The sequence below is a fragment of the Chanos chanos genome, chromosome 5, assembly GCF_902362185.1.
Source record: "Chanos chanos chromosome 5, fChaCha1.1, whole genome shotgun sequence".
NCBI lineage: Eukaryota > Metazoa > Chordata > Actinopteri > Gonorynchiformes > Chanidae > Chanos > Chanos chanos.
This window is the reverse complement of record NC_044499.1, coordinates 9615375-9759553: the sequence shown is the minus strand read 5'-3', so window position 1 is coordinate 9759553 and position 144179 is coordinate 9615375. Positions and strand designations below refer to the sequence as shown.

At 41.1% G+C, this 144179-nt stretch overlaps 4 protein-coding genes across 4 annotated transcripts; 2 read left to right on the top strand and 2 right to left on the bottom strand.

Annotated features, from left to right (window-relative positions):
* The first annotated feature begins 15646 nt into the window (after positions 1–15646).
* slc6a9 (solute carrier family 6 member 9) lies at positions 15647–25369 on the top strand. The gene is made up of 13 exons (XM_030774609.1): positions 15647–15812; positions 16690–16821; positions 17098–17368; positions 18738–18870; positions 19396–19530; positions 20210–20313; positions 21510–21747; positions 22063–22197; positions 22800–22899; positions 23015–23115; positions 23502–23672; positions 23901–24164; positions 25241–25369. Exons 2-13 carry the CDS (start codon positions 16698–16700, stop codon positions 25367–25369), a joined length of 1905 nt encoding a protein of 634 aa, XP_030630469.1. The 5' UTR covers positions 15647–15812; positions 16690–16697.
* A 17732-nt stretch (positions 25370–43101) lies between these two features.
* Positions 43102–46587, top strand: LOC115812118 (von Willebrand factor C domain-containing protein 2-like). Its single transcript, XM_030774608.1, has 3 exons — positions 43102–43443; positions 45370–45499; positions 46403–46587. Exons 1-3 carry the CDS (start codon positions 43102–43104, stop codon positions 46585–46587), a joined length of 657 nt encoding a protein of 218 aa, XP_030630468.1.
* A 5463-nt stretch (positions 46588–52050) lies between these two features.
* Positions 52051–111177, bottom strand: b4galt2 (UDP-Gal:betaGlcNAc beta 1,4- galactosyltransferase, polypeptide 2). Its single transcript, XM_030775478.1, has 6 exons — positions 110847–111177; positions 87735–87970; positions 67676–67863; positions 64360–64482; positions 56707–56811; positions 52051–52201 (listed from the first exon to the last, which is right to left on the bottom strand). Exons 1-6 carry the CDS (start codon positions 111175–111177, stop codon positions 52051–52053), a joined length of 1134 nt encoding a protein of 377 aa, XP_030631338.1.
* Positions 111178–125198: 14021 nt separating this feature from the next.
* On the bottom strand, positions 125199–129823 carry atp6v0b (ATPase H+ transporting V0 subunit b). Its single transcript, XM_030775302.1, has 8 exons — positions 129601–129823; positions 128582–128630; positions 128267–128350; positions 127725–127802; positions 127325–127394; positions 127113–127164; positions 126753–126943; positions 125199–125864 (listed from the first exon to the last, which is right to left on the bottom strand). The coding sequence occupies exons 1-8, from the start codon at positions 129665–129667 to the stop codon at positions 125838–125840; spliced, it is 618 nt and encodes a 205-aa protein (XP_030631162.1). The 5' UTR covers positions 129668–129823; the 3' UTR covers positions 125199–125837.
* Positions 129824–144179: the final 14356 nt, after the last annotated feature.

Sequence of the window (144179 nt, the reverse complement as noted above, 5' to 3'; positions counted from 1 at the left end):
AGTGTTCTTATGTGTGTTGGACATGGCACTTCAGATTGTAAATAGAGAAAAAAAAGTGCTCCGGAAAGACACGGCGCATCAAAGCGGGCACTAAGTTTCAAAAAGTGACATTTTTAGTCAGCAGTTGTGTTTCAGCCTGCACTGAGACCCTCTTGTTTGGCTTGTCAATAGGACTGCCGTGCCTTGAATGGAAAAAAAGCTGGTCAAGGGACTTGGTAGGAAACCACATTTTGTGCCACTCTGTTGAGGCCGATTGCCCTCTTTCGCTCTGCCTGGCATAGGGATGTTTGATCTGAAATGGTTCGTTTATTTCCTCACTGGTAAAACATGTAATCAATACATTTTTGGTTGGTTTGGAATTGCCTATAGTAAACTAAGCTTATACTAACGTAATGGATGATCTTAGTGGAGTTTCTCCTGTGCAGTTGATTTAAATGTAATTTCCACACGTTTATACAAAATGAACTGTCTTCATCATGCAGGTGAGTGAGATCACAATGTCTCAGTTTTACTACTTTTGATCAGTTTTCATCTGGACTCAATCTTTAACCGACCGCTGCACTTGAAGTGGAACCTCAGACACACCCACCTAGGCTGATGATGTGCATCAAGCACCGGAATGACTGTTACCGTCTTAAAGGACTTTGTCTGTCATGCATTTGGGCAGATATGCTGTTAGTCTACTGTTAGGGAAATGTCAGTATTTGATGTGTGAGAACAGCTCATCATCCCTGTTCTAAAGGAGGTGTGTGTGTGTGTGTGTGTGTGTGTGTGTGTGTGTGTGTGTGTGTGGGGGGGGGTTCCAAGAAGGGGTGCCCCCTTTGACCCCATCAGCCATCGTGACAGTCTTTACTGAGTCAAGAAATCTGTGACCCCCCCCACACGCACGCACACACACTCACTCACACACACACACACACACACACACACACACACACACTTAGGTAAGCAGGCACACATGCATACACATATGAACTCTAACAGAACCTCCACACACAAACACACATATGCACGTGATCGCACGTGCGCACACACACGCGCGCGCACACACACACACACACACAAATACACGTCTTCCATTCAGAGTTTAGCATCAGAAAGAAATTCTGTTGAGATTGTGTGCTATGCGGCTAATTTGGCATTAGATAAAAGGTTTTCACCTCTCTGGGCAATCACAGCGCATACCATCTGCATTTCCTAATTGGAACTAAACACCAGACATAACCGTCCAATTAGGAAAACTAATTCCCCAGACGCACAAACTTGTTTGGGGTTCCTCCGAGGGTCTTGTTTGTTTTTTTTTGTTTGTTTTTTTTTTTGTCTTTTATGCACACTTTTTTTTTTTTTTTTACTCCTGCGACTGCTCCTACCCTCAACACAGCTCTCTCTATTCTGCTATTGATATGGGCCAGTCAAAATACCGTGGTACAGATATCCTCATTAAATGTGACTTATTATGTGGAGTGGAGGCAAGACTGTGGAGCTAGTTGATTAATAGGAGTTGGCTGTAGCTCCCGTGGAGACTCTAATGACCCGCAGTGTCTGACGCACTCAAAGCCAGGCTCGTGGCTCGGATGCAACTCGGCGCCCGGAGCGGAGCCGAGCTGCATGTGTGTAATTCACTCTGCGCTCTCACACACTCTTACCCTCGCTGGCCCGTAGTCGTGTGCACGCATTCGTGGTGAGCCGAAGAGAGTATGCCAGAAATGCAACTCTCACACACACACACACACACACAGACACACAGAGACACATACACAGTATTCGCATTTTGTTTAATCAACAAGGAACTGGAAATGTTTGGCACGTGGTGGTAACTGTTCTTGAACAGTCAATATCGCTCATTTCCTAAGCGAAATACGTTACACTTGGATCGAGTGATGAAGCATTGTAAGCGTTTCAATAGGCCGACCCCAGGGAAACTCATTAGTTATTATGTATCATTGATGGGTAAGGTCTTTGTAGGGCTCGGCGTTTAAGAAAGAGAGGCTCCTTCTGCTTTTCTGTGTGGTTCTGAGCGGATACTCTCCTGACAAGCTGAAACCAGATGACCTGTCCAGATGAGCCAGAGACACTTTGTGTACATTCTAATGTAAACTCAGCTGGGAAAGAGGCACCTTATGACTCAGGCTTACGCACACGGTTGCAGAAAACGGAGAAGGATATGGCAAAACTTTGACTCGCGTGCCGACGCGCGGAGACGTTACGTAACGCCTTAGATCACATGTCGTTTTCCGGACTCTTAAGTAAAGTGTTCATTTAATGAAACATTGTTTGTAGAGATTGTTGTGAGACTAAGATGCATGTCGTGTTAGCTCAGAGACGGACATCCGCGGTTTATCTTGGTCGTAATCTTCTCGTCTTTTTGAGCTTTTCGTGTTGTTTTCAAAACTTTTAATCAGTGATTCTCCTTAGTATGTTATTTTAGCTTTTGTTCAGTCCTGTGAGGATCACCAAACAATGAGTAACATTTTCAAAAGTTATAGAATTTTTTTTTTTTTTTTAAAGTAAAGTGCTTTATCCGTTGAAAGGGTGTTAGCAAACCATACGCCAACATGTGTGTGGTCCTCTCTTGTGTACCAGACAAGATTAAGAAGTCAACAGTGTCAGTCCTCTCTGCCACTCATCATAGGAACACTCGAAGTGTGTTCATCGAACGCACTTGCCACCATTGTTTACCTCTATCAAATGTTCATTAGGCCAAGTGCCAGATGGCTGTCAACTTTTGACACTGCTAACAGGATACTCGGTCTGGGCCACAGCCAAGAACGACTGTTGAAAGCTTTCTTTTGTTTGAGGATCCCCGTTTTTTTTTTTTTTGCGGTGCCATTTTTTTTCTTTCTTTGTCTTTTCCCCATGCATTGTAACGCTCTTCTCACTCTTTCCGGCACATGGTATCTTTGCAATTGATTGTTTGACCGTTTGCGACTGAGAGCACAAAGAATAGGAAATCTTTTGACCCTAAAGAGAAAAAGAAGAGGGTGAATTACACAGGCTGGAAGCATACAAAACGTGTCACAGACAGCGGGAAGGATATATCCCCCTTCTTGCCTTTTCGCAAGATCGTACAGGAGAATTGGCAATGTCAACGTACAAGGATTTGAGAGTCAAGTGTCCCTGAATGGGAGCGTTGGTGGTCTGGGTGCAGCTGCCTTGAGAACAAGTGGAAGAAATAGAGAGACAGCAAGGGTAGCACACCCTGTGGAAAGTACACAGCTCCTCACTTTTGTCTTTCATCTGGTGGGTTTGGGGGGGGTAAAAGCTTGGCAGGAACCCTGACTGGAGGCAGCTAAGCTAGCAGCTCCCAATGCTCAGTATGCAGCCAAGATGCTGGAATGACAACGACCCCATTCATCGAGAAGGTAGAGGCAAAGGCTGTGGATCTCTCCTGTCTTTTTTTTTTTTTTTTTTTCAGAAAGTGGATGGGGGAGTGGGGACGGTGGGGGGGGGGGCACTTTCCCCAACTTGAAGCACAGCAGAAAGGGGATTCAATGGGAGGGAGGGGAGGTAAAGAGAGGGAGTGAGTCGAGGGAGGCAGGGTGAATGATAGAGAAGAGAGAAGGAGGGAGGGAGGGAAAGAGCGAGAGTGAGGCTTCCATGCTGAATGATTCAGAGAGGCGGAGAGGAAACAGAACTCCATCAGATGAAATGGGGTGAAAATAATTCAGACATTAATCAAGGCAGGCCGAAAGGAGGGTGTTCTCTCTCTCTCTTTTTTTTTTTTTCTTTTTTTTTTCTCTTTTTTTTTTTTCGCTGCTTCTGCGGAAGCCAGTGGGGAAAGGTGTGAATGAAGAATTCTAGAGCAGACGCGAGAAGAGCACAGGGCACTGTCAAATCATGCCAGAGACCAACAGCAATACAGCGTGTGCGAGCGATCAGGTCAGTCATTTTTCGTAAACTCCCTTACCCCTATTCCGTCCAACCCCCCTACCCTCCCCCCCCCCCCAGCTATACTGTAGGACCGCTGAGCAACTTGGGGACAAATTTTGTTTTCTTCTTTTTTTTTTTTTTTGGTATATGGAATATTTTTTTTTTTTTTTTAAAAGATAGCAATTCTGCAAAATTAAAAGTGATAAAGGCTGTCAGAGTTTAAAAAAAAAAAAAAAAAGAAAAAGAAAAAAAATCAAATAAGAGGGAAGGAAAAACGTGGATACACAACTATCAAAGCAGTGATTGTGTGAAGCTGCCCGGACGACGGTGCAGGGTCCTGAAAGAATTGAATTAATCAAGACGAAGCATTGTCTGGAGCGGCGTATTTTTCGGCGATCATTCAGGGGGCCTGTGACGACTCAATAGCCCACGGACCACGTGAGGAGGGGGACGCAGCTTTTTAAAAACCAAACCACGTGTGGCCGAACTGAAACGTTTTTTATAACTAATTGCAGTGGGAAGTTCTGGCACTGCTGACCGGGAGGAGTGTGATAAAGTTTCTAAGGAAGTGGGTTGGGGAGCAGTGACAGAGGAAAGAGGCAAAGTGTCCGGGGAGGGGGGCGGGGGGGGGGGGGGGGGGGTAGGGGGGCGGCCTGTATTTATGTTTTTTTTTGTTTTTTTTCCCCCCCTTTCCTCCGTTTGCCTCTTTCTTAGGTCCAGAGGCACTTGTCAGTGACACAATTCCGAGGAAGATTTGTTTGAATTAAACTGTACAGATATCCGATAAGGCACTTTGTCTCTCTTTGATTTATGCGGCGTGCCAAGTCTGGTCACATCCTCTCTTCTGCTGCTCTCTGAGTAGTCTGCCTAATAGCGAGTTAGCTAAGAATCGAGAAACAAGACTTTCAGACCGAAATAGAAATCTATGAAGAGAGAAAATGGGGTTACTTGCGGTAGGTAAAAATAAAGATCTCGCTTGTTCTGTAGTCGCTTTGTTCGTCTTAAAGAGTCTTAGTGCAACTAGTGTTGTGCCAAGTAGAATTTGTGTGTTTGCGAAACTAAATCCATTTATTGGAAGGACTCTGTAATATAAGGTCTTTGTGTTTTTTTGAGGGGTTTTTTTCATATTTTTTTTCCACAGTTGTGGTTGTTAAACTGAAGCAATGAGGAAATGTACGCACTAATTGCAGTATTTATGGGGAAATGAATACAGGGAAGTGCATTTGTTGTTTATTGGTTTATTCGGACTCACTATAGATTATTGTTTATTTATGTATTTAAATTCCCAAAATTGATCCTTTCTGTGCCTTTTACATGTGCACATTGTCCATGTATTTTGACCCTTAACCTCATTCCAGCTCAGTTTTGTGGGTCTTTGACTTCTAACGCCAATCTCTTCTTGTCGTATCACTGATATTTGTCTGGCTCACATTTGGGGCCAAAATGTTATCTGTGTGGACTAAAAAACTGACACACTTTTGTGCTTGCTGTAGGTGAATGTTTTTCTCGACTAGTGCCGTGTTATGAGACCTTTGGAACTGCATAATTAGCACATTCTGCTGCTGACAAACACGCTACCATCAAATTAGTGAAGATTTCCAGTAGATTTTCATTACTTTATGACACGATTTTTGAAGCTGTAAGTCCAAAATGACAGTTGTTCTTATTCTATTTAAATGACGCATACTTTCTTAATCAAATATTTTGATACATTGACACATCTTGAGTATTAAAAAACATGACAGGAAACACCGATGGTCTCATTATTGGGTGAAAATGAATGCTTGTATCGGAGTGTTTCGCTGGAGCTGCCTGCTATTTGATTATTTATTTGGTTTATTGTGAACAGTGTCCGCATAGGGTTTTTTTTTTTTTGCTGTTTGTTTTTTTTTTTTTTTTCACTGGAAGGCAAGCTCAGGTGTGCAGCTGTTGGATGACTGACTCATCTGACAATGTGATCTCAGAGGCCCGAGAAACAGATGCACCTGATGCAACCTCGGAGTGCACTGAGGATCTGTGTGTGTGTGTGTATGTGTGTGTGTGTGTGTGCGCGCCTGTGTGTATTTGTGTGTGTGTGTGTGTGTATGCGCGTTTGGGTATATGCATGTTCGCGTAGTCCTACGATCCACTTTGTGCTACTTGGCAACCCTCTCCACTTGACAGTTTTGATGTTGACCCAAAAGGATACGTTGAGGTTATGGTGCTATACTTTTTCCTACTGATGCTAAAAATAGACTTGATCACTCGCTCAAAGGATGACGTTTATAAATGGAAGGAGAAGCGATGGGGTGAGGGGTGGGGGGTGGTATTGGGGTCTCTCTGTGAGATGGGGTTTCAGTCTGCGCAACCCCCCCCCCCAAAAAAAAGGGTTCACATTCTCTGAGCTGTTGTTTCAGCAGTGTCTTGCTGGGCCACTGACGTCAATTAGAAAAGGAACCCTGGCTCTGTCACTTTCCTAATGTGGACAAAGCCATTGTCTGATGCTCTCCCTCGTGTATGAAACATGCTTGACTAATAATTGAACTAATAAGAAAGAAGCAGTAATTGCATAGTTTTCAGCCCTCTGACTTGTCCTGACATTCTTTCAAAATGAAGAGGAATGAAATAGTATTTCATTCACGAAGGGTTTTCTCTGTCCGAATCTTTAAGACGCGTTTTTATTGAAATTTGTGTGACACAGAATTACCGCAAGATCAGCCTTTGACTGTAATGTTAATTTGAGTAATACAGGATGTGTGCTTGCGTGACAGAGAAAACAAAACATGAACCATCCCTACAGCTGGTAACTATAATAAATTGCTATTGCAGTGTTGCCTTGAATCACAGCACTATGACTATACATACATTTGTTGGCATGTAAGGACTCATAACAAGTTATGTACTAAATTTGTTACCTGGAAAGCTGTAATATGTGCGTAAGAAGAAACTTGTTCTGAAGGTAGAATTTTTCCTGTTGTTATTGTGGTCTTCTGTGCTACACGGTATTCCCTGTATCATTGTTCCTGGGAATACTCTGATGGACAGAAAAGTTCTTGCTTTTTCAGATTTCTGGTAATTCTGTCATGTTTAATTTATTTTAAAACCTGTTTGTAGTCAGCTAGTTTAACTCATACTGTCTGTAGGAGTTAAATTAGCTAGTCAGGTATTAAGATGTGTGTGTGTGTGTGTGTGTGTGGAGACAGAGGGATGGAGGGAGCAGTGGATGAATACAGAGACATATGGGTGCTCTGAGGCTGTGGCCTTGGACTCTTTTCCTCATACAAGCTGTGCTCCTGGGCTTACAGCTGTGTGATCTCTCTCTCTCTCTCTCTCTCTCACTCTGTCTCTGTCTCTGTCTCCGTCTCTCTCCCTCTCCCTCTCCCTCTCCCTCTCCCTCTCCCTCTCCCTCTCCCTCTCCCTCTCCCTCCCTCCCTGTCTCTCTCTCTGTCTCCCTCTCTGCCTCTCTCTTTCTCCCTCTCTTTCTCTCTCTGTCTGTCTCCCTCCCTCCCTGTCTTTCTCTCTCCCTCTGTCCGTCTCTCTCTCCCCCTCCCTCTCACCCTCTCTCTCTCTCTCTCTGATGCTTTTAAATGATAATTTATATTACCTTTCCTCTTCCTGCTTTAATCCATTTTGCCAGTTACCTTCTTGATCCATTATAATTAGAAGGATAACATTTTTGAAGCCATAAATGCAGAATTGAATGATTTCTGAGATAAGCACATTTACCGCATTCTGAAAATAACTGCTGTGTGGTTTGAAGGTGCTGCTCAACATTCCTTTTAAGAATTATGAATTATGCTTTGGGCATTTACAGGACAAGGAATTAGGTCAAAACTGTTTGTAAATTTTTTTCCCTGTAGTCCAGAAACAGGGTGGTCTAGTTGTCTTGACAAATGGGGTGCTTATCTTTCAACACTGATACAATAATGGATTTATTGACAGCTCAGATAAGCACTCAGTCACAAGGCTCGGACAGTTTACACACACACAGCCACGTACACACACGCACACACACACACACACACACAAGCAAACAAACAAACAAACAAAAAACATACACACACTGATAAAGAGTAATGACCTCAGCATACAGTGAGAGCAGTTGAGATGAGTTGCCCTTGGTCTTTAGTCACATGATAGAGGCAGCTAGAGCTCTGTTTTATCATAGGGCACGGTCAGAATCCCGTCAGGATGCCACGAGAGACGGTCCCTACATGACAGAGGGGCAGGGGAAGGGATGGAATAAACATTGGAACTTTGGAGGAGGAAAAGAGGAGAACAACATTTACAAATGACTTTGTCTTCACACTTGATTTTGCAGAGTAGCACATTAGTGAGAGAAACGTTGACGTCTTAGATCTAATCGTCAGCTCTTAGCCAGATGAGCTGTTCTTAGTGCTGACTCAAATATATTTTAAGATGTTTTACGTGGGAAAAACCTGAGCTTTATTTTATTCATAATAAGTAATCCTATCAGAGTTTGGTGCTGGATGGTGCTTTTTTACTTTATTCGGTGTCAGCCTTTTGAATGACATCAAATACCACTGAGCTGGTAAATTTTATACTGTGAGTTGAATGTGAGTTGTTTAGAGTGTTTTCCATATGCACTCATATTGTGTTTACTTAAGCATGTAAACACAACTATGTAACTACATAAGTAGTATGTCATTTTAACCACAGTAGGTAGTTGCTAACATTAGAAACTAGAAAAAATGTGTACAGTTTGTGTGTGTGTGTGTGTGTGTGTGTGTGTGTGTGTGTGTGTGTGTGTGTGTGAGCGTGTGTGCGTGCATGTGTGTGTATGTGCGTGGGTGTGCATGTGCTTGTGTGTGTGTGTGTGCGCGTGGGTGTGTGCACGCGCGTACATGTGTGTGTATGTGTGTGAGCGTGCGCATGTGTGTGTGTGTGTGTGCATGTGTGCGTTTGTGCGTCTGCGCATGTGTATGTGTGTGTGCGTGTGTGTGTGTGTGTGTCTGCGCATGTGTACGTGTGTGTTTTTGCGTGCGTGCGTGTGTGCGCGTGCGTGCGTGCATGCGTGTGTGTTTGTGTAGGGCAGGTGAACAGCTTGCTCCTGCCCTCAGCTCCGCGGGCTAGTCTCCCGCATCACTTCGTAACCGTGCAGCGGGAGCACTAATTGAATGATCTAGTTAAGCAAGGCGTGTGGCTACAGCTAGACCTGGCTGTCTGCACAGATCAGCACTCTATACATACAATTCCTCTCCATCACTCACATTAGCTCTGCTCCTCAAAAGAAACATTTTGTGTCAGGAAGCCAACCCCTGTGTTACTCATGCATTTTCCATGTAAACTTGACAAGCCATGGGAACATGTTAGATCAATAAGAAAACAGCTGTAGACTAAAGCTACTGTGCCTCTAGTGTAGGCCAATAAATTAGAATCGTTTTTCAGTTCACCTGTTTTTCAGGTCAGACTTTTAGTTCCCAGTCTTATGCCTTGTGTAAGCTTGAATGTAAAGAACATAAGAAAGAAAAAAAAAACTGTGCGTAAAAGCTGACTTTCTAAAACTCTGAGTCTGGGTGTGTGTGTGTACGTCGTGTGTGTGCGTGCATGTGTGTGCGTGTGTGTGAGCATGCGTGTGTGTGTGTGCGCGTGTGCGTGCTGACCTATAGGCAGTGACACCCTTAAGATCTGGGCATTAAGCCGACACATTCCGTGCTAATTTCATGTGGCATTAACAAAGAACTGGGTAGTTATTAAGCTTTCATCATCATAGAAAGAGAAACACAGACACGAAGTCCTAAACCGTTTCTTCCAGCTCCTCATGGGCTATATCTGCTCCATACCTCATCACCCAACAAGTTTAAAGTGAACCCCACTTAAACTGATCCTCTTGTTGTCAATACTGTTCATGAGATCTTTACCGGGTCACCGCTTGGCTATTGATATTGAGACCACGCCCCCTTGATTCCCCTGCCCGCCCACTGCCAAGGCTAAAGGAGCTGTATAGTGAAGCTATGTTCGACTTTTTTGTGGTATCACACTAAGCCTACACAGGAGGCTGGTCTGACCGCACAGCTCACGCTAGTGTGCCTGTTATAGAATCCTGCTTGTTTACGGGCTCCGTGACTGGTGTTGACCATGGAACACTCTCAGGTAAGAGTGAAGCGGTGGTGGTTACGTAGAGCCGTTATCGTAGCGGTTATTATGACTTTGATTTGACGTAGCAGACAAGAGGCCTTGGACTTTCCTGTCGTCTCAGAAGACCAGGGATTTTCAAACTCTGCTTAATCGGATAAATTGTAGTTCATCAACAGTCCCTAAGTGAAATACATAGGCCTGAATGCTTTGCAAGAACAACACCAACTGTTTCCTGTTTATGTAATACATGGTTGTTTTTGATATATACGTCGATTTTTCTTCACTTGAACACTGGAACAAAAGCCGCAGGCAATTAGTAGTATTTAGGGGGTACTTAGTATTTATGATGCATTCTGAACCAGGTTCAGTGTGTTGACTGTTGACTTGAGTGTGAATGAAAAAAAAGGGAAAACAAAAAACCTAAAAACATTTGGAAATGGGATCTCATGGTCCACAGGGCCCTGACTGAATGATGCGGCCCCTCGGTGACCTCTTTTTTTTTTGGAGGAGGGGGTCACTTTGACGTGGGTGTCACCTTCGTTCAACTTTTGAGTTCCTTTCCTACTCTCCTGACAGGTCGCCATTGCTTGTAATTAATCAAGCATGTAAAATGTGTTTTCAGTAGCAGAGGCGGTGAGATGGCCAGGAATGCAGCGATCTGCTTCCGTGGTCAGAAGCCACAGTAATTCCACTGTGTCTTCAGTTGAATTACTTTCAATAGGGCTTTGAAGGACATTATCCATTTTGAGCACACACACACAACTTAGACTGAACTTAACCCTGTTTACTCCCTAAGCAACGTGTAGAGGATATGGCAGCTTCCGCTGAGTCGAAAAGCTTTTCAGTGGTTCTGTAGGATAGCGAGAGAAGAACTGAAAAACAAGGCTTTTCTAAACCTTTGGATGGTCATGATATACCTTTCATATTATAAACTCTGTTTCTCTCATGAAAAGGCTAACACTGAAAATCACAAAGATTAGAGTAGTCCTAAGTGAGTTTATGGGTTTTTTTTTTTTTGGCCACTCTGTGTAATGGACGGGGAACACTCTTTTTAGAGTACTGACTCCTGACCTGTTCTCCTGAAATCACAATCAGTGATCAGTGAGCCATTGTAGTTCTACCTATCACATTGATAAACTGACTGGCTTTGAATATCTCTCATAGGCGTGCGACTCCCCCCCCCCCCTTTTTTTTTCTTTTGTTTTTTTTTGTTTTTTGTGCAAGAGTCCCCTGTTGCTTTCTATCTTGAGAAGAAAGAATCTGTCCATCTGGAGCAGAAGATGGAAGACTAGGGTTTTTTTAAAATGCAACCCTTTAGAGTCTCGGTGGAGTGCAGAATGGGTGCGGGGTCACCTCTCCAAACCAACAGTAAACGTTTGATGCCTGGGCTGTTTGAACAGATGTCATCAGGCGTTCCAAATGTGCTGAAAGCACATTCCGTTCATCTTTTCTGTGTCATTTTGTGACCTTAACTCACTCTCTCTCTCTCTCTCTCTCTCTCTCTCCTTTTACTGACCGATAGCCGTTTCGTTCGGTGCAGGCCTTGTTTAGGCGAGCTTGCCTGTTCTACATCATTGTTTCCTGAGCATTGTAAAAATGTAGAAAATGACGCTTCTGGGGAAAAGAGCTTTAGCGTTTTTGGAGGAGCCGCTGAATTACTGAGTCCATCTGTTTTTTGGGGGGGTTTTTTGGGGGGGTTTTTTCCCCAAGGCTTAAAGATTTAACTGTGTTGCTTTGGTCAGATTTACTGCTGGAATTTAGGTTACATCCCGTGTCAAGATGATGATGATACAGGTAAACTGTCACGGCGTTGTTTCAGGCAGTTGTGACCTGTTTTTGTGACATAAATGTGTATGATGGATGGTTATGTGGTGATTCTAGGATATGCAAGGTTAATTAGATGTAGAAATCAGAAAAAACTGGCGTGTATACTGACGTGTGAAGGATGCCCTGACATTTACTTATGTTCGTACCCGGCTTTTAACCCAGTGATGCAAAGTTGACGTGATATACTCAATCTCTCTCTTTTCAAAAAACTTCAACATAGAGCCAACACTTAGCCTAATGCTTAAGGGATTTTTGGTTTGTTTTTTTAAATCATCCAAGATGTCACTTTCTCTGAGAATGTTTATTTAGCAACTGTTATATGAGACGAAATGCATTGTTTGTCAGACATAGAGGAGGCTTTTTGGGATAAATTTAGATTAAACGTTTGTCTATATAAAATATGTAAACAAAGTCCAGAAGCCCACGTCTGTCTGAGTAGAAAGCATATAGCAGAATTATCACAGTAGGCTGCAGGGAAACTTAAACCTTCAGTAACAGACCGGGATAAGAGCAGCATTAGCTGACAGTAGCTCACAGGGTGGGGAGCTGATACATTTAGACTTTAACTAACTCCTTTCACAGCTCTGAGTAGTTGCTCAGCATTTTGACCTGCCCCTCTGGTCATCCGTGAGCCAGCAGTGGATGTTTATTGCCCAGGTCAGCCTCACACTTACCCCATTAATATGGCAAGGTCACATACCTGCCAGGGGGCTCATTTGATTGGGGCCTGGTGCTGTCAGTCAAACAGCAGTGGCATGCTGTGTTCTCTGTAGGTCCATTTTTTTTTTTTTTTTATATCCGTCAGTGTTCCAGGGCTTATAGGCTGAAACCATCTTTTTTTTTTTTTTTAAGGTTATTTTTTGCCTAATCCCTCCCTTTTGCTTCATTTTTTTTCCTCAGTTCTTTCTGATTTTTTTTACTGACTCCTTAAAAAAAATAGTTACATATTTTGCAGTAGTCAGCTTTCTCTCTTTTTCTCTATCCTTTTCCACTTTCCATCTCTCTCTCTCTCGCTCTCTCGCTCTCTCTCTCTCTCTCTCTCTCTCTCTCTCTCTCTGGGTGCACCTTTGTGCAAATTTGCCGAGTTGTTGGAATGATAATGTCCGTGGAGGTACAGCAGAGCCTAGGATACGGACGTGCTCACCGAGAGAGAGAGAGAGAGAGAGAGAGAGAAAGAGAGAGAGAAAGAGAAAGAGAGAGAGAAAGAGAAAGAGAGGAAGAGAACGTGTGAGTGTGTGTGTTTTGTGTTTTTGTCAGACTTACATAAAGGACAGATGGGCCCAGCTGGAGAGTCTCTCTCTGCTGTGCCCGGCATGGAGACTCCTCGGTGCAAACAGTGACAGCCCAAACACCTGGGCATTACACAGAGGCCAGGCAGGAGAGAAAGGGCAAAAACAGGATGACTTATAAAATGTGTTTTTCCATGGAATTTTTTCACAGATGTCACCAAGTGAACACAATGCTGAGAAAACATAATGGAATATTCCAGAAGCTTACAGGAAGGGAGTCTCTTAGGCGGGTTCCGGTAGTTTTGCCTGTGAACACACCTTAATCCTTAATTAAGCCGTGCTTAATTAGCCGTGATAATGCTTGGTATTTCGTAACAACCCTCTCACCGTCAAGACCCGCAGGAATGATCTTGTACAAAAGAAAGTTTTGTGGACTGACCTGTCTTGTATAAACACAAAAAAGACATAGCAATAACACAACTCATATGAAAAACTTTCAACTGTCCAAGACCAAGCGCAGCTTATTACTTAAGACGCCTTTGGTTTCTCTTTCCAGAAAGCACAGCAGGAGTTAATAGCATTAGTCTTTGTAGAGTGTTTTTTTCCAGAACACAGTCCAAAGAGCAGCGTGTGTTTGAGTGCTCATTGTGTGTATGTGTATGTATGTGTGTGTGTGTGTGTGTGTGTGTGTGTGTGTGTGCGTGTGTGGGAGGAGACGAGGAGTCCGAGTTGGATCCAACTCCCAGGTGGTTGACCCAGAGCTGGCCAAATGTTCTCCCCTTGTTGTATTACACCCTGGGCTGTCAGCTGTGCAGGCCAGCCTTGGTCTACAGCAGGTGTGCATCTCTCCATCCTCTCATCACACACACACACACACACACACACACACACACACACACACACACACACACACACACACATATCAGGATGAGGATGAGGACAACAGCCTCCACTGACTGAAGCACAGGTGCACGACTGTCTTCACCAAGACTCTTGCAAGTGGCATCTGAAAAGGCGCTGTCATGGATTCTTCTCTGAGAATGGATTAAACAGCAAAATGTGTCGTTTAAAGAAGCTATGCGGGGTTTCTCTCTCTCCCTAGCTCTCTCTCTCTCTCTCTTTTTTTTTTTCAATTTTACAGTCCTGGATGCTGTTAAAAGCTCTCTTTTTAAGTTCTCTGTTTAGTTTTTTAAGTTTTGTGTGTAAACGAAATGGAAAGATGACGGTTAGTTTGGAGTTTGCCAAAAGGCAAATGGGACGTTAAAGTTTTGGTTCTTTTTTCTTTTTTTTGCTGTGTGAAGTCTGTTTGCGTGAGTTCACGCTCTCCTGGGAGTAATGGCCCAGGGAAGTCAAAGTCAGATGGCGCTTTACAACTCTCCCTCTGTGTGTGTGTGTGTGTGTGTGTGTGTGTGTGTGTGTGTGTGTGTGGGACACCACATGGAAGTCCGTGTGTACATGGATCTTTGGCGTTCTGCATTTCGGGAACCATCTTTTGTGAACTCATTGTTCATGGGTTTTACATTTTCACAAGCAGAAACTTCATTTCAGAAACAAAATTTTGGATATTTCTACTCACCGTCCTGCGTGCTTCATCCTTCCTTACCTGATATCACTGGACAAAGTCAAGAAAAAAACAAAACAAACAAAATGTGTTTTGAAGTTTGTAGCACTGGTCCTGTCGAAAAACTGTGGCGTTAGCTACATCAGAACTGCTGCTGCTGGTAGGATGAGAGGCTAGTTCTGGATGGGAAAAAAAAAAGAATCTTTTGCAGTATTGCCTCTAGACTGTAACCAGTGTGGTCATATCCCAAGGTTGATGAAAGGTCATGATAAAGACCATCTGATATGAGCAGATGGAGAATGAAAACTCCAAGTGAAGCAGACAGACCGAATATTTATTCGGTGCATATGAGGCCGTTTTCGCTTCACATCGTGTCTGCTTCATCGTGTTCCGCGTAGCGTCAGAGTCAAAGTTTGCCGCTTCTTTTCAGCTCAGTTCTACATGCATTTGTTGCGGAAAAAACGAACGAACAAACAAAAAATACATTTTGGATCTTTTACCTCCACACTTCGTGTGCCCCCCCCCCCCTTTCCCCCCAGTGTTGTTTAAGCATTTCTTTAATCTGTTAACTGGGCTTTGGTGTACTGTAGTACTTGTGTAGACCCAGAGCAACAGGCCTTGGGGTCACACACTGTCCTTTCATCATGAGCTCTGGGCGTGTTTTGGATGGGCAAAAGTAAAGGATACGCAAAGGTCAGAATTTATAAGCATCTGCTCCGAACATATGGTTTCTCAATGTCTCCCACTGGCAAAAATAAAAAGATAGAAAGAAAGAAAGAAAGAAAGAAAGAAAATCTTGTTGGTGGCTGAGTTACAGCAATATCATATATATATTTTTTTTTCAATCCATAATTTCAAATAGCCCGGATAACATTTGATTTTGACAGCTAGCTAGGTTGGTTTTATGTCGCTCTTCTGGTTTAGTCCTACTTCTCTAACAACCCGAAGTGAGACCGCAGCAGCGTGACTGGAAATGTGAGTCTGTCCAAGCCACATGCGTTTCAGCTTGGCACTCTGTGAAGACTTCTGGGTAATAGTTGAGAGTGAACTGGATCTTCTCTAATGCTGTGCCCATATCCCTGCCTTCCAGAATGGAGCCGTTCCAGGAGAGCCGGTGAGGAGGGATGAAAACTCCCGCAGAGGAAACTGGGGGAACCAGATAGAGTTTGTCCTCACCAGCGTGGGTTATGCAGTTGGCTTGGGAAATGTTTGGAGGTTCCCCTACCTCTGCTACAGGAATGGAGGAGGTAACACATTCACGTTCGTAATACAGAATGACCAGTGATGCTGCTTTATATTGGGTATAAGCATTTTGAACTGAGTGCTAATGCTGTGCTGTCTGCTTTCAGTTGTTTTCTGTTACAGTCTCCTGAATGGGGAGACTAATGTTTTTTCAGTGCAGTGCAGTGTGATAAATGCTGTATGACGTTAGTGCAGCAATATAAGGATGTATCTTTTGGTATGACTCATAAGCATTATCTTGAAATAGAGCTGACTGGTGCTGGTTTTGCTCAAGGTCCAGCAAAAATAATAACACGTGGTTTTTATCAACTGACAGTGGTTCGCCTTACGGCCTCGTTCCCAGTGACGTCACGGTTCCAGTGGGACTGTCATTTGTAGGGGTTTTGACCCATGTGTATCTCGATGTAAACAAAAGTCCTGGGTTTTACATAGGGTTTATTATTGTATGACACTCTCTCACTAATCCTGAAAGCCCACAAACAGAATTTGTCATGGTTTGTTGAAATGACAGTCCTTTTAGTGCAGTCCGGAGAACCTTATGTTTACATCAGTGCAGTTTGCAACTTGTAGGAATTAAGTTTATGTGAGCGCCTGTACAGCGAGAGTGTTTTAGTTCGTAGCCCTTAGCCTATATGCACATAGCCGCATTTTGATCATAAATCTAAATAAGAAAAGAGAGATTAGATATTGCTGGACTGCGTGATTAAGTCCCGTACCATAGAAAAGAATCAGCCAGGTGCTCATGAGCTTTCATAGGTTTTAACTTGATATGAGAGGTCTAAATAAAGTCTGCTGAAGATTGCTGTAATCTGTTTTTTTTTTTATTGTTTTTCTTTAAATCTGAGATCATTAGTGGGTTTTTTTTTTTTATGGTTCTCTCAGGTGCTTTCATGTTCCCTTACTTCATTATGCTGGTGTTCTGTGGCATCCCCTTGTTCTTCCTGGAGCTCTCCTTCGGACAGTTCACCAGCTTGGGATGTCTGGGAGTGTGGAAGGTCAGCCCCATGTTCAAAGGTGAGGTGGTAACCTAAGTTTCAGAATTCTTCAATAATGGATCTGTTCGACTGAACATCACGTCACACACGCATTGTAACTGGGGGTACGAGTGAGGGAACGTTACTGGAATGGTCCTTACCTCGGCAGTGTGGGTTTTTTCTTTTTCCAGTTTGTGTTAGTGTTAATCTGTGTTAATTTGTGTTAATCTGATGGCATTTATTTGTCTTCAGCAAGGACATTTTATGCGTTTTATTCTTCAACCTCCATCTCCTTCTTTTCCTTGTTCCTCTTCAGGCGTGGGCTATGGCATGATGGTGGTTTCTACATATATTGGAATCTACTATAACGTGGTGATCTGCATAGCCATCTACTACTTCTTCATGTCCATGACCAACCTGCTGCCCTGGACCTACTGCAACAACCCGTGGAATACGCCGGAATGCAGCGGGGTGGTGAGCTCCTATCGAGCCAACGCCACCCTGGCTAACGTCTCTGCCGTGGTGTCAGGAGTGACTGAGATAGTCAACCGCACCAAGAGAACCAGCCCCAGTGAGGAATACTGGAGGTAAAAGCCATAGGGTTTTTACGTTTTCCTTGTCTGACTCTTTCTAATCCATATTTTTCTCCACATGTCCCCTATCGTTTCCCACAGTAAAGTTCGATATTTATTTTTCTCTGAAGTTTTTAGAAACTCTTTGAAATTTTCTTCAAATGTGTTGCAACTTGCTTCACAGACCTGTAATTGTTTTCACACTCGACATAGTGGGGACTAAGTTAATTTTCCTAAACACACTCGAAAACAACGTAGATTCTTTGTGGGAAGTCTTTAATGATAGGTTATGGCTAAAAGCATGCGTGAAGTAGAGGTTTAAAAGGCCATACATGCCCGAGTCTAAACCTGTCTTAGATTTTGGGCTATTGTTAAGTGGTAACTATGTTTATGTAAGAGTTAGGGCGACACACCTGGCAACGGTCTCACAGAAGAGTGCCTCGAAGTGAAACCGCATTCCCCAGTTTCCTCCAAGTTTATGGCTGTTATTACATAATCATTGCTTAACAGTCAGTTAAACATAATTGCAGGAAATCACAATGCTGGGAGAATAGCTCTTGGCATTTTAAAATACATTTTGGAAGTTGAATTATTATTATCATTATTATTATTATTATTATTATTATTATTATTATTACCTGGAGGCATTCAATTTTTTATTAATGTTGCTCTTTTTGACACTGCAGTTGATAGGGTTGATTGGTTTATTGTATTTTTAGACATGAAATTTAAAAACACAGCCTCGAGCGTGAAGATCGTTCACCGCAATTCTCAACTGTCTCCGGGGACAATGGGACGTGATGTGTGTGCTTTTTTTTTTTTTTTTTTTTTTTCAGTGCGAGTGCCTGGAGAAAGCTGGGCATTCACAGAGAGTGTGTGTGTCCCTGTTTTTAATGACTTTATAAAGGGTTGGTGCCTTGCTCTGCAGGCTGTCACTGTACTATAAAAGGCCTTTCTGTTTCTGCCTTGTGTCAGTGAACTAATCCTTTGTGAGTGCTAACTTGTTTTTGATTGTTCTGTGTTTGGTTTTTTTTTTTCTTTTTCTTTTTTTTTTTTTTTTTTTTTGATTGTTTGTACCTACAACAGTTGTTCACCCACAGTTAGCCAAGACACGGATCTGTGAGCGATGCCTTTACATAGTCTGTTATTAATGAAGACATATGTCCAAAAAGTAAACAGGACGAAACAAGCAAATTTGATTATAAAGCTTGTTTATTTTCAGTCTGTTGTTGTTTCCATGTAGTCCTGGTTCCCATGTTAAAAAGAAAAGAAAGAAAAAAAAGAGGAAGCAAAAGTATTTACCCTGTCTCTGTTTGACGCACAAAATATGGGGTTTTTTTTTTCCCTCCCACACACTCATCTGTTTTTAATCCCATCTCCTCAGAAACCAAGTACTGAACATCTCCGACGGGATTGGGAACTTCGGGGAGGTTCGTCTGCCCATCCTGGGCTGTCTGGCTGTGTCCTGGGTGGTGGTTTTCCTCTGTCTTATCAGGGGGGTCAAGTCCTCAGGCAAGGTGAGACCCCCTTCCGACAATAACGACAAAACAAATGATGTATGAATCACCTCACATGAACAGGCCACAGGCAGCTGGGCGAAAATGTTAATAGTGATGGTATATGTCAAACGATTTACACCCCAGTGAAACCATCCCTTTTCTGTGAAGATGTAACACAAATATGACAAAATACAGCAAGGTTGAGATGCTTTCTAGAACTTTCTGCAGCTTTTTGTTTGTTGTTATGTATCAGGCGTAGACATTTTAGGCAGGGACATTCTGAATGCATGGGAAAAAGAAAAGACTTAGCCGTGCCGTTGGATTCATTCATCTTAATAACAGCTTACAATCCAACAAAATAAGAAAATAATCTGTTTCACAAGACATTTTATCAAATTCAGGAAGTATATTGATATATTAAATCTGAATATGTTGGCGGAGCATCTATACGTTTTTAAAACATTTGTTATGTGTATGAGTAGTTATATGTATATCTATGCGGTAAAAAGCTGCATTTTCATTGCTGGTTTTGCTGGTTTACAGGTGGTGTACTTCACAGCAACCTTCCCCTATGTGGTGCTGACTATTCTGTTCATCAGGGGCATCACCCTGGATGGGGCCATCAATGGAATCAAATACTATCTAACCCCCCAGTGGCAGAAAATCCTTGATGCCAAGGTAAATATTAGAATGTGACTGTGTCAACTGAGAGATGAAACAGAGAGATAAACGGATCATACAGGGCTGAAGTAGAAAAATGTTATGCAATGTTGTGTGTGTTCTGCAAATGTTGTTGTAAGTATTAAACAAATAGTATTAGTATCTAACTCTGTTTGGCTTTTTCCGGGGTTTTATCGATCATTTTCTGATTGGTTTGTTGAACAGTCTTGTATAAGATACCGCATATTCTGTTGTTCCTTTTGAGAAAACTGTTCATTTGAAAAGTGTTGGATCAAGCTACAATGGAAACCACTTTGAGTGATCACATCTGTCTGGGTGAAATTGATGACTATAAGCCAATTATGCAGTAGTGTACTTGTCTAGGAACGATTCTGTCCCAAGCTTTTTGATCCATATAAGTGGCTGATCACCGTAACCGTGATCACTATAAGCGGTTTCCACTGTATCCGATTTAGACACTTAAATGGGGTTGCTGTTCAAATGTCTTACACAGGATTCGGAAATGTCCTCTTGCACAATGGTTTAGGCTTCTATGCAAATTGTCAAATATTTGTCCTCTGTTTTAAACATGTCATTATTGGATTCCATAAAGTATATTTGCATGTTATTAAAGTGATGTAGGAGTCGTTTATGTCGGACGTTTACGAGGTTTCACAAAGCTGTGTTTTATCCGTAGGTGTGGGGAGACGCTGCGTCTCAGATCTTCTATTCTTTAGGCTGTGCCTGGGGAGGACTCATCACTATGGCATCTTACAACAAGTTTCATAACAACTGCTTCAGGTAGTTTAACATACCTCACGCTTCACCTCATTCAGTGTTTCACCTCTCCCAACCTCTTTACCTGTCACTGCTGGTTTTGTTTTGACAAAAAAAAAAAGGGCTTTGTTGGCACCGCGTATAGCCATCGGGGGAAACGGTATAGGAGCGGTTGGTGTGACGTGGTTGCCGAAGCGACACACGCGAGAGAGGGAGTGTGGAAGAGTCCTTTCATTTTATATGGCCTTTCTCCAGTCCTGAGGATTTACGAGATGGTGTATTTTGGCATAGCCTAGCATTATCACACCTCATTCAACTTATGTACTAATCACAGAGTCCTTATCTCAGCTTGGTATGCTGCTGTTAGGTATGAACTAAAATGTATGTCCCCAGGGATTGGAGTTGAGAAGCACTGCTTTTGAATTCAGCCACTATAAAAATGTAAAATATGAAATATTCTCCCCTTCAGCACCTCCGTGTGGCAGCAAGTATAAAAGCAGTTTTTTGGTCGGGAGACTGTTAAAAAAGTTTTCTCAGAAGCCGTGATAATCACAAAAAGTCATATTGTTGTATATATCTCTTGTCAAATGTGTGTTGTGATGTTTCAGATCACCGGGGAATTTTTTTTTTTTTATTAATTACTCAATTGTTGATTGACACACACACACACACACACACACACACACACACAGGGTTCCCTTCCCACTCACACATGGGAATTAGTCCAAAGATCCGAGTTTCTGATTTAGCTTTCTGAAGCCTATCTGTGGTGTGCTTGGTCGGCGTGTGTCTAACAGTCAGTTTGGCTGGATTTTTTTTTTTTTTCTTTCTTTATGTTGCAGTTGGGAGTGTCACTAAAAAGTGTCACTAAAATGACCTTGAGTCTAACTAAAGACAGTTGTTCTGTTCTTTCAGAGAGTTCACTGTTTCATGTTAGCATGATAATAAAAACCAGTTTCAAGCATATCCCACATATCAACCAGTTCATCAAACTGGATAATCTAATAAAGATCACGTATTACCTGTTTAATGAGTCAGAACAGTTGATCAGTCAGAAATACGCTAAGGTTGTATATGACAATGGTTCGTGAAAACAGATATTGAAAGATGACATCAGTTTAATGACGCTTTACTTCCCAGATTGGATCGGTCAGGTCTCCTTTTTCCTAATAGACTCTTCATTCTTTGTCTTGTGTGTGTGTGTGTGTGTGTGACTGCAGAGACAGCATCATCATCAGTGTGACCAACTGCGCGACCAGCGTGTACGCTGGCTTTGTCATCTTCTCCATCCTGGGCTTCATGGCCCATCACCTGGGTGTGGACGTGTCCCAGGTGGCGGACCACGGTCCCGGCCTGGCCTTCGTGGCTTACCCAGAGGCCCTCACTTTACTGCCCATCTCTCCCCTCTGGTCCCTGCTCTTCTTCTTCATGCTTATCCTGCTGGGATTGGGAACTCAGGTAGGTCAACCTGGGCTGGAATTTGAATGCTGAAAGGGAGGGACTGACAATCTCTTCTTTGTTTGACTTAATGACACCATGCTTAAGGGTGACTCAGATAGGCTGAGAGAGGCGTGGTATAATGGCGTAGTCTCTTTCCAGGGAAATGTGTCGAGAGATCGTTAATCTTAGTTTTTCTTAGAATGTTAAACTCCTTATACAATGCCTTGATCTTAGATAAATGACAGAGTGGTTCCGGTCGAAAGGGAATAGTGTTTGACTGTAGAGAACCTGGAAGAAAGCTTATTCTAACTGTATGTGTGTCTTTTTCTGTAGTTCTGCCTGCTGGAGACTCTGGTCACTGCTATAGTGGATGAAATTGGGACTGACTGGATTATCAGGAATAAGACACTGGTTACGCTGGGAGTGGCTGTAGTAGGTTTTCTCCTGGGTGTGCCCCTGACCACACAGGTTAGTCACACAGTCATGCCTTACACAACTGAAACACACAGTCACAATATACTGTATTTCCATACATTCTCACCTCACCTCTCCTCTCTCTCTATCTCTCTCTCTTACACACACACACACTCAAACACACACACACACACACACACTCACAATATACTGTATTTCCATATATTCTCACCTCACCTCTCCTCTCTCTCTCTCTCTCTCTCTTACACACACACACACTCAAACACACACACACACACACACACACACTCACAATATACTGTATTTCCATATATTCTCACCTCACCTCTCCTCTCTCTCTCTCTCTCTCTCTTACACACACACACACTTAAACACACACACACACACACTCACAATATACTGTATTTCCATATATTCTCACCTCACCTCTCCCCTCTCTCTCTCTCTCACACACACACACACTCTCTCACACACACACACACACACACACACACACACACGCAGCACACAACACAGACAGTCAGACACACAGCTATAATGCATATATTCAAAATCTGTAATGGTCTTTGTTTTATCTCTCACACTCTCTGTTGCACATGGACTGACGTGGGATCTTTGCTGTGTTTGGACTGTAGGCAGGGATATACTGGTTACTGCTGATGGATAATTACGCTGCTAGTTTCTCTCTGGTCATCATCTCCTGCATTATGTGCATTTGCATCATGTATGTTTACGGTACGTAGGCATATCCCCTTTCATTCCTCCTGTTCCACACGTTCAGTGTCAGTTCACGCGTGTTCTGCGCTAATGCTGAGTGTCACATCGAAGTCCTTCGTTTTTTGTCCCTCAGGCCACAGGAATTACTTTAAAGATGTGGAGATGATGCTGGGTTTCCCTCCTCCTATCTTCTTCAGGCTCTGCTGGAGATTTGTCTCCCCGGTCATCATCAGTGTGAGTAACCTTCATTGCTGCCTGATCAGTGATAATAGCATTTAACATACACGAAGAAATAAAACGCTTACAGGGTAAGGTGTTGGGTACATTACTTGACTGCTTTTTCTTAATAAACTTTTTTGGCACAAAAGGACCTCAGTAAGAACCCCCCCCCCCCCCCCCCACCCAAATTGCATAATGCATGCAGTATAATGCATTCATTAGTTGTTATACTTTGAGGGTTTGAATGACTACAGGTTTTAACACATATGAATGTCTTTTGTCGTGTAAGACCCATATCATCATCAGTATGGTGGTGTGGTGTTGCCAAGTGCTAAAAAAGTCGAGTCCTTTAGAGTTGTTTTCTGTGAACACTAACGACTCGTTTCTGTTTTTCTTTCCAGTTCATTCTGATCTTTACAGTGATCCAGTACAAGCCAATAACCTACAACAACTACGTCTATCCGAGCTGGTCTCTAGTCATCGGCTTCTGTATGGCTTTGTCCTCTGTTATCTGCATACCCCTCTACGCTCTCTTCAAGATCTTCATGTCTGAGGGCTCCACATTTTTAGAGGTTAGACAAATGCTTTCATCTTTCTTAAATGACTAAATGGAAGAACAGATGTCCACATATGGTAAAGAGAGACTTTGGTTGCATGACGCTGCCTTAAGCCTAAGAGTTTAGACATATTTGAGATTTCTCTCTTGGCAACATGTCAAAAAATGTAACTGAACCTGCTAGCTCTGTTGTTGAGGAATGGAAGGTTATGTCCCATTCGCCACCTGTTTTTTGTCTGTACAGAAGTTGAAGAACTCAGTTAAGCCTGATCCTAATTGGGGACCGGCCCTACAGGAGCACCGCAAGGGTAGGTATGCGTCCGTGGGACCTGACGCCGTGGAAGTTTGCCAGTTGAAGGAGGAACTGAAAGAAAAGGAAGACGAGAAAGAGAGGGAGAGGGAGAAAGAGAAGAAAGACGAGATCAGTCTGACCATCCAGGGCAGCAACGGCTCCACAGTGAAACCCCACTCCCAGCGCATAGAGGTGCCCGGAATATGCCAGGGGCCTGTACCCGTCCCCCCCCCCGTTCCCCCCCCCCCCCCCCCCATTGCCACACACCCTCCGCAGGGCAGGTCGGGCACACTGGAGACCTTTACATGTTGTAAGGGCTTTTTTTCTTTCTAACCTCTAGAGAAATTGGTTGTCATCCAAAACCTTTTTTTTTGGTTTGTTTCACATAATTTAATAATACAGTTTTTGTAAGAAAAAAATAAATGGTGTTCATATGCATATATGCAGGAGATGTTGCATACACACTGTGTGTATATAGTACATTTGTGGATTTTTTTTTTTTTCTCTCTCTGTGTTAAAATAATCCAGATATGTAACAATAGCTGCAGCAGTGGCAGCTTTTGGAGTTGGTATCTTATATGTGAAGTGGTAACAGGGCAGGTTGGTTAAAAAGCTGGAGACCAAACATTCTTTGTGCCAAAACCATACAACACATCTTGATGGCACCATTCATGGGACATGGGTTTTTTTTTTGTTTGTTTTGTTGTTTTTTTTTGGCCCATCTATATAGTTTTTTTTTTTTTTTTTGTATGTCTTTGAAAAATTCAATAACCTGTGTATCCTGTGTGTCCGTACAGAAGTACATTTGCACGCTGCTTTGGAGTATTTCAGAACAACATATTCTGATCTAGTTTTCTACCTAGACAGGAGATCCAGAGAGAAGCTGATGCACAGCACAACTCAGACAAAAGCACACACACACACACACACGCACAGACGTACTGTACTGTAGATGTCCTATAAGCACACAGTACAAAGGATATTTGTCTTCAGCTTTTAGAACAGCTACTGACAAAGCCCCCCCCCCCCCCCCCCCCCCCCCCTGTCAGAAGCACATTTCTTCTCAAAGCCCACACTCAGGGTTAGAGGCAATTTTCTTTCAAAACATTTTTGACACTTTGAGTCCATTGATTCATGGATATCGTAGGGTTTGGACTTCAGAGAGAGGGAGAATAGCGAACTGCTCTCGTGCCGAGGGTATGGTGGTTGTTTTTCAGCACAAAACTATATTAAGTGCCAACTCTTGTCTAGTCTTCCAGGCGTTTGTAATGTGAAATGCATCTCGTTTAAAGGGAGCTTTGGAGCGACAACAAAGGGCAGCTCGCGAAGAGAAAGCTGCTCACGCGAGGGCCGTGACACGACATGGTTTCTGTACTGTAGCACAGTTTTTAACACTGCCCCTCATGGCAAAAACGAAATGAAATGAAATCCTTTAAACGAGGCATGTTACCAAAAAAAAAAACATGTTCAACATGCACAAACTTTTCTATTCTGGTTGCATAGCTAGCGTGTCATATTTTATCTTAGCTTTTGGTCTTCAACATTCAGCTCTTTCGTTCAAAGGTGTTTTTGAAGCTCTGAGCTAAGAAGTCAAGAGATTTGATACAGTGCAGGAAGTACAATGCGATGGTTACCATGGCAATAGAACTGGGGTTGGGAAAGGATCTCTGTTTAAAAAAGAAAAAAAAAAGAAAAAAAAAAAACTCTATCAGTCATATTTCCTGAATTGTTTAGTTGACTGTAGTTATCAATAATGTAGAATAGTATTACTTTTACTTTCATTGTTGTAAAGTAACATGTTAAATAATCTTAAGGAAGCAGTTTAGGATTTTGTAAAGAAATTAGTCTCATTTAATATTAACAGTAATGTTTACCATTCCTCAAATGTGACTTGATTTTTTTTTTTTTCCCTTTGTTGCATGTGAGTACGACAGACTAGGGTGGATCTTGTGGTTTAGAACAGACTGGACATTTTTTCAGGCTTTAGAGTACACGTGTGGGACTAGCATTGTCCCACATCACTGGAACTAGCCACTGCTGCCTGTTTCCTCAGTGTTGTTTCATAGACGGTCCTGTCTTAACAGCGTGTGAGTGTGTGTGTGTGTGTGGTTTGACAGGCACATTACTGTGAACTGAAAGTCTTGGTAACACTGAGAAGCGGGGAGTGGATTTGTCTGATACCACTAGGTTGAGATAGTCATGCAATGCAGCTGCTAAAGTGATAGAGCATCAAGTATCGAGGAAACATATGATCCTTTTTTTGTTGTTGTTGTTGTTCTTCTTCTAATCTCTATAACAATATGTTGCTGTATATAATAGTCATTATGCTACTTTCTGGTCGAAGAAGTTAGGATAGTTCAGTAGTTCTTGTTTTCTGGATATATTTACTAAACCCTTAACGGAGGCATATCTTAAAAAAGAGAAAACCTTGCAGTCCAATAGGAGGCATCGGACACCTCAGGGGAGTAGATAGTGGTTCGAGTCCTTGGCTTTTTTGACATCATAAACCGTACATCCATAGTTGTAAGTAGAGCCTAACAGACTCCAGCTTTACTTCAGACAGGAAGTGGTGTGTTACTATAGCAACAAAAGAAGCACAGTGTACAATAGAGTGGATGACTAGAAAACAATAAATGCAGTGAAACTGGTTCATATCTCAAAGGTTTAGAACACAGGGTTCATATCTCAAAGGTTTAGGTCCATAGGGGTTTGTTGAGCTATGTATCACCTGACTGCAGATCTTCAGATCGTAGAGCCCGAATTCCATAGCTCAGAATGGCAGACCCCTCCAGACAGTCTCGTTCACTTTTTTGGGGTGTTTTAGGGTGCTGCAAGGAGTCCTAGAGGAACTGCATTCCTGGTCTCCCCGAAGTGACTGGTGATCCATATTCTCCCAGTCCTCTTTTATTAGTAGTAGTACTGTTAAAAAAATCAAACAAACAAACAAAAAAATTGACAAAAAATGAAACGAATAAAAAACAAAAACTATCACCATTTTATTGCACCCTGGTCCTGGTACTCTTTGTTTTCTTTTTCTTTTTTTCTTGTACAGAAATGTAAAAAAAAAAGAAATAATAATTTGACTGGTGTGAATGTTTATGTTTTATGTTTTTACGGGGGGGGGGGGGGGGGGGACTGTAGCGGGGAATCCTTTTTTCTTTATCTCCTTTTTTTTTTTTAAATTTTGCTGTCTTGTAGTGCCATAGCTGTTGTCTTTGTGTACAATGTGCTCTGTGTAGTAAGGAACCAACTGCTGAATCTAGACTTAGTTCAGGGTAGTATCAGTGTTGATGTCATGTAATTTTGAATTAATGTGTAACTCTCCATATTGTGATTTAACAAACACAATCTACCTTTTTAAAAGAGAATTCTCTCTTTTTATTTTATTTTTTTTTAGTACTAAAACCATATTTTATTGTCAAGTTTAATCATTTTTATCCGTGTTCGGTGACACTATCATTATTATTATTATTCTTATATATATATATATTTTTTTTTTCGTAAGCTTCTTCAAAGCCAGCTGATCTCAAAAGTATTGCCAAACAAATACTGTCGATTGAAACTTGAAGTACAAAGGAATGCTTTTCAGAGTAGGTTGGATAAGTGGAAGAACCTCTCAGCTTGGTGATTATTGTGAAGTACATTGTAGTGTTAAACGTTGATGTACTGTACATTACCGGTCGGACAGTGTTATACCTCTGTTACAGTGTTACACATGCAATCTAAAGACAGCCCACCTTCTAGTGAGCTCCGTAGGCCTTTGAGTAAATGCAAACTGTTAGGCAAACTAGCATTTGCATTTGGTCAGTTTGGCTTTTGTTAATTATAAGGGCCTCAATTTACATAATACATGGTACATATGGTACATAGGTACATATGACACCATGGTAACTCAGAAAAAAAAAGGTTTGGAACAATTCTGGTATGCATTTACAGTTATTTTGGTTTTGGGAAGTGTTAAGGTTTTGGGGAAAGGAAGAAAATCGCCCCCGTAGAAGAAGAGTTTCACCACACATATGTGGTCATGTGGAAAATAAACAAGACGGAGCTAAAGTTTTCATTTTTAAACATGTTCTTTCACTAACACTTGGGCAATTATTAACAAATTCAAAGGATATGAAAATATAAATGAAAAGGCCCAAAGTGTTCATGAATTCCTGAAAGGGAGAGAGCAGACTCATCATATGCCGTAACCCTTGATCAAAAATAGTTTCTTTTAACTGACATTACTTAACACACTTTTCTGTGATTTTAAAAGAACGATGGAATTGACACCCTGCTCACTCTTTGTCTAATATCTTAAGCTCAAATGCAAGTACTGTTGGGAAAAAAAATGATTTAAAAATTGATCCAATACCCATGTTTACCTGATAAAGATCATTTTTTCCAGTTCACTTTATCACTTTAATAAGACTCCGTCATGGGTATAGCAACTATTTTCATAGAAATGCCACCCAGGTTAAAACTTACGCAAAGTCTCGACTAAAACTGTGTCAACTTTTTTCTGTGAGTCTCTGACATCACTGAGGATTAACGGAAAATAATGTACTTTTCATGTTGTTACAGCACTTTAAGATGTCATTTATGTTTATGAAGAGCAGAGAATAGTGCAAACTTCCATAAATCTCTCTCTCTCTCTCTCTTACTTTCTTACTGTCTCTCTCTTGCTAGAAAACACTTAATGCCTTTACATTGGTCAATGTACACACTACTGTATAAACTGAATTCATTTTATGCCAATGTAAATATTAAAGGAAAAATAAAAATAAAATCTTTGAGTTTGGGAAGAATAAAAGCACAAAGGAACACGGTACGTTTATCATACATATCTAACCATGTCTTTCAAACCTTAGGGCCAAAATGCATTGAAATTTGTCGTAGTCATGTCCGCTGTATATCTTAAATTGTTCAATTTCCAATGGTAAATAAAGTTTATTTTAAAGATCACTGCAGTTTTATGACTGATATTTCCACTTGATAATACGCCGGGATGTTGCTTGATTCGGTTGCTGTGCCTACAACAATTGAGTTACGTGTTCTTTTTTTCTCTTACGTGGAATACAAAATATTAAATCCGTTTCTCTCAGTTTCTGTGGTCTCAGAAGTATAATAATTGATCTCAGAGAAGTATTAGGTCAAATATTCACATCTCATTGAGCCTTACAAAGTACTTGTTTAAAGGTCTATCATTTTTAAAATAAACACTTGTCAGTGATTTTTGCACTGAACTTTATAGTTTGGCAACAGCATATGAACACCCTGCTTTTTAACATTCATTCAAGATATATTTAATATATCTTTCTTCCCACACTTAGCATTAGTCAAATACTTGTCCCACATTGTGGTGTTAAGGTATCTCTGGTAACCGTTACATGTCCACTCTAGAAAGATGACGTAATTATAGAATAGATAACAGGTAGTATGTGTTTATAAAGGTATAACATGAATGTTTAACAATGAGTTATTGCACATAGCATGGATACTCCATTAAGAAATACCCAGTTACAGCTTACACTAGCCTTACATTAGCACTGATAATGTACACAGTAATGGACAGCTGACTTAATGCAGGTTCATCTACTGAACAGGGAGCTGAATGATTTCCTCATGTGCCGCTGTGCACAGTCGTCTGTTCACATTCTGCCCTCTGCTGGCTGGTCTCTGAGTTGCAGGGGGTTTAGGGAGAAGGATCCCATGCTCCAGTCTGTTTATGAGTTCGTTGCGTCCGACTCCTCCTGTCTGGAGACGCAACTGAGAAGAGCGTGAAGGTTCTCCAAAGAAACCGCACACTTGTCCTTTGTTCTCCTCCAGTCTGAAGCCTTTTTCTCTCCCTGAGTCTATACTGTGCTTACCCTGGCCGCCTTTAGCCATGCAGACCACGCCTGGGCTGGAGCCAGGTGAGCTCTGATTGGTCACTGAGCTTCCCGGGCTTGATTTTCGAGCTATAGGGCCCTCTGGTGTGGGTGTCCTGGCCTTCCTGTGGCTAAAGCAGGCATACGTGCTTGTACAGTCCCGTTGGCCGTCATGATGAGACAGTGGTGAGGGGAGCGGCCCGTTTGTACAGTGTATGCATCTCTGTCTGGTCCTGCCTGAGGTCGAGCCTGTGGGACAGGCCTCAGATAATGGTGGAGAAGGACCAGTAGGAGGAGAGCATGACCTATTGACCACCAGTGGAGTTAACCGGCTGTGTTTCTCTGAGTTATTTACTAAAGACTCAGTATTCCTCTTCTCTCTGAAATAAGAGTGACATGAGAATAGTCACTACATTAACATAGCACACACTCAGAGTAAGTGCCACCAGGCTAAGGCAAAGACTTATGCTGACTGACGCAGCTACATTGACTGTAATATTTAAAAAAAAAAAAAAATGTGTGTGTGTGTGTGTATATATATATATATATATACACACACACACACACACACACACATACATACATACATACATATATATATATATATATATATATATATGAAGCAAAAGCTGATTGAAAACAAAACTGCCATTGGCTAAATAAATGGCTTATGAACATCATCAAAACAACCCAAAAGAAGCCTGCATTAAACCCAAGGTACCAGGGGTTAAACAGGTTCATTCTTTCTTCTGAAGAGCCAAGGGAGTTGAGGAGATAAGACCATTCCAGAGAGAGCAGAGGGGCGAGATAAACACAAGGAGATGTGAGAAGCAGTGTGCAGGCTGACCTGGGGCTACTCTGTGAGTCCCTGTGACATGCCTGATCTATGGGGGAAACCCCGTTCGTCCAACTCTGGCGCTTCAGGTCCCTCTGAATGAGTGCTCTCTCTTCTTTCAGCTCTGTACACACAACCGAGGAAGAAAAAAAAAAATCAAATGACTGCAAGCAGTCAATTCACCAACCGCCTGGCTCCACACAACAGCACACAGCAGCCTCTGCAACCGAAAACGATTTAAAAAAAAAAAAAAAAATCACTTTGGAAAAAAAAAAAAAAATCCAATTTGAAAGAATTTTACTTCATCGTTGGAGCAAAAAGGCCCTGTTCAAAGAGAAAATTGCATCCCCAGATTGCTGTCTTGGCTCCTTGACAAGCTCTTAATTTAGCTGTGTCAGAAAACAACCGTCGTCTGGCACCATGACAAAGACATTCTGAGAGCTGTGGCAGATGTGGATTGGGCTTGCTTTGCCAAACAGACATGAACAGGGTTAAAGAGGCTCAATTTCAAGGGAGATTGGAGAATGTTCTAGAAACGAACTGGATCTGGAGAGAAATGGCTTACTTTTATGGAGGGTAAGACCAATTGATGTTACATCAGGATCACAAGTTTTCTGAGGTCTCACCATTTACTCAGCTTTTTTAGTGTGTCTTTCATTATGTTTCATTTAGAGTCATCTACCCTGTGATGCACACAGCTGAACCAAGCCTACGCACACAAATCGAGGCTAGTTTGATGAACGAATGGGCAGAGAACAAAGAAAAATGTTCTGTGCTGTACCACTAGATGGTAGTGAAACACAACAGAGCAGGTCAACTCCCACATCTGGATACATTTAGACACATTTAATTAGTTTACACTTCATTAACCGCATACTGAAATGTCGTAAGAAACAGGACAGAGATGGAAAATCTGAGACTGCATTATGCCCTTATCATATCTATTCGGATTATGCTTGGTAAAGAAAACCCGCACCCATGGGTTACGCGCACACACGCGCACACACACACGCACACACACACACACACACACACACACACACACACACACAAACAGGGCATTACCAAGACGTGTCCATAATGTTTGTTCTTCATCAGAACATCAGTGGATGAGTGTAAAAGTTCTCACCTGCCAATGTGGGCTCCTGCACCATCAGTGTCTGGTGCTCTGACTCCACACACTCCTGTGACAAAACACACACACACACACACACACACACACACACACACACACACTTCAGACAAATCTAAAAAAATGCATATAAAATGCAGACATACCAAGCCTAGATCAGCAGATCCATCTTATCTTCATGATCTTCCCTCAGTAAGATACAGAGTCTAAACCCCAACCAGACTTTTCAGCCGGTGGGCGATTACCATTCATCTGTGTTACATCATAAATGGGTTCGGATAACCATCATGAGCTTTGTCAATCCAAAAGGCTGTGTCTTTATTGGGTCAGAGATACGTGTGTGAAGCCTGAGTACCGCAGACACACTGCATCACGCCAGAGTCCTTGCTCCTGTCTAGCAACGGTGTGTTAAGTGTTCACTGAAGCCAAAGCACCTTTCTTTCATTCAAAAACAAACAGATGTGGAGAGAGCTATTCATTTTAGAGGTGCGGTCAGAGGGGGAACGGCAGGCAGGCAGTAACAAGATGCCAAACTAGAAAGCTGCAGCTCCAGTGTTGGAAACTGAAATCCAAGACTGAAGAGAGAGAGAGAGAAAGAGAGAGACAGAGAGAGAGAGAGGGAGAGAGGGGGGGGGGGGAGAGAGTGTGGTAAGCTGAAAATGAGCATTCTCTTCTCTCTCTCTCTCTCTCTCAGAATAAAACGGTCAGGTATTCCCTCAGTGAGAAGGTGAGAGGACTGGCAGACATTCTGATCTCCGCTCTCTTACTCTCTCAGAGTGTGCGTCTTTGTGTATATGTTTAAAACAAGCTCTACACACTGTCCTGTTAGCTCACGAGATGACCTCTCCAGCACACCTGAATATGTAAAATGGCCTCTCTTTCCAACAGCATTCAGTGATTACAAAAAACTGCGTGCCAGTTCAGCACAAGCTGTGGGAACCACAAATCCAGCATAAATCTGCAGGACTTCTTAGTTAGCTGGAAAACATTAAGCTCAATGTTAAAAAATGAATAAATAATTAAATAAACAAATGGGAAGGAGAAGAAGAGATAGGAGCATTCTAACTGGACAGTCTTTACTCCAGGCTAAGAGATACTGCTTTGCATTATACCCCTTCAGGTGGTTTAGGTAAAGTAACATGCCTACACATCATTCTGTTATCAGGCTTCTACACTGAGGGGGAAAAAAAACACTGGGAATGTTTTTTGCTTTTCAAACAGTTTTACAATGGGCTTACTGAAATAAGGGTGACATTTAAAACAGTGCTCAAGCACACAACCTCCTATCAAGTGTTACACACATACACACACACACACACATTGTGTGTGTCTGTGTGTCTGTGTGTGTGTGTGTGTGTGTGTGTGTGTGTGTGTGTGTGTGTGACACATATAGATGCTTTCCCCATCTGCTTAGTATTGAGAAGTTCCACATCTGGTCTTCAGCTCTGTGCAGTGCCAGAGGAGAAAGTCCAAGTGTGGCTTTAGTACAGTAGAAAAGTGGAGCTCCTCTGCCTCACTGAGAGATCAATGTTACGCTGAGCGGTTTTGCCGCATGCACGGAAAAAGCTGAGCCAAGTGCAGGGGCTCTAACAACACCGTGGTTTATGGAGAAGCTTCACTCAAGGCTACCTGACCATGCACAGACGGCACACACACACACACACACACACACACACACACACACACACACACTGGAGACCCTGTGTGTGCCATTAAGGGAAATGTTAAGGTCTTTTAGTAAAGACATGTCAAGCAAAGATTCAAGTTTTACTACACGAAGGTAGATTTTACAGTTTAACTCTTCTAATGGAGCGAATGACAGACAATGAGAGAAACGCTGAAATACGTCTGTGTCATTTGGATAAAGGCTTAACGAATAAAAAAAGATAAGAAGCAGGGAGCCAGAATTCCACTGTACTGAGATAAGACTATCAAAAAAGAAAAAAAAATCACAAACAGCTACGACAACAAAACAGCTGTTTATTACAGGCTATTCTTGATCTGTAGTTGGTCTTACTCATAACAGCAAACTAAACAATCCTCCCTTTTATGTCAAACGCTGAATCTGTGTTTGTCACGTGGGAAACACAACTATGGCTCTAACTGAGTCAGAACTGAAGGGAGAACTAAATCTCAGCTTCTGTGATGAGAGATATTGGCTTCTGCTGGGAGTTTATTCTGCTCTTAACCTTCCCTTTAGGAGGGTCTCCGTACGTGCCCCGTATATCTTCAACACATCACAGCCTGATTCTTCCATCAGTGCCTGGGTTTGTCCCAACATCCATAAAAAGAAGCTGACACAGGAAAGCTGGCTCTCACTCATTCACTCATATCCAGTGAAATCTGACTCCATTCCCTCTTCAGTTTCAGCCAAAAATCTTACCGCGGGTAAAAAAAAAACGGCCGAGACATTAGAAGGCGTAATGTAGTTATTTTTAATTTTCTGCCCGCCCTCTCTCTTGGAGAGACGAAGAGTGAGAGTTAAGGGTTGAGAAATGCATTGAAAACAGAAACAGACTGAGCACAGACCCACATCAAAAGCGAAAAAAAGAAAAGATCTTACCTGGAGGAACTGAACTTCCTTCTTCAACGCCTCACACTCCTCGTTCAGAACTGACCTGGAGACATGAAAAACAGTTTAACGTGAAAGATGAGCGAGTCTAAAAAGTCTCAAACAAACATATGTCACGTAAAAATGTGATACAACGCAACAGCATCGATGCTTCTGATGTCATATGATTGTAATGTGACCCAGATCAATAGATCTGAGCATCCTCTTATTGAAGCAATGCGCTTCGGAGAGACTGACGGCTGCGTGGCTCATTGTCTCTGATTTCCCTGGCAATCTAAAGCGGGGCAATCAAGACCGTGTTCTGGCCAGCCTAAAACGAGGTTAAATACATACAGAGATCGTGCTTGCGTCAAAACCTATCAACTATCTGCCCGGTGATTACACTACATCTTTTCTTACCAGAAGACTGGCTTACTTCTTCTCAGTTATGTAACCATTGTAGTCTTTTAATTTGCTTCCCTCTTTCTTTTAAGGCCAAGGAATGTTATATATGCTGGGATCTGGGATTCATTTTCTCACAATGGGGGCTTTTGTTGGTATGGAAGCATGGATGGGTCTCGTCTGCTCTGCTCTACCCCCCCCCCTTCCCCCCTCCCCCCGCCGCCTCCCTCCAGGCCTCCAGGCAAGCAGCTGCCCTCCGGCCCAGACCCAGTGTTTGCATTCCCCCATAGGCCTGGCCGGAGGGCTCCAGATGCCTGGCACAGCCAGAGAGACAGAGCTGTAGAAAGGCCTGAAAGAAACACACAAGACCCAGGAAGGCCAGAGTGGCCCTCACCAGAGACAGCTGGATGTGCTGCTATACTTTCACTTCAGTCTTAAAATACTAATCAGGGCATGTCTCCTACCCCCAGAATCCTAATAGATACTTTTTTTTTTTGGCCACATATAGTTTCTGAGTAAGAACAGGCTTTTAATAAAACTGTCTATGCGAGACAAAATATAATGTTTGACTTAAGTACGGTATATGAGTATCATAGGAGAAGATTATTAAAGCAGAGAAGTTGGAGTCTGGTCAAGAGAATATTTGCGTACTATGTTGTGCATGTCTGGTCTCTGTGCTGGGAAAACCCTGAAGACAAGCCAGGAGAGGGAGAGGCAAGAGGAGCGAACCTCATCCAAGGAATGTGTAAAGAGAGAGAGAGAGAAAAAAAAAAGTGTACTGCTGCACTACCCCACCGTACACGACCAATGGCACAGCCTTAAACAAGCAGAGTAATATCTCAGAGTAATATCTCAGAGTAATATCTCATGGGGTTTGATATTACAGCAGAAGATCAAAGGTTGTAATGTTAACATGCAACATGAAAGTCCACTTTATGTTTTAATATTACAAACCACATATAAGCGTATAATATGAATAAAGGACATAACAAAATTAAACTATTGTCCCATCATCTTACACTGATATACCGAGAAAGACTTTATCAGTTACGTCGCTTTTGAGGGAATCCGAGAAGACATTTTACGGTATTTCATTAATGTCCTCATGATATTTGAACAATGCAGTGGTAAGGGCTAAAACACAGTGAAGAACCTGTTGGTTGATGAGGGGAAAAGTCAGAGGCTGGTGAACTCACTTGAGATGGGACACAGCCTCATCTATATGGGAGACATTTAACTTGTGTTTCAAGGCTTCGATGTCATCCTCAAAATTGGAGCCAACGGACATCCTGGAACTTGGCCTGAGGAAGCGAGAAAACATGGTAAAATCACTTAACAATATTAATGACTCAGTGCCTTCTCCTCCATTATACCGTATCAGTCCTGCCATGTCGCTGTAGATGACAGTTTCTCCGGATAATGACTGACCTGCTCCCACTCTGCTTCAGACAGGGAATTTTCTCGGTTTCACATGAGTTGTCAGCGCTGCCCTGTCTCTCAGTGCCACCACTGCTGAGTGCATAGTTCACCACTGCAGGACTGTACCGGGACATGAACACGTCTCCATCCCTGAGGGCACATAGAGGCAAGCACACAGACATACGCACACGCACGCACGCACACACAAACACACACACACGCATTTGTCTTTCTAGATTAACCATGTCGACACAACCAAGAAATACTCTGGCGTATTTTAACAGTATTAATAAATGCAGTCCCCATGAATTCTGTGAAGAAATTCAAAAGAAAACACACACACACACACTCACATTTGTCTTTCTACATTAAGTATGTCAACCACAACAACATTCTGGCATTTTTTCACAGTATTAACAAATGCAGTCCCCATGAATTCTGTAAAGGAATTCTAAAGACCCTACCCCCCCACCCCCACAATCATTGGTAATAAATTTTCAAATAAACATCATAATGCAGTATTGTCTCAGGCTACACATCTTGTGCAGTGCGGTTACTCTGGTCTCTTTACTGGAAAACCAGGACTTTTGCACTGTCTTCCTCAGATACTGATATGAAATTTACGGCTACTTTCTGGTATGAAATTGGACATGAGGGAGAACGGATTCTTGGGGCATGTTAACAAGCTTCTCTGGTGAGCACTGTGATAGGGTTAGGCTATGACTCACATTTCAGTGGTGCTGGTTTTGGGAGTGGGGTGGGTAAGGGGGTTGGGGGTGTTATAATGACAAGAACAGAGGCTACATTGTGGGCACAAGCACAGATCGGTAAGCAGCTTAGACGTGCTTGCAGTGAAGGGAGGAACTCTGATCTGCCTAACAAAGATGGCATAGAAGAACCCTAACATCAAAAAAGAAGAAAAAAAAAAAGGAAGAAAAAAAGGGGGGGGGGGATCCTTCTGTGTACACACGAAAAAGAAAAAAAAGCCCAATTCACAACCTCCTCTGGCCTCTAGACTGATAAATCACCTATATGTAAAACACGCTATGCGCACGGCCTTTTGAGTTTTTTTGGACTTCCTGCACTGATTGTTATGCTAGTTTGCGCCGGAGATTTAGGGACCTCCGTCGGCCGGCTTTTAGGGTCTTAGCCATTTGCAGTGAACGCATTCACAGTAAGGTCCTCTCTCAATAGCCATTCAGCCAGTCCTCACACATAAAAGGGGCAGGTGCAACTCGACTGCCCACCATGACGACAAATCACTAAGACAATGGTTTGGGGAGACCACACAAGACAGGCGGTAGACGACCGAAGACAAAAGAAGCGTGAACGTATATATATAATGTATATAGATATTAAATCAGTTGGCTTTCAAAAGCTGGTCCCGCCCATCTTTAAGGGCTCACAACAGCACCGAGTCAATGGCTTCCTGCTCTGGCCGGCGCCGGGCATAAGGAAAGCCTTGAAATTGGAACGATATTAAAGGGAAATGATCCAGATTTGTCCTTAAAGTAGATTTACTGATTTACTATTGGGCCGGATTTCACCGTACGATCAAAGAGAAAGAGAGAGAGAGAGAAAGAGAGAGAGAGAGCGAGAGAGAGAGAGAGAGATCAGGAGCATAAATTATACCAAGACTCAAGAGGAACAAACATCCAACCATGCGATCTTTGAAAACAGCGTGATCATGTAACTATCACCTGTTGCTTGGTCACCGAGACAATTCAACTTCAGTCGTTTTATCGTACAGAAAAAGAACACGGCCACTTTAAATGATTTCCCACTAATAAGGTCTATAAAGCATGTCAAGTGTTCCCTCTGACGCACTGTCTCACTATTCTTAACCCATCTGTCTCTAATAATGTGTGGAGTAAGCTTTTCATCATTTTTCAGGTTTATTTTGTCTAGTGGCAAATTGTATTTTATAATAAACACTGTGGGTCTTCAAAAAATCTGTCTAAAAAAAAATATGACATGGAGGGTAAATGGCAGTAAGTTTCACTCACGTTTGAACTCTCTCTTAACATGTTATTTAAGAGGAAAAGTTTAAGGAGACAAAGCATTCTTTCCAACCTCCAGTCAGTTGCTGAGGGACAATTACTCCCTCTGTCTTATTAGTACCTGTAAATAACTTTGAGGGTGTCAAATGGTCATCTGGTGGTATTGTTACACTGAACAGAAGGCTCAAATAGGCTTTGCACAGTAAGCAAATGTATTTACAAAGGATCCTATCTAATAAGGCAGGGGATATAACTCTGTAACAAATTGAAGCACAACAAATTAAAATGCAGACACACTCACTCACTCACTCACTCACACACAGACACACAAACACACACACATACACTCTCTCTCTCTCTCTCTCTCACACACACACACACACACACCATTCTTAATCAGAGGTGGTAAAGTTCTATGCATCAAAAGTGTAATAATCACTTGCATAACCTATTCATTTTGTTCCACTCCTGCCTCAGACTTCTCTCTGCTCCCGAGTCTTAAACCCAGGGGTGAATGATTTAAAACCTGGCATTCACCGTTACAAAGCTAGTTTCCTTTCTTAAAAAAAAAAAAAAGTGGGGTCTTGACCTCTGAATGCCAACTCTCATCAACTGAAAACAATAACCAGGGTCTCCTTTGAGGTCAGCAGATGTATTATCTGACCAAAAAAAAAAAATCACAATAAAAAGACAATGATTTCTCCTTGGCAAAGAACAAAGCTGTGGTTGATTCGAATCCCATTGTTTTTTTGGGTTTTTTTTTGTTTTGTTTTGTTTTTTAAAGAGCACTGAGTGCATCTGGATTAACTTTTATCGCCGGCACATTGGCTGAAGCTCTGGAAAAGTGCATAAATGGCATATGAGAGTTAAGAGGCAATATACATCCAATTATGGCCATGCAGGCAGTGCTGGTGGTCTTATTCACTAGCCATGTGTGTGACTCTCTCTCTCTCTCTCTGGTTGGACAACTTGCGTAGCCATCCTGCAATCCGATTGGTTTTCCCAAGTCGTCTACACAAAGAAAGTTGTGGAAAGACTTTATTCTCCAGTTCAAACCTCTTCTATCTCTATGTGTAGCCAAACCCACTAATGATGCAGATGCTACTGTTGCTGCTACTGACGCCAATGATCATTTTGTTTACTATTACAAATGTAAATATTCATACATTTACGATTGCTTGTGTAAATGTTCATGCAACTTTGTTTCAAAACCAGCCATATGGCAAAAGTAAATAGAGGGATTTTTTTCCCAAATTAGTGTGTGAGAGAAACGACCTGCCAGCCATATTCCTAAGATGACACAGCTGGTATAAGGAGATAACGGCGCTGTAGTACAGTGGAGGCAGATATTTTTAGTACGAGACTGAATTCTCCTCACCTGCCCACTTGTGCAGCTTTCTCCTTCACCGCGAGGAGCAGCAGCTGGATCTCGGCCCTTAGCAACTCTTTGATGGCTGGGGGATCAGCCAGGGGGGAGTGAGAGACCTTTGGCCTGTTGTCCTGACCAGAGCGCTGCGCCTCCCACCAAATCTGTTCCCACATCTCCACCTAAAGCAGGTCAACGTGGGACAGCAGACAAGCACTGGTTATAGCAGCACATTGAGAAACACACAGGCAAACCGCAGAACACACAAGGGGGGAGCGTAAAGCAGCTCTATTTAACGCCAGAGCCCCGTTTCTAGCGTGTGCACGGCATGTTCGCGTTGGGTTGACGCTCAGCCCTACAGGCTGCGGGCTGACTGACTGCTTTGCCTCAGCAATTTTTTTTTTATCCGTTCTTCAATTATATCCACTGCCCTCAGGGAGCTGGAAATTTCAGACTTAGTTGGAAAAACCCGCTATGATACAAGTAAGGACAAGAAAGGAAAAGAAACTTGGAGGAGTAGAGGTGAAAGGAGGCTGAACTTGGTGATCCTACTGCCACTCTGCTGGTGTGCAAGAGCTGGACTCAATAAACACTCTCTTCGCCGAACCTCTCACTCTTATCCCCCCCCCCCCACCCCCCCGCCCCCCCGCGGTAAGAGCTTGCAAATAAACTTCAAAACAGTGCAGTGAAGCAGGGGAGAACATTTAACCTTCTCCCTGTCTATTCAAATCGTGCCGTGGTTCCGCCACCCCGTCCCGAAAGTCGGACTCTCTAAATGCCCGTGGCCAAATCTCACACATAACACCCACTCCAGCCCCTGCCAGCGCAGGTGTTTATGAAGTGAATGGCTGTCTGTAGGAAGTCGCTTAACCATGTTTTTCTCACATCACGTCTTAAAAACATATAAACCCCCCCCCCCAGTTTTCTATCACAGAAAACAGCCTCTTGACTAGGCTATATTAAGCATACTACCAGTGGCACTGCTGTGACTATATGAATATGGCGCCTGTGAGTATCTCTGTAAGACAGTTTGACGCAAAAAAGCATTTGACGTAAAAACGCATTATTTACTTTTAGTGTGGCAGTAACAAACAGAGCCGTCTCTTGATATACATTTCAGAAAGGTTAATAGATTTCCCCATCCTGAGAAGACCTTAATCATTCTCCACAAAGGAGAGAGAAGAGAACCTGTGTAATGTCACGACGTGCCTTCCAGGCCATGACGTAGTAATGAACAAAGACGTTCATTAAAAGCAGGAGAGGATGCAATAAATTAACGACTGAAACATCAAGGAATTAACCGAGTGGAACTCTGTTCTTTATTCTGTCTCTAACCCGTGGTCTTAAGTCTTTCCGGGAGTCTTGAGGAGTCTTATACCAGGTTCTAGACAGAGAGGTTACTGAAAGAAATAACAGGTAACATAAGTTCATAATAGCCTTAGAAACAGGATGTGCTTAAGCTTATTAACCCATGCTTTCCTTCTTACATGCTCTGCTGACTTACTGGAGGGCATAAACCAGCTTATTTTTTTCTGCAAACCATTCTTACATCAATTTCCTGTTTAAAAGGTCAAAAGAAAATTATGGTAAACGTATACTGCTGAAAAGAAAACCATATTAGTCATTTATCAAGCACACTGTAATGTAATGTCTCGGCAATTTTCAGTTATTTTTGCCATTATTTGCTTTTTACTGAATATTGTTAAATGTTTTGTACCTAAACCCCCCAGCGTTTTGCCCTATGTGAGTAGTACATGGCCCGTTTGGTTAGCACTTGAAACACTTGTATGCCAAGTAATGTAGAATGAAACACTGAGCAAGTTTCTGTGTCTCAAGCAGTATCTATTTCAGTTCAAGTCAAACCTGCATTCCAGACACTCCAGACTGTGTAAGTTATAGCACTACAGGGAGTTATTACTCATTGCTGGGTTTGCAGGGTATAGCCATGGCATCAGCCCATACTTAAGTGTTCTGGGGACATTTCTGTTGCAAAGCTTTAAGGTATACAGATTGTCCAGACAACCTGCAAACCTCTTATTACCTCAGTTTAAGAAGAAAATATTTTCCATCCTGGGTCAGTCTGAACTGATATTCAACCATTCCTGATCCCTCTTTCCAAAGTAAACATTTACACAGACTTTACACTTCACATATGGCCTCCTGCCAGACAATTCATTCTTTAAAAGGACAAGGCGCAGCTTATGTGATAGACCTGTGTCGCAGGATATCATTCAGTATGGACCTAATAACATCTGGGTTTTTAGTAAATGATAAAAGAGAGAGAGAGAGAGAGAGAGAGAGAGAGAGACTAATTCGTCCTCGTCATAATGTTAACTCACCTCGGAGTGTATCTCCGTGTACATGTCTATCAGCGCATCGCCAAGCAAGGCCCGGATCTCTGGCAGTTCAGAATCGGGCACATGCTCCCTTATTAGACTCCACACAGATTGTTGATGTTGGAAATGTTCCATGTGGCTGCTTCTTCCAATAATACGATTAGGCAAATGGTTGTACTACTTCACCACTAGTCTCAGCCACATGGCTGAGTGCTGGGACACCGTAACTGAAAAATAAAGTAGAATAAGAGCAAGAATGTTTTGCCCACTAATGGCCACTGATAAATCGGATGCTACACTATCGTCCTGACTATCAAGCCGTTATTGAACTGGTTGTACTTTGAAGAGGAGTGTGACGTTACCAAATGGCTTTTAAGAATAAAAAGTAACGGAACACATATGTCAACCACAATTACATTTTTCGACAAAGCTACAAGAAAATGAGAACATAATTTGGAATTTAACGTTTACATTTACACACAACGTTTATGTTTACATTCGTGTTTCAAAACACTAGGATATGTAGTTTTCGGTTTGGTAGTCTAATTCTCGCTTACCAACGTTTTGGATTTGTTGCTTCCTTGTATCTAATGTAAACATTGATGTATCCAGGAAGAAAACATCGCGAGATTACATCACCGCGCCTTCTTCAAGGAGAATATAAAACAGTCTCGTATAATATAATATTAACGTTAGTCGGGTCGGGGGAGTGCATAAAACACGAACAGTCCGAAAACACAAGTTGATTAAAATAGCTTTAACCTCATAGCTTTTAATTAGAGCCTATTTATTTTTCCATGAGTAATCATTTCAAAGAACTCGCTAGGATGTCAAAACTACAAATTAAAGTATAAGTATAATTCAGTTTTAATCCCTGGCCAAGCGTAACTTTAGGTATCGTAAACACACCCTTTCTCAAGAATTGTCACAGCCTGCCCATATTTTTCTATTTGGCTGTCACGTGTAAAATGAAACATAACCCCGGAGGCGTAAAAGTTTCTGTGAGCACTAGAAACTGGCCGCAACAGTCTAGTGAACACTCCCTGTGCAGACAGTGGGACATTAATAGGAGTACCTTTCATTTGGAGATGCAATGTAGTAGCATGAAGAACTCTGACATATTAGGATAACTTTTATTTTTACGTTAAATGCGCAATTAGCGCATTTGAGGGGGTGTACAAAGAAAGCTCCTTTATAATAACACTAACATAATACTTAGGCTACTATTGAAAAATCTGTTAAAGAAACTTCGTGAAGGATATGGCTTTATTTAAGAGTAAACCAGTGAGGACTATTCACACTTTGCTTGCCCTAGTGCTGAATGCACAGTGCGCTTTTGCTTTCTCCGTCGCCGGACACGAGACAACTTGCGAGGCAAATGGCAGCGTCTACTATGTGGGAGAATGGTACTTCTTAGATTCCGACCATTGTACACAATGCGAGTGCACTGCTGAGGGTTCGGCTTGCGCGAGAACGGAATGCACGTCCTTGCCCGCTGCCTGCATTCATGTCAGCCATTACCCAACTGACTGCTGTCCACGATGTGAGAAGATAGGTTGCGAGTACCGTGGTGAGGTGTACGAACTGGGAGAGCATTTCCAGGTACATTTATAACATTTGGGAACAAAGCATTTATTTACTGACGTTATCTAACAACCCACCAAGTAATCAAAGCACTGTAACCCAAAGGTATATATGACGGTGCCATTACACAGGTTTATGTTACTTGGCATTCTTGCCTGTCCACTGTCTGACTTTATTTTGGGGATGCCACGCTTTGTTACCATTTTAGCACGAGGATTTCAGTGTTATAGGACAGGTGCCTCTGACAGGTAGAACACGATTCTATTCACACGAGTAGAAGACTCCGGAGTTGCCCATAAGGTTGTAGATTGTATTGTAGGTATAATGACAATGTTAGGCGCTGCATCAATAATTACTGTATCTGAAAATCATTATGGAAAACATCGGAGAAGGAAGAGCGACGCACGGTGTTTTCATTCTCATTTACCTTTGCAACTACAAATAAGCAAGTTTATGGCCACAGCTTTGGAAAATGTTATAAATGGGCAATTATCACGAATGCTGTAAAGGGAAACATAGTTGACATAGGCCTCAAATATAAAGTGGGAACTCAAATGTCTGCTGAAATACGCATGTACCTTTGGGGACATTTAAAAAACAAGGTCAGTTTAAAGAAATTTATTTTGATATGATAATAAGTGAAATATATGGGCCTTTTTTGCTTTTGTTCTTGTTCTTCTTCTTCTTCTTCTTAGTAGTAGTAGTAGTAGTAGTATTAGTAGTAGTAGTAGTATAAGTGTTGTCTCAGTATTCTACTTTCACCCAGATTATGATTTTTATTTGTTAGAGCTATAATTATTAAACTATGTAAGAACAAAGAGGTCGATATGGAGCAGATGCTGTGTTTTCTCGATGCTTAGTCTTTAGCGCCACCCCGTGGTGGACATTAGCATTAGATAACCTAAAGAAATTCTTTGTAAATTGCTTAACTGCAGCATGCACGTGTTCTGGTTAGCGGAATTCCAGTGTAAGTTTTGCGTGATTTGGGGTATCTTGTTTGGGTACCCAGCTTGTATCATGGATGATGAATGTCCGCCCTGGAGATGAATACAGAGACAGTTTGTGAGTTATCACGATCTTAATGTCTTGAGTTATAGTGACATTTCCACAGGGAGGCAGTCTAGTATTAACTGTCAAGCCTTTTATTAAGAGTTGTCACAGTATAATGGCTGGTGTCATGGTTCTAAGAAATATGTTTAGAAGATTTGATTGTCCTCTCCTGAATTGTGGAGAGGGTATTTGGTGTAATGTTCATTCACCGTTCATTTTGCCAAAACGAAGTACAGTCTTAAATTGTTTTATGCGTACTTAATGTGCTGTTGTTATGCACCTCAAGGACGTTTTAATACTCACTGTAAGTAGATGTAGAGCTGAAACGTCTCAAGCTGTAGGGTTTATGCACACTTCATTGTCTCCATGATTTGGTTATTATGGCTAATGGGGGACCCCTGAGGGAATGATCAGACCTCAGACTAAGTGTGGAGCAGACACCCAGCCCTGAGCTGACAGGAGCCTTTTCCAGCTCATTTAACTCAACCTCCACATGTGAACCGCACAAGACAAGACTCCCCAGCATACGTACTTAAAGAGGAATAAACTTATGCGTTTTGGGAAAGTTATTTTCATCTCTGTTGGCCAATTAAGACAGTGCTCAAAACATTCACTGTATCAGCCTACCAAACGGAGCAAAATAATGTTAACTGTCAGTATAATTCAGCAACCTCCAGATATCTGAAGAAGGAACGTGATTTACAATAAGAGATGTTTGAGGAACAGTATGTAGAAGAAGAGATGTCATATGTTTGAGTTACAGTACGCAGAAGAAGAGATGACAGATGTGTATATTACATATTGATCATATTTATTCATCTAGACTACACTTTTGGAATTTAAGGTGATATGACATGTATGTCATGCGTGATAATGCTTGTGTCTGACTGACAGCCCTCGGAGTGTGAGCAGTGCACCTGTGACATTGACGGCATTGCGCGCTGCCTGGTTGCTGACTGCGCCCCTCCTCCCTGTGTTAATCCTGTCTATCAGAAAGGGAAGTGCTGTCCAGAGTGTAAAGATGGTAAGGACTTTCCCATTAACAGAGAGCTGCCCACGCACAAGATATATTAAATCCTTCTTTACAATTTTAAGCACCATTCCTCCAACCGTAATCATTTGATCTGCTCCGTACGTGTGTGTGTGTGTATGTGTGTGTGTGTGTACACCTGCGTTTGTGTGTATGTGTGTGGATGTATCTATATTAGTAAAGGCAATGTTCTTGCTGTTTAGGACATGCACAAAAATGGGGAAGGGATTTTCGGAAAAAAAAAAAATCTCCTTGCCTATAATTTTCAATATCCCTATAACTCAGACAGTTATGCTGAAGCTCTATACATAATGAGCATCACCAGTTCACATCCTTTAAATATTATAATGTGACTCATGAAATGCAGGGCATGCGTTGTGTTGTCAGCTGTGTCCGCACAGATATATGAAGGTAATTATTTACCCAGAAGAAAGACATGGCAGGGGCATACAGACAGCGAAATCAACACACAGTAAATCAAACAAGGCGTCATGTACCCCGAGACTGAGTATGACTGATGCTTCTAGCTTGGGTGCACTGTGCCATTTTTTTTCTCTTTTTTTTTGTTAGTCTGCAATCTGCCCGCTGGAAGTGAGAAAATAATATCAGAGCTACCAAGCATGTTTTCCTCCCTCAATTTTCATCGTATTGCTTTAAACACCAAACACTGTTTTCCACATTTGTCAAACATAGTGGTTTTTTTTGTTTTTTTATGCGAACAGCCTGAAATTGAAACAGTGCTTTGCCAGAGTACTTGCAGTAGTGGCCTATATGAAATTAGAAATACTATGTAAAGATTAAAAAAAAAAAAAGACTTTTCTTCATATACATCTATTGTATAAACTGACTGTTTATGATGACTGAGTGTTGATTGAGCGTTTTTGTGTGGAATCACAGGTCCAAACTGTTATGTGGATGCTTCTAGAACCAAGGTGATTCCAGGAGGAGCACCAGTATGGGTGGACTCCTGCACCAAGTGTCGCTGTCATGATGGACAGGATGCCGGTTACTGGGAAGGAAACCGACTTGCTACCTGTTCCCGCGTGCGTAACTGTCAGCCCGACGACAACAGGAAAAACTGAACAGGAAAACTTCAGCTCTGTCATTCTCCACAGGCCTGGACAGAACAACCAGTGATGTACGACACACTTTTTCACAACCGCTCCCTTTGAGCAGAGTGTTTCAGTTAAAACTGAAAATTGAAAAAGTCTTTTTTTCCCCTTTTTGGTTAAAACGTTAGCCTAAGAATCTCCTCTTTCTATCATTTGTACTTTTGCTAATTAGGTCCACACCCTAATGATCGTGATCGGTAATATGTAGACCTGTAATGGAATAGTGTGGTTTTTTTTGTTTTTTTTTTCACCTATTTCCTGCTAATGCCTTGGTTTTTATGACATAGTGCATTTCTCCCTCTGAACCGCTGTCTTCTCTGCATGGATAAAAAATGTATTAATTGTATTCAGCCTTCAAAGCCGACAAGAGACGTGGCACTGTTGTGCAGAGAGAAGCATTCAGTAGGTGCATGCCCTGACATCAGGCGCTGCTAGAACTAGAGAGAGCAAGAATAGTCTGATATAATATTCATGTTTGTTCTGGTCAGTATATTGACGCTTCTCTGTATCACCTCTCTAGCAAACCTTTATCTGAGTTGTATTCCAGTTGTGTCACATTTGTCACAGAGTTTGTAAAGGCATACAGTACGTAGAAATGACGTCAGTTTCTATCGGTTTTATCCTCAATCCAGCGGTTAAAATGACACGTCTTATCTGGTGATGTGTCATATTGAATACAGAGAATTGGTTTGATTTGCACTGAATTAAATGAATGCCGTAATGTCATCCTGTGGGGTGTGATAACTGCATGTTCAGTTGAAGGTTACGAACTGAATCGGATGAGTGGCCACATTTTGGATTGAGAAGAACCAAAATTACTAACACATTTTATATGAACCGAACCCAAGGCTGAAAACCAAAAAGGAGTGTGTGTGCGTGTGTGTGTCTTCATTGCAAAATGGTCCCATTAGTCTCATGCTGGCATGGAGACAGCTAAAGCAGGATTAAATCGTGAGAGTGGAATGAGATTTGCTAAATGACTACCACTTATAACTGTCAGTGTGGGTTTTTTTTTGTTTTTTTAACTCCCCTCACCTTCTCTCAGTGGTTGTTATTGGATGTTTTGAGGTATATATTAGTTTTTGGAAACATGTTACGTTTTTCACTTTGTATAAGCAAATCATTTTTCATCACTTTTTGGACATCTTTTTGATGCTTTTTTTTCTAGCTGTGATGTCATATTGTGTCACCTTATTTCATGTCATTTAGTAAAACCTTTATCGTGTTTGGTCTTACGAAATGGTATGTTTTCTTCTTGGCTTAATGTGGAATTTAATTAACCAATACCGATCTTATTTTGTCCACAGCTTAAGAAAAGCAGAGTAAATCTCTCTCTCTCTCTCTCTCTCACACACACACACACACACAAAGACACACACACGCGCACACACAAGCCTAAACAGGCTGTTTAAACTTGAATCACTTCTTTTAAAGCTGGATAACAGAAGTGTGATTAAGCACAAATTAAGCCAGTATAGCTCGACTGAGTTTGTAGTATACTACTGTTTGGCACAGAAATTGTAGTAATCTTGATTTTCGTAATTATGAAATGCGCACCTGTAACATTAAATTTGATAGAACATGTGTTTCTTAACCCAAACTGCCTACTCAGTACCCATCCCAATTTTTTTAAAGACTTATACTGAAAAATTCAGAGAGAAAAGAGGCATATCACATCAGCATATCACAAAACTGCTTTCTTTAACCATCAGATTTATTGATTGTATACAAAAAAAGTATGTCTGATATGATATAATGCATTCTATATAAGATATAACATTTTTGACATTCAATGTACAAAAAACCCTTGATAGATACAGTAAATCTTTAAAAATTCACCAGAGGCTTGAATGCCTGCAGTGGTCAGTAGTTGTTTGTTTTCTACGCAAGCCGTCCTGTCCCATCATCTATTTACTTTGCCTTGTCTTTCGACAACAAGAGCAACAACCCAAAAACGCTGATGGAAAACCTCTTACTACATAGGTGAAAGGGTGACATGTAGAAAAAAGGGGGGGGGGGGGGGCAAGGATCAAACTCCAGGAGGAGGAGGGAGGGGGGCCTGGGGGGGGCTACATAGTGTGTGTCCTCCCATGAGGGTGCTGACCCAAGCTACACTGGAAAAAAATAAAGCACATAATGGGAAAAAACAAACAAACAAAAAACCCCAAGGCCTTTCTTTGTTCAATGGCTTGGCTTATAGTTTAGCTGAATCAGATGAGAGGTTGTTTCAGGCGGTGAACATGTACAGTTAGCTCTGGTTAATTATGATCAGTTTTTAGCAGGTGATCATTTATGCCAGGACAAGTGCAATACATATTCTACTGCTTATGCACATTTACCTTGACTGCATTGTCACTGTTCTCAAATACAGCAGCAGTGGTGGTTATGAGGATAGAGTGAAGGTAGGTAGATAGATAGATAGATAGATAGATAGATAGATACTGAAAGAAAGGGATGGTCAATGGGTCTCACTGAGAAGCTACGTCACCGACAGGGTTTGAATACATGTAAACAATCCATTCCTGTACTTAAGACAGAGAACTACACAAATATCTCTCTAAACCTTCCATCTAACGGCTTTTTTTTTTTTTTTGCTGTGATGCAACATATTGTAAAATGGCATTAAGGCCGAAAAAATACAGAGCGATTGTGCCTCTCCTCATACCAGCGGAAATTCACAGGCAAATATCCCCAACTGCTTTCATTGTCAGATATGTACAACGTTCAGGTGGTCTGAAAACATGGCCAGTGTTTTAATAGAAGGGAGATGGAGAAATGATGGAGGAGCTGATAGTGGAGCCACTGTGTGAGTTCTGCTGAGAGGAATTTACACATAGCTTATCGCACTGCAGGATTCAGTTACACAGAGAATTTCCTTCAAAACAGCTTTCACACAAATGACAACTCATAGCATTTCCATATACAGAGTAAAGAACAATGACCTACTAAATGGGTTAACTGGTCTTATCCTGTAATTAACTGAATTTAAACCAGACTGAAAAGAATAACTCTCTGCATTGATTCTGTTGCAAGTTGTGACAAACATCAGCTGTTTTTAAGATCCCATTAGCTTCTAAAATGTACTTTTCTATACAGTAAGGCAACATTTTAAAGACAATTTATAGTACTTTTGTGCGTGTTCACTTCATAACACACAACTGAAAACTGTTGACACTTCATGCACAAAGACTATTAAACTGTAAAACTTTTCATGTTCACACTCTGGCTTGACTTTAAAGTCTAAAAATGAACCGAGTATTCTGTGTTTACTGCACTGTTAATTTCATAGTAACCACATCAAGTGGAGTATAAGGTAATTTTCACTCACCAAGCAGAGTAACATGGCTTACACAAATCAGTAGTAGTAATGCAATCACAAAAAGAAAAAAAAAAGAAAAAAAGGAAAGAAAAAAACAAACAAACAGCAGAGAGGCAACAGTTGGGAATGTGAGAAAGAGTTAATGTAGTATTCAAGATGTTTTAAAGAGATCTAGTGTTTGGAACACAGCTGTGCCTTCAGTTTGGGTCAGTGATTTAAAAAAAAAAAAAACCCAACATGTGGCATTCACGTGTAGATGCACAGGGGGACGTAGAGAGGAATGGCAAAGTTTGAAAGAGAAGGCAAAAGGAAAGAAAAATCAAAGGACAAAAAAAAATGCACTGAGTTATCAAAGACTCGTTGAATAGGAAGAGAGGGTGAATGACTGAGCTGTCCGTTCTAACTCTGTACTCCAGACTGAGCTGAGAAAAAGCTTTGATTAAAAAAAAAAAAAAAAAGAAAAACGTGTCCATATCAGTTCACACAACACAAATGTCTAAACTCATTGTCATAAATGCAGCATTCCCTATCTCGACTGCCCTCATTTAAAATTCTGAAGGCATCAGTTTGGTGTTTTTAGGCAGTACAAAAAGAAAGAAAGAAAGAAAGAAAGAAAGAAAGAAAGAAAGAAAGAAAGAAAGAAAGAAAGAAAGAAAGAAAAAGAAAGAAAGAAGAATTCTGAAAAAAAACATGAAAGCATATTCAGAGAGGCTTGTATAAATCAGTGAAGAATTATCTTTTCAAATTATTCAACACTTCTGATTTTTCTCTTTGAGCTTATCAGAGACTTCATTCGGTATGAATGATAGCTTTGCATTAAGGATCTAATACCCAACTTCCTCGTGTTCAGCTATACAGACGCTACATGAAGCAAGAGATTTAAAAAAAAAAAAGAGAGAGAGAGAACTTCTCCCCAACCCATTAAAAAAAACCAAACCTTAAAACCACATCATCAGATGAGATCCTTTTAGACAAAATAATCAAACAAGAAACAAATTGCTCCAACAGCACGTAGCACAGGGTCCTTTTCTTTTCCCCGTGAAACTGTGGTCTCACAGCGCGTTTTTTTTTTTACATTTCCAGTTAGATTTCCCATGACCTATTTCTCAATATTTATCAAAGGATGAAGGGGGAAAAAGCCAGTGAAGGTGCCAAGCAAAGGAAAAGGGTACTGTCTCTTTGCTGTGTGCATTAGACAGAGTTCCATCCAAATCTTGTCCAACAGAAGAAACTCTCTCATGTCAATGACCAAAAAAAAAAAAAAAAACCTTCCTCTAACAACCTTATCTTCCACCAGCACAAAAAAAACAAAAACAAAAAACCCTTCTACACCTTCTAAAAGTTTTAGAGTTGGATTCCATTCCCTGGTTCACTAAAATAAGTTGTCCTAAAGAAAGAGGCAAAAGATAAATTCTTAAAAAAAAAAAAAAAAAAAAGGGTAGTGAAAGAGGCGTTCCACGAATCCATCGTTTGCTAATGCGTCTGATTCGTTATCTTTTTGAAGATATGGGGAGAAAAAATAAAGGTGAGTACTGCTGTAACTGCAGGTACAAGACACATTCATTTTTGCAATATAGTGTATGTTCTGAACAGATTTACACCAAGCGAACAGGCTGGTCTCTCGTTCTGTTTTTTTTTCCCCCGAAATGGAGCTCCATTAATGTTCTCCCGTTCAAATTCAAATGTAGTCAGTCAGTGTTTCTCCTCCAGATGTGAATGGAATGATGGCCGTCTACACTCAATGATGCTCATCCATATTGCTGTGGGATAGGATGCTCTTTGTGTGTGTGTGTTTGTGCATCTCTGTGACTGAACACCATCCCAGACTCTGGGGACAGCGAGAGTACCTGTATGAGAATCTTTGTGTGTGTGTGTGTGTTTGTGTGTGTGGAGCCTCATCACCGTTACTGGAGAGGCTTGATGTTTTCCTGAGAAGTTACCTGTTCAGCATGCCACTGCTGGAAATCGGAGGATGAGAGTACGCATGTGTGTCTGTGTGTGTGTGTCTGCGTGTGTGTGTGTTCACTGTCCCTCTCTGAGCAGAGAGGGGGAGAGTATGGTTTTGCGGAGCTAGAAGAAAGGACAGGCGTTCCTTGCACACACTTGGTTGTCCTCTATCCCCTGATTGGTCGTGGAGGGGGTTTGCCGATCTCCACTGAGATGTTGGTATAGAGTGGATACTTCTTGACAGAGACCAGCCGATAAGTCAGTGAGCTGATACCATCTCTTCGCATGGTGTTCTTTGTGTTCTGAATTTTGTTGAACCTGACAGGAACAAAGTAACAATACACTTTCAGTTACGTACATTAACATAACAACCTATAACGGAATATTTATGAATATGTAGCAACATTATAAGGTTCTGTCCTTTTTAGTAAAAAAGACAGAACTGATCAGATGTAACTCTATTTATATTAGGATGAGATTGTCTTGCTTCAGGTGGCTGTATGACTTTAAACCAGCAGGTGGCGCACTTGCCATATTAACGTGGTTCAACAGACTCATTCTACAGAGAGATCCTCCAACTGTGACAAAAGCTATACAGTTACATATGCTGTCCTTTCAAACTCTTTTCATTTACTTAAAAGTGCACCAGATGAAACACAAATCCTCCAAATTAAAGGCTTATGAGAGGCAGTAGGGTGTTTCCAACCTTCAAACAGCACTTTGTGTCTCTCACTGGATTTCTGTTTTTCTCATTGGATGTTGATTCCATAGGCACAACAAAATATTCCCCCAGAAATTCTTCTGACAGGGTAACAAGAGCATGTATATGACAGATCCAGATCATAAGACAAACCGATAGTGAAATGTGTTTAGGGCTTTGAGCCTGTACTGATGAACTGATGAAGAGAATAACGAGAATGTGTATGTGCATGTGTGTGTCTGTGTGTGTGGGAGAGAGAGGGAGGGAGAGAGAGAGAGAGAGAGAGAGAGAGAGAGAATGAGAAATATGAGAGATATTTGGTACAAACAGTGCTGGTTTATCAGTCCACCAGTCCAGAGGGAAGCATATTTAGAGGCAATAAGCTAACTGAACTGTAAAATGTCTAACCATTATGTTCTACACTTCAACAGTGGCATCTCAAAATGAACTCTCTGTGTGTGGTTTATTTGAGCCCAAGTTAAGTTTTAACAGCTCCTCATTCAACAGAACATCATCTTTTTTCTGGTTAAATTTTTAAACATAGGACAGAACAGAACAGGCAGTACACCTCCCCAGGCAAAACCACAACAGAGATGGAAAACATCATTCTAATCCACAAACACCTGGCAGGACGTATTACCAAGCTATCAACTTACATACAAGTAGGAAACCCACAAAGGCTATTCCATTGTCCAAAGCTCATGATTTATGTACACATGTTGAATGACATTAGCGTATTGAGAAGGTTCATATTCAACTGCGTTAATATTCATGAATTGAGGCGTGAGGCAGCGCTAACTAATCAGCGCGGTGCTGATGGATGGCACGCTCTCTTCCTCTGGCAAGCGAAATGTCTCATTACCGTGGCTTTGCCGCTTCCTGTAAAGTGACCAAACAAAGGGTGTAGACGGCAGAAACAGAGCTGTAGAGAGGGTAAACATTCATCAACTGAAACAACCCGTCTAGGTAAATACCGGTCATGCACGGAGAACACAATCTCTCTCTCCCTCTTACTTTCTCTGTCCCTCCCTCCCCGTATGGCTCTCCTGCAGAAACAACACAATAGCTAGCGTATGCAAGCAGAGATGCGGCACCAGACTGGGTACTTACGGTACAGGCTAATGCTACGTGGGGGCAGGAGACTCTATTACTTACAGAGCACAAACTGATCTGTTTTCATGAGGCCAGGATTACTTAAGCCGTGCTGCTATTAGACCTAAGGAAAGATGTATGTCTTTGAGGGCCATTTAAATGTGGCGTGGGTGTGTTTCTCCTTGATTGCGCTGTCGCAACATTCTTGAATTTTCAAAATAAATAAATAAACAGCGCAAGACAATCACACCAAGGTAATGTGCTGATTTTTTCTCAGGGGTTTGCACAGTTGTCAAGACAATAATTTAATAATCAACACATCGCAACGCTTATTTCTGACTAATCCTAACGGAGTTTAAAACTAATGTTCTTAGGCGGTGTAATCAAAGTACACCAACGCTTCTTTAAATATACCAGCCTGCGCAGAGCTAGGCAAAGGCACAGACATTACAGGCACCAACCTCAGTTTGATTCAGTGATCTACAATTATTTTGCCTTCGTCCATCTCCAGGGACTGAATCTTTCCTTGATTCTTTCATTCGGAATTAAACCTCTTGTCCTACAAACGAAACCGGTCTTTTAACAAATCTCTTATGTATTAACGAGAGCGGGAAAGTGTGACGACGGTGTGGGGTCTTTTCAAATGGATTTTTCTTTTTTTTTTTTTGTCTTTATGGCTTCGATAAATTATTCAGCGACCAGTGTCCAGGCTAACTAAGCTAAAGCACAGAGTCAATGTATCAGGGCTGGGGACTAAATAGAGTGACTTAAGTGAGAATGGCAAGAGACTGAGAGAAATATCCATCACACACCCAGCCCTCCGTCTGATTTATCGATTTTCATAAAGCTCTTCTGCCCATCCCGAACCTGCTGCCACTGTCTATAGATCTCAATTGGTGTCATTTCTCTGGGTCATCCATCCTTAGGCCCAGAGCTAGCTGAAATAAGATACTTAACATTTCACAAAAAAATACAACCTCAGAGTCAAACGGACCGGTACAGTGTGTCAAGACTTAAACAAGAAGTTACAGTTTGAAAACGCGCAACAAACAAGTTTTAAACAAAGGAATTTTATCGTATGTACAAGGAGCCGTAATAATAATTTCAGTGGAACAGAATGAGGATGGAATTTTAGACTACAGATAGCACCAGTACCTCCAACTTATTAAGATAGCCACTAGGAGAAAAGAAACAGGGGGAGAACCAATCAAGAGCAGCCAATGCGAAACATTTTACGTTCCAGTCCAAGCACTCTGTGCTCCTCCTCCCTCAGTAACGTCAAGTGAGACCCCACAGAGCACATACACTTTCAATCTAACGTTAGAGTCAAATGTTAACGTCATATCTAAAAAAAACATCAGACACTGTTCACATGAGAAGGGAAAAAACACCGAGTCTCCATAATTGACCATCAGAGTGGTTATGTAAAGTGGAAACATAATTTAAATTATAATTACACTCTCTGATGAGCAATTTCCATTGACTATTACCTTTAATGAATTGTAATTAAAGAATTAGCCAGTCTTGCTTCGTTTGAAATTTGGCATTTGCTAAAATGCCGTGCCCCCTCTCTGTATGACTAGACCGTGCATTCTGTAATTCTCAGAAAATATGAAATATACTTTATGCATTTACACCTACATGTTCCAACTGTTCACAGGTACTGGCTTCAGTGCTTTGATTCATTTTTTTCACTTTGTAAGATTAGTACTGAACCGACTTCTCCTCACTCATTCCAGTACGTTTCAAAACACAGACAATGACGCATTGTGTTAGCACGCCCTGTTTATAGCAACAACTTTCAATTCATTAAGTCCAGCACTGACAACTAATTCATTTGTATGCTATTTTCTCACCTTAACCATAATAAAAAAAATGGGTTTAAAATGTTGCTTTATCCATCTAAGAGAGCAGTGCTAATTATTCCCATTGTTCAAGGCGCTCGTCAGAAGGAGAGAGAGAGAGAGAGAGAGAGAGAGAGAGGAAGCTCTTCACTAGTCCTTATCTCACTCCATTAAGTGCCTCTGAGGGAAAAAAAAAAAAGGGAAAAAAAAATCCTTTTGCATAAAAGACCGATTCACAACTTTTAATAGCAGTCCTAAGGTTCTTTCCTCTGCTATCTTACCTCAAGCCTCAAAGTAAGATTGAATGTCATTGATAAAAAGTCTGCCAAACTTTTTTGGACTATCTGTCTTGGCCAACAACTGTTTAGCAATTTGTTATTGCCCCATATGTTTTTTTTTTTTTCCCCTATGATTGGGAACAATGGGGCTTCATAGTCCTGCAGACAGTAATGGAGACATTGATCGGGCTTTTTTAAAGCCATCGACAGCCAAGCCATCCAAGCAAGAAAGAGCTCTGTTAACAGAGTATAAACATACACAATCACTGTTGGAAGAGCGCTGATCCTAAGAGGAGAGAGTTCAAACCCTAACTGCACTTCAGAAAGAAATCCATAGACGCGACTTCAAATCGGTAGATGGCAACTTTCTGAGAACTGTCAACTGAAATGACTCCCTCAGCACTTAGAAAAAAAAAGAAAGAGAGACGTGTTTACACACACATTTTTCTCCCCTCGAGCTATCAGAACTCTACTATATGCTCTAAATGTTGTACACGTAACAAGAGCTAATTCTTTTGCGCTGGTAATTACTTAGGTTAATAGTTAAAACCAGAGGGATCCATACATAGAGGGAAAAGGATCCGTAAACAGAGCATATATAGATGAGCAGAAGCAAAGTGTACACAGAAACAACCAGAAACACACAGAAGTGACCAAAAAAACCCCAAAAAAACCCCTCAAAAGGTTGAGACATTCAAAAAAATGTCATAGGTTCAACCTCAAAAAAAAAAAAAATGAATGTAATATCTCGTGGTGCAGATCAACGGTTTAAACGGTAAGGACTGCGAATGAACTCCTGCGTACTTCTGCGGACGGTTCGACACCTCCCCTTAACTACAAATGACACATAGGACCGAGGTCCCTGTTTAACACTCAATAATGATTATCATAGAGCAGTAGGGTCCAGACCTCTGGGGGTTGGGTTCGTTGTGCTTGTCTCTCTCGTGCTTGATCATTCTGTAGCGACCGATCCTCACGTCTGGCCGAGACACTTTCATTCCGTTCAGCGTGATCCTAAGAGAGAGAGAGGGGGGGGGATTAGGTTAGAGTTGGTCTGTGTACAGCAATTACTGTCAAAACAAAATAATGATGGAACAACTCACTCCTGCATCCAACAAATGTCTCTTGTCAGAAGATACATCAAATGTGGTGTCTGAGGAGTTCTATGGGTTCTTATTCACTTTGTGAAAATTACTACGGGGTTAGAAACGAACACACACACACACACACAAAGATCTGAGATGGATAGATAGAAGGATAGATAGAGTGAGGGACAGAGAGAGAGTGAGAGAGAGAGAGAGAGAAAGAGAGAGAGAGAGAAAGAAAGAAAGAAAGAAAGAAAGAAAGACAGAAAGACTGGCTCTTCTTAATATATAATGCCTAAATTTACTGTGGTTTTCAAAAGCAGAAGCCACGGTTGACATAGCTTTCTATGTCTTGAGGCTTATGGTGATTGACAAACAAAGAGCAAGGAGCAGCTTCACCTCATCAAAGCCTTATTAACCCCAGCAGAGAGAAAATGGGGGGGGGGGGGGGGGGGGGGGGAGCAATATGCCACCGCCGCTGGAGTAGTTCACTTTTCCTGGCCATCTTTCAGGAGGGAACCAGTCCGTACAACTAGCCGCACATGGGCACTGTGAAAAACAGTTGTGTTTATCTTAATAACAGTGGCTTAGAGCTTAGACTGCTTGAACAATCTGACTAATATAATCTCCTTGTTTGGCTCTTAGTCCGAGAAAATTCCACGCAAATCTTGTGTTTGTCATGGAAGTGTCACGTTGCTCCAGCCAACAGAATGTTTTCCACATTTCTGAGGAACGCCAGTATTTCTGAAAGCATCTGATTAGATGAAAATCCCTCATTAAGTGTGTGTGTGTGTGTGTGTGTGTGTGTGTGTATGGCGTGCGCGTGCACGCATGTGTGCGGCTGTGTATTTGTACAGGGATATCTACCAAAAACTGTTTGTGTTTGCACTTGTGCTGTTATCTCCCTAATAACACAAAAATGGAGATTTGCCATAAATTATTCATGGGGAGCACTGGACATCATCTCTATGTATTCTTGACCCAGAAAGACATAAAGATTTCATAAGGGCAGAACTTTATGTAATAAATCAGAGAGGTAAACAGTGAAAGAGAATCTAGATGGAACACATTGCACATCGAGAACGTCCAGTTCTTTTGCGCTCCTGTCTCTGTGGGCTGTGTTGGGAATGCAGTCTCATTATTATAGATACACACACACACACACACACACACACATACGTCGCAGTGGCATGTTCTCCAGTAAGCAGTGGGCAGATGCCCAGTGCTGTGGCTGCGGTTATTTTTAGTTCTGTTTGACAGTGAAAAAGGCTTTTGGTTGGCACCAGTCCAGTTTCAGGTATCTCAATAAACCAAGCAGACAATTATGTCAGGTTTTTTTTTTTTTTGGTTAATTAGTGTTTAGGGAGATAAAAAAAAAAAAAAATCCCTACACCTGCAATGAATGACAGAAAGCACATAAAGCCCCATAATTCAGCCTAAGAGATGTTTTACCATTTAGGGGGGAAAAAAAAAATGAGAATGTTTGCAGGAATCCGTTCTCATTAAAACCATCAAAGCTACTCTATTTCAGAGCAGTCTAAAATATCGGAGACAAACATTGTAATGTACGTAAAAATTACACCTAGCGTTAGCTGCTGATGCTAACGCCGATGAGCTTCCTCTAACGCTTTAAGGTCCCTGTGACTGTAGAATGAAATCTTAGTGCTTCGATCAGCTGTTTCAAATACCATCCCCTATTCCCCACACATGTCAACAATGATCACTCTTATTTGCACGTGTTCGAGGAAAACCTTAAGCCAATGGGAATGGTCTAAATGGGTTTGCTGCAGGCAAGTAAATCAGAGAACAGGGATGGATGGATACAAATTGGTCACCGGAGGGTTAAAGCATTAAATACCTGCTAAAGAGTGTTGATCTTGTGTCTTCAAGCAAACATTTAAGAACAGATCCCCTGTCACCTTCGACACAACCCCCACGCTGCGTCTTTTGTAACAAATTAATTTGCTCTCAAGAAACCCAGAGGGTTAAATACGTTTTTTGTTTTTTTTTACGATTAATGGACATATTAAACTCTCACATTGACTCAGCGTGGTCCCTCGAGAATTTGACTTTTCAGATGTTAAGAAACACTATCCATCTCTATCGGTGAAGTAATGGGCAATCAATACTTTCAGCTTTGTTCATGTCGTGAAGAAATCTAACCTGAGTTAGAAGTGTGTGTATCTTAATATGTTTAACTGCTGTATTCTGGCCTGTAGGAGTTTCTTATCAGTCATTAAGGGTTCCTTTCACCCACTACTGAATAATGTGTTGACGACAGTGAGTCTATGCTGTTCTCTTTGCTATATTATTTTGACTTTTTCTTACCCGCAGTTTCAAATCATGAGGTTTCACTCCGATGAACAACCCAAATAGGAGAAATCATATGGTACATAGCAACTTTACAACTCAGGGCATATTGAAACTTTTTTTTTTGCACACTTTGGACTGGACTCACTCAGGGCCTCAAAAAAAAGACAAACAAAAAAAAAAAAACACCATGAGGAGGGAGCTGTTTTATAAAACATACACACAGGGAAAAGTCAAACACACCAAAGTATGCCGACCTTGAACGACAACATTTGAGTTACCCAACAGATTTCTACAACAGCATTTCAACTCTGCTCAGTAGAGGGAACGGTTTCTTTCTTTGCTGGCAAACAAATAAGAAAGAAAATACAATACAAAAAAAAAAAAGAAAGAAAGAAAAAAGTAAAGAAAAGTTTGCTACATTAAGGATGGGCGGAACATTTAACAAGTGCCTTAAATTAAGAAAGTCAAAATCGGATAAAACATTAATTATTTAATGTCAGCAGCGTACGCAGTGAGTGATCATAGTGCTAATAGAATCTCAGGTGTGTTAATTTCCAAAGACAGCAAATACGTGATTACTAGAGTGTTTTCTCTTGAAATATGGCACGGTAATAATTAATCCAGTTGACTGGATATCTGCTTTGGCCCACTGCACCCTCTTTGATTGGATTAACTGTGAATTTCTTCAGATTTCTCCCGCTCTCTCCTTCCCTGTAGCTCTTTTAATTGCATTAGACCCTTGGAGTCTAGGGGAATTGGAATCATCTGTATTACTTCGCGTCTCCCTGCCAGAGTAGAAATGAGAGGAGATCGGAGAAAAGGGAGCAGTCAGGAGAAGCAGAGAGAAAGACAAGGAGAGAGAGAGAGGGTGAGGGAGAGAGAGAGAGAGAGAGAGAGAGAGATTGAGTCGTTTCTCGGAGATAAGCTTGCTGACTGCGTACAGTGTCTGGGCCCAGTATTCTGCCTCTTTACTCTTTCATTATACAAAACCTCAGCCAAGCAGTTTCATAGCCAAAGCCCTGCCTTGACACACACTCATCCCTCTGAACACAATGTTCTAAACAATCATCACGGTGGGACTCAGCATTGGCTTAACGTGAGAGATCTGTTGCCCGAGATTAGAACGGTAATGCAGTCAACACTATGACACGACGCAGTCAAGCGGCCCTCCACACTCGACCATATGTGACGGCATGCGTGCTATCGGACCTCTATAGATGCGGACATTCAGAAACTGAGCGATACTCTGTCTCGCGGGGGCTCGTGTGTTTCAATGATGACTGAAGCTTTGTGATATGTCCTCCGAGATTCCCTCATTTCCTGCAGATCAGTCCATAATGTAAACACGGGAATGATCTATGTAGCTGACTCATTCCCGCCTCATCTCTATTTGTTCCGCTGAGCAGTGAGCTTCTGGAGCTCCTTTATTCACATGCCAAGGAGACAGGAGCAAACAATTTAGGACGCTCTGGTTGAAACAATAGAAAAATCATACATCTAGCATTCAATCAAAAGCGTACACCGAGGAGAAAATAAAAGATATTGAGATATTGAACGTCGGGTAAAATTAGAGCTGAGGGGCGAAATCTTATTTCTGGGCCCTGAAATGGACGTGCTTCGTTCAGGGTGACGTCAACGCAGATCAGGGACACACCTGTCATCTGGCCTCTGACGTTTACAGTACCTGACTGTAAATGGAAGGAAAAGATCCCCTCCGGGCTTCCGTCCTCTCCCACGGCACAGACGCTGCAGGTTGAGGAGACGCGCAGCGTTCGTGTCTGTACACGCCTGAGGGGGAGAGTTGGGGGTGGGGGGGGGGGGGGGTATCTGCAGCGTCTCTTCTTCCTCTTCCAACTTCGAATTTTTTTTCTCTCTCTCTCTCTCTCTCTCTCTCTTTTTCGCTTGTCTGAGAGGCCATTTGCTCTTCGTGAGGGCAGCACAGAGTCATCTATGTCCTCCATCTGCGTCCCCATGCCCCCATCTCTCAGGGCTATTTCTGTCCATAATAACTCCACTCAGTGAATCTCTGCAGTTACGACCTTCCATCCGGCCTTCGGCCGCACGCCAATCGGCAAGGGACCTCAGCGTCCACTGCTTATTCCATTAAGAGGTTTTCTGTGATAAATCACCTCTTGATACATCTGACTTGAGGGAACGCTTATCATTGTTAAAAAAAAAAAAAAAAAGTTATATTTGTGTTATATTTGTGAGGGAACCTTCCTTAGCCCAGTTCACAAAGTGAACTCTGGGCTTCAAACATCTATGAGCAGTTCTCTGCAGTTGAATTTCGATAGCACGGCAGCAGTTCAAAGAGAGTGCAATAAAAAAAAGAGAAGAAAAGAGAAATTTTGTAAAGTGCCAAAGGACTGAATAGAAATTGAGTTTTCTCGGTTGATGTGGATTTTGAGGACTGTCTGAATGATCCTGGCAGCAGCTGTAAAATAACAGCTAAAGCATTAGGCAAAATCCATGCTAAGCACCACTGCCTGTCAAAAACTACAATAACAACATCAATTCCTTAGAACATCAGCCTGAACAGCCTTAGTGTTACAGCCAAAGCTCAGTGCTACAGGCTTTTATGAGACATTTCGTTAAGAAACTCAACGGTTTCACTTGTCCCGCGTTGAACCCTGACATGTCAACACGCTGCCCCAGAACAACATTAATTTGAATTAGCTACTTGCTTCTGGAGAAACCGTTACATCACCAACCACAGGGGTCTGTGAGCAAGATAACTGCTTGGGACAGTGGGTTACGCAGCCAGGCGGTGACTGAAGACGGTTGATGTGCCCACGGGCGAACTGTAAACCTTCTTCCCGCAGAACAAGACCGAGCTGCTGGGACAGCGTGATCTTTGACTGCGGCGGCGGACGGAGCGCTGCTCTCAGCTCTCGTCTCCTCGCTGTCACACACTGACCTTCAGAGGCGGAGAAGTGAGTGTGAGGAGCGGGAGTTGGAGTGGGAGTGCGTGAAGTGGGCAGGAACGGGAGGGATTTCCCCGGAGCTCGGACAACACTGTCGGAGTCAAGTCTTGGGAAGTGACACTAAGATCTATCAGACACCTCACCCAGAGGCTGATGACGATGAGTGTGTGTGTGTGTGTTTTTGTGTGTGTGTGTGTGTGTGTGTGTGCGCGTGTGTATGCGTGTGCGTGTGACTGTCCAGTAGACAGATTGTCCAGTAGACAGAATCAGCAGAGACAGATGCATCCAGACATCCCTCACACAGCTCCTGCAGTCAGATACAGATCTAAATAGTTAATCAACTCTGCATCATTCATCTCAACAGTGCTCCTGTACAATTTGCAAATACAACTTCTGTCACAAAAAACACCTAACCACAGAGTAACTAGCTCAATAATCAGTACATAGGTCTGAGTAACAACCGTTATGATAACACAAAAAAAGTACAAGTTCTGTGAAAAGCCAACTTATAAAACTGCAATAAAAAAAAATCTGCAATGGTGCAAAGGACAAAGTTAAAACATCTGCATATACCCAAAGTCGAGAGAGGTTATATTTATCTTCAAGAAAAAATAAGTAACTAAGAAATCGGCTAATTAAATAAATAAATACAACACGTATATTACAAAACGAAAAAAGGTACGTTACACCCAAAAGACATGGAAAAAAAACCCCAAAAACAAAGTCCATGTCTTATGTGCTAATGCACTATTACAGACACCACAATAAACACTTCAAACTTCATCAGTGTGGCCTATATCTGCTGAGGTAAAAATAGCCTTGTTGAAGAAGACATCTCAGGGGAAATCTTGATGCTTTACTGCATCAAAGCTATTACAGCCATCACGCCACAAAGCTTTATATATATATATATATATATATATATATATATATATATATATATATATATATATATATATGTGTGTGTGTGTGTGTGTGTGTGTGTATAAAGCTTTGTGGCGTGATATATATATACATACACCCTCCCTCAGTCCACATCACCATCCCCTTTGTTCATGCCCCAATTTACTTTCAGCTGTAACTGCCCACGTGGTCGGCACCTATTGCACACCTGTCTGACTAAGGAGGGGTCTCCTCTCTCTGTGGTCCTCCTCAAGATTTCTCCCATTTTCCCATTTCCCTCTTGGGTTTTTGGGGAGTTTTTTCTTGCCCGCCATGAGGATTAAGTCAGGGGGTGCCGTCATATTTTGATATTTTGATTTAACTGTTGTGGCCTGTAAAGCCCTTTGAGACTGTAAACATTGAAGCAGACAAGCACCACAAGAAGAGAAAGAGAGTTCTAGCTAGACATAGACTTTATCAATCCCTTCATGCAGTACCAATACTTCACCAAACACTAACAAATGTGGAGAGTGCCATAACCAAACTGTTCTGTTCGACTTGCCATTTCTTTTTTCTTAAACGTGTTATCCCTTGCCAAAGACACGGAGCGTGTGTTAAGATACAGAGCCTGGAAGTCACTCCTAGACAGGTTAGGTGAAAAATGATGGCAAGCCAAACAACAGCTCTTCATTATCTCCACAGAGAGAGGGAGAGAGAGAGAGAGAGAGGGCTCACACAAGCAGAGTCCTATTCTCTCTGTCCTCTCCCCGGCTCCGCTGTCCGTCCGACAGGCGCGAGTGTCCCGCAGACAACAGTACAAGAGCCGGTGACTTTCATACCGCTGAGCGACAGCAAAGTGGAAGCGCCGCCAAAGCCGAAAGAAACACAGTCAGGAGTCGAAGCAATTTGTTCTGACGACAACACATATTCTTTTTGCTTTTTTTTTTTTTTTTTAAGAAGAAGCTTCTCTATCTGTCTTAGAGGTAAATAAACTAGAAAAGAAATCTTCCCGATGGAACTTTGGTGATCAGTCACCAAGCAGATGTTTGAAGATAAAAGTTCTTGACGGAGGCACGCCTGACAAGAATTGAAAAGGAACATTTCTGAAGCTCTTGGCTGTCAACTTGATCAATGACGAAAAAAAAAAAAAAAAAATCAGCAACACAGCAGAAGATAAATATAAAACGAAGTTCAGCTAAACACACAACTGACTTACAGCGCTGACAACTCCATCACTGATAATTATATGGTTCCTACAAATAATACGCTATACTGTCAGATTCAGGTCAAATCACAGCCAGGTGCTAACGGCATTGACGGCGGTTGATTGATACAGTTATCGTGTTTGTTGGTCTTACCTGTTATAAATGTCGTCATCTTCTCCTCCCCAGCCCCAATACTCGTTGGGAAAGCCATTGATTTTGAGGAATTGCTTTTTGCTCAAGCCAGACACTCCTCCGAAATACCCAGCGTAGGGCAACCTGGAAAAGGAACAGCAGAGTCACGCATAGCTCACTGCATCCAGACATATCAGCACAGCAAATCTCCTACTTTCCCCCATGTCCAACACTGCACTCCAGAGTAGCAAAACAACAAAAAAAAAAAAAAAAAAAGGGGAAAAAGTAGTCATAAAAGGTCTGACTTAACGCTGTTGTTATCACTATGAACTTACTATGAATTGGATGTAATGTGAAAAAAAAAACTCAGTTTCTCTCATAAATTCCAGAACAAGTGTAAAGCAAGGGGAAACTCTCTGTCTCTGTCTGTGTTATGCCCTTAAGTGGAATAAGTCTTTTTTTTTTTTTTTTTTAATTTGACACAACTCTACCTCGCATGAGAGACTCCAGAGTGAAAGGGAATCTTCCCATGGGGGAGGGGGGGGGTATCTCCATTTGAAATGGTATCTGATCTTTTTTCTGACCCCCTTTCATCCCCTTCTCTCACACTTCTCCACTTGCCCTCTCAGCTTATGTATTATGCCAACTGTAACTCTGACAGGGCTCTGAAAACTGAAGAGCGTCATTAACATACAATTCTGCCTTTCAGCTCTATAGGGGATCTCAGATACAGGGCTGTAACACAGGGAGAGGAATGTCTGATCTGGCCTTGGACATCTTCTGACAGCACAGGGAGGGAAAGGAGGGGGAAAATATATATATATATATATATATAAAGCTGAAGTATGGTGCTGAGGTCAGCACTCAGAGACGTCCAATTAAAGCGATTTGTCAGACATTTTTCACTATGACAGGCAATGATCCCAAGTTCCATGATTTATATTAATATTTGAATATTTACAGAACAACTACAACAGTAGTGTGACTACAATATTTGATATATTACTTTAGTATCACAGGTGATAATTTCACAGGTCATGAATAATATGTTGCCGCTTCAGCCGTAGTTACCGATATCAGGTAAATTAAATAAAATGAAGCGGGTAGATAATAAAATGAAACAACATTATTTTTCTAGGCCGTCTCTATAGGGAAGATGCTATGCATGTTAATGCTAGTAAAAACATACACTCTGTGTTCTCATCTAGAGAGTCAGAGAGCCAGGGGGCTTGGAGCTGACACACTGAATCATGGGATAGATGCCTAGGGTCTGCCTTGGGCGACCGAACTACATGTGCAAAAAAAAATGACAGTCCACACAAACCCACCCACGTAAACAAACCCAGCTACACCAGCCAGACACAAAAGTACAAACACATGGATGTAGTGGAGAGCTGGATATGACCCCCATAGGTCAGTGGTCATGTTCAATTCTTTTTTGTTGTAGTTGTTGTTTTTCTTTTTATTTTGTTGTTTTAGTTCTACAGACATTTGGTGAGTGTCTGTGTTTAAAAGCCATGTCACATCATCAGTATCTCCACTGTAAAGCTCGTCTGTTTGAAAATCCTTTTTTTTTTGTTTTTTTTTTACATTTTTAAAAATGTCAGTATTACAACCAGCCCACGTTCACATTTGACACGAAATGTATGACAAGTAGATGAAGACAAGCAAGTGAATGTGTGCATACATAGACACATAAACACACACACATACACACACACACACACACACACACACACACACACACACACATGCTTTCTCGCTTTCTCCCTTTGCCTCTCTCTCTTTCTCTCTGCTGCCATATACAACAAGACAACAAGCTAAAATTAATGAGGCCATCTGCTGCAGCAGCAGTCTTCACGGAGACAGTATGGGCAGAGCTTCATAACAACACACATTTGGCCGTGTGAGGGTAATTCTCCATAGCCACCTCACTTATTAAAGCCAAGCCTGCTCTGGGTTTCATTCGGTCACACAGACAGCTCTCGTGGGTGAGTCACACAAAGGTTGGAAAGGAATTATCATCACTTCCTACTGACATAACCATCCACTGTTCAGTCAGTTGAGAGAGAATGTGTAAAACACCTATGAGTGCCATGCGTTTGTTCCATAAGAAACTGGGTCAGTCTGTCCATAAAGAAAAGTACATTTTATTGGACGACTCGGTGAAAATTGCGTCGGATAGGTAAGCGATTGAAATGACATGGATGTGGCATTTTCAAATGGGTTTCTGTGGTCTCCTGAGCCCTCTGGTTGGTGACAAACAGACAACCTGGCATCTGCACGTGAAAAGCGGATCGGCTGAGCTGGATCCGGCCGGGAAAACGACAGTTAAAAAAGCTGGACTTTTATCCACTGATGCCTGCTGACATTTCAAAAGGATGAAGAGTCAACAAAAGCAAGCGAGTGGAGGAAAAGGAGGATGGAACAGAAAGAGAGAACATGGTGGAATATGTAGGAGTTAAGCTCAGCTCCGTTAGGTAATTATCAGAGGAGGCGAGAGGAAAGGCTGTGCTTTCGTGGACGGAGCGATATGAACTGAAAAAGGAAAACTCTCTCCTGGGAAACTGATGGAGGCGAGGTTAAGATTCCTTTGACCTTCCAGCATAGTCACAAAGACAGGAAATTGAACAACACAGAGCAAAGGCCGAGTTGTCACCTGACCCAACCCCTGGACCCCCCCCCCCTCCCCCTCCCAAAAGAGGGACAAGTTTCATCCGACGTTCAGCGGCAAACAAACTTCAGGACATCTTCAGTTGCACATTATTATCTTCAGCCACTAGACTGGAGGAGTGTGGAGAAATCTCCAAGTTAATAACTTTCCTCTGTTCAGGTAAATAGAAAACAAAATTCTAGTGTCAAGGCTATGCACCTGTCCAGACTACAAACATTAAATTTATCAAATGAAAAAAATAAATCAATTTGTTCCATTCAATAGTTCCTACCTACACTCCAATGTGGAGCTCAAATCCTCGTCGCTCTCAGTAAAAAGGTGTTATTTTTAATAGAAATCATATGTCAGAGAGACACATTGCAGTCTTGCTTGATTGATTAATTGAGCCACTTTCTGGTGTATGGCATATAGCCCAGAAAGACAGAACTAAAAGACAGATGTGACAAGTGCAGGATTAAGTTGTGTGTGCTTTAAGTACGCTACAAAAGTAATCATACTTGGAAAACGCTTTGACTGTTATATAACGGAAACATATTCGGAGTGTAAACCTGGATCGATTTGACAGTAATTGCCTAAAGCAAACAGGCATTGGAATGTTTTCATAACCACAACTCACTCGGGCAGCAGTTTTCTATAACAAAAGCTAAACAGTTTTCAGTTTACCTGAAACCGAATTTGTCCATGGCGATGGCAAAGTGCCGGGGCTGATCGTAGCAGTGGTAGAGGTTACGATCATCCATGGGGATGAGGTCGACGTCGCTGAAGATGAAGCAGTCGTATTCTGCGTCTTTCAGAGCCTCCGTGTAACCCACGTTCAGCAGCTTGGCCCGGTTAAAGGTGTCCTCGCCGAGCTGAAAAATGGAGACAAAGAGCAAACATCCCGTCAATCAGCGGAGAACCAGAAGGTTCCACAGTGGGTCTCCGGCACCGGCCTCTCACGCTCATTTAAACAGATGCTGTTATGATTTTATAGACTAATGACACACAGAGAGGTTTATAAAGAGTTTTGTCAGGGCTTCAATAAAAACCCCCGTTGGAGTCTTTCAATAAATGCTGGCTTGCGAATACCTTAATGAGATAATAACGTCTGGAAAAGCGGCCAAAGAGCTCAGACCTTCAAAGCTTCGTTACAGCTATTTTGGCCAAACACACTGTGCATGTTAAAAAGTTCTACATCATGTTTGCTCAAGAGGAACTTTACAGAAATATGTATGCCTTGGTTTAAAGTTAGTCTGTATCTGTATTCACCTAGAGTGTTCCAGGTAAAGGGTCCCACACTGTATGGTGTTTGAACTAATAATGTACGGTGACAAATAATCCCGTGTAATCCCGTAATACCTGAGATTTGACCCCATAATCCTGTGTTGAGAACTACTGACACAAATCCACTGCCATTTCAGGATGGCATAAAATATCATTTGCTTTATATCCTAAAAAATATGTATACAGTTCTTTCATTTACATAAGACACATCTGAATTTTATTTCACAGCTTCACAGTTTTGTCAGATTGCACAGCACGGCTGGAATCGCACCTTCTGAATAGAATCCTTCTGTGGAACTCATATGGAACAACATATACATATAACATATACTTAAGAAATATCACATGAGAAAGAGTGCTGTTATACTGAATATCAGCATGGCTGTGGTTTGGTCATAGGTACGAGGGCTCGGGCTTCGTACCAAAGATAAGAATAAGATAAATTTGTTACGATCCAAGATAGATAACTATCGTTAACGTAATTAGCGGTTATTAGAACACCTGTAAAGCGAAGTGATACATGTATAGTTCAAAGTTCCAGTGCTGTTATACTCTCATGGAATGCCTCTCGTCCAATCAAATTACTTGGTGGGAACTAACTGTTTTATAATAGTCTTGCCACACAGAGAAAATGAGCTTGCGTTTCTTTCAGACTTAACAATCAAAAGTCTATTCTTCTCCACAGAGCATTGCTAAAAAATCAGTCTAAGATGCGATTTGGCAAACAGTAATATTCAGCAATTTATTCAAAAAAAGAAAACACACACACACGCACACACATCACAGCAGCGTAGGTCATTTTAATAAAACCTCCGGCAGAATAAGGGTTGAATGGTGTCAGAAATGCAGTGTCATGAAATGTCATTAAGTAAAACACGCTTGACGCAAAAACGTCTAAAAGCATATCACATTACATTTATTCATTAATTCAGCTGATAAGCTTTTCCAGAACGAGGTGCATTTCGTTTCTGGATCAGAGGTCACATGCCTCCCTCAAGAGCAACCTTGGGCTAAAGTGCCTAGCTCAAGGCCATATCATCATGAGAATCCTCCTGTTTGGGATTCAGTCCCATTACCCTGTGGTGACTGTGCTGCCTCCCTTACCCATACCACTATCACACGCGCTTTTCAGGCGTACACTCTGTCATCAGAGAAGAACTGAGCGACTGTCCTTTGCCGCTTCTGTTATCAATCAATAGTTCCCGCGATTTACACGTTTTCAGGGCTGAGGGAAAGACGGAAGAGGAGGCTTCAAAGTACTGCTTTATCACAAAAAGAGAAAACAGAAAAGGCGATACATTTTTTTTTTTTTTTTTTTTTAAAGCTGTCTTTCTTCCTCCTTAGCTGTTGCGCTCATTAAACATTATAGGATTGATTTTTATGACTTTAATAAACCATGTTCTCAGTGAAGACCCAGGCTGCGCTGGCAAAACGGGGCGGTATATCTCTACTAATCATACCGCTGGTTGAAAACCCAACACGTCTAACGAGGACGACGCAAACTGTTTCACGCGATTCAGCACCAGGCTACCCCCCCCCCCCCCCCCAAAAAAAGAGGCCATAGAGAAACATGTTGACATTACTCACAGATAGTTTCAGGAAAGTTAAATGAGCAGTCTAATCAGTCAGGGATGTAAAACATTTAAAAGAAAAAAAAAGGAGAGAGAGACCAAGATTTTGCCAGATTTGAAGGATTGCAGCGTCTCTGAGAGAGACTCAGTGTATGAAATGCCTTCCCCAGAGCCCCCCCCCCTCCCCTCCCCCCCAAAAAAGAAACCTCTCGGTGTTCTATTATCAGATGTGCACCTGTTCTGAGTCATTTACCTCGACATGCACATCGGCTCATGTGAAGAGACTACGCAGCCAGTGTTCAATCTCTCTGCCCTAAATTAACAAACGATTCCAAAAAAAGAAAGCCTGTAAATTCAGAATCATAACAAAGGTTGCACAGAATATTGTATACTGGTACACCAACCAATGTAAGGAGCCGGAAAGAAAAGATTGACTTGTATTGACGTGACTTGTGTTCCTATGAAAATCTTCAGAGCATACTGTGCAAGTTCAACATTCATGGTTGGGTTTTTGTAACTTTCTTTGACAGAGTGGAGTGATGGGGCCATAAATGATACATCTCTCAAAGCACAGGCCAAACTCTAATTCAGCGAAACACTGCTGGTCGATTTCGTAAGAATCTCCTCTTTTGGGTTTATCACTGCCAAGTCAGTCCCTCAATACCTGGCCTTTGAAAGGCAATTAACCCTAGTGCCTTTATCAGATAATCAGTGCGATAGTTAATCTCAATCTCAGTTCCCTCTGGGGGCTGGGTGTCCATAGCCTGCTCCTGTCTGTCTCACAACTGACCAGTGAGAACCTGTCTTACCTGGGCCTGTTGCTATGGAGATGGTTTTCATCCTGACTGACTGCGTTCATAGTTGTCTTTCTGTGTGTGAATGCGTGCGTGTGCGTGTGTGTGTGCGCGCATGTGTGTGTGTGTGTGTGTTTGTGTGTTTTATCAGTCCCCAGCAGACTGACCTTATCACCAAGCCCTCCTATCCATGCCAGCCGGAAAGGGTACAGGGGAGACAAAATGAGAAGTGAGCTGGATCGACCGTGTGTGTGTGTTTGTGTGTGAGTGTGTGTGTGTGTGTGTGTGTGGGTGTGTGTGTGTGTGCATGTTAGTTCATGTGTGTGTGCCAGGGAGAGACAGAAGGACAACGACAGGGGAAGAGAGTAAAAAAAGGGTCTCGGTAAAATCACTAAAGTAACTGGTAAATGAAATTACAATACAATACATTTATAACAGATTCCGTGATTACTGTCAAACCACACATACAGCTGAATATGACAGATCATCTGCATAAGGAGTCCAGAGGGAGAAAGCTGAGAAAACATCACAAGTTCCGAATTCTTCCACATTAACACTGTCACAGGACTGAACTACACCTGAACCGAGCTGAACATCAGTGCTCTCGGCGTAGGTTTAACCACTGCTTAAACTTGGGTTAGATATTGCTTTGATTCTTTAAAATGTTATCTCATTCCTATTTCAGCCTCCTCTTGTTAGGGTGAGTATTATCTGCAAGGTTGAAATGAAAGGCTGCTTCAAACACACTCTTATAAGAGACAATTATAGTTGGCCAGCTCCAGCATGAGAGGCTGTGGGCTGAAAGATGGTGCAGTGTGTGAGCTTTACCAGACAAACAAATGGACTGGATTGTGAGATGGCCGTCCGAGCGAACGGGAAAGCCATCATGACAAGAGAAACCCAGGCCATTCTGAGAATTCAATTTGAGTTTGTCTTTGTTTCTTTCGTGTCATCAATATGCTGACATCGTTGGAAATTAGCATAACAACACACAACCATATCAAGCAACAGGACAGTGCTGGAGCTGTTGGCTGGATTCATTAGTGTAGATCACTGTTAGCTGTCCAGCTCACGCTCTCTTTCTGATATAGCACAAATACAATCCGGGCAATGGTCCATCTACAGTGGAGTATGGAGATGTCTTACACCACCATCAGGGTAAAATATCAATGTTGTTTGGAAATTGACTGCATTAGTATTATTTGGACAACACTGAGCCTTCATCACTAGGTGCAATGTCAGAGCAGAGGTTGTTTAGCCAAAACCTTCAAAACCTTTAAACATTTCCAAAACAAAACATAAACATGTCATACGAGTCTTCACTTCAACATTGGTCTAGTGTCAAGCATTCAACATAAGCACAAGCATACATAATGCTGCATTTTGAACCGTGTCGAAGTGACAGAGCAGGTCAGAGTTGCCTCGCAGGAAGTTTGATTTTGATCGCATCCGTCATTTCACGAAGCCCTGTCTGTCAATCACCACGGCGACAGGACCGGGCGACTCTCACGTCTTGTCTGCCCAGCCTGCCTGTACCAATATATCCCACGATGCACTTCAGCATGATGGACAGCTCTCAGAGAGCAGGTGGAGAATGCCAGTTCGTGTATGACCGAGTCGGGTTATCATACCCTGTCCAAGTAAGTGTGGAGCTACTCACTGACTCCCTAAAAAAAAACCCCATCTCCTCAATACCTCACTCTGTCCTCACTCTGTTGCGCTCTGGGAGGGGCCTGGTTAAGGGAAGCCAGAGTCTCAGGGTGGTTTTCAGGTAAGCCAAGTTTGGTGTTAATAGCAATCAAGTTATATTAAGGCAAACAGAATACCTGCTGTCTTCCAATAACATGAAGCCAAGTGTTCTCTGAGTCTCCTGTCATAGTGAATTACTCCACTCTCTATTATTGCTGAGGGGGAAAAAAAAAAAAGTAAAGTTCTGATTTGGTAATGAGCTGTAGGCACTCATCTCTCTGCTAAGCATGACTAGGCCCTGCTTATTTGATTTTGCTGTTCTCGTGTCAGGGCAGAAACCCAGACTACGCACACGCCATCTTTTGCTCTTGTTTATTGTCCTTTGAGGGTTTTTTTTTTGATCGCATTCAATTACTTGCAATGCGTTCTGGGATGCCATTAACCATATTTCATGAACGTGGAAAAACCTAATGTGTTTTTTTTGTTCTTCCCCTGTTCCTTTAGCTTCATGTTTAAGTGTAGCTACGTGTTGACATGATATCTACTGACAATCTCATAGTTAAAGTTCTGTATGCATACTCAGTATACTCTGAATTACATTTATATACCAGGAGAAAAAAAAGTGAGAAATCACCAGGCGCAAGTAATCTGCATTTCCAGATATCAAAGGATTGTTGGTTTTTTACCTTATCCCTATACAACCGCACTCTGCCACTCAAGGTCCTCTGAACAGTGGGATCAGAAGCGACAGATGAGAAAATGAACGAAATCTCACAGCATTGTGATCTCCTGGATGCAGGAATGCCTCAGATAATAACGTACAAGCAGTCCTGACGCTGAGTCGCGAAAAAGACTATTATGGATTCAGTGGAAGTCTGGGAATGTCATTTCGTTCCAAGGAACAGTGATACGCGATACTTGTAATCTTTACACGATATATTAAGTTTAAAAGAGCTCATTGCAAAGGACCCCGATCAACTCAGATAAATCCATGTTAGAGAGAGAGACATTTAAACATTTATAGTAATGGAGCTGGAATGCAACTGGAATATACAATGCACCTGCTTCACTTTAGTGGATCCCAAGTCTATTTTACACAGTAAGATTTCTTAGTTACCTAAATATCTTACAAAAATCGACAGATATCTGAATACCAACCAGAGTGGTCCAAGAGAGTATACTTAGCAGACAATCAGGGTGTCAACTTGAGTCATTCATTTATACTGCAGAACACACCGTTCAGGTTTGTTGAACCTGATGTTAGAACGCTGGTTTGTCGTGGAAGTAAAAAAAAAAAAAAAAAAAAAGTCAGCACACTTTACTGGAATCTTCCATCTGAGAGAAACAAAGTCTTTCAGATGGCTATGGGAACATGAGAAGAATACTAATTTGAAGCTATCATGTATGTGGCCTCATTCGGCTAATCTGTACAGGTATCAGGCACTTCACTCGATGAGAGGGACCCCGGCTCATCAGTGAGTGATTAATATACACTGAGCTCTAAACTGCTGTGGAATTCAGATAAGAATTAAACAGCATAAGGAAGGATAATAAATCACACTTTTGAAATGAATGTGCTTTAGGTATAACACTCAGAGATAGGAGCATGATATATTACAATGTTCAAGCTCCTCTTTATTCACACTTCAGTAGGGTCAACTCATGTTACTGAAATAGCAGGCTATTGAGAGACAAGTCTCCTGGTATTAGAAGAAGGAAATGTCATGAGACATGTCTTGACTAAAGATATATGCGCCAGGCAGTTGAGAGAAACTCTTCATGTCTTGCACACAATTATATTACAGTATGCGTAACTAAGCTACTGCAACATCAAAGCAAAATCGTGAGCAACGGTTGGTTCTTTTTCACACCTTTAATGTGTTATTAACTCTTCCGTTCTCATTTTGTTTCAAATACCTGCTCAATAAGAGCAGGAATGTAAAAAAGAATGTGAAAAAGCCAATGGCTCACGCTGTTAAAGAGCCTTTCTCACTGATTTCAAAGTTGTGGCACAGGGTACAAGCTACAATACATCTGAATGGAGCCAGCGTTCTGCTCAGTTAATGCAGAGCTAACATGCTGAATATACATCATATTTAGAACCATTTAAGAAAATCCGGCAAGAAAAGCGAGCGGATAGGTCGGGCTCGGGTAACGGCCGAAGAGACAGTCTGTCGAGACAAGAGAGCGGCGAAACTAAAGCAGGCGGGCAGGATTCGGAAAGCCTTGTTCAGGACGTAAAAAAACACACTGTAAGTAAGCCCTTATCATTTATCGCCTTGAGCTTTCACACCATTTGATTCACAGTGGGGGCAGGACAGCAATTCAAACCGGGCACATCTCACCTCAATTTCACGCCCTCACTGACATCAATGTCGTTACTAAACGCAAAGCGCGTGAGCCCCGAAACGCGAAACCTGACCGTAACAACGGCCGATTCAACAAACACGAATTGGTTATCGCTGCGTTCGGCTGCGATCGAATAAGATTGCTTTGTACTCCTAAGGGTGAAGAACTTTCCCTTCTCCAGCTGGGCTGGCAGATTTTTTTTTTTTTCCAAAGCAGTGTGTTAACAAATAGCGGTATCTGCCCGGTCTACTGTATGATGCAGCGTGTTGTGCACTGGACTGTGTGCAATCTTCACTACACGCCTCGCTGGCTCAGTTCCAAGCATTTCCGCCCTCAGGGACACCCTTGACATGCCATATTGTTTTTCATAATGCGTAGTTTGACACTCAGACATTCTCTAATCCTAGTCATAAATCCAATAAGTGAGTTGCTCCCGTAGACGCATGGTCATAAGTAAAGCAGTTTATTTGTCTAAAAGCGCCAGTGTACGGAGACATTGGTAGTGTTGTACGGTGTAAACTCTCCACAACTGACCTTTAAACTACAGCACATGAGAAGCTACCCACTCATCGCTCTCTCTCTCTCGCTCTCGTTCTCGCTCTTTCTCTTTCTCTCTCTCTCTCTCCCTGTCCTTCACTGAAAGAAAGACAAAACCACTGTTTGTCACAGGAACATTCCGGAATGGGATCAAGAGGATTCAGAGCTCTTTCTAATTATCTCATAAAAATGAGATCCCAACGCTATTATGATTAGATCCATATGCTAAAAAATTAAAGAATTCATTCAGCCAGGTTGTGAATTTGGACCTCATTGGCATGGACAGCGGAGTGCCCCACTCTTACTCAGTAATGAATGCCAAAGGCTGTTTAGGTGACCTATACTGAATCAGGTTAAATGCAAATCGAAATGCCTGCAAAATCACTCTGTCTGAGGAAGCTACCTGGAAGAAGGACATAATGCAAATGTAAGAAGATGGGTTTTTTAGCAGTACTGTCAGTATTAATAGAAGCCTTAATATGAAATAAGCTCACTCATTCAAAATGAGGGAAAAGAGGAGACTTTTGCTCTAACAGCATTTTATTAAGTTCTGCTTATGAATCTGAAAACTTATTTTCTTATTTCTTTGCAAGGGATTTTGATGGGAAACATATTAAAATATTAGGCACATTTTTATTTAAAACACTTATGAATTTCAAATGTTGAAAACTACTGGTGCGGTTGTGAGGATGTGTACTTGGCAGTTTTTTTTGTTATGCCCTGTAATTGATTTTAGCCTAAGTGTGTCAATTTGCAGTTCTCTGAAGCAATCAGATTCTGATAGGATGAAATGCTTGAATAAATTTCAGAGACCTTTCCAGCTAATCTAACTCGGGTTAACCCATAATTGAACTGCCTCAAAACCTGACCTCAATTTTTCACTGCTTTAAAGGTCAAGTAGCAGCAAGGAGACCTATTAGTCTGCTCTGGCCTCACAGAAAGTATCTACAGTAGCCCAGGAGGGACACACACTCCAAGTAATGCAGTCAAAAAAAAAAAAAAAAAACTGGTCTCAAAGACCATGGAATTAATTTTAAAATACACAGTGGACAGTCTAGAAACCAGCTTGTTACTGAGAAGTTTCTGGTAAGAAGTTTTTCATTCTTAAAATTGACTGCTGACATACCGTTGTTATTGTTTTTGTGACTGTTGTTTTGGTGGTGTTTGATTTAGTACAACTAAATTAAGATACGTTCTAATGAAATCCGCTGTGTTTGACAATGAAAAATGAGCAAATAAACTATTTTTTTTCTTTTTCTGAAACAGTAACGCATTAAAATTGAATAATTTTACCAAAGCCATTAAACACACCTATAAACATAACTTATGCTCTCGGTGCACAAAACACCGTTCACAGAGAAGACAAGGGTTATCTATCCTCTAGTTCTCCGTGGCTCTGCCTTTACAGAACATTTTACTCTCTTCCGCACATCGCTGTCAAAATAAACCTGCCTGCATGAAATCCAGACATAAAGGGTGTGCCATTAAAGAATTAGCCCGTAATTTTTAAAATGGTCCTTAGTTTAATTCCATTAATAGGATTGGTGGTGTTTTCCTAGAGAAGGATTTACAGTTTGTGCTAGTTTTTCTCAGAACTTTAATTACAAATCCCATTTGTCTTAAAAACAGCAAATTACAGCCACAATCTGATAAGCAGATGGCAAGACTCCTCATCTCTCCTGAGCCACGAGAAGACACCGCTTTGAATGTGGAAATTTCATTATTTTAATTCAAATCTGTAACCAGGAGAAATTAGCCTGTTAACAGATGTGTCCTTGATAAATTTGTCATTCAGATTTCAATACTACAATGTTTGTAAGAATTACACAGAGCACTACTTGGCAGACACGGTTTCCATAGCAATTCAAACCCACTAAAGACATCCTTATTTCCAAGATACAATGCTTTGGAACATTCTGGAGGACACACAGAATCCAGTAACGTGACTTATGTTGCGTGTTCCTTTTTTTTTGTTGTTGTTGTTGTTATTTTCTGTGCAGCCCCTTCCCTTTGTGAATAGAAATCAATTCAAAATTCAGTCAGTAAAAAAAGAAATGATGTGTTGTAGTTCTACAATCAACATCAGCCTCACCATGCTGCCACTCTGATACTCGAAGAATAATTTACTATAAGTCATCAATAAATCAGAATAAATAAATAAGTAAAGACGGATTCTGTCCTCGCAAACTCCTTTTCTATCGGCCAGGCCAAACACGCTGAAAACTAACGTCCTTGAACATTTGAAGGGTTTAGACCGATTTGAAATGTACGTTCATGAAAACACAGACGTGTCACAGTGGTCATAACTGATGACAGCAGTGAACTGGTAATTTGTTTTGAGAGTCACATGAGGAAGCTCAAACACACTAAAGTCATAAAACTGCTTCAGTTCACAATGGTAGACACAGCAATACATTTATCTGCTATGGCAGGCTGAAATTCAGTTTGATATCTGCACTTCCTGGATGAATCTGCACAACTGGGGAATGGGGTTCAGTAATATAAGCAGCTGTGTAAATATGTGGTACATCTAAGTATCAGGAATGGGCATACCCAACAGTCGACTACAACTGGGTTAAAAAGAAACAATGGCATTTGTGTATAAGAATAGAACACATCTACGAATGCTGATGGTGTCCTGCAGACGGAGCAGATTCGGAGCTAACAGAGAGTACGTGAGCCCCGCAGCGGCGGATATGATGAGTCAGGAGAATAAAATAAGAATCCCCCCGTCCAGAGTGATACATTAGAACTGCCATGTTGGGTCCAGGGGCAAGGAATTCTGTCTGTTGGTGACTAGTGCTCTGTTACGCCATCTCTCTCTCTCTCTCTCTCTCTCTCTCTCTCTCTCTCTTTCTCTCTCCTCTCTCCCCCTCTCTTTATTTCTGTTAGTCCCCATGGGACACTTCCACCCTGAAGGGATGCCCAGTGCTTGGTCAGAGTTGAAGAGTGCCATCTGACTGGGCATTGGGATTGTGCTGACGCTCTCTCACCTTAGGTCTTGCTGAATGCATCACTGGCTGATTGAACCGGTCATCAGGGGTCAAGGTACCATCCAGCCTTTTCTTCCAGCCTTTCTCACAGCTAGCCGAGTTCCACTTGGGTTCCTTGTAATTGCCTTATTGGATTTCATTGGGTCTGTGGGAGATTTTTTTCTTCTTTTTTTTCCCCCTTTTTTTTTCATTTTGAGACCCTTAGCTGTTGTTGTTGTTGTTGTTGTCTGTTTGTTTTTGGCATTATTGCTTTCAATTAAAGTATGTAGCTGAAGAGTAAATAAACCATAATACAGGATCTTGGAAACCAAGAAAAAGTTGAAGCTTTTGACAGTAGGAAAAATGCGCTTGCTGTTTGTCTGTTTAACTTTGTTTAAGTCTTTTGGCTTTATTCCTGCACGCTGAGTAAGACAGGTGCCCTTGAAAGGAACAATACACGACTCCTGACAAAATCAGCAATATGAAGTTTATTCGATACAAAACTAAATCTCAGAGGGAAACTACTGTCAGCAGATTTTTTTTAACACACTGCTGCTGATAATGGGGAGAAGACTATTCTACCACAAATATCTAGATATCCATCAGTATCCCTTCTTCAATTCTACCGGAAAGAGCGCAAGATGATCCTTATTTGTGTGAGTACCATCGTAACTTGGCAAAACGCAAAATGCGCTTGAACATAGAGGGATATTTTTTGAAAACATGTACAATATAAAACTGTTGTCGTTGGTAACCTTTGAGGATTCAAATCTCAAATATGCTACAGTGTTCTGGCCTTGGAGACAGGGTAGAGGAGCGATCCTTCAACCGTGTGCATTAAGTTCCACCTCCAGAGCAAAATGGAATCCCTGTTAAGAATGTTAAATGCCCTGTGTTTGATAGCTTTGAATTCCCAACCCATCATCCGAATCACAGACGACACGGACGACAATGCCCGCCTTTGTGTTTTTGTCTCAGAGTCCCAAATTTCGTTTAGACGAACAGTAATGGATGAACATCGCCGGGGAATTGATGGGTTTGGGAAACAAGCGAGAGAAGCCGTGAAGGTTGAAGAGCTTGTAACAAAACCCAGTAACCGAAGCCCAAACGCAGGCACAATGCCGTGACAATATCAGCATGTCTCGGCAGACTGCTGTACCTCCCTACGCCACTTATCTCTCTGAGCTACAGGCATAGTCATAGAACAATGCAAAACTTAAATAACATTAATATCAGAAATTGGAGTCAGGAGAAATGTGATTTTTTTTTTCACTGCATTTAACCGGAATTTGTCCAAGTGTGAATTGGACCATTCTTTCTCTCACTTGAATGGAGAGAACGCCCTTCTTGGCAGGGCAATCAAATTCTGCACAAAAGGCATTGTATAAATGCCTTGCCATTTTGACCCTGTGCTGAAAACTGCCTGAAATCCAAGGAATTGAATGCGTAGAGCTATGAGGTAATTAACTAAACAATTTACCAAAGCCTTTCCATGCACAAAGAAAACTAGCCAGCCGATAACTCGTGGAAGTGTGTGTTTCACAACAGCAATCGTTTCTGTCACTGGATTTGACTGCACCATAAATAACTCCAAATAAATAAATAAATAAAAATAAAAACTCGGGACCAAAGGCTCCATTATTTCAATCAAAATTAAACATTTTTCTTATTGCTATCTGTTTGCCTTTTCTTTCTAATGAATCCCTCAGGTTATGAATCAAGACTGTCTGGTATTTCCATTCCCATCACTGCTTAGAGGCACAAAGTGGATCGTCTCTTACTAATAAACTCATATATTATTTAATCTGTACAACCTTAAGACAAATCCTGTGGGGAGTACATAAAGGCATGTTTACTATCAAATGTCTTTAAACAGGTCCAAGAATAAAAACCAAAGAGAACAGAGAATACTGATGGAGTTCATCAGAATAAATCTGTGCTGAGATCAGTGCTAATAGTGGAAGTGCTTTGCCTTACGAAATCATCAAAAACTGAGGGATGAACTAAAGTGTTCTATCAAGAAGACAAACTTCTGGCTCTTTAGCTTTTTGCTCTTTAAAATTGTGCTAGTAAATAAGATGACTTTGAAGTTACAAAAATAAGTTTGAGGTTTTTGAAGTGCCTTAAAAATAACAATAGGAGCAAGATCTTTTATGTTTACTTAAAATTCAACTCTAATAAGACAAAAAGAAAAAAAACAGCTAACAGAGATGAAGAGAAATGGTTATATGTGACCATATATACGGCCACGCTGAGTAAAGAAAAGATGGAGAGGCAGAGATGAAGGCTCTTACTTTGACCTGAGACCATTACTCTGTCTAAATATACCTTTCAATCATCTCTAATCACTCCTTCCCAAAAATAAATATTCTATTCCTGGACCGTCCGATAACCTTTCTCCCGTGTAAGGCTATCTGGCATAATTAAACTCATCCTACAGACTTCAGCTCTGGTGTGTCTTTTATTAGGGCTGTCTTAGATCTACCACAACTAGGGAATGTTTTCATGCTGTTATATACAACCTTCCTCAGTGTGGACAACTTCTAGGTTCAGAGAAACAGATGGAGGTGGGTGGAAATACAAAAAAAAAAAAAAAAAAAGTCTCTTTATTAATTTTTCATGGTAAAACATGCAATTGTGGAGGCAGCCACACTTTTCATAGAATATCCAGCAAAGCGAGGGTCAAAAAGGGCCTCCAGCCGAACACTTTTTCACAACGATGGACAACACGCAGTCGATGACTCTTTGCCGAAGGTTACGGGAGAAAGAGGAGAGAGCGTTCTATCGCTCTTAACGTTGACATTCTGTTCCTTCGGTGTTGGATGAACAGTCTCCTCTACCCCATTTCACTTTACGACATCTCTGAGAGGTTGACTGGAGCCGGTCAAACACGCTGAGATAAAAAAATCCTGAGAGAGACTTTTGACCTACAGAGAAGAAATTTGCTTTGATGGCTTAATGCTTCCTCAAACAGACGATGCAGCTCCTCTCTCTCTTTGTCTTTGTCTTTGTCTCTCTCTCTCTCTCCTACTCTCCCTCCCTTTAAGCGGTTTATGAGCAGATTTCTAAAGATTGCCTAGAGCCCCTTAGCAGATAAGATTATTATGAATATGACGTTTGACTACGGGGGGTTTTGATGATCACAGGACTCTAGGTCAAAGAACCAGACCCAAGTACTCATCAGAAAAGACAACGGTCATGAAAATCATTTCTTAAATGAGCTCAGATTCTTTAGAGAAAAAAATGCCCTCAATCGTAAAAGATAATAATGTTACGTACTTCAATAGCTTCCCGTATAGCCTAAACCGAACGAAACTGCAAAGCACAGCTCACAAACATATCAGAAAGGAGATATAAAAAAAAATCTATACCCCAGTGGATGATACACACAGAACCTCGACAGGGTGTTTCACAAGTAAAAAGGAGTACAGAGCTTGCAAAAATATCTAAAACTTTTTGAACTATTTACAACTGACGGTTTAATTTCATCTTTAATTTATAAGAGACTCCTTTCAGTAAATTCTGGCTTGTGAAACGCTTGCTGGTTTATTTGTTTGTTTTGAACATCTGAGTAGTTTGATGCCGGGCAGAAAAAGGCAAAATAAGGACGTACTGATTCTGGCTTAGATTCTGACTCATAAAGCATATAGCTACGCAGAGCTTAACGTAGACCATGAGCTTCATGATTTCACTAATCATAAGCTAATATTTAGCAACTAATGCACTCTTTAGTGATAGAAATGAGTATAAGCAGGGCAGGCCCTGCTGTGCTACATGCATACAAAGACTGGGCTGTGCATGCGTGAGTGGCTAAAGGAACTGAACTGTAATCACAGATGGAGATTAGATAGAATGCGTCTCTGTCCTACGGTGCAGAGAAGCACAGCAAGGTCTCCTCCTCCTCCTCCTCCTCCTCCTCCTCCTCCCAGTGGCCTGAATTTCCCGAGTTGCTGGCCAGTTCACTGGAAAGCGGTGAATTCCCTCTAATCTTGTTAGAACGAGAGCAGACCGCACAGCGCCAGCGCTAACAACGAGGCTTTCATCATCATCATCATCGTCGTCGTCATCATCATCGTCGTCGTCGTCGTCATCATCGTCGTCATCGTCGTGGTGGTGGTGTCTGGCAGCCCGTGTTTTTTCAACAAATACAGCCAGCGTCCAGCTGCAGTCAGTGGTGTCATCAGCAGTGCACTGCTCTTCTGTCTTAACCCGAAGAGAAGTCTGAACATCCAGTTTTGCAAAAGCTGGACTTTCCCCTCACAACCCCAAACAAATAAGAAAAGAAGAGAATCTCTGTGTAATCCTCTTTTATCCCCCTCTTACCAGACTGCCAGGGCAACGGCTGAGGAGAGGGTGGAGGAGTCACGTACCGAGGCTGTAGTGAAGCTGGGTGGAAGGGTTGAGATGGGGGCGGAGGCAAAGCGGTGGTGGTGAGGGGGGGGGGGGGGGGGGGGGAGTGGTATAGACGTAGCTGCGGTGTAATGACACGGAATCTAAAGGTCATCGGCGACGGCAGCGCCACATCATAAATCCCCGACAAGAATGGCCTAGCGAGACTCAGCCGAGTGAACAGTGAATTCATCATAACTCCAGCTGAGGACTCAAACAGCACCACTGCATTAACAGTATGAGCATAATTGAAGAATATAGATTGTGGGACCGAGGCTGCTCTGTTGCTGATGAGGCATTGGGTTTTGGTCCAGGGAACGGACTTTTTGTTTTACCCGTGAGGGCAGATGAGTGAACTGTTGTTATAAGCGACACTGTCTCTTTTTTGTTCTTCTAAGTACTTTAATATTGAAGTTTTCAATGTAGTTTGATGTAGGATTTTTTTTTTAAACCTAATTAGTTTTTATACATGAACCAGTAATTATCATTAATACTATAACAAAACATTTTCAAATATGTCAACAAATAGATAGCAACTGCTTGCTCTCTATGTACACTGTAATTAACTGAGGAGGTGAAAACAAAGCTGCCATAAAGCATCCTACTAAATGCTAATAGGCTAATAGGCGCATGGTGAGAAATTTAATACTTGGCCATCTCTTTCAACTCACTGTAAAATTTATATGGCTAAATAAACGACTGTATATAAGTATGGTGTATTACCGTATTACCATACCTGTTAACAAGTGTAAGTTCACAGCTACACGCATTAGCTTGACCTTTTTTTAGTGTCTCGTGTCTGGGACAGGATCCAGATAGCATGATGAGCGTGATGGGAGGCAGGGAAACATTGGCCTGGCTTTCTGTCAAATACAGTGGCCTGCTCTCAGCAGGTAATCTGCTATCACAACCACGCACTGCGCCAACCGAACACAACCCCCTCATCCCCCACTTCTTCACCTCCAATCACCGCAATTGTTACTCTAAGCTGCAGAGTTGTCATCGTGAATGTGGAGGAGAACAAGTGTTAAAACAGGTTAGAGGGATACTACAGCCAATTTTGATGGATGCTGAGTACAGACTGAAGAAGGACACCTTGTTCCAAAAGAAAGAAAAAATGGAAAGCAATCAAAATCAATCAACATTTTAGGATAATTTGGGATAATTGATCCTTTTTTTTTGTATGACTGATTGAGCGCCTAGCCATGTACAGTAAGAGAAAAACAATATAGAGTGACAGGGGAAAAAAAAGATGCTGTGGTTCTGTTTTAGAACACTGGATTTGTGTTCTTCCTTTATAAACTGTAACACCAGACTCCTCTGAATCTGGTGGTTCTGTTTTAGAACACTGGATTTGTGTTCTTCCTTTACAAACTGTAACAACAGACTCTGAACCTGGTGGTTCTGTTTTAGAACACTGGATTTGTGTTCTTCCTTTATAAACTGTAACACCAGACTCCTCTGAATCTGGAGAGAAAGACGTTTTCCTGCTACTGCATTCATCCTTAACCTTCTACTGATTCATTTCTCCAAACACTTCCACTCTGTGACTTACTCACACAAACACTTTGAGTTTTGTACCACTATCTTGCCACCCTGCTGGTAACTGAACCTTTGGGGGAGAGATTTAGATAAAAAAAAAAATTCTGATCTGGAGTTCAGACTCCTGTGTGAATGCAGGACAGACGGTGCACAATACACCAGACTGGGGCATATACCTCCTGTCGGGGAGCTCTGTGAGGGTCAAATCCACACATTTAACACCAGAGCTAGGGCCCTCTGTTCTGTTAAAACAGCCACAGGCTAACTCATGTCATTAGAACAGAACTGGTCAAGGGAGAGAGAGAGAGAGAGAGAGAGAGAGAGAGAGAGAAAGCTTTCCCTGCGTCACTTTCGCCTCAACAGAACTGGTCGAGAGAGAGAGACAGAGAGAGAGAGCTTTGCCTGCGTCACTTTCGCCTCAACAGAACTGCTGCGTGCGCTCAGAGGACCCAACGGGCTGCAAAACCGAGAGAAACCAACGCCGTCTCCCCAAACGGAGGATAAGGACATCTCACTAAAAATCATTTAACACCCCGGTGAGCATGATACCAAAAAAAAGTGCTCCTGACTGCCATCCCTGAGAGAGAGAGAGAGAGACAGACAGAGAGCAGGGTAGTTAAATGTCATGCCACAAGCATGGCACTCTCACGCCCCGGATCCTGTCGCGTCCTGGACTCTTACACTCTTTAAGTTGTCTAGTCTTTGTCACGGCTTGTTGTGCTCATATCTCTCCAGGGGTTTTTTTTTCTTTCTTTCGTAAAAAAAAAAAAAAAAAAAAAACAAGCAGGCCTGACTACTACGATTTGAAATGGGCGGTAAAGTGAGCTACGGTCTGAACATTCCTTAGGCTACCTGTCAACTCTGTATTCTCAATCTGTTGCCATATATTCACTGAACAAGGGGTTTCACTGACAGTACTATACTCTGAAGGGAGGAAGAAACTAGCACAATTCTAAGCTTAAGGGTGAGTGCATGACCAGTGAAAATGCTTTAGTCACTTTACAAGGACAAATGTGAAATTCAGTTACACAAGCATAAGATCTGCTCCAGTATTTATATATGACACATGCTTACTTTAAAATTACTATGTGCCTCTTAAGAGATATTTACCGATGGAGAGGAATGTTTGAAAAAGGCTGTTCACCAAGACTTTAAATTTAATCATATAAATCATAATATGTCATGTGTAATCATATAATATCGCGTATCATAAGTTTTCGGTGGATGGATGAGAATGTAGCCTTCATTGTATGCAGTGGGCTATGTTTTTTGGCAAGCATGTGAAAGTTGAGCTGCTAATGTAGAAGGACGTCTGTCATCTCTAGCGAGTAAATTGTATTTGTTTTCAATCAGAGTTCATACTGATGTTTGTTTTCATTCTTATAATTTGCATGTTGGCAGCTGCCAAAGAAATCAAGGGCATAGAGCATGATGTGAAAAACACCATTATTAGATTTGTCAGCCAACATCACGTCAGTCATTCTTATCTGATGCACAGGCACAATTGGCGTGTAGAAATCTGATCCTCAACAAGTACTAATCAGCGAACAATGTTTATCATTAACACCGGAAACGTTAACTTCAACTTACCTACACTGCAGGAGACTAATCACTTAACACCTTGAGCCTTGACGACTCCTCTTTAACACCAAGTTGGTATGTGTTTCTGTATGACGTTTCACAGGCGTGTGGTCTGTCGGATAATAATTCCCCTAGACTTGCATTACGCAGTTCAGACAACAACTGATTCGGCTGAAGGAGCCAGCGAGTTTTCTGAACCATTGAATATAAAGTTAAGACGGGGAAAAAAAAAATAGAAGCCTAGAGATGCGACTACAAACAAACAAGTGGAGCAGCTTTAATTCAAAAAGGAAAAGAATTGAGCCAGCACCCTTCAGCACTGCCAGGAAAGGCAGCCTGTTTTTTTTTTGAGGGGGGGGGGGGGGGGGGGTGACATGTTCTTTTATCATGCTTTGTAATGGAAATACATTATGAAGAATTCTGCAGTATGGGATAGAGAGTGAATATGCAGTAGGAGAGACTTTCAGACAGCTTAACTGACAGTAAAAACAACAGCCTGTCATTTTTTTTTTTTTTTTACATAAAAGATGAGCTGCAGTCCAGTCACTAGAGAAGAAATTCATGCTGAAACCCTAAGGAGTCAGAGCTGTTTAACACCAGTCGTGCAAACACAGATGCTGGGGTGCATGAAGAAAAAAAAAAAAAAAAAAAAAAAAAGTTCAGATCAGAAACCAACAAAGCTTAACAGTGCTAATGGTCTTGCTCCGCTCTGCAGGCTGGACCAAGCGCTGTGGGGGGAAGAAACTGAGTTTTTGCCTTTGACATAAAAGTAGCACATTAGAAAAATATCTCTGGGTTTTGAGCACCAATGAGACTTTTTTTCTTTTCTTTTCTTTTCTTTTTTTTCCCTTTCTGTTTTTTTTTTCCTCCTGCATATCCTCATAGCTTATACAGAAAGAGGAGAGGAAGAGCGGCACTAATGATTCGGAGAAGGAGCCCTGGCTCAGACACGGATAATGATGGCCGAGGCCGGATGTACGAAAGGCCGACACGGGATGCAGACGCACGCATAAAGCACGGCACTCCATCTGATCAGACGCACGTGGGCACGAGGGGGAAGTGAGCCGGGCTTGGCAGCAGGAGTGATTAAGAGCAGGGGGGCACGGGACGCGGGAGGGATGGACATTGCTGATCAGAGATCATTAGCTGCCCAAGCCCTCAGCCTAAAGCAGAATCACTGCACACACACACACACACACACACACACACACACACACACACAGACAGGGCCTACAGACCCTTCAGTCAAGGAATTTAAAGCAAATGACTCCAGTCAGCCTCCCTAAAAGTATCTAATGCTGGCTACAGCATGCATGTCAAATAGATTATTCTTCATTTTAAAGTGGCAACACAAAATGACAAAACGAACGATTATAAAGCCTGTAAAGCTTAACGTGAAAATGAAAAGTGCTTAAAGATTAATTACAGCTTATAGGCATTGGCAAAAGCGCTAGCATACACAATCAATGACTCACCATACTCCATGTTTTTTGATATTCATAATTAAGACAAATAATAGCTAAGATATGTATGCATAACACCTTCATATAAGTTTTTATCACGTTTCTCACTTCACTTTATAAGCAGTGATCTGTTCTTATCAAGAGTGTAAATAAAGTATTGATTTGTCATGGCTTCCAAAAGGGCAGAAATCACAGCGTTTAACAAGGAGAGATGACAGTGTGCATCTAGACTTGTGTCAACAGTCAGTTTTATCCGTAAGGCCTTGATTGTCATTCTGTAAAGGGAGTTCTAAGGACTCAGCGGTTCACCAAATGCATTGCCACTCAATAAAAAATAGATGATGAAGACAGATAACGACAAACTTTTGACTGATGGTATTTTCCCCGGTAAGAACCCTGGCGGCCCTTTCTTCAGATCATGCCAGTTAATGATCACTCTGGCCTTGACTTGGGTGCATATTTATCAGCCACTTGTGCCCCTGGAGAAGGCATTAAGGGGCATTCTAGTCAAACAGCAGACATTCAGTCACACTGGACATGAGACTGGGAGCCTACAGACTGTCTGCACTGACCTGGTTAACGATGTAGATGCCATAGTCGATCTTCTGCCTACGCAGGATGGGGTGTAGGTAGTGTAGCCAGTACTTCAGGTGGTGTTCCCTGTGTCTGAAGGGGATGATGATAGCCACCTTCTGTTTGGGCCTGCAGTCCGGGGGGGTGTACTTTCCCCCTTCTGTCACGTTGGGGTTCTCTCTCTGTACCCGTTCCAGAGTCATCTGAGAGCTGAACTCAATGAGGAGCCGTCCCACTGCAGAGCAAACACAACGTTAGTTTATTCATTGATTTATTTGGTATACATATATTTTTTGGGATATAGTTTTTTTTTTTCAGTATATTGTTTTTTACGTGAGAATTTGGTGAATGGGATTAACCCTAAACACACGGTTAGATGACAGTGGTAAAGAAAAACTCCTTTCAAATAAAAAATTTATTAGCATTTTAAAAAGCGACACCAAACAAGGGCCAGAAAAGATCATAAAATACGCTGTCACATCGCTGATGTCACAGATACAAGATCCGCAATGGTCATCCATCGTGTCGGAAGCCACAAACATGTACTCAGTAGCATCTAGTGAAGCAGTAGGTCACCACTGTAACTTAACTACGCACAAGGTCTACGGCAAAAAAGTCTACGTCACTCTTGTTCATTATAATCCCCTTAAAGGTCTTATGGCCACTAGAGGGAGTGCTGCAACATTCACCTTTATGCAGTCCCTTCCCATTGATCCTGATGCTAAGCAAAGGAAACCGATCAATGATGCATAAGCCGTAAACAAGACAGAAGAGATGTTGATCGTTCTCACACACAGATTTTTGCATAAGCCGTCACAATCATGCAACTTTCCAATACATACTTTGCTCAAGGCTCAACCTAGATTCTCCCTTTTAGGTTAGTTCTCCATGGGGGATTTCTAAGCTACTCATTAGCACAGATCCTAAAGCTAGACTATGAATTTCACACAACTGTTGAGGGGTGTTTGGAGAGGTGCTTGGACATGGTTAGTGGGAGGCTAATTGGATACAGCTTTCCATCCTCCTCTTCAATGTAATGCTGTTTCATAAACAGAGAAAAAACCAGGACATATGACAAAATCTACAGCTATGCAACAACTAATGCTTCTACAGACAGAAATATGAGTAGTGCTTAGTAATGCTAAGAGGCACAGCAGTTGTGAATAGGCAAATGTGAAAAAAACTGCTATTACAATAGCTCTTTTACACTTTGACAACAGTTTTCATATTGCAATGATGATGTGTTGCCTTGTACAGCGTTAAGATACAATCCAATAACGGAGGGATTAGCGAGCTAGGATAAACCTAGCATCTGAACCGACATACAAGGTGTTAACAAACGGTCGCATTCTGATGCAGAGCAATAATCATATTTAAATATGTGCTGAATGTGTATGAGCTCTGGCAAACCATCAAACACACAGAGCACCTCTTGATTATCTGGGACAACAACACTAAGGGTGAAGATTACAGTGTTTTCAAGAATTGTAACAATTGCCTTCCTAAAATAGAAGGTGTTTATGGCAGTTAGCGCTGACTCAAAGAAAACGGTGCTGACAAGAGGACTTTTAACAGGCAATAGCAACATCTCTCCGCCACCTCCTTCATATTTTGCCTGATCCGAGGCATCCGAACATTCTGCCCACCCTCGATATCGAAGAACGCAAGGGCTGGGCGCACTATTTTTGGGAGAGGGCGGCGAGCTTGAGCCTGGAGAAAATTGTTTAATGGACGTTACTGTGCAGCACAGCCTTCCCAAGCATCCACTCCTTTCTCTCCCCGGCCACATAATTAAAATAACCAGCATGGTGGGGTGGGGTGGGGTGGGGTGGGGTGGGGTGTGTGGATGAGGTTGGGGGTGGGGGTCAGAATGCAGAGGGCAGTCTGTGAATATAATTGAGTTTTTCAGCCCTGGCTCTGAGATGACAATGCTGCATTCTGAGAAAAGAGGCAACGACGAAAGAGAGAATGTCTCTCACAGCGTCTCTCTCACTCTCTCTCTCTCTCGCCATGACAATGCTGTCTCTCTCAGATGTTTATAATCGCATTATTTCTCTTTATGTTCTACTCTTCACAATCTATGGCCCTGCTGAGTGTTTCCATAAATATGCTGTAATTGGCCATTCCTCACACACATACACACACATACACATACACACACACACACACACACACACACACACACACACACACACAGGCAAGGAACAAGGCTGTTGTGGCCACTATTTTATGAGAAACGCCAGTCACTGAACTAATTACACCCTCTCTTTTGCCCTCTCAATAAATCCAGCACGCCTCTTTCACTCTGTGCCGTCCCCTATCTTTCCAGAAGGTCCCTTTGAAGTGATCTCTCTGCAAAGGCTGATTGGATTCCGCCACATTTAATTAGCGGCTTTATATGAAAAAGCCATGCAGTCAAGAGGCTGTCGAGAATACAGCGGAACACAGGCCAGTTTTTCCCTCTTTTTTAATTAATTTATTTTTTTTAAACTATGAATACCTTTTCATGGCTGTTCTCTGACCACCTGTTTTGGCATCGCTGCTCGTCTCTGAACAGAACCTCTCTCTCTCTCTGCGTCTATGTGTGTGTGTTTGAGAGAGAGGGAATGAGAGAGAGAGAGAGAGAGAGAGAGTGTGTGTCTGTGTGTGTGTGTGTGTGTGTGTGTGTGTGTTTGTGTGTGAGTGTGTGTGTGTGTGCGCGTGTGTGTGCTGTGTGTGTGTGTGTGTGTGTGTGTGTTTGTGTGTGAGTGTGTATGAGTGTGTGTGTGTGTGCGTGTGTGTGTGCTGTGTGTGTGTGTGTGTGTGTGTGTGTGTGTGTATCAGTGGGGACAAACATTCATGTGGAGTGAGTTGACTGAACACAAACAGGCACTCGTGAGCCTACTTCTCAAATATCAAAGAGGTGTGACTGCATAGGATTAAAATAGAATGTGAGTTAAGTAGCAGTGTGTACCACGATCCAGATGCGCATCATAACAATGGGCCTAACTATCTGAAGGGAAGGCTCAGAGATCTACAGTAACATGCTGTACTATACATTGTACATTGTGTAAGCATTGTCACTTGTATTTGCATCCGTTACCTGAGCATTCTGGCTTTATTTCCAACCCTCTCCCCTCATCACCAAAGCCCTTTATGCTGTCTCTTAAACCCTACACAAAGCGTTACATAACACCACCACAAATATTGTAGCGTAATGAGAGAGGGAGGTAGGGGGAGAGGGAAAGAAGAGAGTATGGATGACAAACTGAGCAGGACGCCAGGGAGAGAAATAGATATGGACAGAGAGATGGATAGGGATAGAGGAAAGAGAGAGAGAGAGAGAGAGAGACTCTGGTTCGCATGAGAAAGACAAATCCTGCGAAAAACGCTCCAGCACCTCAGCGTTGGCTTGTCCACACTGAGCTCAGGGGGGAGGTTTGTGGGAGATTAGTAGTATCTGGAAATCTACTTAGCGCAAATCAAGAGACAAGCTCAATCCAATCATCTCACCACAAGATAATCACTCAGTGTGTTGCTAAAACCTCTATACAGTGAGAAAAGCTCCCACCTGGCTCTGACCTTTTGAATGGGGCTTTGACCCAGATGCTAAATCCTTTCTGTGAATAGGGGCAAAGCTCTGCTGAGGTTAGTTATGCACTCCGCTTCAGTTCTAGTGCATTACACAGAGTTTCTTCTGCCAGTGCCTACAGTAGGACCACATTCTTCTTTACATAAATGAATAAGGTGCGCGTCGACTGGTGGTAACACACTCCAAAACAGAACCCGCAGAAACGTATAGCTATATCTATTTCAACGAGAAACAAAAAAGTGCAATTAGTTGACGCTGAATTAAAAACAACTACGCGGTAACCTAAGGGTCATTCTTCTAATATTCTTCACTGATGGTGCATTGGCAGAGCAGAGTACTGTACAGTGGAGCCATGCGGCTATGGGTGAGACTACTGAAGCATAAGGGAGAAACAATGAGCAGATGGAGGAGGGATGTAACACAATGCTACATCATGAGGAAGAGAGACAGACAGTGTGAAAGACGCTCAGTGAAGGAGAAGTTAAAAAAAAAAAAAAAGAAAGGAGAAGGATGGAGATTAAAAGAAACAGATGGAGAGAAATGAAGAGAGCATAAGTCAAAAAGACTGAGAGAAGCTCAAAGGTACAGAGAAAAAGAGACTGGGTGGGTGTGTGCGCGGGTGTGTGTGTGTGTGTGTGAAAAGCTGTAATAAGTATGCAAGTCCAAGTTGCGACTGGTTAGACTTCATTTGTAACCACGACTGGGGATGCCATACCACAGGGGTCCGCTTTATAATCCGCCTGTCCCGAAAACCAAATCCATACTCCGTGCCAGGAGATGCCAGCTGCCCCTGTCTGTATCTACAATCCCAGCAACACTCATGGGGAGTTAGGAGACAAGCTGCTCTAGATAACCATCGGGGAGTCACAACTTGCCCTTACATTACCAGTGGGCACACCAGGACACACCAGTCTGAGTAATGTTGAACCTTTAAAAACACACACACACACACACACACACACACACACACACACACACACACACACACACACACACACACACACACAGCAGGCTACAATGCCGACAGGATGTGGGGTCAGTGGGATGGCAATATGTACTACCCACAAAGGAAGTCGTATAATCTCCACTACACCTCAAAAACAGAAGGCCTGGATTAGCACAATGGGCTTTAATACCACTTAATCCAGGGTCTGAACAGGCAGCAAATACCGAGGTTCCGAGGGTTGTCTGGAGAATTACCAACACCCTCTGTCACATCATCATCAGAGAGAGAGAGAGAGAGAGAGAGAGAGAGAGAGAGAGAGAGGGGGGGGGGGCACTCAAACATCACTCCCTGCATGCTGTAACTGTCCTCTCCTCCTTTCTTCTGACCATCACAATATACATTTTACTAGGTACCTGAGAGTATTAAAATGCATCTGTCGCTAAGGGACTTAATAATTCAAAGACATCCTTATTTAGAAGTCGTCTCTGAAAGTGTTCTAGTGTTACAGATTCCTCAACAACACATTGTTTAGCAGAGCACGGCTCCAAAAAGGTGATGATAGAGGCAACACGATTGTATTTCATGCCGTGTAGTGTTTCGCCCACAGCACAGACCTTGGCACAGCCCTGCCTGACGGACAGGCCAAAGGACACGCTGTGCCCGTGTTTACCGCGAATCCGCTGTGCCAGGACGAAGAGCCACGGGCAGTGACGGTCCACGGTTACAGTTACGCAGCCCGTGTCCTACACGAGCAGGCTTTCCGCTTTGTCGCACAGGGTAAGACGGTAACTGCCTATCCTGCCCAATTTCTAAATATGTGGTATTTGAAGAGACGGTGTGGTCCTAACCGTTAGCATAGCGAGGGAAATTATTTTAAGTTCTCAAAAAAAAAAAAAAAAAAGACAGTGTATGGGGAAAATATAGTGTAGAAACTTAATAAAACCTGATTCTTCAATGCAGTGGGTGTCTTGAAGGAGAAGACGGTGAGGAAAAAAAAAAAAAAAGAAGACTGTCTTATCTCAAAACTAAAAGCTGTTTTGATAGCCCGAGATGAAATGCATTTGAAATACGACTCAGGATTCACGTACAGTACTAACACACAGAGAGAGAGTGAGAGGGAGAGAGAGAGAGAGAGAGAGAGAGAGAGAGAGAGAGAGAGAGAGAGAGAGAGAGGGAGGGAGAGAGGGAGAGGGAGAGACAGACAGAAACAACAACAACACATTCAAAATTCAAAACGACAGAAACACTGCTCCAGAATCACCAAGCACTGAGATGTGTCCTGTATTCTAAGAATATTACTTTACCTGTTAATAACAACATATAACTACACTACCTACTCATGTATTCACCAGTGGCTTGTTCCCTCGACTGCGCAATTTCCACAATTACCAGTCTGAAGTATTGCTCCAGGACAAAATGAAGTACAAGCTTCTTTTCATCTGCACTGTGCATACTAAAATGAGTTTCTATCACATACTGAAATTCATCTCCCCGCATTACCTCAGAGAGAGGGAGAGCCGAGCGAAGGGGAATATAAGTCGGGAGAAGATCAATGAACGCAAGACTTTCAGAGCAAACAGCCCACTGGCTTCTGAAATAAAGGAATAACGGAGGGAGCCATCAATGAAACATCAGAGCGCAGAGTCATAAACGTTGATTCTATTTCCTGTCGACCTTGTCGAAGTTATTACGAAGAGAGATGTCTTCCAAAAGTCATAATTATTAGAGATAGACATGTCTGGGTGATTAAAGTATCTTTTAGAAATACGGTCGCAAGACTCTGGTCTGAGCTTAATGGAAAAAAAAAAAAAAAAACGTCCTTTGGAAAGTGCAGTAAATTGCTAAGTGGCCCTACATTGGCTGCATCGGTAACGGAGTTTATCGAAAGTCGCAGAGCAAATAAAAGTCTATGATGCCATTATGAAACCAGGATGACAGAGCGAACGGCAAAAATCTCACACAACACAACCTTAACCTAAACTTTCATCCCATTCAAACGCAGTTAACCTCTAAGCGAAACGACTGAGTGGCTTGGAACACAAAAAAACGGAAATATATGTTGACAGGACCTTAGCTGACGCTTAGCAAAACAAATACATTAAAATTTAAACATAGCGCAGGCACTTTCAAAGTAAAAAAAAAAAAAAAAATCAATTTTAGAGTGTGCTGAGAACACAGTGCTTCCGAGGTAATTCTAATCTGTTAAACAGAAACTTGTCAAAGTGAAGAGCTAGCAGAGATGAGAAACATATTAGGGAAGGGAATTAAAAAGCCAACCCACAAATCAAGAGAGCAGCGCTTGCTGTCAGGTGTGTGTTTTTTCTTGGGGGGTGGGGGGGTGGGGTGCATTTGGAAATGGGCTCTATTCAGTTTCTCCTTCTTCTACTCCTTTTATAGCTGAAGTTTTTGCATTTCTCTCCTCTAAAACCGAGGCAACCGGATTCCATCTTCTCCATTGCCAGTGTGACAGCTTTGATTTCAAAACAGGCCGGAGCCCCGGTTCTAAGGGGGCCAGCTGAAAGGCAGACAGAGGGGAGATAGAAAGGCTCCTTTTGTTTCAGGTCGCCAGCTGCCATCTCTCCCAGTCAAAACCGGCCTTTCATGTCAGGCCACGGACGTTCGGCCAAGCAGAGGGGAGGACGAGCTCCCACCACCACCTCCTCCATAGGTAACAAACAGGAGCCGGAAACCAACGGAGCTCTGGAGCTAGAACATTCCGTTTACCAAAAGCCCTGCCAACAGCATGTGGACTCTAGCAATGCTTGTATCAGCATAACCAAAAAAACCATCTGAGTTCTCACAAGTGTGACAAAGCAATGCAGTCATGAGGAAAACGGACAGCTGTTCTCTGTGATAGACTGACAAAGAGAGAGGGGAGGAGAGATTTACAAGTGGACTTGAATCATACACACACAGAGACACACAGACACACACATACACACACACACACACACACACACACACGCACACACGCACACACGCATACCTCTCTCCACAGGGCTTTGATATCACATCTACCTATGTCTGGGTAGATCAGGGCAGTGAAACAATCCAGCCCCTCTCCTGCAATCTCTTCTCTTATGGCTCCATCTCTAGCCAGGGGTAAAACAGTGTGAAATTGTACCGTTTCCTTTCACTGCGTCTAGAACACTTTTCAACACCGCACCCCCCCATCCCCCCAATTCACACCTCAAGGACAGATGCAGGAGACAAGAAGTAAGAAATAATAATAAAAAAAAAGATATTCAAAAGAGTTTGGGGGAGGGGGGGGGCAATCGAAAATAATAAGGAGAAAGCATAATGAATCCTTACTTCTGAGCGACTTAAATTTCAATATTTCACATTACATTTCTTCCAAAACATTAGAAACTCACAATATAAGAGTCGCTAACATATTCAGCCCACTTTAGTTTGTGGATGTTGAAGAATTAATTTTCTGTGTATTGGCAATAGAGTACTTGGTAAACTGAGACTGCTTAATGATCCATGTGTCTATGATCAGGTTTTCTAGTTACTGGGACAGCCTGTTGGGAAGATACTGTATTTTAGCATTAATTAAACTTGGAGGTAACAGACAAACAAGACAATCAATAATTGATTACAACATTAAATGAAGCAGCGCAGAAAAGCCATTAAAACTGACCTGCTGAGCTCTATGTACTGAACAGTTTGGTCATAACAAATACACAGGCTGTTTATGCAGAAATGTACTTGAATCAGAGACAGCTCCATAAAGTGGAAATGAAGTATCACGTGTTGAAGGAGTACTTTTTTTTTTCCTTTTTCCTTTGTTTAAAACTGAAAATGTTTACCCCAAGTATATTTTAATTTTCCTTTAAAAATCCTTCTCTATATGTCTACGACTTGTGAAAATATCATTTGTATGTTTGGTCTTTCTAAGTGAGTGCACACATCCTTTCTATGTCCTTATATGAAGGTCAACAACCAATTTTCAAGGCCTCCTTATACAGCGTTAACAAGGTAATCTTACTAGGGATACAGCTTTTTCAGGGGATGTGCTTTAAAGTTCAGTGAAAGCGTTAATTAAGAGTATCAAACCACAGTGTAGCTGTATGTTTTCTAAAAACATACCAAGAAACTTACTTACACGGTGCTTACAGAAAACAACACACACACACACACACACACACACACACAGAGAAGTCTCTTTATAAGGCATACACCAGAGACCGTTACATAAACATGAGTCATAGCACCACCTAAAATTCTATATCTTTAAACAGAAACTGCAGGACTGTTGGTGAAAACCAGCATTTTTTTTTGTGACCCAGCTACACCACATTAGATGAAAAACTACATTTATCAATTTGTAGAGTTATTTATTCTGTTGTGATGTTCTTGATAGAGGCAAAGAAACAGAGACCCAAAGCACTGAGTCACTATGTACTGTCATTTTCATCTCTCTGTCACCAAAACCCCCTTATCAGAAACTCACTGATAAAAGGAACAGTTTTCAGACATAAAGACGTGCTTAGATTGCGGAGGCCATAACATTGGGAAGTTTGGATAGTTCTGAAGGTGTCCCACAAAAATACATTTCCAGAGTCATGTCCCTCGACCAAAAGATCGGGCTTCAAGAAATGAATCATGAGTGAGCTTCCTTGTGGCAAATTTTTAGGGGTTATTTTGTTTTTTTGTTTTTAATGCAGCCATAACCTCAATCCTCTTAAGATACAGTGGACACAGTTCCAAAGATCTTTGGTATTGCACAAAGGTTTGGCACGTCCTTTTCGGAGGGAATGAAGGACCAAGAGGGGCTTTGTCACTGCGCCCTGCAGTCGACACAGCGTGCCTTTTCAAACAGAGTTTCATTCTCTCTTCGCTTCCTCAATTTCTCAGACAGAAAATAGCTCACTCCTTCTGATCTCAGTCTCTAAGATCCCTGGGATTTTTTCAGGAATCTAAACAAGCATTCACAAACTTCAGACCTAAAAATTGGTAGCCCGACTGGCAAACGGCTGCAATAAGTCATTAACACCCAGATCATGACACAAAGCTAGATCTGGCATCTAACACGTTGACTGCCCCTGACATACTCCAAACACACACACACTTGCCTTTACAACCTTTCTGATACTAATGACTTTGTTCCAACACAAGTAACTGCTGGAGAGAAGAGGATAAAAATGAAATGACAACAACAACAGAAAAAAGGCATATCGCAGTGGAAGGGAGAGGCTTGCATGTCCATATCATGCGTTCAGATCAGCAGTACGGCGTAATTGGAATTTGGAAAGGAAGGTTTGAAGGCCCATGATTGGTCAAACCTTATCATCCAGCAGCAACGGCAGGGCCTCAGGTTGGGCTGAAACCGCGCACAGGCTCTTCACCCTGCCAGCTGGATGAGTATCTGAGCAGAAGGCCTGTACCAGCAAATGATTTTGACTCAGAGCCCTAAGCCAGGCCTTTGGAACCAACCAGCAGCTCTGAAATGAGTCCAAAGAAAGGATTTTTACAAAGGGTTGAGCAGAGAATGAGGCATTTGTTACTGACCAACATGAAAATGCATTAAAACCGCTCTCTTTTTTTCAGGCGGGGCAAACAACAAAAAAAAAAAAATTAAACTGCGGTTAGCTGACTCATGCCAGAGGAAAGCCGATTCACCTTTTAATAGAGTTCAGTTATGTCAGATAAAAATGAGCAAAGTGGGAATTTCAGTTGTTTATCCTCATAATAACCAAAACAGTCTAGAGCCAGCGTGCAGTCAATCATATTCAAATTCACAAATGTTTCTCTCTCTTGTATAATTACAGTCATATTATCCAAAATACAAAAGCTAAATTTAGTAATGATTGCACTGTATAATACAAGACTCATTATCGACGAACCCATCAAGGATTGTGAAAGAATAATTTTAGGAATAAGAGACAACACAAGCATTTTCTTTTTCACTATGTAGGGTTTCTTCCCCCCCCTCCCACCCCTTACTGGTTCTTCTTCTCTTTCTTTTTAGTACGCTGACACCTTGGAGGAACTCTCTATACTAGTGTATCACCACAAGAAGAATCCATTCCTTTCATTTAGTGTGGGAAAACAAAGGCTTACAGTGTGCTCTCCTGGGGGTAGAGCTACATGATCAATACAGATGCTGCTTCAGCTAGCACTACTGGGATATGTAGCAGTGACCTACTTCCTCTGAATGTGGCTTATCCATTTCTCTTTGGCCATACGAGTAAAACCAACTACCTCAGATTGCTCCTCTAATAAAAATCAGTGGAAGTTGCTCTGATTTGAGCAGGCAGAGCAGAAGGGCAGTTTTGAACTATCCAAAAATCAATGTCAACACCATAGGTCCCGAGCCATTCCCCGCGCCATTCGCGACAAGACAAAAGGGACTTACCGGTGTGGAGTTTTTTTTTTGTTTTTGTTTTTGTTTTTTGCCTTATTGCAGTGAGGCACACATTCAGCGCCAATGATCGACGTACTGGAAGAACGTCATGTAACCGTTTCATAGTTCTAGCGTTGCTGTGTGATTGCACTGATAATTGTTATAGAGCTTATCTGTGCAATAGTCATGGTGGCAGCTGCGAGCTGAGATTTCGAATCCCGCAGGGTTCAGAGTCGACAGATCAGTACCGCATACTGTTCCATATTCCGCAGACTTCTCAGATTCGGTTACAAACTGGTTGGCATGCTAGATCATGTCCTCCAATTCTAACATCCAGCCCTCCACAGACTTCATCTCTGTACTTTCAAAGTCTCCATGATTTATGAGCAGTTCACTAAGTTGTGGATGTCTTTCACTATTCCCTCTAAATTTAATTACTAGGAGCTGTTCGCCTGTGCTTGACATTAACTAGCTCTGGCAATCATACTCTGAAGTTAATTCTTCAGAATCTCTTTACGCACTTCTCTTTCATGATCATAAGCTAGGACAATGGAAAAAGACAAAGTGAAATGAAAAGCTCACCTTTCTTCTCCACAGCAGCAGTCACAATAAATAAGAACAAACTGTTTGGCTTTTTTTTTTTTTAAAGTATCAAAGAAACTGTTGAGCAAAAAAAACTCTCTTTCTTCATTCACTGGCCTGCAGTCAAACTAGCAGCCTGCACAATTTTTTTTTTCTCCCCAGTTACAGAAACATCAGTTTAAAATGCCATTGCCATCTGTCGGACATATTAAAGACTAATTTTGACGTGAACACTGTTGCAGGCATCAACAGCAACTGTCTGCGATTATCTGTTTGAACATCAATGCTTTCTAAGGGATTAATGAGGACACAGCGGAGCCGGCCAGAAGGGAGCTAAATTTTGGATATTTGAGTTTAGGTCTCCCTGAACTCAGTGTTAGTATCTCCCTTTGTTAATTTAGTTAACGACTCATCAATACCTCACAACATACTGGCCCCCCTCTTCCCCCTACCCAACAATTTCCTTTTTTTTTTTTTGTTCTGAATGATGAACGCTTGCTTCTAAAAGTGCAATAATGAACTGCAATTGAACATTTTCCCTGCTGTCTAATGGATTTTGTCAGACATATTCTCTATTTTTCATGAAATCACTCTAATTTTACACACGTAAATGTATTTTAACACGGAAATCAAACTCGTATTATAGAATAAAACTCAATCCATAATTCACACAAAAAAAACTGGTCAGAGTTTGATTTTATGTGGATGCAAGTCATCATAACATTCCTTAAATTGAATTGCTACCAGAAATATTTCCACGGTGACGGGTGACAGACAATATCCACCAAGTGTGTATATGTAGAAGAAAAAAAAAACCCAGTATGGTAAGCAGTAATGACACAGGAGAGGGTGCCCAGGGGGCACAACAACGAAAAAAAAAAGACACTGGTTCACCACCATGGAGACCTGGGTTCGCATCCCAGTAGGGGCCATTATGGCTTGGCCAGGCATCCACACGGACAAAACTGGAAGTCTCTGTGGGTGGGAGGCTGGTATAGGATCATCTCACCATTACTGTAATAGCAACTCCAACTGATTGGTCAGAGGCATCAGATTAGTGATATACGGACCTGGGGGGCATAGCATGAGCCCATGTGTATGTACTAGCCTCCTGAAAAAAAGGAAAAACATTTTCACAAAATAGATGTGTTGTTTTAGGATTTGAATGTGGATTTTAGTATTATTATTATTTTTAAATCATTTCATTACATGTAAAACACTTTATAAGGGACTCTCATCTTGACAACGAATTTCTGCTAATTAACAGTCTTTGTAACTCTGTAACTCTTTTCACATGTTGACTGAATCTAAGGCATTTTACTGTAACTTTAGTTTTTGGTTGGCAACTTTGCTGCCATTCTTTTGACAGTTTTGACCACACAGTGTATTACAAACCCAGTGTCCGTTCCTCTCCACACCCTGTAGACTCACACCACACCCCCTACCCATACCTTACAAATACACTCCTCCTGTAGAGAATCTTAATAGGCTGTGGAAAGAGGAGGTGTTGGGGCAAATTTGGCTGAATCTTTCTAATGTCTTAGAGGATGTCTAGGAAGACATCCTCTTTTGAAATACAGTGCTCTTTAAAATGAGTACAAAGAGTCTCTATCAGGCAGAGAGAGAGAGAGAGAGAGACTTTCACTGATTATGTGCTCCCTTCAAAAGTCTATTGCAATGGAGCAAAAAAGGCTTCTGTCAGAGACATGTCTTACATTCGTTATGTTGTCACTCATTCCCGAGAGGTGAAATGGAAACATTTTATATTACCACAGTAGAACCGCAACCTTGAGACGCCACTTATAGCACGATGGTAGCTATGTTTTGCCAAAAAAAATAAATGACCAGGATGTATTCATATCCTACATTTCTGTCTCTGTCTCTACAGCATCAAAGGTACTTTTTCTTCAACAGAGCGTAAAAATGAAAAACGCTGCAGCAACTGCCAAATATTTAATACTAATATGATCAATTATTGATCAATTTAAGATACTCTTTTTCATATGTTTTTTTTTTTTTTTTATCAGAGGGAACTGGCTACTCCTGCATGATTCTCAAGTTACGCAACAGCTTTAAAGAGACCAAAGCCGTGTATAAAATTAAATTACCCCTTTTCCAACACTGAAAACACCAGTCTTTAAATGGCCACGGAGTGTTATGCTAAAGGGAGCATGATTCAGCGGAACAAGTGGATGATGCAATGAAACGCTGGAATAATGCCAGTCTCTGTAGTAAATAAATATAGAGGGAACTGTAGGGTACTGTAAGGCGATAGGAAAAAGCAAACTGCCACAACGAAACAGTTTCTTTTCTCTCCTCTCTCCTGTTTTACAGCAGCGTTCCTACGCGACAGCTCCTCTAAGACCGTTATCAGAGATCTTAAGGTTTATGTTTGGCGCTCTGGTCACTTGACTCTAGAGGTCAAAAGGCCTGAGCAGTCCAGTGTGAGAATCACAGGCCTATCGAAGCTGATATTGACTACTGGACTGCGCTATGAAATTACCTTAGCTCTTCCTATAGCTACAAGGATATTGATGCAGCATCTGTTTTTTTTTTTTTTTTTAACAAGATCCCTGTAGAATGAAAGGATTGGGAGTCTGCTTATTGGTGAGAGGTAGTGAAATGACAGGTTATCTAGCCTGCAACTAGGGATGTATTTGGCAATACAAAGTGGCTACATTAAAAATTCTATTACAGTCTATGATCCCTGTGCTTTATAGACTATTAAATGCAACGACTATCGAATGGGTTACACATGCCATTTCATACTTCCTGCGTTTCCATCACTGACCGAAACACATTAAAGAAAAACACACGTGACAACACATCGAACATAAAAAGCCGAACTCTGACACTCAAAATTGGAGGCTTAGGTGTTTTTCCTTCACCTGGAAAAAAGAAAACACCGTCAAAGCAATACCACTGCTCTTGGAAAAAAAAAAAATAAAAAAAATTTCCTGTCACATAAATCAAGTGTGGCACTTATTTTCTTTTGAGAATGAAAGGCCATTTCCATTTTGGCGCACTCCTTAAGTGGAGATGACACACACACACACACTCACACACACACACAAAAATGCTTATTATGCTGTGTACTCCAAAGCATCTTCTCTGCCTCACACCTGATACAATGCAACAGCCAGTTTAAAAAAAAAAAAAAAAAGTAGGTCTAGGCATATGAGAAAACCCCAAGTAACCTCTGGCTTTTTGTTCAGTCAAGCTTTTTTTTTTGCAATGTAGAGTGCCTTTAATGGTCTTATTCGCTTCAAAACAAATGGCATTGCTACTAAAGCTGGCTAGAGTCCAGCAAAAGACTTTACACACTAAAACCGTACAACTTACTATGGTGTTTTCGTTGTTTGTGGTTTCTCTGAAACGTACAGAAAACCGAAAACAGCTCAGCAAACCGAGGTAGTAGAATTAAATGTATCGCAACAACTATGGTGAGAACGTCCATTTAGACAGAGACAGAACCGTAAAAACAAAGGACACCATCGCTTCAAAAACCCTAAGGCCATTCCCTGAAAAGCTAGAGGCATCAGAGTGCTGATGGAATCTCATGCATGATGCAGTCTCCGGCATTACCTACTCAAGCTTTCCACATTCTACTCAAGCTTCTACTGTGGATATGACTTCTTCATTGGAAAACCTCATTAATGTCAAGTAATGAAGGCAAAATGTGACAACACGCATTAGGATGTAAAATCCACTTTCAATCCGCTTTCACTTGTTTCACTTGTTCACATATTTTGGCATTTGCACTGGTACAAAATGACACTTCATTTGTTCACAGTCACTCATAGATTTTGGGAAAGAGAACAAAGCTAATAACAAGAAATTTTGCAATACCGTTTGTGTTAAAACACTTTTGGGAAGCCCAGCCCTAATTAGCAGCACAGTGTGCCTGGTAGTTGATGGGGAAGAATGTAATGTTTGCTACCGAGTTTGTAGATTCGAACGTACGGCGGTCTTACGCATTAGAGACTACGGGAGCAAGTTAACGAGTTTCTCTTTTTCCGCATTAACATTTGTATATTAACGGGAGTAGGAGGGAAAAAAACATTCCGCAGTGAGGTGATTTGACGTTACCGACGTTAATTATCACAGTCGAATAGTGAAGACGGTCCAGAGCTTCTGACAGTAATTTGTCACAAGACCTTTCCGTTTCTACATCAAAACAAAAAAAATAAATAAGTAAATGAAATCTGACACTAAGAGACCGTAGGCTCGGTTCACAGCGTGGTTAATTGATTCACCCTGACAATAACTGTCAGTTTTCTTACAAATTAAAAAAAAAATCTCCATTTGCAAGTGCAAAAACAAATCTCTTTTTTTTTTTTTTTTTTGGATAAGAGAAACAGAGACTGTTTAAATGGTTTGAATCCTGTACTACCAGGGTTCCGATAGTTTACGGCCGTCTATTGATCATCTAAGTGGCTAAATTTCAGTGTGCTGGTAATCTAAAAGAGGAGGACAGTTCACTCATCCTCTTAGTTGTCGTGGCCACCGGGCTAAGCTTATTGTCCTAATGGGTTTAGGCTCTATCCAATATGTGTGCCTCAAATCCTTTGATCTGTTTTAGGGCATCCTCTATGTCCGTAAGAGATGACTTGCCATTTAATCAGGCCAATCAGAGAAAATTACAGATGTGGGAGGAAAAAAAAAAAAAAAAAGAAGAAACACTGTCGATAAATAATTAACCACCTCTGAATAAATCAACAAAAGCAAATATGAATGATTTATGAATCAAATATGACTGAATTGTTGACTTAATCTACAAAAAAAATAAATAAATAAAATAAAAACCCAGAGTGAAGTAGAATTAGCAGTGCTTGAATCTCCTGCCCTAGTCCTCTATCACGTTTTATATATATATATGTATATATATATATATATATATATATATATATATATATATATATAGATATCATCATATGGGTTACAATCCAAGTATTTCATCTGAACTGAAGCCAACAGCTGCATAATCAGCTGTATCTTTAATGTATCTGTTCTCCCATCTCAAACGCCTGTGGAATAAAGCTCAAGACAATCGTAGCAATCACACATCTTGCCTTCCAGGCTTCCTCTACAGCCACTGAGAAAGAAAGAAAAAAAAATATCCACAATAACACTGTAATCCTCTTACAGATGACAATATTATGTTCCTGTTATGTCATTTATCATTTAGGGAGGCTTGTTAAGTTAAGGCACCAATCTCTTAATGGCTGCTTTGGAGTAATAGAGGGGATGGAAGCAATTTTCTAACACTGTCAGACACCCAGTGCCCCCCCCCCCACCCTACACACAAACACACTGCCCCCCGCCAACCCCCCCACCCCCCAAATCAAACTGAGCATGCCTCCCTGTATCACTCATCGATTCTGTGTTCACCATGTTCTCCAAGACACTGACTCAATGTGACAATCTTAATACTGCCGCCCCATTAGATATCAGCAGAGAAAAAAAAAACTGTTTAGAGAAGCGGCTAAGCATCTGGGCAGACCAGCGGTTCGTCAAAAACAAGATTGAGCCTAGAATACTGTGAAAAACTCAGGAAGCCGTCTCATTTCAATGCTGTTAGAGCTGCTATTTACTGTGTCCGGAGTTCTTTCCTGTTATTGTGAGGGTCATTTTGTGTGTTTCATCGGGTAATTGAGGCTCTTCTATATCCCCCCTCCCCCCCCCCCCCCCCCCCCCCCCCACCGTTTTCTTTTTTTTTTTTCCTTTGAAAGGACGGCTGTGTTAGCCTATTGAATGCTTTGCTTTGCCGGAGTTTTGAAGGGGTGATAAACTGCCGCCTCTGTGGCACGCGGTTATTTTTCCAGCATGTGTCATTACATCTGTACAGCCCTCTATTCATATTTAACACTTACGTCCATCCTCTGGCCTCCTTCCCGACAGTCTCACACAATGGTAAAATACAGGCCTGATCACAAAGCAAGTCTGGTTCAAAACGTCAGTCTCATCTCTCTTTGTTTTTGTTCTACTGAGGTGCTGAAGCACTGTGACCAGCTATCATTTACCCCTGGGACTCGCTGAGGAAGGATGCGGAAGCCGACAATCGAAACATAAGGCCAATTTGTTCATTTAGGAATAAATATCAAAGCAATAAAAATCCAGATAATGACGACACACTAAACTCAAGAATCCATTCATTGCTGTTTTAGAACAAACAAACAAAACATAATTGGTTTAAAAGCTTTTAAATGCTTTGAGAAGGTCGCTTAGAGGAATGTTTTTATTTTTTCGCCGATACTTCGCAATGTCACCCCCCCCCCCCCCCAGAGTCACATTAAACGTGCAGAGAGGACCACCCCCCCCCCCCCCCCCCCTTCACCATGAGCCTCAGACACGCAGCTAAGCGTCGCTGCGTGGTTATGAGCGCGTCGTTTTAAAAGCAGCACGAGTTAGCACGCTCGTACGACAAGAGTCATTTAACATGCCGCCTCCTGTGCACAATATTTCGTGAGAGTTTGGGTAAAAAAAGCAGGCACTTTCTCCGAGGAGGAGAAAGGTGGTTTCTCTCTGGTTGTGCACGGTTTTGAGAGCCGTTCTCTTCTCATTCAGAGAAGCCACAAACACCCTGGGGTGCCCAAAACCAAGAGGGATTAAGAGGGTAAAAACAAAAACGCTGTTCTACCATTTATATACCGCAGAAGAAAAAAAAAAAAAACAGGAATGAGCGAAACTTAAGAACACTGATGAATAATTAAGGAGAGTGCACTCTTGAAGTACCCTCTGTTGCACAGAAATTAGGAGCGAAATGGACACTTTGCATATTCTGTGAAGTGGCTGTTAATGGCAACGCTTTTCTGACTAAGCTGAAGAGCTTTAACAGTTAAAGGCAGGGTCTCAAATGAATCGCTGAGTGTGAGAATTTATTATAAACTTGATCATGTGTTCATTATCAGAAATTCATTATCAGAAATTCATCTTTAAACCCGCAACCCCCCCCCCCCCCCACCAAAAACGCTGATTTGTTCATCACTGAGCATGAAATCAAAAGGAGTTCTTTTAAAGTTTATATTTAGTTGTGTAGCCACTGTTCTTCGTACCTCACTATCACTTTGGTGCGGAGTGGAGCGTTCCCCGTAACGATCTGGAATTGAGCCGTCAACAACTGTTTGACTATTTCTCCTTATTTCCAGACGTTATGTTTCAACTAAACTACCTCTTAAAATGGAAGGCGCTGACCGGAAAACTTTTGTAAACAGTGTGCCAGTGTCCAGATGGCAACTAGATTGCTAATACCTAATGGCTTATTAATAAGACAGGGAATCACTGAGACAAGAACATTTTTACGCAAATAAAAAAAACAAACAAAAAAAAACAATGCACATGCTCCCTCTGATGAAGAATATGACATATTTCTCTATAAAGCTAAACACTTACTACGAAGAGGTACTGCACTGAGAATTAGACGGTATTGCACACAAATGCTGCAATGACATGAAAATGAGAAGAGTACTTACCTAAGTTGACGAATTCCACATCGAACGGGAGCCGGCATCAGCGGAGAACATGTTAAAAAAAAAAGAGGAGCAGTTAAGAAAATATTATGTACATAACAAGCTCATGGTACATTATGACCCTATACTCTGTAATCACAACTGATGTTTGGTTTAATGCTTGTTTTATGAAATGCAGATAGGAATGTCATTGTATTTGTTGTCAGTGTTTTGTTTTTCACTGTTGATTCTTATTTAACGTGAGTGATTGACCAGACTGTGTTGTCCATGTTACTGTCTCCCCTTCTGTCTGTCCATTAATGTTACAGATTGTCTATGTTTTGTATTTTTGGGTATTGGTTTGACAGGAATTGGCAGTGTATTCTGGAGGGTTAATGTGGATTATTTTGGAAGGATAATGCAGCATTCCTCTCCTTTAAACCCCTCCCTATCCCTCTTCCAATTTATTTCCCTGCTTTAGCTTTTTCCACTTTCTTACATGGTTAAGGCAAAAAAAAAAAAAAAACCCAAAAACAAACACAACAATAAACAAAGAAATCTTTGAAGTCAAAGAACAAATAGACATCATTTCTGCAAACAAACTACTGCCCTGTCTACTGATGTCTGTGACATTCATTTGTAGCATTTTCCACAGAACAGACTGCAGACAAATTATGTTATTATTTTATGTGACGACTGAATAAAGATGTTCAATGTGAGAGTTAGCAAATCACCACCAAAGACATCAACTTCTTTCTTTCTTCCTTTTTTTCTTTCTTTCTTTCTTTCTTTCTTTCTTTCTTTCCACTCAATCTCTCAATCGCTCTATCTGGGACATAGCCTAGCCCTGCCTCAGTCTGGAGCTCCATTTCTCAAATGAGTGCTCTGCTCAGCACAGATCCCTGGAGGAGAAAATACCGGTAAAGGGGCTGAAGAAAATGATCTGTCCCTCCTCATGGACCCAGGTGTCAGTCTCCTGTGAGACGGAGTGAGCTCATTGCCCACTGGATGCTGGATCGCGTTTCTTTTTTCTCAGCGCAGTGGAGGGAAAGGACACCTTAGGCTACCGGCGGAGGGGGGAGGGGGCGGGGGGGGGGTTGTTAGTGGAGCATCTTTGAGATAATGATTTTGTGAGATCCAGATGAGGGACTTTGACTCAGGGTATGAGTGATAGTGTTTGGCAGCCTGTTTCGTCTCGCTGGGGGACGTGTGAGGGACAGAGGTTTGGCTGGCCCAAACCCCTCTTCAGCGTTTCAAATGAATATTTATGACGGGGCGGCCACCAGCGGACACTTGATGGTTGTCACTCGATTTAAAATCTACTTTATCGGGTTGGCAAATACATTCGCAATTAAAACAGTACATTGTTCCAACATTGTTGTTGTTGTTGTTTTAAACGTGAGTGCAACGCAGGGCGTTGGTTCATAGAAATCAGACGTTAGGTTTACATTTCTAATGTTTAAACACACACGATCGTGGAAGAAAGGAGCTAAAGGGGATAGCCAGTTCTGGCGGGAATTTAACCGAGGAGCCTTGCTGGTAACTGTCTGCCACCTAATTTCAGTTTAATTACAAAATCCACATTGTAAGGTAGAAAAATTAGCACCGATTTTTTTATTACCACAGGTTTTTGGATTGTAGGCGACAAAATCACATCAAAGCTGACAAATGCTGCTTTTTTCCTGTCCTAATTTCATGGATATTTTTTGTCCCTGAAAAAAAAAAAAGACAACAAAAAAAAAAAAAAAACCCTCTGTCATTTTTGTAGTGGTTCACAAGCTGTCTGTCATTAACCTCTCTCCCTCCACACAATGAGGGAAAGCTTCTGTGAATTCCCACCCACACACGGCACCTGCCAGCTGGGGATGATATCTACCACAGGCCCATGGCTGTCCCTGGGGCCTCCTCTCCGACGAGATCCATGCCTGTCTGCACCTGTGACTTGCGCACAGATATCGCAGTGTCTCTGCTGCTCATTCTAATCCCCAAGCCTCCCTTTCCATCGCCAAGGAGTGATGCATCCACTGCACAAAATAACTCTCTCCGAAGAAAGCTATGCTCAATAGCAAGTGCATTCATCTCTGTCAGATTTCGACTGCGCCGTGACAAGGGAATACGTTAATGTCAAATGCCAGATGATTCATTTAGCAAAAAAAAAAACAAAAAAAAAAACCACATCTCAAACCGTGACAGCTTTTCAATGTAATTAGGACACAAATGTATTCTTACCAAGCTTATGGATTTATGAAGGTAATTTTTTCACAATGTTTATACTGAGCAAGGTTTTAATCACCATTTCTGGGCATTTCCCAAAGTATTGAGCGCAAAACCTACTCATCTTGTCTTGATGGCTATTATGAAATCCCTCTTCAGAGCTGGAACTATGCAGCATAGAGTCATACAGCTCATCCACGAGGGACCAAATCGCTTAGACAGCGAAGTACTAAATTAAGCCCAAGGATAGAGGACCCTCGTCAACAGCTTTTCTTGTGTCTCACAAACAAAAACGCTCAAGTGCATCAGCTACTCTTGAGATGAACATAGAACACTGGGTTCTTTGTGCACGAATCAACAGCTTGCTAAGGAAATGAAGAGAGAGCTTCTATAGTGTAAAAAATAAACAGAAGAAGAAGAAGAAGAAGGAGGAGGAGGAGGAGGAGGAGGAGGAGGAGGTGCTGAGTGTTCACTTGCTGCATGACCAGCGTCAGCCCCAAGCTTCTGCCTCATCCTGAACGGCACCACAGAGGACACTACGAATGTGGGAAAACATAAACTTCACAGAGGGCTTAGAGACAGTCTATCATGTCCTCAGTACAGCGCAAGAACTGCAGGAGGTGGGTGAAAAAAAAAGGTGATAGAACCACAAAAAAAGTGCTGATGTGGCCTCTAAAAAAAAAAAATTCCTGTCAACAACATCAGTAGGAATGGCTGAACTAAAGAGAGAAAGCGAGAGAAAGAGAGAGTGGGAGAGAGAGAGAGAGGGTGGGAGAGAGAGAGGGTGGGAGAGAGAAGTGTGAAGAGAGGGGGAAAATGCATAGGCTCAGAGGTCATATAACAGAGCAGAACATGCCAAACTCCCCTAAGAGCTCTACTTAAAAGTCATTAGGAGGATATGGGTGGCAAAGGCCCTCTGCTTGTAGGCATATCAAACAGTGTTCCAGCACATCCATTACAGATGGACTGTCACATTAAGTGTAAGGGGGGGGGGGGGGGGGACGCCTCACAATGACATCGTGGTTAATGAGTATTTTTCTTTCTGCTGATAGGGGAAGATTGTTCCAGGTTAAGGTGGTTCCCCACTGTGGCTTCACGTTAATGTAAGCATCATTAGATCATCATCGAAATGGTACATTTACCTCACCCTACGCAATATTATCTGCCTGAATTATTTACCGTTATTATTTATTCCACTGTGGGAGTGAACACAGAAAAGAGAAATTGTGTCCATTTAGCATGTAAAGAGCAGCATGGTTTTACCACGCCGAACGCCAAGGACATTTTCCTCAAATGTCACACAGCACATTTTGGATACAGCGCTGTGTTAAAGATTGTTGATGAAGCAGTTCAGTGTCTGGGATGAAATATAACCGCGCTGCAGAGAGCAGTGACGTTAAATCCATTTTTATTCTTCACCCTACCCAGAAAACAGGGTGAAACATCAGCTTTTACGGTAATTGGAGTCTGCAGTGAATCCATTATAACCTCTGAGAAAAGAAAGGAGGCTGAAACAATCACATGTACAAGTCAGATTCTGAATACTATATCTGAAGCAGGTTCAGAGCTAATTAAGTCGATTTTTTTTTCTTTCCGGGCACAAACACTTTTTCCACTCTCACCTCTGTCTCACGTTTCCGTATCTGAACAAACTGTTTGATGAACGCGGTACCTGATTTCACGCGCTCACGAAAGTGTTTCTGTTCTTACCGTTGTGACTTCCGAACAATCGGTCTGATTGGGGATCTTTACTAACAGTATCTGAAATCGTTCTTTAGCCATTGCGGCGCGCAGAGCAATTAGGTTTAATTAAATTTCACAGGTCACTTGAAAAACCATCAATACAGGAAAATCCCCAATGAATTTCTACACAATTTCCTTCTTGGTGGTGATCAAACACCCCCTTTTTTTTTTAATCCCCTTTTTCCCCACAAGCCGTTTATTGACAATGGAAAGCTTACAACGGAACATAAATGGTTATAGTGAAGGAGTATCACTTACCCAACCCAGGGGGTATCTCTGGGCACGGAGGTATGGGTTTAGGGGTGGGCGGCGTGTGATTGGTGTCTGGCCGCGCGCTAGGCAGCAGCTGGTCGGCCGTAGCCAGGTAACTGGCGAAGGTGGCGTTGGGTCTGGAGAAGTTGTAGTAGTAGTGGTGCGCGCCGCGGGAAGCATTAGCGCCACGAGCGGCGTTGAAACGGCTGAAGATGTCGAAACGTTGGCTGTAGACGTCAAAGTAAAGGATCATCATAATGAGGAAGTGCACAAGGCACAGCAGCAGCACGGCTTTGCAAATCCGCTCCAGGGTCCGGCCCACCATCAGCCGGGTCATGGTCAAGGCCACGGCCGACGCTTGGCTACGGGCATCCGGTCAGGTCTCCTCCTCCACGGGAATTCTGCTGGGTGACCGCTCCCGAGATTGTAATCACCTGCGAAGAAGATAAGGGAACGGTTAAAAAACCGATAAGGGCGCTAAGAAACTAATGAGCGGCAGCGATTGGTCTCCTCAGATCTGCTGTGACCTAATGAATAGCACAGTCCAATGCTCAGGGATAAGGGCCATTCTTCACCTTACCACGTTATCTAACTGCTTTGACAACACTCAGTTAACCATGTCCACTGTACACGTACAGAAAAATTGAATAAAGGATAGAAAAGCTCTTCAGCTGTATGTGTTTCATGGTGCTTACAATTAGTCAAGTGCCTTGGTAAAACCTCAGACTACAAACACACACACACACACACACACACACACACACACACACCAACACACACACACACACACACACACACACACACACACACACACACACACCAACACACACTCATACCATTTCATGTGCGCGTATGTTACGTACACCCACTATTACTGTAACGCTGTTTCAGAAATATTTTCACTTAGTCGTTGTCAAGGTGTAACAAGACATATTAATACGACAACATGTTGATGTAACATAGCAACTGCGTTAACATGAAGTAAATTTACCCAGCGCCTTTCTGTGCTATGACGGACATGACAAATCATGACGGATTTGAATGGTGCAGACAATGAAAACCCCGTGTTTCTCTCTTTCTCTATGTCACTGGCTCTCTTCTATCTATGCTAAAGCAACACAGCTTCCACATCTTTAATACCAATGGCACTTCATGCAGCTATGAGCACTCCAGTTAACTCCTGACGATGTGATTTGCACAGCAATTGTAAGAAAATGGCTTTCTTTCTTTCTTTTTTTTTTTTTAGGCATAATGGAGCCTACATAAGCATAGACTAGGAAGCCTGTTGGGTGACCATCAAAACCTTACTGTGAGCAATTTCAATGTTGATGGGTTTTTCCAATCAAGCAGACGGGTATGGAGCCGGGGGAGAGAGAGTTGGAGGGGAGGCATAAACAGACCGGGCCTGAAGTCTGAAGCCTGCAGCTAATTTCTCTCCATGATCACTGGTGGAAACATCCAGGGGAAAGCCTTGTGATTTCACACATGGTTGACTGAAGAGAAGCCCCCCGGGCAGGAGGAAAAACACGGTGGTGGTGGTGGTGGTAGGAGGGCCGGTCATTTGTTCACTGTTTCTCACACACACACGCTGATCACTCAGTTCGATAACGCACTAAACTACCATTACTGTTATTGAGCCGAGTTTGTGTTTAATCCCTCTCCTATACTGTTATACTTCTCCACAACAGCTGCCTCGGTGCTTTGTATCGCCTCTCTGCATAACTATTATCGGCACCAGTGAATAAAAAGAAAACATCAGCTTGTTGCAGTGCAACCTGGAATTGCTCTCCTTTGGAGAAGTAGACCAAATCAGCAGTCTGCACCTTACAGCAGTTGTCGGGAGGAATACCGCCCTTACACATCCTACTTTCGCCACCATCCACTGTAATGAATCATGCCATCAATAGCAGGAGAAGAAAAAGGCAACAAAACCTGGAGAGCTTGTGTGAGTGAGAGAGAGCCGTAAAGTGGAGGAAAAAAAAAAACAGCTGAATAAAAAGGAAAGAGACAAACATAGAGAGACAGAATGTGTGACACGTTTAGATGTACAGTAAACTGAGAGAAAGATAGAGAGAAATATTTTTACGGGATTTTTTGGGGGTTTTTTTAGGATTGGTTCGAATTTGAGATTATGTTTAAAGAAGTTGAATATGAAATTAAAGAGGAGTTGGAGAGCGTGGTTTCTCTTAAGATTGAGTTTGACTGTCTAGAGGCAACAATTTAAAAACTCAGCATATGTAAAAATAAATTTGTACACTGCTCAGACATGTTTTGCTGAAGAGCGTTCAGTAAACACTGGAGCTTTCAGAGAGTCAGAATATTACTGTGTGACAGAGAGTGAATACTTCATTACAGAGCAATGACACTTCATTAATATAATAAATACAACATTGTCTCATGACACAAGAACTTATTTAATCAAACACACTCGCTTGATTCAGTGTCCTGGTATTATAAATATTCAACCTGTCACAACCTGCACCTCCGTTTTGGACTTTTAATTTGATATGTCTTTGTGCTCTTGTTCTGTGCCTGTCTCCGCCCCTCACCTGTTCCCGTTTGTCTGATTATTACCTTGTTAATTTCTACCAATCCTGTGTTGCCCTGTTTTGTTCTCCTTCTATTTAAGTCCTAGTGTTTTGCCTTGTCTTTGTCTATCGTTGTTTGTGTTTTAGAGCACTCTGTCATGCTGCACCTTTTTGTTATCGGCTTTTGTTATTAGTTTGCACTTGTATTTTTATCTTCATTTTAAGTAAAGTCTTCTGTTTATCACTGTCAACCATCGTGTCTTTGCACTTGGGTCCTGCACCACACCACCAGCCGTGACACAACCAATAATTGCATAAAATAAACACAGTTGTTCGATATAAAGTACATTTTGAAAATGTTCATTTCTGCCAGAAGAGTTAAGCACCTTCTTTCTCAAGTTCGACACTCTCATATAAGATGGAGAAGTTCTTTGCATCTGACTGGAACATGTTGTTTTGAAGAGCATTGTGTACGTTCTTCTTTCAATACTAATGCTTGTGAAATATTCAGAGGTAGAGACCTGGTGGAAAACGTCCCCTGGCGAAAGCCAAAGCAAAAGAAGAAAAAAAAAAAAGAAAAGAGAAGAGAAATCCTGTTTCATTCTCCTCCATGCTATTACTACACCATCTCTCTGTTTAAAGGGAAATTATGTCTACCAAGGATCCTAATACTCTTTTTTTCTCTTTCATCCACATACAACTTTGATCACTGTCAAACTACACTTGCACTCTCATTCTGAACGATCATTTAAAACCCAACGTTACAAATTTAAAACACAAATTGACAAAGCAGTCAACCACAGTCATTCTCAAAAAATGGTCTGAACAAACTACAACGTCAGTAAAACGCAAACACCTTCTGAGATAAAGAAATGCAAAGTAGAATTTCAAGATCATTCTCTCAAAGGGAAAATTTAAAAATCTGGCTATGCGTCTTAAATCAAAGGCGAGAGAATCAACATTAATTAGGTTTGAGATTCAACATCTACTGAAGTTGGCAAATTAGTGATATGAAGCTGTATTAACCTAAAACAAAATTCTTCTGAACTATATTACAGTAGAGGCTAATTTAAATATGCCAAACTGAATTAACTACAGTTATTTTCACAGCTCACTATGGGCACCTTATCAATGTCTTAAATGAGGCACTTGCTCTAAACAGACTAGAAATACTGTAAGCTCAATAAATATTTCACTCCACACATAGTGTATGTGATACACTAATGGAAATAAAAAAAAAAAAAAACGTGGCCTTTAGATTCACACGAGTTAAAACCTCCAAATGAACTGGCAACAAAATGAGTACAGCATGTATATTCTGAAATTTTAATAACTGTCAGACTGCGCCGTGGCACTGTTTCAAACACCGTACATTATTAATTTGATTTTAAACTCTGCGCACAGTTCATCTTTAAAGCGACGGCTCTTTCAAATGAGACCTGTCAATAATGAAAAGTAATATGACGAAACTATAACGCCCTTTCAAATTTCAATCTCTTGAGTGTTTATTCAGAAAAACCCGGAATGATAAAGGAAAAATATAAAGCCTAAACTCATATTCACGTCAAACAGTAAATCAGAGATCCCTTCAAAACCCATAGGTGAATTAAGTATGTTACTGAATGGCTTTTCCCATAGTATGTATTTTCTACAGTACTGAGCGAGGAACAGCGGTTTTCAATATTTTTTCCTATTATATTCTAGCTCGCGGCTTTTAAATAAATATTGTGTTAAGTGAGTAAGATGTGCATTAATACTGATTATATCAAAGACTTCAAAAGAAACCATGCAGACAATGTTCAAATATAGACCGCACAATGCAATATTTGAATATCACCTGATTTATTTTGCATGGTGTATCGTAACTGCCGAACAGAATTCTATATGATAGAAAAGAGTGAAAGAAATCCAATATCATAGTTGAAGAATGAGTCATTCTTTCTAGATTATACAGTTAATTTACATGGTCTAACATCATATGTTACATCTTTAAAAATAATCTTTTTTTCATTCATAGTTTTGTGGTAAACAATGAGGACTGAACAAAGAAAAGACAAACAACTGAGCTACAGAGAGATCAGAGGAGAAAAGTTGAGTGTATAACCCTGTGGCCATATATTTCACTGCAAACAAGCACACTGCTGTTGACCTCATTCTCCGTATTTTTAGATGATGCCACGGCAGAAAAGCAAAGAATGGACCCACAGAACTGAAAACTTGAACTAAACCGGACTCTTCCGGCACTCCCAAGGGACTATATTCTCCAGAAAAAAAAAGGAAAGAAAGAAAAAACATTATCATGAATGTGCCTAGGGAGGATAAAGTATTCCTGGGATAACTAAAATGCATAAAATTGTTCACATTTGAATTCTTTTCACATTCCAGAGTAATCTTCAAGTTTTTTTTTTCTCCAGTATTACCACTATTTTTTTTTCTAGAGAATGTAGCACACCGGGAGCCAATTAAACTTCTTCACACACAAACACAACATCACTAATGTAAAACACTAGGGGCCAGAATCCTTCAATTCAGTCAAGGTTTCGATATTTTGCTTGGTGTGTGTGTGTGTGTGTGTGTGTGTGTGTGTGTGTGTGAGTGTGCACTTGTGCTGCTATCCTTGTGAAGACCAGTTTGAGTTTTAGACCTTGGGGGTGAAGACATTTTGGGAAAGTGAGGACATTTTGGCTGGTCCTCACTTCTTCAAAGGGCTGTTTGAGGGTTAAGACTTGGTTTTAGGGTTCGGATTAGAAGCAGGTTTAGGTTAGGGTAATGGTTTGGGTTAGGCATTTAGTTGGGATGGCTGAGGTCAGGGTAAGGAACCAGGGAATGCATTATGTCAATGAGTGTCCTCACAAAGATAGAAGTACAAGTGTGTGTGTGTGTGTGTGTGTGTGTGTGTGTGTGTGTGACAGAAAGGGGGCGAGGAAGAGCGAGAGAGAGAGAGAGAAAGAAAAAGAGAGAGAGACAGAGAGAGAGAGAGAGAGAGAGCTGAAGATGTCCTCCATTTTGATTCTGGTCTAACTCCAAGACTTCTAACCCCACATGTATCCTTTGTGCTCTCATCCAAAATACATGAAAAACTTGCCCTACCCTATCAGACAGGGCAGCATGGGTATGCAGAGCCCTCTTCTCATGCTTGCTTTATGGAAGTTTGTGAGATGCTTCAAGCAGGATCATCTTCAAACATCTCCTCAGCTTGATTCCAGTACATATACTCCATCGCTCCACATACAAATTAATCAGAGCTACCATATTGGGGTTTCAGATTCCAGCTTGCGTGGAAACCTACGTTTCTGCAATAGAGCGTCACTGTTCCCAGACAAATATGTATCAGGGACTTCATCCACCAGCGGCTTTCTGATGGGCTCAGCGGGGAGTGTAAAATTAACGAGGACCGTTTTCACTTCCCTCTGACGCTTTTCTGGATCCTCGTCTCTTCGTTACACAACATGGCTCGATGTTTATCATCGAGGCAGTTAAACGTTATTTCTCTAAAATCACCAGGCTCGTAAAAAAAAAAACAAAAAACAGGAGCCATGTACTGTGCCAGGTCTCCATTTAACATAGAAATATGAGAGGACAGCGACATGATTACTCTTTAAAGAAGAGCGACCGCAAATGCAGTGTCAGCAAAAGAACCACGGTGATTCAAGCACGCACATTTCATTAATACGATTATAATGAGAGACCGTAACCACCGCACCTCTCAATGTATCTTGTCAAAAGATTAGAGCAGTCTCAGACAGAAACCTTAGAGTAGCTTCTCTGTCTAATTAAACGCTGTACAGTAAAAACCAACTACCATGGTACATGTTCACAGAATATCATCATACACAGGACAAAATACAGAACATCTTAATTAGAAAATTCAGCATCTGAAAGGAGAGATTGATTTTTCTGTTATTTGTGTACGCTAATATTTATTTGCGTTGGTGACAGCTACACTGACAGTGAGTATTTACGAGTAATTGAAAATCTTTTTCAAGTCTGATGTGTGATGATCTTTTCTCTTAATGCTGGAGACAAAAGAGACTGCAAGCATAGTCCTCATTTGCAAAAGTCCTCTGAGAGTTGCATTTTATTGGTTCCATGTCCTATATGTGCGCATTCAGATGAAAAAAATACACCAAAATTGCACACAGAGCACACCTCGTTACAGTCAATCATGTACAAATATATCAGCGCGTATTTGGGAAGGAGAGGGCTGCTGAGATGAGAAGCTGATTGACAATGTCCAAAAAGAGTACAAGAAAAACCAAAATAACCCTTGAATTGAGAATAATACATAACATACAGTTGAAAGCTGTAAAAAAAATTAATTCAGAGTGAATGCCCTGAACATCGCAGAGAAGTTCGAAACAAACACGACAAAATATTTTACAAGCAAAATTTAGAAAGTAGGATTTTTAGGCCGGGTGAGAAGCAATATCAAAGTAAAGCGACCTTAAGTACGACCTTCTCGAAGCATTAGTAGGGAAAAGCCTTAGTGCTCTGCAAGGGTCAATGATGCAGCTTGTCAAACGTGTGGGACTAAAAACTAGATAAACAGACATGGCAGCGGGCGACGAGGGCAGACCCTGTGTCGCCGCCCTCTGACTTGCATCTCATTATCATAATGCCGTTCTCACTGGGGAGGAAGAAGAGCTCATCTCTTCCCTGGTCTACCTTGCTCAGGTCAACTCCCAGTGCTTCAGAGCAGACAGGAAGACCTGAGAGTCATACGCTGTCTATTACAAAGCTCATCAGGTGTCATCCGCTAAAACAAAGCTTCTTTACCTTCTCAAGTGATTACAGTCACCATCTGGTTATTAATACAAAAAAACAAACAAACAAAAAAAAAAAAAAACAAGGCAATATCTGAGTCCTCTTCACCTTTGGTGTTCTTTGGTAAAAATTAAATGCCAGCCTGGTCTCAGCCTCGTTTTAGATGAAGAAGATTTGTAATTTTCAACTGAGGGCATGTTTACCCTGCAGCGGCAGCAGCAGGAGGAGTCTCTGACAGACAACACAATTCTTTTCATTTCAATCACGTGACAAAGAACAACACTGTCATAACTGAATTGTCTCTCAATATAAAACTACAGCATTCGATGTTTACATCTCTCTTTGATGAGTCCAATAACAGTCTTGGTCCTCAGGAACATACTGGCGCATTACCATTCAATAAACGTTTTGATGTCGCACTCTCCATCATAGACCTGTCTTTCGTGTTACAAAAATCATATCCATAAGTGAGTCATGTTCTTATGATCGACTGCAACTACAGAACACAAAAATAGATTTAATGACACTAAAACAAGTTTCGGCATACAGGCAGTAAACAGAGGAGGGGAGGTGGGGGAGGGGAGGGGGGGGGGAGTCATTTGAAATATAACCTGCTGTCAAGAGTCTCATTCCAATCAAGAATCAAATTGAAGAAAATCCTCACACTGTTTTGTAGCACTGAAAGGGAGGGAATTTATTGCAAAATTACCAATTTTGTGGTGAATAAAAAAATGAGGATGAATTTGCATACAAATGCTCTGAGGAGGGTTTTTTTTTTTAACAATAGCCATTTCCACTCTGTGATGTGGAAATTCGAACCACAATCCGCTGTTATCTTTCTATTCAAGCAAGAGAAAGAAAATCTGAGATAAAAGAGGTCCATCCTCCACCACAGTATGAATGAAAGGAAAATGTGACTAATACAACGCAATACAACACAAGGGCTGATATGTTTAATGTCATAACATCTGATAACCTCACTTATCTGTCCAGTGCTCTGGAGATTCACAGCGATTCACGGTAATTTATAACACTGCATTTTATTTTCTTACAGCGTTCTGCAAAAAAAAAAAAAAAAAAAGACCAAAAAATCCTAAGTCTCTTTCTGACATTTAAAAAACAAATTACTGTCATCAGAGGTTTCATTCTAGAATTGTCCAAATGTTTCCATCACTTCGATAAACCCTCACCTCTGCCTGAGATATCGCAGTGTAATTGCTGCAAGTAACCAATGCCATGTAACCATGGTTTCCTTTTTGTTGTAGCTGAGTAACTTTGGGGGAAAAAAACGCCCAGTAACATCTTGATTATGGTACTGCGACCAGTCAGTCGCCTCGGCTGCCACAACTGCGTAGCTTTCAATATGCAGCACGTATTACAACGCTGAAGAAGACACAGCAAGTTTTTGTGGCTGTAGTCCAGTGCTGCTCTAATCTCCACAGAGTCTAGCGCTAGTCCCTGTCCGCTCCACTTCCAGCTGTTCAGTGTATTCCAGAGCCAAGAGATGAATTAAACTGCCACACTCATCAAGCTTTTCATGGAGACAAAACTATGAGCTAAGTTTTGGGCTAGCCTCAAAATACCATTACCCTACAGGCCTCATCACCCTAGCAACAGTACAGACATGGAAGCAACAGCCATATCTTCATCTCTGCAGCATAGCCAAGGTAAATCGAGGGAGATGTTGGAGCAGACCAAGACTAAGAAAAAAAATGCAGAAGAATTATGTAGAACAGTTGTCTGCAACTGGAACTCTTGTTTGGTGAAAGCGAAAGAAGGGCACTCGAGTAAAAGTGTTGAAGAGTGCTCAAGACAAAAAACAAGCATGCCCAAAAAAACCACCAAAAAAAACAAAAACAAAACAAAACAAAACAAAACAAAACAAAACAAAAAAAACGTCGGCTCACTGCCACCTTTGTTGCTCAGGTCGTCCTGTTCCCATGACAACAAACACCAACACTGAACTGTCCACGCCATTCTTTAGGCTGTGTGGCCAATAACGCAACAGTAGAAAATACAGTATTTCAAGTGAAGTAAACTACTGTAACACGCCCAGATTTTGAAAATGCATTGGCTGAAAACGCAGGGAGAAGTAAACAGTTCTCCATAAATATGAATTACTGAAAAACACGGCACAATTAGCTGTGAACAGAGGGTAAAGAGTAAGACTGTGTGTAGAGCGTGTGGGAGAAAGAGAGAGAGAGAAAGCAAGAAAAGAGAGAAAGAGAGGGAGGGGGGAGAGAGAGAGAGAGAGAGAGAGAGAGAGAGAGAAACAGGAAGAGTGTGGAGGAGAAGGGAAAGCGTGAGTAAGAGGGAGAGCAGAAAGCAGTCATCAGTTACAGCGGCTGACTGTCTCACCTGCTCAGTCCAGTCTGGTCATTGGTATGCAGAGGGACCACACAGCCACCCTTAAGCCTCAAACAGAGCCTATTTTCCCGACAACTGTCCTTTCAGCACTCCATTGTGTTTGATGAAAGAGCATTCAAACCAGACTACATTTGCAGAGTCCATAACCTGGCGATTTACCACTAGTCACAGATGAGTACCTTACACAGTGTTGAGGCTACAGTAATTCAAGCTAAGTCCACACTGAGGAGGAGTTTGCTAGGACTGGCTGAGAGGATGCTTCAGGCAAGAGCATCTCTACTTGTGTCGCACCTTCCCCATTCTCTATGCGGACGCATTGAATAAAACTTTAGGAAAATATGGAAATAAGAAAGCACCGTGCATTCTCTGGTCATATGTAACAGGATATTAAAGGCAGCAAGGTAATGACCAACAGTGAAAAGAGATTTTTCATTTTCAAAAGAACAGCATGTAACAAAAGACTCCGTAAGTAAAACCGCTAATCTATTCAATTAAAATGTATTTCATGACAGGATGACCAACTGCTAAATAAATATATAATTAAATAAATAAATAAACAACCAGAACACTCAGGATACACAGCAATAGATATAATGATATAAAATAACTGTACCGTGAAAAATTGTTAAGAAACAATGTGTTCTGTAATTAATATCAAATTTGCCAAAATCGCATTTGATCCCCCTCGCTTTGGAACAATTTGTGCATAGTCATCGCAGATCATAATATTGTTCGTACTGTTCAATAACTTGATGACATAACAACTAAAGCAATATTTTTAGAACACAGCGTTTACACTTTTGGCCCATATCACCAGTGTCGCCTTGTCATCTACTCAGAACAAGAAGTTCGGGACAGTGGAAAAGGTCTACTGTAACAGAAAGATCATGTTCTACTCATAATATTTACCACTTAGGAGGGAGTGTAAAGAGCACGTATAAACTTGACCCGAGTTTCTATGAGAATGTAATGTTCTTTACCAGTCTTCTCTCCAATTCAGTTATAATACAAATGAATGAAACAAAACAACTGAAGGGGGAGGGGGTATAGACAATTAAATAATGCGAATCATCATAACCTCTTTCGCGCTCTGCGATCGTTCAGATACAAAGCCAGGCATGGCTTGCCAGCCTTCTCTATGGACGTTAGAATTGTGACAAAGAATCGCCTCTGAGAGATAGCTTTAATGCTATGTTGCTACGTAAAATGTGTTTGTTGTAAACTATACAAGCTAAATTTAGGATGCAGGTCTGAGAATGTTAAAGAGATGTAACATTTGACATTTGACTTCACAAAATTAAATACTCAAACTGTTATTTAAAATTCTATATTTGCATGTGCCCATCTTCTCTTCCATACGGAACATTCTACGACTAAATCAAGATGGCAGGCTATGTTGATAGCTATAAATAATGGAAACACAACGAGCAAGTTATACATTGCATAGAATTGAAGCATAAACAAAAAAGGAAAATGGTATTTCTTACCTAAATAAATAGCGAGTTGACACCCTCTCTTTAAGGATGCATTTCTTTGTTGATGCACTTCAGCTGTCTCTAGCTGTCTGTATGATGGCAATTGTCAATTCAACCATAAAGGTTTAATCGAGAAAAAAATTCTTACTAAAATGCGCATAATATCCGCGTAATAACACAAGATACAATACCGTTATTTCTTTCCAGTGATAGCAGCGGTTAATTCATTTTTCGTGGAGCCATGCACACTGAAGATAACCGTTTGCAAAACATCACAAAAATGAAATGTATCCATTTTGTTCCCAACTATTTACAGTAGTCAGTATTCCGATAATCATACAGTATCTGTTTCCAGGGAATTTTCGTCCACCCGTTTAATATCTTTTTGGTGAAGAGACAGGAGGGCAAATAAAAGCATAGAGAAGCAGGTTTTTCTTAAGTACGGAGACTCGGAAGGTTCAAATACTAGTTAAATATTCCACCGCAAGAGGGAGCTGGATAGTACGTGTGTCAAATTGAGAAGCGCACTCGACCATTCACGTCCACTCAATGTGTACGTATTCCGTCCCATGATGCTGGCCCGTTACATGACCGCTGACACCGGCGTGATAGTGACAATATTTGCCCTCATTTACATTAAAAATAATATGGTCTGGATTCACAACCGGTATATCCAGTAGGTAACCTCTGTGCACCAGAGACACTCTTGGCTGGTATTACAACAATGCAGCAAATGTTTCGTCACTAAGTCAGTCAGTGGATTATAACAGGATTTCACCTCTGGATTTCATGCAGATATTGAGTAAATACTTCTGAATCCCAGTATCATCCTGATGTACGGAGTAAATGGTTGCTGTTTTCTGTAATAAGCAGCAATGCAACATAGAGATAAATAAATAAATTAATAAATAAATAAATAAAAAGAAGGAAATAGTGGTGGAGGTACACAAACGTGATGGTATGCGCTCTGTTGCTGTGTTGGATATTTTTTCAAGCGCTGTCAGAGTCAGGGTCATAGACATGTCTATACATGTTGCCCTTCAGTAAAAACTATCACTCCGCTAGACGGATTGTAGACGAGGCTCAGAGAAACTCATCTTCGTTATTTCTGGGGCAGTATACGTGTCTATAAAACCTGTGTCAACTGTTGCTGTGGCTGCCACTTAAAACTATCCACTCAAGGGAAACAGTCGGTTAGTGCTGTTGAACAATAAAATGTCAGATAATATGAAGTTATAGATATTCATTTTAGTTGGAGCTGAATTTTCTGTTTCAACATGGACATCAATGGGAGTAGGACAACTGGATAACATAAAGCAGAAGCGGGGGTGTTTCAAACTATAAAACAAGGTATTACAAAAATCTGTAATAGCGTTGCTTACTAGCGCCATCTAGTGGTCTTGCGCGGAGTCAGAGATACTGCTGCTCAGCATGCTTGACTAGTTCGACCCTTTATTGGGGACGAAACCATGGTTTGGAACAGTTTAAATACAGAAACTAAAGTAGAAAAGAGTGTTTGAGGGCAGATGTTGCTTTCCCAGTAAAATAAACGTGTAGACAAATAAGCGTATAGACAATGTCAAAACTACCTTAGGAAATAAAATAATTTATGCACTCTCTTCAAAAAAGGTATTGTATTTGTATTTGATTACTTACTGCATGTCATGCATCTCAGTATATGAATTACAATCAACACAGCAATAAATAAATAAATAAATAAAACCTCAATGTGGTTTTAACATTTTTATTTGTTCAAGGACAATTATGAAGTCAGAGGAATCCACTTTCGCACGTGTCAAAAACAATGGAATCATCACATCAATATACCAAACACGACCACTGAAACAGGAAGCATGGCTGAGATACTTTCTCTTCCTCCATGAGAAGTCTGAACCACTACACTGAGGCAGGCCAACCCAGGTCTGGGAGGCCCAAAGCATAGGAGGTTTTTAAAGTGTGTGACAGAGTGTGAGAGACCGAAACGGAACTCTTCTCCAGGCCCAGGACCTCCTGGAACTGGGTGGCCATCCTGAACGATTACGTCTAAGTCAGTTTTGGAATGTTTCAAAAGTAACCAACGTACACGGATGACAGCGAATGCATCATATCTAATACTTCCAACATTACAAAGTGTGGTTTTAGTGATTAAGGTTTGTCTTTTGGTTCCTGGTTTGTGAGCCATTCAAAAGTAACATTACTGTGAACTAATGCTGATCTAGAACTTGAACGTTACAGACCGAAACCAGAAACATGTGGAAAAAAAATAAATCAAAACCAGATTTTTTTTTTTTTTTTTTAAATTGTACATGTCAGGTTTTAATCCAACTAGTGGGTTAACAACACTTGTTGCTAAACCATCCCATGAAAAAGAAAAAAGAAAAAGAAACAGAAACAGAAAACACATGCAGAAGGCCAGTAGGTCTTAAGGGGCTGACATCTCCCTATTGTCCAGTAGATCACAGTAAATAAACCGCCAGTGTACATTTCGATGTGGATGTGAAAGGTTTGCAGGAAAGACAGAACAGATCAGTCCAACTAAGCAAGTACACTCAGACCAGTCAAGCTCGTTTCACGACATCTGAAACTTGAGGTTGAGCCACCTGTTCAGAACAAGTCTAAAACTATGGCACAGTCATACCAGTCCTCTGGTCTAGACGCAGGATCAGTTACAGAGCTGACGGACCTGAGCGGCAGAGGTAACGTCACGTCTTGCTGGACGGTGAATTTAGATATAGGTAAAGCATAGCCACAGATTTCTGTGGATCAAGACCACTTCTTGCTTCCAAAAAAAGAAAAAAAAAAATACAAAGCAAAAAGACATGACAATAAACAAAAAGGAGAAAAAAAAATGAAGCTAGGGGAAATAAGGAATGGTAAACATTCTCATGCTTCACAATTTAACATACATATGCCTTTTACAGATACACACCAGATTATTATACCCTCTCATTTTTAACCAATCAGAACTGAAGAGCTTCCGGGCAAACTGCATGACGATTGGATAGAATTCATCCCAAGGTTTAAATGCAAGTCTTTCTCTTTTGAGGTGTACTAAAATGATCTAACTGTCTCTATAGCATAGACTGTGATTAAGACAATAACTTACAGCTACAAAGGTGACCACAAAACATTAAAATAGAGGATTTAAGAATGCAGTCCAGCAATCTGTCTAAGAGTTAGTTTTACAGGTGTTTTGTTTTATCTTGAAGCATTGCACATATTTATTTTTTGGATAAAGAGGAACATGAGGATACTTCCGACAAAATTTATAGCCATTCAGAACATGTAACCACAATTCTGTATTTTTCACTGTCTTGTGTTGTATGAAACAGCAATCACAGCAAATTACACACTGAACTTCAACGTTTTCACAAGTGTACCACAATATGTTTAAGGGGACCTACTGTATGACTTGAGCAAGAGTTTAACAAAGAGAGAAACTCCATAATACGTCTCAAGTACTGGTCATTCACCGAACACGCTCATGTCAAATTCAACATCTTTTCAGCGTAACAGGTGTTTATTTTCTATCGGTCTGGTCTTAATAACAATTAAGTCATTTTCTGTAAATGGGTGTAACCAAAACCTAAAGTTTATCTTTTTTTTTTTTTTTTTTCTCCAGATGTGCAATGCCACATGCTTTGATTCTTTCTAATGTACAGAGAGAACTTTTCTCGAAAGAGGAAAATGGTGGAAATAGTTCACTCTTCAGTCACTGATGGTTAAAAACACACACAAACAAACAAACAAACAAAAAAAATACATTTAAATAATTTACTATGTATTTACATAATCAATCTGTCAATGTTTCTGCATCAAAGGGGCTTTAGTCTTGTTTTCATCCTCGAGCCTCTTCAAGTCTTCTAATCTCCCATTTTTACTTTTGACGTCTTAAGAGAAAAAACAAAAAGGGGAGGGGGGGGGGGGGGGGGCAATGTTAATGCACAATTTCAGACACACTGTCAGACACCTCTAGAAATCAACAGCCACATGGTTTGACCTAAGTGCTGTTTAATACAAATAAGAAATTAAGTGAACATATTTTTTTGATAAACAGCAAACAGTGTGCCAAGGATATGACACACTGTATATGAATATTATTTAGTAACTGTATACAGCTCATACTCAGATAGACTTCAGCTGGCAATAAACTTGACGGGGCGCTTAGAAAGAAAAAACAAACTATCAATTCTGGATAATTGCAAAGCAACGTAAGTGGAGATATGATGGTTATTTGAAATGTTTCTTTGCTTGAGGTCAGCTGTGGAGAGATGGATGGCACTTCATCAGAATGAGAGAGGACGGTCTGGGTTAACGCTCACCGGGTAGAAGCTTAGGCAGAGGGAGCCAGAGGCTCCAGACTGCCACGCTACTACAGTTCATTAGCTCTGTCAGTTTGACAAAATACCCTCCACCACTTCCAGCACACTCATCAAATCATGTTTCAAGAACGCTTTCACGACCAAGCAATTTACTGTTTGGAGCATTTTTAACCAACATCCCAGTTTCGTTGGAAATATGTAATAGACTAGGAACATTTCGCCAGGTGTTTGCTCAAATTCCTTTACGGCTTTGGGGGGGAAAACAAAAAGCTAAACTTCTCGTCCTGCAAAAGCATAAACGACTAATTCAAATTATTTGATGGGTATCTTCTTGCCATTATTTTACACAAAATGTCAAAGGGCAACATGCCCGTTTCTAAATGTCAGCACAAAACCAAACAGGTAAAAAAGAAAAAAAAAAAAAAAGAAAAAAAAAAGCAATAACCAAGTACTTACTTGCAGGATGGCTACAATGACACCAAACAGCCCAATGGCACTGCCAAAGATTTCAACAATGAGAATTTTGACAAAGAGGCTTGGATTCTGGGCATCTGCAAGGGCAGCCCCGCTACCCACAATACCAACGCAGATGCCACAGAAAAGGTTGGAAAAGCCAACGGTCAGACCCGCGCCAAACATGGAGTAACCTAAGAGGAGGACCGAAAAAAAAAAATCAAAGAGATGCAATTTATTTCAAACTGGGCCATAACACTAAAATAAGTTCTGCGACACTTCAACATGACACATAACTCCAAATAAAAGAGATAAAAGTGACAGACAGAAAACTAGATGATTAATTGCAGAACTCAACTGTACCTGCTTGGTAGTTTCTTGCCCCAATAGTCTCTGGGGTGGTGCCACTGAAATTCTACAAAAAAAGCAGAAGTTCTGAATAAACATCTTCTACAGTCAACGTGTCAAACATATTTGATGTTTATAACACATGAGTTGAACTAATACCATAAATTGCATTCTTCACTTCAAAAGCACTGAATATCCGTTAAATTACCGATAAAACAGAGGCCTACCTCTGCCATGTTGCTTATGACAATTGCCATAATGATTCCATAGATGGCAACAGCCTCACAGAAGATAATACTGTAAGAGAATTACATATGGACACATTAATGTTAGCCACCTCATATGAACCGTTTATATCTGTATGAGAGAGAGGACAAAAACTGAGAGACTAATGACTCATTTTAAAGATATTTCAGAAAGAGAAGGAAATGATCTTTCCCTAAACCCTAAAAAAAAAGGTCAACGGGTAGAAACAAAATAAGATACAGACTATGTAAGGAGCCATATAAACATATAAATATGATACAGACTATGTAAGGAGCCATACAAACACATCCATACATTTCATAGATTGATGAAATGACCTTTCAGCAATTCAACTAAAATATTACCACATGCCATTCATACCTGACCAGATTTTTGGTTTTAATGCGAGGGGCTTTGACACCACCACCAATGATGCTGGAGCCAGTGATGTAAATCCCCCTGTACAGGCAAAGAGCAGCGATCTCACACACTTCATCATACACAGCTTATATGACACACATCACCAATATAATAAGACAAATCCTTAAAAATCCATAGCCAGATTCTGCTAGCTCATCTGACAGAAGAGGCTTGAGGAAGCAATTAACATAGTGCAAAAAGAAAAAAAAAAGTTGGTGTGCGAGCAGCTAAAGCTATGATCTAACTGTCCTAACATCACATAAAAATACTTATTCTGAACAAGATTCATTTGAGTACTGATGTCTCGCTGACTGAGCAAGGGATATTACCCTGAACGGTCAGAGGCTCAACTATTTACGGCTGTGACACGCTTAACAGACGGGAAGGTCAAACTATGAGGAATTTTTAAAACTGTTTCCAAATTCTAAAGTTTTCCGATCGTTCGCTGTGACCTGGCCTCTTACAAAATTATCTGAAAAAGAGGAAACGGTCAGTGAACTCACCAGGCTGCGCCGACGACCGAGAGGGAAATGGCCAAGCCGATGCCAAGATTGGCCCACATAAACGGGGAGGTCTCCGTCAAAAACCTGCCATGCAAAAATAAGGACCAGAGATGCATAAAAAGTATTTTACTGTGGTTAAATGTCCCTGTCCCTGATGTGGCTAGCCAACCGGTAAGAATTTAGGCATATATGTGAGATAAGTCAAAAAGACGTTTATTCACACAAACGTGTATGGTGCATCTTAAGACATGTTGTTACAAACATATTTTGATGAAACTTGTCGCGGTACCTGGTTGGGTCACACTGAATACTCACCATGCCACATCAAATCTGAATCCAAGGTCGAAAATGGTATAGCAGATTCCTAGTAACAAGAAAACAGATGTGTTGGATGTGACACAACGTGACCATCATCGGAAACAGTCTACTCAAAGTTATAACATTCATATTGAGACCGAATCAGGTCTTCAAACCGAGAAACTTTAAAACCGTAATATTTGCCCAGTCTATTAAAGAACGTATGCCCACAGTCTTTATTCACATGACACATAGCACAGGTACCAGGTTGAGATGTATTATATTGCATTATACGGAGCAAAAAAAAGGAGAGAGAGAGAGAGAGCGCACGAGAGGAGAGAGAGAGAGAGAGAGAGAGATTAACAAACAGGCCTTCGGGTAAAAGAAAGAGAAGCGCTAAATGTGACGGGAACATGATATTTGTGCATTGGGAATGTGTGATAACTCGGCTTCATGTGAGAATTTTCGGCTCCTATTTTTACACTAGAATAAAAAATTACCTCGCAAAACACAATGCTAAGGACGACAACATACTTAAGTATCACCGAGATAATATGAGCAACAACATAGGAATAGTGATTGTTAATTTCATTGGTTAAGACCAAAGAACAAGCAAAACAGGATACGAACTCAGTTAGCAAACAGATTGCTAACATGCTAGCTGGCTAGCTCTAACTGGCTGCATTCACAGTGGATCTACAATTGAATTTTGCGAAAACTACGTTGCTAGGTGTAATTTAATTTTCTTTATGGGTGCTCGAATATTGTATATATTATATCCAAAAGACATCCCCAAGAAAAATCGTGACTAACATTAGTAGGCTTAATGTAGCCTCTCTTGCTAAACTCTTAACCTAGCTAATGTCAATATTAGCAAGCTAGCTCAGAGCTAAGCTTCAAGTCTGTAGAGGCTATCGGAGTGGGAAATGTTTGCAAACAGCTGTCTTAATTCAAAACAGTGTCTTAATCGTAGGCTACAGTCGCAGTACCACTGAAAATGAAATGATTATATTCGGTTTAGGTGAATATCTGCTTACCGACGATGAGAATGGTACTCCAGAAGGCCAAAGTGACCCCGGTGTATAGAATGGCGTGCCCGTTCATAATACACTCAAGCAAAAGCGCCAGTTTGACTATGTGATAATCGGTCGCAGATATGACCGTCTAAGTTATTTCTATATACAACTACGGCTAATTATTGCCTAAATGTGCGGAATCACCCTTCAATCACCACCGAGACAGGTCCGGAGGAAAATCTTGTATCCATCAAGGAAAAGGGGAAGGAGTCATCAGCTGATCATGTGATTTTTCATGACTTGTGCATGTGACTGTTAGCCTAACATTATACTGTTTCCTTATTACCTGCATTCGCGGATTTGGTTGGCTCGGGGCAGGCCCACTGTAGGAAACCTGGATGGAAATCATGCTTACGAGGACATACATTTATTGAACTTTCGAAAAATACGGCGTTACGCTGAAAGACCTAATTTCATTCTAATGTTCTTTACTGGCTAATCTCTGAAACTCTTATAGTCCAATAGACCTACAATTGTGAGTTCTTTGAGTAACATTGTCGATGGTTTTTTTTTCCTGAGTAATGAGTCTTAGCTAAATGTAAAATTCAGGAATTCTGCAGCTATGACGATTTTTGCGGTTCCTGACACGAAAAACCAATCGTACCTAAATAAGAAGTATATTACTCCCAAACGTTGCGATTTTTATTAAAGCCGGATGAGGGCGCCATATGACTGTGCTCTGTGGAGTAGAACGCACATTTTTTTTTGTTACGTTGAAGGTAGCAAATACAAGGATTAGGTAATCTGCCCTTGGATCAACTGTATCTTATTGGGTGTAAAAATGAAATATGTGTATTGATTCGGTTAAAAAGATCACAGTTATACTTTTCTACAGATCAGTTTCTTCACCAGTGGGACAAAAGACAGCATCCATGTGCTTCATGTATACACACCACATTCAGATTGGGACACGGTGTCTTTCATCTCAGTGCATTAAGGTTTTTAAATAGATAAAATAAAATATATCTCATTATATTACTGTTCAGACCACTCAGAGTTGCTTTTCACATACTCTCTTTTGAACTGAAATCAAGTTTGTTATATTGTACTCTTTCCTGTCTTCCTTTTATCCAAAAAGAAAATTAAATTAATCAAATCTTGAAAAATATGATGTTCATCATTCTCTCTTTGCTTCCTGTAAGCTTTAAAAAACCTGCCTTTGTAAAAGGTGACAACACCAAAAATATATTCAGTGACCTTTGAAGTCAGTGTGTCCCTGTAGGCCATGCATCACTATTATTTCTCTCAGAACTATCTTTTAAACTAGATCTATATATGACCACCATTAAGGGTCACATCATTTATAGCACTGCAGGTGATATTGTGTTTCACTTCAATTGTCTCTCCTCTCCTCTCCTCATCACTGGAGCCATGGGGAGACAGTTGGGACAGTTTTTTATCACCTCCTCTTTGCCTCTAGCAATGTCAGAACTATCCACTCATCTCTAACAAAGTCATTCAGACTGGCACACACATTTTCACTCCTACTCCTTGCTTAGCTTGGTGTGTGCATGCTAGTTCATACATATTTAATGTAATAAATTGGTATAAAGGCAGAACACAACACCAGGCTCACATTAATTATGAACTGCAGTTCTAAACATAGACTGAGATTAATTATCACACATTCAGATTAAATTTAAGAGCAGATCTGGTTTACTCACACCAGCACTTCTCTGCATGGGGCTGCCTGTGATTTCATAAGTAACATGATCAGATATGAGAACCTGTAGATTCTTTTAAAGATAACTTGACAGCATTATAAAGGATATTCATTTTCTTAGCTCTCTTTTTTTTCCCCATAAGGATAATAGTCCTATCCAACAACCCTTACAGGCCCGTTGAATAATACATTATGGAGCTGTCATAAGCAATTATAAAAGCAGTTATGACCCCTCATAATGCCTTATTATTGAAGAGCGTAATACAAAAGCATATTATTTCCTGCTAATGAAACACAGTGTGTGTGTGTGTGATAAATAATGATATGTTGTTGCTGTAGGTTATGTAAAATGTTACCAAGTATCTATTTTCATATTGCACCACTGACCTGGACACAAAGCTTGTCCAAACAAAAAGAAATCAGTAAATCAAAGTTTCAAATCAAATGTCTATATCATGACATGAGATTGAAAACAAAACAAAACCAAAAAAAAAGCTATGTTTTTGACTGTAAAACCTAGTTAAAGGAGGTAACGAATTGGACATGTAACTGTACACTACTCACAAAAGAAACTGAAAGAGACTAATATGTGTAATGGGGAAGTGATGAATATATTGGCTTATTTGCTGGCTTGGTTCACACCAGTCACTGTAAACAACAAAACTGATTCATTTTGATTGGCTTGGCAATTATCATTTCTATGCAGAAAAAAATATAATACACATGTTACATTCTGTATACTGTATCACTGATCTACAGAAATGCCATAAGTATTTAGCCATTGGTAAAATTATGTTATGTTATAGTAGTTCATTTTTGTGAAATCAACTTAATTTCAATGTCAAAATGCAGGACAAGTAAAACCATTTATGGTCATCTTAAATCTTGACTTTACTGGCCCAGATGAAAGTGCTGAGAAAGGTCTTAGACGTCAAGACAAAGACTGGATAACAGTAATAATATGGCATGAGATTAATATCCTGTATGCAGCTGTTTGGAACTGGTCGATATTAATTTGCAAATTCCATTCTGATGTAACAATGGGGCAGGCTAATCTGACTGTAATTGACTAAACTGCATTGCTAGGTCACATTACCTAACCGAAATTAAAACTAACAATAATATTTTAATTATTAAACATTTTTATGAGTAGGCAGAGAGACGGAAAAAAAAAACAAAAAAACAACAGCAACAGTGCAGTGCCCAAATCAATACAGCCAAAGTGAGCTTTATTTATTCCTAGCACATCTCCCCAGCACGAACACAAAGCGAAAGCAAAGAGCATCACCGATGGAGCAAATGGAACATAATTGATGTCAAGGCCTAGATAATATATTCAACCGAACACACAGGCAGAAAGAGGAGAGAGAAAGAGAGAGAGAGAGAGAGAGAGATACAAAAATACAGAGATTGAGAGAGACAGGGAGAGGGGGGGGGGGTGTAAATTTAGAATGCATCTGAAAGCGTATGTCACATGATCTTTTGAACATCGTGAGCAGAAGGGAACATATGTCTAATATCAGTGAACAAGACAGGAAAGATTAATAATATTGTCGCTAATGTGAACATTGCATTCTCTTCCATTTCATCGGGTGTTATCGGTTTGTATCATGTTGTTCTTTACCCCAGTCAATGATGCAGCTCTGCACTAACATGTGCTCCCATGTGCCCTCAACATCAGTGGGTAATTTTATCAAGAGATGCCATTCTCTGTGCCTCCATATTAAATAACGGAGTTAGCGTTCTTTGAGCTAAATCAAGCATGAAGCTTTAATCAAACTGAGCATGTAGGTCCCATCGATTCCCATCATAACACTTCACTTTTCTGTTCGGAATGTGATGTGAATGCTTGTGCTTCAATGATTTACATATGAAATTGTGCTTGTTTGTGGCACAAGCAATGTGCCATTCCCAACTGAGAGGTGAAGTATTTTAAAGAATGATGTAATTTTGTGTGCGTCATTCTGAGACTTAAGGAAAGCAGATATTCTTTTTACTCCCTTTAGCTTGTACCTTACAGTACTCTCATTTTTTTTTGACAGATGTACATTTCCCGCAGTGCCGAAGCCAAAAAAGATCTCTGTGGTAGTTCTACTGAGTATTTTTCAGACCTCACAGGTACACTTAAGCAGAAATTGTGTTCTAAATAGGTGGGAACGGATGCACTGCAAGAAAGCAAAACTTACATTTTCACCCGTGAGAAGTGTTCGACAGGACGCTTGTCAGTCATTGGCACAATGAAAACAGCCTCAGCGAGCAGCGTGACGTAAATGCTATGGCTACGCAGCTGAAACAAAATAGATCGATTCTCTATTTTTCATCTGCATCATAAGACACGTACTGGGGTCTTACAGACATAAAAAAAAAAAAAATCTTTACATGATGCAGGTATGTCAAACATTCATGTTCTTATTTAATTTGACTACAAAAATAAAAACAGACAAAATTGTATTATAATGGATGAAGATCAAAGACGTCACTTGGACGCCCTACTGTTTTGCTCTGCAGAGGCACAGTCTCTGATGCATTACAATGAACAGGTCTCCGTCCAGCTTCTGGTCCTGATGCATCCTTTTATCTTCCCCTCAAAGCAGTACACCAAGGCTTTAAGGGATGCCTTGTGTTTTTAAGCTTTATACTCCATATTCCAAGTTTATTATCATCATGCTATCTATCTATCTATCTATCTATCTATCTGTCTATCTATCTCCTAATACATGGAAATCTATGATAATGAAAAAAAAAATTAGGATCTCAGTATTTCTTGACTGCGAATTGCAAGAGTGTGATAGTTTTATGTCGTGAAAAAATGGATTTATGTTCATGTTGGACCTCACAGGCAAAACCATTACTTAAATTGCACAGCAGGGAATAGCTGCTGACAGACTATTTGCCGGATATTCTCAGCACTGATGAATGTTCAAAGTTACAAAGTTACACAGATTAATAGTAACAGGTGTGCGTGGCACTGTCTTTGCATTGTAAGTATTTTAACTTATGTGGAACACAGTTTTTATTTGTGACCATTAGCCTCTGCATCGGTGTTCCCACTACGATACATTTGACATTTGGCATCAAAAAGAAACTGACCCTGAGTAAGGAAATGAGCAACAAACTTTCAACAGTCTTAAGCTGAAACACTGAACCACTCAACACTTGGCTCTCAAATGGCATATTTAAAGAGAGACACTGCGCTCAAATGCTTCTTAATTATCAAAGACGTTTGACTAATCCTCCAACTTAATTGTCTGAAATTCAATTCAGATGCGGACACAGGAGCTGTGTTTCACATAGCGGTTGGCATGGTAACTACTATCATCTCCACAGCCAGGAACCTCTCCAGATAAAAATGAGCAGATTCTCTGAACTGCTGGAAGAATAACTGCACATTATTGAAAGAATTGTTTGTACAAATTGCTTTGAACAGCATGTGTTCAGAAACGAGGGGTCCTAAGCATCCCTCCATTTATGTCCAGTGTTTATTTAACAACAAAGTGGACCTCATAAATTAACACCACTTATGACATCTTGCCAAACAATGTGAGTTTGCTCACTTTATGAAATGAGAGAGCCTGTACATCTGGACTGAGAAATGTGCACGAAAGCCAGATAGGAATAAATGGAAAATGAAAAATGAACAAAGCCTCAAAGCAACTATGGAGAATAAAGAAAACAAAATATCCACCAAAGGCATTTTGTCACAGTGCAGAGGTGCATCCTGAAATAGTAACTCATGGATCATATACCTGTTGGGGCTGGAGGTGGCAGGGAAATGAAGCTGGCAATTTTCCCTTGGCAAGTGCATTGGCTTGGGTTAGTCTTCCTCACACTGCCTGTTGGCGGTTACTGAGCACCAGGTGTAAATGTTGTTGTGGGATTTTCATGTAGCACTTTCCTCCAAGCATTTAACATCACTTGGGGATTCTAAGCAGATCCTGTTCTGAAAAGATACAGTGCCTAGTTTCTTGCATCTCAAAGCAGAGTGTATGCTTCATTTCACTCACCCAAAGTGACTTGCCTGACAAAAAGGGGTATACTTAAAGAGTTCAAGGGTGATTGAATGTTCTAGCTCTAGAACAAAATGGGTAATCTTTCCTTTAAAAAATGTAATAAGTAACTGAGTGAATAAATACACGGACAACAGCCAAGGAAATGAATGAAAATGTCTGTATAGAAGCTCCGGTACTTGACGTCACGCAATCCGGCATTGAACGTTCGAAATCAAAACACCGCCATGTTGGCAGGAAAAACTGAGCAAAAATGAATGGCGCCAGCATATATTTCAAACCGCCGGAGTTCACTGCGCACTTTAATTCCAAGGGCATTGAACGCTATATTGCACTTTAAACATTACAGTAACAATAACAATATACTGATACACTATATCCTAGTAGATGCTATAACAATAATAGCCGGCCGGCCGTTTTCAGACCTGAAGTATCCAGACATTTACAATGACTTGATAAACTTTCCCTCGTCCTACACTGGAGAGTGTTTGAAAGCCTACAGAAGCCTGGACAAGTACAAATGGACGAAAACTGGATTCGCGATGAATACTCAGCTTCGGAGTCTACCGGCTAAAAATGGCTTTCACTGGAAGGGTAACCTTAGGAACGGGCAGTGTAATGTAGCTAAACGGTGTAGTGAATCGAAGATTATCTTAACGCTACATACAAATTGGTACACCGATTACAGTTCATTAGCCAACTTGTATGTAGAGTTAAACTAGTCTGTATCTTCGATTTAACACACCGATTACATTACACTGTCCGTTGCTTCTCCTAACGTTGACTAAAATGAAGTGGCGCTTACCCTTTCTTTTCAGTGACGGCAGTGCAATTTTTAGCCGATGCTTTTTTTTTCAATACCCATGAAAAGCACCCCGGGGCATTATAAGGGTCAGTTATGTTTTATCCACAAAGTTTTGCAATATAGCGCTCGGTGTCCTTATCATTAAAGTGTGGGGTGAACGGCTTGAAATCTACGCTGGCCCATTCATTTTTGCTCACGCTTTTCCTGCCAACATGGTGGTGGATACAAATAGCTCTTTTCCACTAGTGGACGGTGCTGGTGCCGGTGCCGGTGCTGAGCCAGTGCTGCCTTGGTGCCTTTTGAGAACCGGCCCGCATTTCCATTGGTTTGGGAACCGAACGCTACATAGCGAAAGTTTGGGTAATTTCCGTGGGGAAAAAATAATGTCGGACAGAACGCATCTGCTTGCTTTTTATACTTTTACGCTAGGCTTCCACACAGCGAAACACCTCACGAATTTTGTCCTATAACTTTTCGCACTGGGGGCAAAATTCATGAAAATAGTAAGTCTGTCACCTAGCATAAAAGTTAAAACGAGTGTTTAAATGAAGGTCTGCGGCAGTTTATTTGCACCAGCCAGAACCGAGAGAGAGAGAGTGTGTCTTTTTCTACCACTCTGGGTCCGACTACGTTCATGTAACATGTAATGAGTGACGTGATGTCCGGAGCACTGTATACACAAGAATGAATGGAGATATAATGTTAGCCATACATTATCTGCGCCACAGTTTTGATATAGTAGCTATTATCTCTCATAAATGAGCATGCCTTAAAAATAAAATGCAGCTTGATTTTGTCAAATTGAAAAAAAGCACATATTATTCCATATTATTCCATAGTTAAAATCTATTCAAGTTGATTTGAACAAAGAAATGTGCAATTAGGGATGTATTGTTATGTTAAATATATTTCAATGCCTAATGAGCTTTCAAAGCTGTTTTGATGTTCTTTTTTCTTCTTCCATTCATGTGTAAAGTTTTGTTAATTCGATGCTATGTCTGAAATATTGTTGAGAATTGAATGGTGATCTATCTCATCTGCTTTCTTTTAAAGTCTATATTCACAAGAAGAGGACATTTGAAAGAACCTTGTGTAACTAGTAATTCATGATGACTCAATAGCAAAGAACCAAAACAACACTGATTCATCAAGTCTCAGGGTAACTAGTCTACTGAAAGAGCCTATCCTGATCCTATGTCATTACTGATTCTTTTTGAAAGGTGAAAAATATCATTACCATTAAGACTTACAAGCGTGAGAAGAGAAGTCTGTTTTTCACATTTATCTTGACTCAAACACATAAATGCCTGTTTCACACATTTACGATAATGCACACATGCTGTAGGGTATGACTTTAGGCAAAGGGAGAGAACTAAATCATCATCAATTAAAATTCAGGATCTCAACTAATGGCTGTTTATTAAGCACTCTGCTGTTCCCCCTTCATTAACGCCTCACATGTATTAATGATTAGAGAAAGACAAATTAAGTGCTATTTATGTGTTTACATAACGAGAAGCTAAAAATACAATCCTTGCTTAATTGGTATTGTGAATACCATTCACAATATACTTTCACGGCCATGTTCAGCCAGTGAAAATGAAGTGTAAATGATAGACAGCTATTTGTATTAATTTTATTTTTGACTGTTCAAACTGCTGGTCTTTGTTAGTTGATAATCCAGAGCTTCCAGTCTTGAATGTAGCACACAACAGACAATGTGGTAGTTTATTCTTTTCTCAAAGCTTTGAAATGCCTGATGATTGTAGAGGATACAATTTTACACAAAAAGGAAATCGCTACTGCCATTCAATGCTGATAGTTATTTTTAAAATAATAGCTCTTTTTAAATAACAGACAAACCATAAATAGTAAATGGAGTGACGGAAGGTAACAACAAACCATTCTCTAGTCACTCAATTGTCTCTTTGGGCCATGTTATAACAGATTTTCAACAATATGCTACAAAGAAAGCATACAATTGCCATCCTTCTGGGAGACAGCTTTTGCTTACTTACGATTAAAACTCATTCATGTTACAGACTGCTTGTCGAGGCAGATCACGGACACCTGTCTCCTCTTGAAGCCACATGCTTAAAACCACATTAGCTAATCAGTCCTAATTGGAGTTCTAACAACAGACTACTCAAAAGGCATCAGGTATCTTTGCATTACAGGGCTCCTCAAAACCCAAACTCTTGTCAGCTCCTTTATTTAATCGGTTTAGCTCGATCAACCCAATCCTGATTATGCTAGCGCTGCCAGCTAACACGTCACTCTTTTGATTTCTCTAGGAAATGGTATTATGTACTCCTTACGTCTGTTAGCCATTGACTTAATGTCCCAGAGTACACAAATGTAGCAGTGTTACATAATTCTGATGCTGTGCCCTAAGTAGCCACTTCACTGTTTTTGCGCAGCTAGCTAAAATCTGCTCCAGTCACTCTCAAAGCCCTAATGGCACTCTCACATCCTTCCATAATCAGTTGCTTTTCACAGCTTTCTGTCCTGTTTTCAACCTTGTCTGAATTAATCATTATTTCAACCTGATTGAAATATGAAGCTGTTGCCATATGTCTGGTGCCAGTCATGTAATAGTCTGCATATGAAACTGCCTGTCAGCTAGTCTCATCAGTCATCATTCTGATGGATTTGGGTTTGATAAAGCCCACTTGTAAGGCATGCTGGTTTTTGTGTATCTGGCCAGCGAATCAAGCAGCTCCCTCGACTTTTCCATCACCAAATAGTTTTTTTTTTTCTTATCTACCGTTGTTGGAAATATGATTTTCTGAGAAGATGTGGTAAGTGAATCACACTGGCTTTTTTTCTTTTATAGGTAGGTAATGTATGCCCACCACTGTAAAGTATCTGTGAAATTACACTGTAGTTCACCCCTCCTTTTGTGATTATATAACAGGCGCTCAGCCCATTTAGAAGGAGCAGGCATTCTAGAGGATGTCTTTCTTGTAGTGAACAAAGAAACTTGCAAAGTCCAATGTTATCTCTTGTACAAGAAATGAGAACGGTACAGCGGGAACACGAAAGGACAAATTTTTCTTCGGCTTCAACTGTCTTCTCTGTTCCTCGGTTCCAGCAGTCATGTTGCGCTTTGACCCTTTGACGCACATATATCTGTAAATAAATTCTATCTGAATTCATTTACTTCAATCACCACTGTCTGAGTCTTGCTCTGTTCATTAACAAACTGTTAAGAGTCATGGTTCTCTCCCGCTCGAACTCTACTGAGAATTTGTTCATGAACTCTGTCCACACGCGTTCCCAGTATGTGGTTCACATTGATCAATAATACATCTATCCATGTGTATGTCTTAAACACATCAGAGGAAGTCAACTCTCAACATACCCTTACTCTTACCATGTTAATATTACATCTCAAACAGATGGGTTATTAATAATTCAGTCCTGTGGAGAGACTGTATATGTATATATACATTATATCATGCATTATATCCGAACTATTCTTGGCTTACAATATGGGCCTGCCTTGCCCTTGTCTTTGACAGACTGGGGATGTGCTGATGCTGCTGTCTTCACAGGTCCCCGTGAAATTGCTTTGATCCATGAATTGGAGGTGGTGCAGATAAATAATAAAAGCAGATCTGACACTCCTGTACAGTCCCCTATGGCCTGTGTGACAAAACAAGGTGTAATATCATTTATGTATGGATCTGTCAATGTGTTGATGTGCTGGCATGTGTGTATGCGTGTGTGTGTGTGTGTGTGAGAGAGAGAGAGAGAGAGAGAGAGAGGGAGAGAGAGAGAGAAGCAAACTAAAAATATACTACTGCAAGTCTGACCACGGGAACCTCCAGCAAATCTATTGTACTTTGAAGCGACAGATTTTGAACCTTTCAAACACCTGCTGGACATGAAATGAAGAGCAAATGAAAAGCACGTATGCATTCTGCATCATGCAGATCACAGATTGAATTGCTTTAGGAAAGAAGAGTGTGACAGGGTGCCATTGACTGTCACTGACTTCATCTGTTTCTATCATTATCAGTGTGGGTCAGGCTATGCTAGCTTTGGCCTTCTGCCTCATATAACCAGAACTCCAATTCCCTCAGCAGACCTGCACTGCATACCTGACAATCCATAATAACCATAATTCGTCTCAATAGTTTTGATGGTTTGTGAATAGTCTGTAATCATTAGTAGTTTTAAACTACATACTGGATACCACTGACTGTTTATCACAAATGTCACAGTACTTGAGATTTGTCATGGATTTTCCCTCCTGCTGTTTCAAATCTTGTAATAAGTGTGCTCAAAAGGGGTTTTGTTAATCTCAGAAAAAAAGGAGCCTTCCATTACTAAAAGCCATAAATGTTTGCTCACATTTGTTGTATATACCATCATGTTTTGAGTATCACAGAATGTGGGCTTCAATCAAAATGTGGGTTGAAGAGCATGATAATAGTACTGAATTCTTTGACCAAATTCATGTCTGTAATAGCTGGCTTCAGATTTCTCTCTATAAATAAGGGTTTTTTTTTTTCTATTGGGCATACAAAATAAATTATGTAATTGTCCTATTCAGGACAGAGCTCTGAAAGTTACACATAGTTCTGTAAAAGCTTTTTTTTTTTTTATTATCATGTATTCATAAGAATTTAAACCACTGCAAATGGCTGACATCTCTTTCGCTGGGAAAGAATAACATCAGAAACACAAATGGAAATAACTCATGAGGAAAATTGAAACATATGTCACTTTGAAGACGATCCATTCTTCATTTATGTCACACTTTGATTTAGACACACTCCTTTTTCTCTTAGTTTCGGTAACCGTATGAGGAAGGCACTCAAACCCTTCTTCACTGCACTCTGCAGATATTAAGAATTCTGTGAAAAAAAATGCAAAGTTTTTGACCATCAAAGATTCAATTCTAAACCCTGCGTTCTCAAATAATTTAATTTTTTTGGAGCGTTCAATTTTTCTCCTTACAACCCAAACCTCCTGTTCCATTTTATATCAGAAACTAAAAGATAGTAATAAATTGATATATTGATTTAATTCATAGAAACATTTTTCAGGACTCAAATGTTTAATGCTATCATCGTGGCTGAACATCACAAACCCAATTTGCCTGGAACTGCACACGAGTTCTACACAGGCAGCTATCTATCAAACTTTTGACTCATTCACTGCATTAGCACTCAGTATGGTTGCTAAGATACTAAAAAAAAAACCCAACATATCCTCGCCCATTTAGTTAAAAGAAATTCTATTTTGTTAGTACCCTTGAGTTGTTCTATGTATTTGACAGCCACTTGAACGTGCACGGACAGCTGATAAAACTGAGTAAGCTAAATTTACACGAAATGGTTACCCTTTTTAGAGATATAAATTCGGAGAAACCCAGGAAGAGCAGATTGTGCTTTCTAACTCTCACAGAGATGTGATTATACCTCTCATCTCAGAATACAGGTGCGTACCATATAACATATGGAAAATCAAAATAGAAGGAATTAAAAAAGCAAAACGAAACGAAACAAGGTGCTAGAACAAAAATAAGCAGATGTTATAAGAGCAAAACAATTTTTTTCACTCTCAGCCAAAACATAGTGGTTAAAAAAAATCTGCATGTATGAAAGAAAACTGTGTTTATAGTTAAACCCCTCTAAGGTTTTGGAATTATTTGTGCACTGCTAAAAGATAGATACAAATCTTTTTGAGGCACAACATGAACTCCCAGAAAAGCTTGATGTCAAGGAAATATTTCAGAATGCAGAATGAATGACACTTCAGTAGCCAGGTTTATTATACACTACGGACATCTGAACTGCGTACAGCTACAATGTAATTCTTTTGTGCAATACAGTTTCATGAGCAACAGTAGATATAAGAAGTTTGGGAGCTGGAGACCTGTTAGAACACACTGAAAAGTTTCTGTTTTTCGGAAATCAAGTGACATTTTCTACAGTTACACCCTGATTCGTCATGCTGTGTCGGGTCGCTGTTGCAACGATTTGATCGAATGTGCAAAGAAACAGAAATAGAACACCATTCATTTCTATTCTTTTTTTTGTGGTTCACTTTAATTGTTTGTGTCACAGAGCAAGACCAAAGATCTCACTGAATTATAAATTAGAGACAAGGAGAATGAAACGAGCATATGTTAAGTCTTTAGCGAGTAATAGCCTGGCAGACAGAACACCTGTGTCAAGAGCCCAATGTGGGGATGCGGTGTCATTTGAAACTGTTGAAGTTACGCAATACATCTGAAAAGAATCCAATAAGGCTTCATTTCCATGGTAACCTTTGTTCCTTTGAAGTTATTGCCAAATTAGACTCCTCTGACCTGATAGAATAACTGTTGACAGATGCTGTAAATGGATGTTAGTATTTTAATGCATAGGAAATATATGTAGTCTAAAAACAGAGGGAAGAACGAGGCAGAAATAGGGACTCTTAAAAACACCATCTCAGGGTCATAGTTAAAAGAAAAACAACAAAAAAATGTACTTTGTGTTTGTGAGTTTTGTATTTGTGTCCTTTTGTGTTGATCTGAGAAAAGATTAGAAGGATTATATTGAAAATGAAGGTAAGTCAATATTTAATCCTTCTGTTAAAGATTCATCTAACGCAATCCCTTACCGAGGGGGAAGGGTTAGTTGTGGTGCAGGTAAAAGATGTTTTCGGGGTACTTAGACCACAGTTCGCTTGTTAGTGAAGCTTCTAGACATTCTGGTCCTTAAGTTCAACCATATGCTGCATCCAAATGTGGAATGCTGCTTCAAAAACAAGACCCCAGAGAGTGCTGAAATGTTGAAAGCTGAATACAAATGTGTTTTTTTGTTTTTAGTGTTGACCTTCAAAATGTTTGTGTCTCCAGATGGTGCAAAGCATTTATAACCTTTAAGGATGTTGAACAAAACCTTGTACTACCTCGGGGTGTTGTTATGGATGCTAAAAAAAAACTAATACATCGTAAATGAATTTGAAGTTTTCATGTTCAGTAGCGAACTGTATATTCTCTATTATACTAAGCCATGTCTCCTTTGTAATTTATCATCAAAAAACAAATCCAACCATAAGACATACCGTCAAACTAATGAGGATACCATCGTGATTTCTGCATTACCAACAGGAACCCTGCTGACAAATTTATTGTCATGCTGTATTGTCATGCTAGACATTTTTTCCAAGTCAAGAAAGGAAGGAAAAAAGAAAAAGAAAAATGATTGTTGAACAGGCAAGCTGTTCACAGTAAGAACTGGTGACATTATTACGGATTTGTATAAATGAATACATCACCACAGTTTTTGCAAAATTTGAGAAAATATCTGACTCATTACTGAGTAGTGTTAGTTTTCACGCCACTCTCCCCAATTTTTGTATCCCCCATATAAAAACCGCAAACATGCAGAGAAAACAGTATGCTGAGTCTATGGAGTACATGGAGTCTTACTGACTGCTTAGTACTGTCAAATGTTGCACAGTGTTCTACTTTAGTGCAGCCTTGCCTTTGAAATTTCTGATTGTTTTGTTTTATTTATGTGACACAAAATGTCGTTTTAGCGTAACTTGGGGGAGAAATGAGAGTGTCAGGAACCAGATACTTCACAATCCAAGATTATGGAAGATGTACAGCAAGCATTTGGACGTTCTGTATTTAACCTGCCTCTATCGGTGCGCTGAGAAAGTATTCTACTCCTCCTGGGACTGCCTGTGGTATTCACCCCTAAGTGTGGGCTCATTACATGTGCCCTCAGGTCTAGTAGAAAAGCTAACAGTATATGCCTGTTCAACTTAAATTGCAGCAGAGTGTGAAAGTGGTGCAATTTTTGAGACCAGGCTAAAACGAACTCACTGCTCAACCGTGTCGCATGCAAAACTAATGTCTTAGATACTGATACTACCACATTGCTTAAGATAAATGCATTAATGGCACATTTTAAGCGATTTCTTGCAGTTCTCGAATGGATGCAACAGTAGTGAGAATCCGGTCCATACACTGTTCATATAGACCGTGGCATTGTCTGCAATGCATGTTAATAGTATTTCGTTACTCACTCTGAACTATTTGCATAGCAATAGC

Coding starts and splice junctions, on each gene's coding strand:
- atp6v0b (XM_030775302.1), bottom strand. CDS start 129,667: ATGAACGGGCACGCCATTCTATACACCGGGGTCACTTTGGCCTTCTGG. Junction 128,631..129,600: donor GAGTACCATTCTCATCGTCG/GTAAGCAGATAT, acceptor TCTTGTTACTAG/GAATCTGCTATACCATTTTC. Junction 126,944..127,112: donor GGCAAGAAACTACCAAGCAG/GTACAGTTGAGT, acceptor TCCTCCTCTTAG/GTTACTCCATGTTTGGCGCG.
- b4galt2 (XM_030775478.1), bottom strand. CDS start 111,177: ATGACCCGGCTGATGGTGGGCCGGACCCTGGAGCGGATTTGCAAAGCC. Junction 64,483..67,675: donor ATGGACAAATTCGGTTTCAG/GTAAACTGAAAA, acceptor TTCCTTTTCCAG/GTTGCCCTACGCTGGGTATT. Junction 52,202..56,706: donor AACGAACCCAACCCCCAGAG/GTCTGGACCCTA, acceptor TGTTCCTGTCAG/GTTCAACAAAATTCAGAACA.
- slc6a9 (XM_030774609.1), top strand. CDS start 16,698: ATGTTCCCTTACTTCATTATGCTGGTGTTCTGTGGCATCCCCTTGTTC. Junction 19,531..20,209: donor AGAAAATCCTTGATGCCAAG/GTAAATATTAGA, acceptor TTTTATCCGTAG/GTGTGGGGAGACGCTGCGTC. Junction 23,673..23,900: donor AGGGCTCCACATTTTTAGAG/GTTAGACAAATG, acceptor TTGTCTGTACAG/AAGTTGAAGAACTCAGTTAA.
- LOC115812118 (XM_030774608.1), top strand. CDS start 43,102: ATGGCTTTATTTAAGAGTAAACCAGTGAGGACTATTCACACTTTGCTT. Junction 43,444..45,369: donor AACTGGGAGAGCATTTCCAG/GTACATTTATAA, acceptor TCTGACTGACAG/CCCTCGGAGTGTGAGCAGTG. Junction 45,500..46,402: donor CTGTCCAGAGTGTAAAGATG/GTAAGGACTTTC, acceptor GTGGAATCACAG/GTCCAAACTGTTATGTGGAT.